At 36.6% G+C, this 144179-nt stretch overlaps 5 protein-coding genes across 18 annotated transcripts in view; 3 read left to right on the plus strand and 2 right to left on the minus strand.

Annotated features, from left to right (window-relative positions):
* Positions 1-8025: 8025 nt before the first annotated feature.
* On the plus strand, positions 8026-72241 carry gna12a (guanine nucleotide binding protein (G protein) alpha 12a). Its single transcript, XM_088936796.1, has 4 exons — positions 8026-8845; positions 35721-35936; positions 64982-65032; positions 67180-72241. The coding sequence occupies exons 1-4, from the start codon at positions 8528-8530 to the stop codon at positions 67747-67749; spliced, it is 1155 nt and encodes a 384-aa protein (XP_088792922.1). The 5' UTR covers positions 8026-8527; the 3' UTR covers positions 67750-72241.
* Positions 72242-74626: 2385 nt separating this feature from the next.
* LOC148818540 (archaemetzincin-1-like) lies at positions 74627-86335 on the minus strand. Its single transcript, XM_088936780.1, has 7 exons — positions 86032-86335; positions 84108-84209; positions 79553-79726; positions 79295-79423; positions 78686-78849; positions 76729-76905; positions 74627-75778 (listed from the first exon to the last, which is right to left on the minus strand). The coding sequence occupies exons 1-7, from the start codon at positions 86333-86335 to the stop codon at positions 75191-75193; spliced, it is 1638 nt and encodes a 545-aa protein (XP_088792906.1). The 3' UTR covers positions 74627-75190.
* Positions 86336-90010: 3675 nt separating this feature from the next.
* Positions 90011-103469, minus strand: brat1 (BRCA1 associated ATM activator 1). Of its 8 annotated transcripts, XM_088937028.1 has the most exons (14): positions 102046-103469; positions 101300-101438; positions 100632-100786; positions 99924-100071; positions 97006-97426; positions 96443-96562; positions 96194-96285; positions 95959-96077; positions 93627-93813; positions 93433-93506; positions 93255-93339; positions 91888-91986; positions 91418-91587; positions 90011-91157 (listed from the first exon to the last, which is right to left on the minus strand). In XM_088937028.1, exons 1-14 carry the CDS (start codon positions 102073-102075, stop codon positions 90441-90443), a joined length of 2556 nt encoding a protein of 851 aa, XP_088793154.1. In that variant the 5' UTR covers positions 102076-103469; the 3' UTR covers positions 90011-90440. The 8 variants fall into 8 exon arrangements, with proteins under 8 accessions (XP_088793154.1, XP_088793150.1, XP_088793151.1 ...); XM_088937024.1 differs by having other exon boundaries at positions 93255-93506; positions 102046-103457; XM_088937025.1 differs by having other exon boundaries at positions 93255-93506; positions 103036-103117.
* Positions 103470-103688: 219 nt separating this feature from the next.
* Positions 103689-115028, plus strand: eif3ba (eukaryotic translation initiation factor 3, subunit Ba). Its single transcript, XM_088936971.1, has 19 exons — positions 103689-103930; positions 105012-105204; positions 105745-105864; positions 106197-106254; positions 106729-106857; positions 107408-107565; positions 108338-108469; positions 108903-108969; positions 109175-109221; positions 109704-109914; positions 110357-110429; positions 110513-110635; positions 111860-111938; positions 112982-113120; positions 113408-113533; positions 113746-113823; positions 113943-114051; positions 114200-114314; positions 114559-115028. The coding sequence occupies exons 1-18, from the start codon at positions 103828-103830 to the stop codon at positions 114301-114303; spliced, it is 2049 nt and encodes a 682-aa protein (XP_088793097.1). The 5' UTR covers positions 103689-103827; the 3' UTR covers positions 114304-114314; positions 114559-115028.
* Positions 115029-115152: 124 nt separating this feature from the next.
* Positions 115153-144179, plus strand: part of LOC148818543 (kinesin-like protein KIF19) — a 32151-nt gene continuing 3124 nt past the window's right edge. Inside the window, exons 1-19 of one of the 7 annotated variants that reach the window (XM_088936968.1) lie at positions 115153-116472; positions 117104-117458; positions 118600-118680; positions 123657-123767; positions 124199-124286; positions 124422-124558; positions 124969-125094; positions 126961-127155; positions 127690-127842; positions 130196-130318; positions 136600-136759; positions 137107-137281; positions 138240-138435; positions 138560-138830; positions 140179-140300; positions 140797-140957; positions 141316-141379; positions 142755-143216; positions 143414-143901. In XM_088936968.1, coding sequence (XP_088793094.1) covers positions 117372-117458; positions 118600-118680; positions 123657-123767; positions 124199-124286; positions 124422-124558; positions 124969-125094; positions 126961-127155; positions 127690-127842; positions 130196-130318; positions 136600-136759; positions 137107-137281; positions 138240-138435; positions 138560-138830; positions 140179-140300; positions 140797-140957; positions 141316-141379; positions 142755-143216; positions 143414-143485 — 2784 coding nt within the window. In that variant the 5' untranslated portion in view covers positions 115153-116472; positions 117104-117371 and the 3' untranslated portion in view covers positions 143486-143901. Of the gene's footprint in view, positions 116473-117006; positions 117459-118599; positions 118681-123656; positions 123768-124198; positions 124287-124421; positions 124559-124968; positions 125095-126960; positions 127156-127689; positions 127843-130195; positions 130319-136599; positions 136760-137106; positions 137282-138239; positions 138436-138559; positions 138831-140178; positions 140301-140796; positions 140958-141315; positions 141380-142754; positions 143217-143413; positions 143902-144179 lie in introns of those variants that run through there. The other 6 variants (XM_088936964.1, XM_088936966.1, XM_088936967.1 and 3 more) reach the window with 6 other exon arrangements.

The following is a 144179-nucleotide window of genomic DNA, read 5'->3' on the forward strand; positions in this document are numbered from 1 at the left end:
ATTTTACTGTATATCTGCAAATGTCTTGCAGGTATTTTGGTATCTGCAAATTTCGACTTTCGTGCAGCGTGACAGAAAAATGAATACATTTTACAATCAAGAACATTGTACATCCTAAATTGCATTGCCAGTTGCAAGGAAGCATCTGCATAAATTCTGCTCAGGTTTTGTAAAGCGTGCTTCACTGCCACATTGATCACAAAGTGCAGAGCAAACAAGTAGCATCTGATCCCAGCTCCTCTGATGTTATTTATGTCTTTGTCTGAGGCTATAAGGTGTGCACTCTTATCTCTTCAACCCAAGCCACACATTACTGCTTTTTCCTCTTCCAACTTAAGATTCAAATTCACATGAATGAAATGTAACCAGGAAGTGCTAGGAGGACATAAAACTTTCCACCTACTGCCAACCCACTCTTTCACTTGTAAGCATCTGCCCACATACTCTCAGAGCTGTCAATACAGTGTCACTTGAGGTAGATGGATTACTGTCAATGTACAAAAAAATAGAAATAATAATAAAAATAAAAGATATGGATTGTATGCGTCATCAGCAAACACAGTGGAAAAATCAGTTAATCATAACTGTATACCACTGAATATTGTATAAGATGTGGTAGTTTGTTTCTGGTTATCCTTCCAGTGCTGCTGTCAATAACAACACTGACAGTAAATTAAATTTCCATTACAATCATTTCAAACGAGTTTGAATTCACAAAACCTAAACCGAGAGAGGTCAAAATTATAAAAGCACAGTACACAGTTGAAAGCAATCAACCACTTTTGAGCAGTATTAAACAACAAAAAACAAACAAACAAATGATTAGTGAGATTAAAATTGTTAGATAATTTTGTTTTGAGAGCTGACAATTTTCTTCAGGGAGTGTATGAGCTAAATGATGAGCTTAAACGGCTTACTACTTGCTCTGAAGTCTTCTTTTGCTGGGTTCATAAATCAAAAGAAAGCTTTTTTGTCAAAGGAAACAAGTAATTTAAACAAATAAAGAAATTATCTGGAGGAGAAACAAATCTTACATTGAAGAGGCTAAACTGCATAAAAATGCTTTTGCAAAAATTGAAAATATAATTTCAAAAAGCACATTGTTCTTAATTGTGACTTAAAAAGTAAAGTCCTTAAAAATCAGATATCCATGCTTCTAATACTTGACTACTGGTAGGAAGGTTCTGTCTGGATTCTAAATATATAGAAACTCCATTTGTCATTGCATGCTACTGTGTTAAAATATTAAACTAAATGCAAACATTTGAAAGTACCAAAATAAATTAATTTCAGACATTGCCTTGCGCATGGAATTAAGACAGATATGTGATATGGAGAGTCTGTCACGAAAGCGTTCTTTTCGGACCCTATGCGGAAGACACAATCCGGAATAGTGAGAAAACACGGGGGGAAAAGTCATGCAGGAGACGGGAATAAAGACTGGGGGGGGCGTGTCCATAGAGCACTGGTGATCCGGGGAGGTGTGGCTGAGGCAAACAATCCTAGAAGAAGTCCAAAGCGAAATCCAAAAACACGAGCATAAGTCCATGGCCAGGTGATCCATCCAAAACAAGAGATAAAAAAACAGGTACCGGGTTGGGACCAGCGGGGGGAACAGGAACAGTAGCATAAAAGTTAAAAACATAACGGAGCCAGATGAATCCAGGTCCCAGGCTCGCACCATACGGGAATCAGATGCAGAGCCTCGATTGGCAACTGCATCTGGCTTTTAAAGGGGGACAGGAAGGAGGCTGGAACAAGGGACAGGTGCGGGGAATAAGGCAAACGAGGAAGGGCTGGAGCGCCCTTAAGAGGAGGAGTAGCGATTGTGACAGTACCCCCCTCCTTTCCAGGGTGGCTCCGAAGCCCTAAACAAAAACAAGAAAAAAAAAGGATGGAATCCAGGCTGCCAAAAGTGCCGTCCGCGGGGTCCAGATATTGGCTCGGAGGTGCCCTTAAGAGCCAGACACTCAGTCAGTTCAGGGCTCTGCATCTGATTTCCATATCGTGCGAGCCCGGGTCCTGATGTCCAGAAGTCTCTGTTCCTGTTCCCCCTGCTGGTTCCAACCCGGTTCCTGGTTTTAATCTCCTGGATGGATCGCTTGGCCATGGATTTATGCTTGTGTTTTTGGATTCCCTGTCTGGATTACCTTTGGATTGTTTGCCTCGGCCACACCTCCCCCATGCACCAGCGCACTTTGGACAAGCCCCCCTGTTTTCATCCCCGTATTCCTGCATGACCTTTTTCCCCAGTGTTTCCTCACTACTTCAGATTGTGTCGTCCACATAGGGTCCGGAAAGAACTGTTCGTTACAGAGTCAAAGAATTATAGATTATAGGTACTGTATGCCACAAAATAGAAATAACCTGTGTAAATCTATTTTACATACAGTATATCCTGACTGTATAAGGACATAGCTACAAAATCAGATAAACTCCTATGAAACAGTCTTATTGCCTAAGCTTCTTTTAAGGCTTTCTTTTACTTTGTCAGTACAATTAATAAATTAAATATTGGAACTAATCTCAAATAGATTTGTTTTGGAACAGTTGGTCACATATAAAGACGACTAAGCATTAGAAAAAAAAAGTTTAGTATTATTTATGCCAAATTAACAATAACAGCTTGTACCACTTGTGTACTATAGTCTGTATCTGGAATAGTTCAGTGGGGGAAAAAAACAAACAAACTCATGGGCTTGTTTTCTCATGACTAGCTACAGTATAGTCATCCGGAGTTGCCTACATTACACCTAACAGTGACTTGACCCTCCAGGACTGGGCAGTATCCCCTAAGTAACACAGAAACTAACATCCCTTTACCCAGTGTCCTTGTATACAGTACATCATTTCAGCAGCAGCTCTTTGCGAGACATTGTGCTAGTTGAGAAATAGAATTCTCCATTAAAAGACCAGGTGGAATATGATCAATTTGAAGTGTCCCAGTTGGTTGTGGCATATGGTTTGTCAATCTGCTTCACATTATACTGTCTGTTAAAGAATAAGAGCAACAGCTGAAACAAAAATGCAAAAGGAAAAATCACTCTCAAAATGTATGTTTAACTGACATTAATTATTTTTAAATGAGAAAATGAGAAATGAGCTATAACACTGACCATTCCGACTCCATTCACAGCAACACGTGCTGTAAAGCTCTATTACAGCAATCTTATGAGTATTTCCAGAACCTATTGGGTCTCTATATTTTAATGAGTAACAACTATGAGAGGGATACTGCAAATTATATTTATACACTATCATTATTTTTCTGGCTCAAAATCAAAGACACAAAAGGAGGAAAAGATGAAGCATTAATCCAATACACTAAAGCATCCTACAACCTGTCACTATGTGCTTACATACTCAAAATTAAAGAACATTAGAATAGCAAGCTGTTGTAACAAGACTGTACATTATTTCAAGCTTGAAAATGAATGAGGACATGGATTTTTGTTGATTTGATTAAAATTTGAATTGAATTCTCACTGCCTCACTTCAAAAGATGTGGCAAAAAGAAACAGTATTATACAGTTTATAGCACTAAGTAACTTCCTAATTATTTCCCAAAGTTTAAAGCCATTAACTTAAGATCCATATTGGATATGTTTTACTTTTTGAAAAAATATGTGCACAAGAACCATTAACTTAATGTTGCACACAAAATGCACATTTTAAAATACACATTATGTTAAACTTCATGCAACACTCAACAATTTCTGCAAATACTCACTGGGTATATTTTGGGGCCTTGTATCACTTTTTATTTTGGTAGAATCACTCAAGATTGTTTGCTGTAGACATAACTGTAAAAAATGTGCTTCCTTGCAATATTTACTTGTATACATATACATGTATGCATGCATGTATTCATATATGCATACCTACACAGTTTGTATCAAACTCAAAAGCAAATCTATTAATAAGAAAATTAAAGGTCTTCAAATACACTATGAAACTTGCATTGTTTCTATTTATCTTTTGATACTTTTCATTGGTGTAAAATTCCACCAAAACATGGGTAAAAGTAAGATCTTTCTCCCATGACCATTAGGTACAAGCATATTAAATGACAATATTGCTAATAAAGACTGACAGTTAATCAATGTAAAAAAAATATGTTTGGAAAATTGATGTTTGTTTCTAGGGTTGCTTGCTGCTAAAAGGGTCCAAAAGCATGCCCAGTGAACTGCAGAATTTGGAAGTGTAAGAATCACATTTTGCTCATGTCTCTCAAGTGGTTGATCCTGACTCTTTTAAAATGGACAAATTTAAAACAGAGACCAACTGAGAAAACCTCACTGGTACAGCATGTGCATGGCTAACCACGAGTGAAAATAAAAAAAGTATGTTTATTTGCGACCAACTAGGGGATATTTTAATAATTTAATAACTCTGGGCCAAATTATTAAACCATTTTCTCTACATGTGTGTGAATGATTATTTTCTTAAAACATTAAAAATGGCTGAATCTGGCTAAATGTCTGATTTTCTCTGTTTTAACTGCTGTACATCACAGATCTACTTGTGCAGCATGAGTAGAGCAGTTTACACATTATTTTTCTCCGCCTTTGCAGAACACTGGAAATTCCTGGATCCAGATTCCACGGAAAACTGCGGCTGGAGAATTAACAGAATGTCATTTTCAATATTTTTCCAAAATAATTATGGGCCAATTTCCTTCTCCCTCAAGGATGACATTTCATAACAAGGGAGACATCTTTTAACAACCCTAATACTGTAGAAACTATTCACAGTAGGTTTCCAAACTGAAATATAATTTTATGAAAAGAACTTTGTACTGCAAGTACTTTTACAAGACTTTTACAGTAGTATAACCTACCTTTAAAAGATAATGCTCATACCAGACAGAGCAGCTCCTTGGGCCAGAGGTCATCCTGATTTCTGTTGCATTCAGTGGACTAGAGAGCACAAGACTCCTCTCCTGATGGAAAGACACATCACAGTGATTACCCCCAACAATGCTGTTCACACTTAGAAAGCTGGTTGGACTGAACCAAATTGGGTAAAGTACCTCACTCATGGTGCAACAGCATACCTAACAAATGCACTGGCCATTTCATGCAAATATCGCCCCCAAGCCAATGCACTACACCCACTTCTGTCTCCCTATGACACTAGCAGTTGTCTCAGCACCTATGCTTGGTACATAACAATTTACCACACCCTTGGAAATCAAAGAGACTTGGAAGTTCTTGCATGACAAGGCATGTTCTCTTTAATGCACAGCAACCCACTTAACAGGCTGAAAACTAGTAAAAACATTGAGTAATAAAAAGAAAGGGTCAGACTTCTTAGCTAACTCTAGAGGTTGAATAATTTAAAACAAGCCAAGAATATCACACTACATACTAACAAGGAATGAGCTCCAAGGTAAATTGCTGAGCCAAGGGCAAAGGGTCAATGCAGAAGGAAATAATAAATTATTTGCATTGTTTCGTATTCACTTATTATTTTTGCTCTATTATTTTCTTTTCAAATAACCATTTAGCGTTTCTCTTATTGAACACAGAACAATAAGAAACAAGATAGTATTTTATTATTACACAAGAAGAAATGGTGCTAATATAATATTGTTACTAACATTTCTGTGGAGGAAAGATGACAATTTTTGTATTGTATGTAGTGCATGGTTATTTAATTCACATATAGAGAACATTCACGACGACGGTTAACTCTAAAGGCTACCATGGTTGCTTCTAACTGAAATTAAAGATGAATTGTTTTTTAAAAGAAATTACAAAAAGTAAACTTCGGGTTTTTTTACTCTTTGCATCTGTTACCTATTCAAGATAATAGCCTTGCGGTGTCCATGACTTAACAGAAGTGCGTCAATTCAACGTTAAAGCGGTTAATGTTTTACCGCAGATCACTGCCACAGTAATTCTGTCGTGGGCAGAAGGAAAAGGACCGAACGATAGTCTCACAGTGCCCCCTGTCGCTGGTAACGAATAATGTACTTGTACCTGATCATTTTTGAGAGCCGTCTTCGGGTCCATTTGAACCAAAAAATTACCTTTTGATGAAGTTAAGAACAATTAAGGATACGCCTAGCCTGCAAACAATCTGAAAAAAATGAAAAATATAACTAAAATCAACCTGTTGTGGAGTTGATAAAGCGCTCTGCCATTAATAGAAAATCCTTCAGTACCTTAGAATCAACTAAAAAGGTACAGGTTTTTACATTGACATTTGCGTATCCATTTTGAATTTAATCCTCGTGATTAAATATATCAAGAAGGTAGTGCAGACAGACTGTAATTAAGGTAATAAACACAACAGGAAATTGTGTGTTATTTATAGTATTGGGGAAAAAAGACAACTGGTGATTCGACGTGACTATAATGTTGCATAGGTTTAATAATAAAAATATTAAATGAAAACAAACCGAATTTTTTTAACAACAGACAAGACGTAGGTGACAAAATAGAAGTTAGACACAGTTTCCACAGTCAGGAAACCCTGAAGAGACTTTTCAGATGAGGAATTCCGATAAATTGAAACAGTAGAGTTTGTATTAATGTGGAATTCAGTTTTGGGGATGAGTTTTGTCTTGTAGTAATTTGAAAAATGGTAGTTCTCTTTTTGAATTGCTGTCATTAACTGTATGAACGTGAATTTCTTCTCACAGTTTGAAGCCGTTATACAGATGCATAAATAAAATATTGTATAAATGTTACACTTTTTCGAAACAGCAGGGCGCGCTGTTCTATAAGAAACCATTTCGCAGAAATTACCGTGACTCGTAGTTGTCATGTTGTGTACATGTAGTCATGTTGTGTACGTGCTCACACCTGAAGAAGGCTCCACGGCCGCAACGTTGTGTTTTCTTTCTTCTCTTTTCAGCATAGAATAAACCTATTACTTGTTCCTTTGCAGCCTACGCATGCTGATGCAGCTACCCACCTGAACTATGTTATGTACATGTCGTATATGGTGCAGAAAATAAACGCTGACTAGGGAAACGTTTTAAAATTATGCGTGGGTCAAAACTGACATTAACAGGGTAATATTCACCCTCGTGACTCATTAAAAATGACTGCTTCGTGCATAAAGCAAAAATAATAAATCAGTTTTATTAATAAATCAAAATAATAAATCAGCACTATTTAACTTTTTAAAAACCATTTGCAGCGGTATATGTAAATTGTCTTCAACATTTTGACAATTAACACATATATTCCTAAATATAACATTTTAGGATTTCAAATAACATTTTCAATGTGAAAGTATACAATGAATACGGTAGATATTCAAGATCTTTCAGTGGTTTTACTCTTGTCAGCTAGTTTAGATGCATTACTGTTACCTTCTCGCTCAGAGCAGTGCTGGATATGCAGGAGATGTATTTGTCATAACGCTGACATCTATTTTTTAACGTTTTAGGCAATGATATTGTAACGCTTACGGCCACCATTGAGTGTGGAGTGTGTAAGAGCCGGCTTACCAGAGCGGTGACGTCACCGGTGGCCGTATGCGTTACAATATTTTAAAAAGCATATCACGGTAAATGTTCCTAATTATATAAATGAATCAGAAGATCGACCTCATCTCTAATGACTAGATCCATTTTATTAAAAAGTTTCAAAACTTTTAAAAATACATCTTTTGGATGGTCTCCGACTTAACCGAGAAGAGTTAAACCGAGGACTGTGCATTTTTTAGAACGATACTATTACACCCCCTTCTCCCCCTCCCCCATTTAAAAAAACGCCCTCTCCATTTGATCATCACTGCTTTTCCAGACTATGATATCCTATGGAAAAAATCGACCCCGACCCAAAGAAAATCATATCCCCAAGTTCAACACGATTTCAATCCAAAAATGTCCTGACCTCTACGCACCTCCCCCTGCAGCCCTGCAACTTCGCTCCCCCTACTGGCGTTTCCCAGATGTGCGCTTGCAAAACTAGAGTTCAGATAGGCTGGGATCTCAATGGGCCGACAGCGGAACAAAGTTATCAAACAAAGCGGCGTATTAGTTTCAGAATTCCAGAAGGGAGTGTTAGGACCAGCGTTCGAGGACTTCAGGACTGTTAGGTGGTTGACGTTTTCATTTTTGGGCCAGTGAAAGCTGTATTCTACTTAAACCACCTTTTGTGTTTTCTTTTTGATTCAGAGAGTATATGCGTTCTTCTGTAATTTGAGAATATTTTAAGGACGGATTTAACCAAGATAGTATTTTTTTCCTCCTGGATATTTCGCGATTTTGTTAAATCCTTTCCTAAAACCGAATTGGGGACAGCACTTATTCTGCAACAGATCAAACATGTGTAAGAAACCACCGGGAATACTTTAAATGTTGCAGGTATCTTCAGTGTGTTCATTTTGAGAACATTTTGGGAGTAGATTTTTTTTAAGAATAAGAGGATTGTTAGATTTTAAAGAAGTCGACACAACAAAGCTGTTTACCGTGTATCTGTGAATTAATGCTTCAAGGGCAGTTTCCTACAAACAAATGCAAAGGGTTTTGAAATTAAGAACATAAAGCTGTCTATATTTCGCAACGATGTCTGGCGTGGTGCGCACCCTAAGCCGGTGTTTGCTCCCAGCCGAAGCCAGTCGGGAGCGAAGCAATAGCAAAGAGAGGAGACGGGATCGGGACTTGAGCCAGGAGCGAGAAGATCGTCGCCGCAGTCGGGAAATTGATTCCATGTTAGCCCGAGAGAGACGCTCCATCCGCCGCTTGGTTAAGATTTTGCTACTTGGAGCTGGAGAAAGTGGCAAGTCGACTTTCTTAAAGCAAATGAGGATTATTCATGGAAAAGAATTTGACCAGAAAGCACTACTGGATTTTCGAGATACTATATTTGAGAACATTATCAAGGTAATGGCAGTCAAAACCTAGATAAATAATTGTATACGGTCATCTAAAAAAACTCAACGAAATGCGTTTTACATATAGGTTACTCTTGTTTTCAGATTTTGTAAAGAGCTATTAAACTACATTTCCTTGAGACTTTGTTGTTGGTGTTCCAAAATTCTAATGTTATTTTATTAGAAAGGATATATTCCAGCACAGTTACCATATATAGAATTTAAAGTGCATATCGTCTTTCTGAATGTACACTACACGCATCTCGAATTTGCGTTTGCGCAATGTGCACAGGTCTTGCTTGACGAGCTTACGCAAACCGCACAGCTGAACCCCCAAAAAAGGGTGACTGATGTCTTGTGACTGTCAGGAAACACTTTAATCAGTGATTTTGCAGTACACATCCAGACCTGTAATTAATGTAGCAAACGGACAGTTTCACTTTCAGGCGTTTCGCAACAAAAAGTCATTTATGGCAAGGAACAGTTTGCCGTTTGATACGTCTGGTAAAAGTAAAAAGTTGATGTTGAAGCTTTTCAAATTTACTTTAAAAAGATAAGAACTTTACAATCGTGAGTCAGGTCAGTTCATGAAGAACTTTTATACTCGGCACAGTTAAACCCTTGGGCAACTCTTCATGTGGTTTGTTTTTTTTTCGAGAGAGCAAGCGTTACATTGTATTTAGGAATAAAAACACCAGAGTAAGCGGTTTAACTTGCACTTGATTCTAGGGGTCTTGCACTGCTTCAGGCTGGCATGTGAATTTTGCATCTCTAGGTAGAGTCTTCAGTAACCGCTTGACCCTGATATATGTTGTGCTGAAGTCTTTGTGATGCTTGTTTTGTTGTATTGTTGTGCTGGTCTCTGCCACAAAACAGTTTTGCCCCAGGGGATAATAAAACTTTAATTGAATTGATTCTTAGAGGATCAAGGTGTGCCAGAGCGTAACCTAACAAGGACAGGGTGCAAAATGGGACTACCTTCTGAATGGTGGGAGAGCATCTATCCAACCATCCTTCCATTTTATATCCTCTCCTTCTAATTCAGGGTCAAAATACACCTAAGAGTATCACAGGTGTTAAGCGTGAAGATCAGTGTTCAAGGTATTCACCATCTTTTTATTGCAGATGTGTACTGTAAATTGCTGGATGCTCTAATAAAATAATGGATTAAATCAAAGCTGTTGTAAACATGAAATTCAGAAGTAAATGTAAAGTAGCATCCTATGAACACTTGAGAAAGATTCATTTCATGCATAATTAGACTAGGTCAGTGGCTCATGTGGCTAGGTGGAAACGTTGGTGGGAACTATGTCTGTTGGTTTTTGTCCCTGCTGAGTTCTTAATCACTAATGCTGACTAATTAATTGGTCTGCTTTTTTTGTTTGAACTGTTTGTAATTTTTGCACCATCTTTCGTTTATTGCAGTCTCCTAAACCTAGACTTGGGGCTTGTGCCCTCATTTCTCTCTAAGCAGCTGTTAATGGGTAATCAGTTTGCGATGAGCAGAGATGGGTGTGAATGACAGTGTATCAAGTATTCCCCACAACAAGCTTTGTTTTTAACATATGAGATGACACATCTAAATGTGAGGATTTCCATCCATTTTCAAACCTAGGTGTCTCCTAGGACCAGTGTTGGGGACCACTGGACTAGGTTATGGAGTTAAGTAAGGTGCTGTTTTGGGGGGGTGACATCTCGGTGAATACAGGTAGGTGGGGAGGTCTGTAGTTTCATAGAGCTGAAAAGTAATCAAATGTCATGTAGGTGTGATAATGAATGGTTTGCTGTAAAAGCTGTGCAACATATTGTGGCAGCTTTTTAAAACTTTTTAAAGTACAATTACAATTGTGAGAAATAACTTAAACCATCTCTTATTCAGTGATGCTTGTACTCGTTTAAAGGGAAACTTCAACGCTATTTTTATATTCCTGGGTTAGAAAGAATTGGCATTGATGAGTGCATTTCAAACCATAATGGAAGTAAAATGTACAGTGTGACATGTAGTTTCAGGTATGCGCAGCACCATATTCTACGATTTGGAACGAGGCAACAAAACTTCAGATGATGAGAAATCGCCTTATTACATTATGAACAAGCAGATCTGTTAATTAATCTCTTTTAATCCAATATAAATGTTCCTCTTGACTTTTAGATGGCTCTGCAGACATATACTACTTGTTAACTGCAGATCTCATTTAAACATTTCTGTGAAATGTCGGCCGCACAACCTGTAAGTCTATTAGACACTACAGTGATTAGTGAGCAGGAAAGGCTATTCATATTCCATTTTGCGCAAACTCTCATTCTTGTCAATGGCGAGACCAGGATTTTCAACCACATGGTGACTATTCAGTACTTTTACAAAGCTCACGATTTTGTGCTTAATTGAGAATTTGTAAAATGTTGCAATTCTGTCAATGCATTTATTCTGTGATGGAAATTTAATAACCAGTCTAGAGAAATTGGGATTGCAGGTCCCCTTTAAGGGTTTGCTAAACTCACACACCTGTCTTATGGTAGCTTTTTAAATTGTTCTTTACAAAGTTTAAACAATATTGATTTAACAAGGATGTTTACCAGGAAGCATGCATCTGTAAATATAGAATTTATGTAGTTCATGCCTGTCTCTTTTTCTGTTCAAATAAATGTGCAAGCAGTGAATTCTAAATACAGTATACGTATTTTAAAAAAAGTTCAAACATCTCAGTGAAGACTCTAATAAGAGCTAAAATTGGTTTACTTGAGGAAAAAAATGATTTAATCTAAGCCAGTACAACTGCACTGCTATATCTTTACCTTCATAATAAGCAGTTGCTCTAGCCTCAGTACATTTTGCACTTGGCTCTGGTAACCATTTTAAAATCAGTCTTATTTTTTATCGCAGAGCTATAATTTTAAACGGCAGTAAAATGCTGAAGATGAAAGTTTGAACAGCTCACTTTTAGCAGCTTGCAGCTAACCACCTTGGCTTTTTTGGAGCAATCATCAAAGGACAATTTATGGCCACCACTGTTTATAAGAGTAGAGAGAGAGATCACATGGAGTTATGTAGTGTTCACAGATCTCTATCAGCAGTTATTGCAGATTTAATTATTTTGAGCAGATAATATGTGGCCAAACAAAATGACAAATAAACATATGAAGTAATACATTTCTGACTATTGTCACTGCATTTTAGCAGCCAACAAATTCTGCAGACGTAATCATGATGAATTGTTTTTGACTGAATATTTCATCTCCCACTGAGGAATCTGCTTATGTTGCAGTATGAGAGTTATTTAAGTCAAGGAATATGGTGGAATAATGTTGTTGACCTAGCCATGTCATAATGAATATAATGTTGTCTATCAATCTTGTCCCCTTCTCTGCACATTGTTTTATTTGGGATCTGCCTTGTGCTGTAATTTTTACCTGTGCTTGCCTTAAATCACAGTGCACCAAAATCATGAAAATCTTGAAATAAATACACGTCTTGGGTTATACAGCAGATTTCTAAAAGAAGATACAAAAGTACTAAAAAGTATTCTAACCTGGTTGCTGTGGTTATGTAATGTTTATATACTTATACCATAGGATTTGTTCTTGGAGTAAATTATATAGCTTGTATATACAGTGTGCACAAATTTAACTTTTGTGCTGTTGTCTTTAATAGCTACTCATTTGTAGTAATGCACACTAATATTTAATTCCTTTCACAAATATTACAACATATTCAATCATTTTCAACATGCAACATTACTAGAAAAAGATTTACAACCATCTGAATAAAGCTCCATTGTGCAAAAGCAATTAATAATAGTTAACAGGAACTCTGAATTCAATGGCTTTTGCTTTAGGAAATAATCTCGCACAACACCCTTATGTAGTTGTCAGAAATGGAAATGATCTGTACTTTCATTATTTTAGTGGAAAGCAAGCTATTATTGAACTAATAAAATTTTTATGACAATATAAAGAATAAAAATTGTTTTGCCGGGCAATTAGGGTCTAAGTCACACAAGAATTGCGATTAATTAAAGGTATGGGAACTTAATTTCTAATCAGGCTGTTAAAACCTTATATTTTAATGTTCTTGTCAATTTTTTCCCTAAGCCAATAATCTTGCTGTTCAAACATGAATTTGTGAGGCACAAGACCGCTTTAGGCCGTGGACATGAAGTAGATCAGTAGCAGTTGGGGATCCTTTTGTTGATGCATGGTTTCTGCAAGTTGGAACAGAACAAGTGTTAACTGGCTTCAGGGTTTCATATTCTCACAATGACAGAATAACTTTCTTAAATCTGTTTGCTGGGACTATATGTGCACGTAAAATGGAAAGTTTTTTTGGATACAGTCTCAATTTTTTTTTAAAGAAGGAAAAGAAACAAGGACAAAATTATGAGCAAAAGAATAGCAGCATGTCACCTCCAGAGCTTACCTGTCATAACCATAATCAACTCGTACATCAAATGTGCAGCTCTCTATGTGAGAATGTTGCTGTCTTCTGTGCTCAGTGTTATTGTAAAAATGTAATGCCGCTTAGGATCAGGGAATGGTAGAGTTTTTAGCTGCATGTTTCTTTCCCCATCCCCTCTGCCAACTCCCAATTCCAACAGCATTTTCCAACAGAAAGATGAGTATCTAAATTAGTGGTTCTTAACCTGAGATGCATATACCCCCTGGAGGTGCGAAATACCCTTTCTGGGGGTGAGAGACATGCCAGATTTTTTTAGATTAATCATCGAAAACATAATAAACACAGGCACTTTAGTACAACTATTTTGTTTAATCAAATCTGGGTTTGAGATTTTAAGATAACACATGAAGAATTACACTTTCTTAAGTTTTTTAATTTTACTGTGAAATTAATGTTTATTATTCTCTCTCTTTCATTCCATAGTTGTGATGTAATTTAGGTTTAAAGAACTGACCTACTTCAATGATTTTTGATAAAGAGTGAAAGAACATACAGTATTTTGAGAACCACAGAGGTGGAGGCTGCAGTAAAGGTTAAGAACCACTGGTCTAAATCCTTCAGCTTTTGGATGTTATTAGAGCCCCCCCGCCCAACCCCCAGTGCCACTGTATTTATCATCTCTTTTGTTCTTTCAACAACACACTGTTGGAAGTGACAGTCCTCTTGCAGAACGTTGTGCTAGGTAGGTGGTCTTTTAATTCAGAAGATATTCAAAGTGTTTTCGGGAAAAACTGGAGGAATACAGCAGTCAGTTTTCCTTTTACTTGGCTGACCACTTTTCATGTGTATGACCTCCCCTTATCTCTTCTATATCTGCTTTTTTCTTTATATACAGAAGGGAGGAGCAAAGGCCTTTGAGTTTATGAAGAACATGAAGTACTTGATTTTACGGTTATGATTTCAGATACAGAAGGACTTTCACTACTTTAGCATAAGTAGGTCATTTTGAGGAGATAACCTAGTTAAAACTGCAAATTGAGAGGTGGGGGTGGGTGCATTGCCTAGGATTAATGACGAAAAGAGGAATCTGTAGAAACAGGATTGGTTTGAATGATAAAACTGTTTCCTTGCATTTGAAAAGGCTAATAGGAAGTTTTCTGAACAAAACAGAAACAATGCAGAAGTTTGCATTCTGGTATGACAATGAAAAAGGAAAGAGTTTTATAAAAATGTACTATATACTAGTGTACTTTTTATAATATTATAACAGTGTTAAAAAGGAAACATTGGGGTGTTTTGATGCTCTTCTGTACTGTAGATATCACCATTTACTGTTTGTACTTACAGTATAGTGCTGTGCTGATTGTAAGCTGTTAAGTCATCAGCTGCTGTCTGATACAGTATATTTCCTCTTTACTACTTTAGCAAGTATTTGAATGTTTTATATTTTTAAGGTTTGCTGCTAAGTTACATGCATAAAATAATGCATTTTTGCTTGGACATTGTTCCTTTCATATGCAGGGTGTTGTCTTTTAGTCAAAGAGTTGTGAAAAAGATTCCTGACCATGTAATTTGCACAAAGAGTGGTCTGCAGTGCAGTCTCACAAGTTAAGCATGTTAACAGATGCTTTTTGTTTATGTGAAGATGATACATGATAAGCTTTCTCCAGTAAGTGACAAGAGCTGAGTAATAAAAAGACTTGCTTGTCTGTTTTGTGAAAGAAGACCTGTTTTTTTTCACCAGGCAGGGGGAATCGAGCCTCGAGCTTGACCCCCTCCCCCCCATTTCTGGAGACTTTTGATGATAAGGGTGATGATTCTTTCTGGGTGTGTCCTTGATTGTTTTAGAAGAAATCTTATCTTGCTTGATCTCCATGTCAGTGGTTTTCTGGTAGATGCAAGCTGATGTAGACCTGTAAAATAGGTTTTGTTTTATTCTTTTTGAAAGCAGTGCAGCATGTAAGAACATATTTACTGAAAAATAGCACCTCTTCAGGCTAAAGGTTTGTTTTTTATTATTTGTCTGCAGTTTTTATATAAAACAGCAAAGATTTGTACATATTTGCACAGCTGGGATTTACGAAAGTGATTTTAATATAATATCTTGCTTAAGGCTACAACTTTTCCTACTTTGGTTTTGGTTCCACAGCCCTCCAGTGGTCCAGAGTCCTAACCACTTTGTCACAATACTGCAAAGTTGTACAAAACATTGTGCGTTAAAATGATACAGGGTTGTTGTTGGCACACCCCCAAAAATAGCACACCCCCTAAACTGGTAACATGACAATATACCAACTTATACCAATATACCAAGTTCTTATTTCATTCTTCATTCCCGGTAATACACTCATCCAACATTAGTTACGCAAGATTCCTTTCCACAGGAAGTGACCCCTGACACTACCTGGTGTTGTTTCATTCTCCCTCAATGCATGTCACCACAGATTCATGTTAATTGCTTTATGAGTCAAAACTTGAAACCAAGTTTAGCTTGACCAAAGCAGTTATTATTGTTGTTCTAATGCATCTGTTTGCCACTGTTCTGGCTTGGGTATTAAGTCTCATTATGAATCATCTTCCTGTTAGTTTGTTCTCTGTGTATTATGTGATCTACAGTATAGCTCATATCATCTCCCACATGCAGCCTGGTGTTTCCATCCTTTTGAAAATTGAATCCCTCTAATCCAAATGCATTTTTTAGCTGAATAGTTTCACAGTAGAGCTACATAGAGCATTAACAGACACAGTGGAAAGGTCACGGTAGTTTTGTGAAAATGTCAACAGAACTCATTGCAAAAAATGTTTGGTGTTTAGTTTCAAAAAACGGTAAAAAATGTAATATATATGTAATATATAGTGTTTTGTGCACCAACAAATTCCTTGTAATCTAAAGATGACTTTACTTAAGTCCATGTGCAATGAATTTTATGAATATTGAATATCTGGTATACGTTTAGATCCCTGGAAAATGGTGTTTTGGGGTTTATTTTCTTTAGCAGGCAGGAGATATGTTGGAATTCTGTCACATGAAGTGCCATTTAAAGACACCTCTGTTGATGTTTCACAATGAATGTTAGTTCTTTGCTCAGTTGTTTGAGATAGGGAGTTTGAATTTGTTTGCACGTTTCCAAAGGTCGGCAGCAGTATCAAGTAAGAGTCAACAAGAGTGCTGTGGTGAGCAGGGTGTATTTAGCCAGCAGTTGCTCTGCTATCAGTGATGATTTCAGAGTAAATATAATTTAACTGCCTGCCTGCAGCTGTGAGGCAGTTTGTTTTAGTAGCTGTAAAGAAAATTTTCAGGATGACTTTTTTGGAGGCTTTAGTTTAGTAAGTTTTGTTTTATATATGATAAAAACTGTACTGTACGAACTGTATGTTTGAGTGGGTGGTGGGCATTGGCTGCAAAGGACAAAGTAAAGATTTATTCTGCACCACAGAAGGCTCATTTTATCTCTAGAATAATTGAAACCTTATTAAAGGTAATGCATTGATTAATTAAGCCTGTTTTGATTAGTTTCAGGTCCTGTAAAGTCAATATTCAACATTTATTGCAAATCAGTGTTTTTAAAAAGGTCTAGTTTACTAGCTTAGATTTCAATTGGAATATGAACTGAGAGAGACTGTCTTATTGGGTTATTCATTTCAGTCAAACTTGATTTTTGTAAGGTAGATGCCAAGGCACTTGATCATAAGCATACAGAATGAGTTTAAGATTAAGAAATTAGGTAACACTTGTTGTTGCTCTCCCTGAGTGACACGGTTTTAAATTAAAGTGTGAAGTTTTTTTTGTTCATGTTTTTGTTTATTTAATCTTTCTGAGCCAAATTTTGGATATGAAATCATCTACAATATGTAACAGCTGCACTCAGATGATAACACAAAGCTTGTTAAATAACTGTTGTGATAGTTTTAGTATTCCAAGGTAATGCTTAAATATTATCCATTAGTGTTAGGAATCCATTAAATATTTGTTGGTTTAATAATTGCCTTGTGGGCCAGCATTTGAAATATCCATGCTACCTCACCTTTTTCTAATGTTTTGAAAGAATATTGAAACCATAAAGTATTTCAAAGAAAGGTAAGTTTGATCACAGACCTGTAAGCTTCCAAACCTGCTTTCTGTGTTATCAGTATTAGGTGTGTCGATAAATTACAAGCACAGCAGTTGATCAGTTGATCCTTTAAATAGCAACTTGTCTTTAAAGGCTTTGACTGGGCAACATTACATACAGTACATCATACTTTAAAACATTTCTCATTTGTTTGATGTTAAGCTAGTTAAAATGTAAATGTAAATTGCAAATCTGACAAAATCATTAAGTGGGATACAGGACACTTTATAAACTAAGCTATTGCCTGTGGATTTTGTTTAGGGTCATTTACAGTCTTAAAGAAAAGAAGATGACAAATTAAATGTACAACACATCTTTTCCATGTGCATGTTGGGATGGTTACCAATGTTTATTGGTTTTCAATAATTAGGGATTCTGTAATGCATCTTATGCAATGAAAACTAAATATATCTGGTAGATGGTGTCCTGAATTAACCACTGCTGAAGGATTTAAAACAATGTATAGAGAATCAACTGGTTAGCTTGTATGTCCAAAGATTTCTGGTTTTAATTGTAATATTTTTTTAATTTTATAATCAGCCAATTTGGACTCTCAAATCTCCAGCTGTTTTTTTTCTTTCAGTCCACAGCAATAACACAGATTTAGTTATTACCAAAATCTATTATTGGTCAATTAAACTGCAACCTATGCTGATGAATAAAATACTTGTTGTTTCTTAATATGAAAGAAGAATAGAAAAGTCACAACAACATAAGTATTCAAACACAAATTAACTTAGGTTGCACAAATTTACCTTAATGAGCCACACGATTACTTGAGTGACCTCTGTGCATGTGCAATAATAGTGGTTTTCATGCCTCTCTCAGAGGTTCTTTGCCTAGATAGTCAAAGATTTAACTGAGAACTAGCTTTCAAAAATGGTCAAACACAAAGAAATTAAAAGGCACAGATCAAGAGAGGGGTGAAAAAATATTGAAGTTTCTGAATATGCCTGTGAGCAGAATATAGTCATCAAGAAATGGAAGGTTTTGCTGAGCAGATATTTAAAGAATGTTAACATTAGCTGTAGATTTGTGCATTTCAAAACACTAATATTAATTCAATCATGTACATATTGTATAGAACGTTTTTATGTGTTACGTACCCCCAAACACTGCCTAAAAGCACAACAGGCCATCCCTCCAGACTGAGTAGCTGGGTAAGGAGGAAATTGCTGAGGGATGATACTGTGAGTGTAACAACAATTTTAATAGAGATACAAAGTTCAGTTGCTGAGGCAAGGAAAAATGTGTATCAGCTGTGCATATAGGACCTAGGTCCTGTAATCTGGCTTCTACAAGAACATTTGCTGGCTCCCAGCATTATGGTTTAGCCATTGGAATGATGGATGTTCTTTCACCCAGACTAACTCACCAGTCTATCTCCTTATGCTTATAATTGTAGTACTACATTTGTTGCTGCTGAGCCTATGAAAATACCCATGAAGAAACCCGTGAGTTCTGCTTAACATCGATCCTGTGTATTATGTTTATCCCTTCATAGGCTTGAAGGTATGATTCACCCATTCTGTCAGATAAGTCTGCGGGTAGAATGCTGTCGTAAACACCTTTTTTGTCTTCACCTCCCTTAAAGAAATTAATCTAACCCACAAGCTACCATAATCAACCATGACCAGGACATTTTGATACTGCTGTCTATTCTGGGAAAATGGTATCATAATATCTACCCCTAATATTTCTTCTGGCTCCTTTATAGCAGTAGATTGTAGGTAACCCAATATTGTCCTATTTGTGCTGTCATGGAAGTCATTTTAAATGTCTTTCCTGAAAGTTGCAGTTGGTGGCTTTCTTGTTTGACTGGCACCCACCAAACAGAAAACCATTTGTGATGTGTTGTAATTCATAATGCAGTTGCTGGGTAGATTCTATCTCAGCCTGGTCCACTGGTAAAGAACATCATTATCCGAGACTTGACTAATGCAAAAGCCTTCTCCTCATTGTTACAGGTTCCAGCATCTATTACTATAGCATTGGTATGCACTGGGAAAGGTTTTAAAAGGAAGTTAGTAATATGGGAAGATCAGTCAAAGCTTGCTTTAAAATTTCAAGTGCTCTTTGGTATTTGGGGTTCCGTGCTAATGGTGTAATGATGCGGCAAGATGAAAAATAAGTCAACAATGGCACCCATAATAAACCCAACACTAAGGACTGAAATTCAGTAGTGGCTAGGAACAGGGGAAGCTCTGAAACAACTAAGCAAATGTGAAAAAGAGAAAGATAACTGGTGTAAGAGCTATGGGGTAGCAAACACACAGCAGCTCAGCTAATGACAGTGCCCTGAGTGAAAGGCTAGGGAAGTATTTAAAGGAACACCCGAAGAAGGCTCCACAGCCGAAACGTTGTGTTTTCTTTTTTCTCTTTTCAGCACGGAATAAATCTATTACTTGTTCTTTAATTGGAAGACCGCTGTGAAAGCCTGTCTGAGCATGTCTTAACAGCGCAGGGAGGTGTGCTGTCCTATGTGTGCTTGCAGGACCGATCAGCGGTGTCTGCTCAGGCATGGCAAACGGAACTTTCTTCCTTCTCCAAGTATTTAATGGATCTGACTTGTCTGCCGAATCAGCTGTGAAGAAATAATACCAACCAGCCATTCGCAAAAAATGTTGCACTCCATTCACATGGAATTCTGTATGACAATGTACCAGTAAATCTAGGATCTACTTTGATTTGGGGCATTGGTTATGTAATTAGAGGTGTTTTGTTACTCAGTCATCTATAATTGTTACAGAATGTGTAACAATGACCATGGGGAACAGGAAGGTTGAATTTAGGACCTTCGTTAGTATGTTCTCAACATCCTGATCTCTAACCCTTTCCTTTGCTGGCAAAGGATGTTAAGTTTTTTCCCTCACACGAATTTCATCCACAGTGTGAATGCAATACTGTACCAGCTTATTATTTTAAGAAATGGCTGGATGGCATCCTCGGTTCAGTTAATTTCTAATACATTGAGTTTTCAACATTTTTTGTGTTATGTATCCTAGAAGGGAGAATGGGAATAGGTCAGTATGCTCTTCTGAACCATTTATCCATTAGAGCCATTTATACAGACACCCAGCTACGCAATGCCTCACAGGACAGTTGGCATAAACCAGAGGAATGGTGCATCTCTGTTTTACTGAAAACCTGTTGAAGCCTGGGGGAACATACTGTTGGAACCTCTTTTTCTGTAAGAGCCAGGAAAACACTGGCCAACTAGTCCTAGCTTTGCCCTTGGGTACTATTGCCAGTTTGATTCCGAGACTGAGAATGACCAGTCTGAAGCTGAGCATTTCTTGAGATGGGTGAGTTTGAAATCGGCCATGTTTTATATGTTTCTGTTTGTATGTAGCAGTAACACATTAGTTGTGTGAGCAACTTGGTCAAATGACCTGATGGAGAGCAGAGTAGGAGGTTGCAATGGGCAGTGTTGCAGATTCCAGGTTGATGCAGAGTTAAAAACAATACTCAGCCATTTTTAATTGGAATAATTTCGAATTTATAGTTTGTCATTTTTAGTAATTTTCATTTAAAATGAAAGTGGCAAGGTGTCTGACCCAGAAAATTCAACATCCCTTAAAGGAATGAAAGTTTATTCGCACCCAATCAGAACCTCAGGTGATAAGTGCTGTTAGATTTCCTATTGGTAACACCAGGGATTTGGTTGACTGACATGTGCATGGTTACTGTAGGGTTTATTTTTCCATTGCAGCAAATATGCTTTAAATGACAAGCACAGGGTTTCACAGCAGGAGACTTCATTTATCAGGACATGGAGGGTCTTGTCTTCATATTTCATGAAAAATATCTCAATTCAAGCAGGTGATGTGAGAGACACCATTAATGAAAATGAGTCAGAAAATGTGATACAAATAGTGTTTTTTTAGAATTTTCATTAATTGAAACAATTGAAGTAATCAAAGAGAAGAAACATTCTTGTTAAAATGTAGAGTGATATAGCTTATGCTTTTCAAGTGTATTTTGTTATGCCAAAGATCTATATTTCAGTAACATGCAATTGGGGAGTATTTTAGAAAACATTATAAAAACTGAGGAGAAATAAGATTTTAATGTGTACATTTTTGGCACTGACAAGGCATTTGGACCTATGAAATAAATATATAAAAGTATTTTATATGTTTAACATTTCTGTAGTAGAATATAGAGGTCTGCTATGGAACAAGCCTAAATATTCAATGAAGATCTGCTATGATACCCTCCCTTTTCTCCATTTTTTCTTTGAGTGGGTTTGGGGAACCAACTCATTTTGAAGTGATTTTAAATATTAAGATGTATTTGATATGTTGGAAGCCCTATAAGTGTTTCTGTGTGCATTACCAGATGTAAAATAAGTACCACTGCTTTAATATTTCAGTGTATCTGAGTGCTTTAAGATTGAAAAATTATACTGTGCAAACATACTGGGTCGAAATTGTTCAATACTGAAATTATTAGGCCTTTTTTGCTTATGTAATAGGAACCTCCTGTACTCCAGTTATGTCATAATGAACATAGTGGGCTTGTCAATTGTTTATACTACTTAGCAAACTTGTTTATATATTATTTTGTCAAATGATTATTCTATGTAATATGTATAAATATGTAGGCCATTATTCAAACTATACCTCTCATACACACACACATTGCTCTTGCATACACACAAAATGCTTTCACACTCTCCATTTTACCTCACATACACACAAAATGCTCTCACATTCACTAGTTTTACCTCTCACGTACACACATAAAGCTCTCGCATTCACTAGTTTTAATTCTCACATCAACGTGTGTAAAATTATTTTGTAAATAATTTGTAAAAATGTTTGTATTTTATAAAATGATTATTTCTATGTAATATGTACTAACAGTTATTTATTATGAGGTGCAGTTTAGGCCATTATTCAAACTACACCTCTCATACACACACATATTGCATTCACACACACACAAAATGCTCTCACACTCTTCATTTTACCTCTCACATTCATATAAAATGCTCTCACACTCCATTTTACCTCACATACACACAAAACGCACTCACATTCACTAGTTTTACCTCTCACATACACACAAAATGCACTCACATTCACTAGTTTTACCTCTCAATTACACACAAAAAGCTCTCACATTCACTAGTTTTAGTTCACACATACATATAAAACTCTCTCGCATTCACTAGTTTTACCTCTCACTTACACATAAAACACTCCTTCACACTGTAAATGTGAGAGACATTTGTGAGAGCATTTTGTGTGTGTATGCGAGAGGGAAAATGGAGAGTGCATTTCATGTGTATGTGAGAGGTGAATTATGGCCCAATATAGGCAGTCCGTCTAAATGGCACAATGTGATTGGCTGAGAAAATTTATCAACAAGCTTTCTCATTTTCTGCTGTGCTCCAAGATGTAGGAAAGAAATCAACCTCAACCACAACAAGCACTAAGCCAAGCCATAGCTTTAATTAATAACATCTTAGCCACACCAGAAGCAATAGCTTCATTGTCATCGGCTACAACACCTGTGATGAGTGTTCTTCCTTTAAAGCAGCATGCAGCTACCGAAGCTAAAATAAGTACTTTATTTCGACATAATTTCTTTGGGCTTCGCATCATACAGACTTGTCTCCGAGCTGATACTGGTGCTACTCTTCCCATCCCAGCTTTGGCAACACCACCATTACGTCGGAATTAAGTACTTATTTCACCTTCGGTAGTTGCATGTTCAAACCCAGTGCCACCGGGGGGGAAGGGAGTTTTTTCCCTCAACTGAACTGTCCCACCCCCTCAGTTTTGGACAAAAGGATTTTGGAACACTTTTGCTTACTTAACTTGTAACTAAGTTGTACTTTGTCAGAAAACTACACTAACACCGAATTCAGAGTTACTACATCAGTTTGATGTGCAGGAGGGCTATCTGTCCAGGAATGGCACATATTACATAGTGTCTACGTTATTGGGTGTAAACATTATTATGATCTTGTTTGCTCAGGTGGACTGATTCCTTGCAGTAGTTAATCCTTATTCCTACAATTGTTATATAACTAGGACTGTAGTTATAGAAGTTTGTGCTCTCTGTTGGTTTTACAACTATTCTTAACGATTCATATGCAAAAATGAATGCATATGGTATTTTGTCACTCCAGGCAATAATAATCGCGAGAGTGCTGACGAACGTGAAACTGTACTTAATCCCAAATTGCTCGTCATTATCTTCTATCATGAAGCACTCATCAGTGGTATGGTTGCGAGAATTTACTTGGGTAGTTCCAATGGCTCTGTTTCAACCGAAATATCACCGCCCCCCTCAATTTCAGACACCCCCTACAGATTTTTCCCCTGGTGCCAGCCCTGTGCATGCTGCATTGACGGAAGAACACTCATCGCAGGCGTCTGATGACAATGAAGCGATTGCTTCTGGTGTGACTAAGATGTTATTACTTAAGGATACGGCTTGGCTTAGTGCTTGTTGAGGTTGATTTCTTTCCTCAATCTTGGAGCACAGCAGAAAATGAGAAAGCTTTTTGATAAATGTTCTCAGCTAATCACATTGTGCCATTTAGATGGACCGCCTACATTGGGCCATAATTCACATCTCACATACACGTAAAATGATCTTACATTCATTGGTTTTACCTCTCACATACACATAAAATGCATTCACATTCACTAGTTTTGCCTCCCACGTTCACATTGTGAAGGAGTGTTTTATGTGTATGTGCCAGGTAAAACTAGTGAATGTAAGTGTTTCATGTGTATGTGCGAGGTAAAACTAGTGAATGTGAGTGCATTTTGTGTGTGTGCACGAGGTAAAGCTAGTGAATGTGACAGCTATTTGTTTGTGTGTTTGAGAGGTAAAGGTTGAATAATGGCCTAAATGGCACCTCATAATTTATGCTTGTATGGCATCATCTCACTTTAATTTAAGTTGCATAAGTTAACAGCTATTGCAAAAGCCTAAACCCTTTTATTTGTATCCATTTATGTTGTAGTAGTATTTTCTTATATTTTGGGCAGAAGAAAAATATTTTCAACAATTGAATTTTTCATCATATAATTGATCACAAATCACATATCAGGTTACTTTGCACTTTCTAGTACATTGCTGTTTTCTTTCAAACTTCTGTTTTCTCTTAGTGACAGTTGGATTTTTGCTGGTTAGTCTGAATCTCTTCTCAATATTATAGGGGTTGTAGTTTTGAAAGGCAAACCTTCTGTCTCTTTATGTAACGAACAGTTCTTTCCGGACCCTATGCGGACGACACAGTCCGAAATAGTAAGGAAACACTGGGGAAAAAGTCATGCAGGAATATGGGGATGAAAACAGGGGGGCGTGTCCAAAGTGCACTGGTGCATGGGGGAGGTGTGGCCGAGGCAAACAATCCAAAAATAATCCAGACAGGGAATCCAAAAACAAGCTAGAGTCCATGGCCAGGCGATCCATCCGAAACAGAAGATTAAAATCGGGAACCGGCAAGGGAAACAGGAACAAAGACTTAAAACCATGATGAAGCCAGACTCATCAGGACCCGGGCTTGCACAATACGGAAATCAGATGCAGAGCCTGGAACTGACTGAGTGTCTGGCTTTTAAGGGGAACGGGAAGGAGGCTGAACAAGGGGCAGGTGCACAGAATAAGTCCAAAGTGAAAAGAGCCGGAGCGCCCTTAAGGAGGAGGGACTACAATCGTGACACTTTATTGTGTTTGTATTATTGAAGTGTTTGTAGCCACCTCTAGAATAAGTGCGCAAAGCAAAATTTCATTTCAACATACTGTCATCTGAAGTCTATTATTTCTCTTGTAAAGTTTAAGAAAAAGATAGCAAGGGCATTAACAAACATTCTTTCTTCAGACCTATTGCAGAAGTTCCTTTAATCCTTAAAAACTGAGGTGGGGTCTATTTAACCATAGAACTCTGAGTATATATTTTTTTATTGAGCTGAACGTCTTGAATATCTCGTTATCTTGGAGCCACAGATGATGTCCACCATTCCACTTCCTTACATTTTGAAAAATATTTTTTAAGCCAAGTACAAGCACAAGCTATTCTTTTCATCAAGGAAACTTGACTTTGTCACATGGTCTCAGTCCAGACATTTTCAGAAATTTAAATGAACTGTAAATGATTTCCTGTTTCAACATTGAAGGGTGAGTTGGAGTGAATCCAGAAAACAATGCTTTAGGTAGCCTTTTTATTCTAGCTTTGATAATGACAAAGAATGAAAACATTAGAAAAATTACAAATGAGGAGGCTGTTTTGCCTATCTTGCTCATTTGGTGGGTAGTACAGTACATGATTGACCGAAGGCACTTGTTGATTATGTTCAACAATTAAGCTAGGCAGTTTGTTCAAGTCCTCCAAAGCTCACTTGGTTACCACTTTACTGGCATGACTTGTTAGTAACCTTCTCAACACTACCTTTCAGGATTTAAAGACTTTTAGCAAGTCAACTTGTAGTTTCCTCAGTTATAGAATGAAGATTCAGTTTCTTTTACCTGTCTGTGACAAAAATTCTTGTAATGTGAAGAATTAACCTTGTTTGCATTCTTTGAACTAATTAACAAGCAAACATATCTTAAGTGTGAAACTGAATTTTTTAAACAGTCAATTGAGTGCTATATGTCATGTACACATTTTAGTACTGGTTTGACGTAGCCATTATATTAAAAAGTTATTTTGCTTTAGTGGCGTCATGGGTTTAGTTTTATTGAGTGTCAGAGAGATACAGTATGTCTGAAGCATATTATAAAGCATGGAGTGGAAAAGGAGCCATATTCATCTGAAATGAAACTGAACCTGGGTGGGACAAAAACAAAGGCTTTAATTAATAGTTTAAGTTGTCAGTATTTCTTAAATGTGCTACAGCTTTACTACTCTCTACATAATAATTGTATGTGACTACTGTACTTGTTTTATTTACTCTCTGTGGTCTTATACTTTACCATTTTTTTCTAGTTGTGAGATTATCTGCTATCATGGAGGGCAAACTGTGAAGCTTTCTCAAAGAACACTTGCTGTATATAAATATAAAAAACAGTGTTAACCAAAAGGGAATTTGCACTGGCAGTTGTGTATAAGCTCTTTCTCAGGCAATTCAATGCTTTTGTGGTGTGTGAATCCTGCAGCTGACCTCCAACTATGACTGAGGGTTCAGTGATAAAGCAGCCCCCTTAGTTGGAAGTTGTCTTGTGAAGCGCTGGAGGAAGAGCCTGTCTGTTCCCAGAAAAATTACACTGAGGAAGTGGGTGAAAGGTCACTGGTGGCTTGCGTGGGCTAGAGCTCGGTGGGGGCAGCTTGCTAGAGACCAAACAAAACTCAGGAGGAAAGAGGAGGGGGACAGAGCAGCCCACAGGAAGGTCCTTTTTACAGCACTTTAGAACATTGCTCAGATTGAGACATTTAGTTTGTCAATTTGGAGAGAATTCTCCAGATGAAATGGGCTGGAGTGATCCTGAAGGCAGCGAGGTTGTGGTGTGTGTTGGGTCTTCAGCTGGCAGTGGAGAATGTGTTCTGAAGTAATGGGTGTGGAATCTACCTAAGAGTTGTAATTCTCTACATTCTTTCAGAAGACCATTGTGTACATGCTACGTGTCTTAAGGTTGCTTAATATTAATTTGTTCTTTCTCCTACTTATTTGTTGTGCTAACTGCTCCAGGAAAATGGCTGAAACACTTTTCATAGCCACTCACCAGAATGTGAGCAGAAGGAACAGATTAGCTGGCTTCTGACATATTGCTAACTAAAATTTCTATAATGTCATCTACACTACTGTGTAAAAGTCTTATAAATTTTTCCTATTGTGTTCTATTGTGTGGATGTGTAGAGAGGATAAAAATGGTGTAAGTGATGATGAGAACCTGCTAGTGACTCAAGTAGATTAGATGGATTAACTGTTGCAACACTTCATTGGCTTCTCATTCATAGTTTACCTTTTTATTGTGTTTAAGATTAAAAGGATTTTGCTAAGTGGGAAATCAAAAGAGTAGTTAATGACAAAATTGGGTTCTTTTCAACTCAGCTGAAGTGTATTAATAACAGCTGGATTTGTTACAATAGTAGAGAACATTAGTGAATGATTTGAGCAAATTGATGCTCATAACATGTTTTGCAGTGTCTAAAATGTTTGCACAGCATTGTATAAAATACTTTATAATTATCATTCTATCTATTCAGTTTTTTTATTGTTGCCAGATATGATTATCTAATATAGCAAATGGCAATCTATTTAGAGAGTGCAGCAAGGAAGCACAATAACAGGATGCGTAAAAAATAATAGGGTGAGTAACCCATAACAAAATACAAAATAATTTGTTTCTAATAAGTAGGCTGTAAATGTACACCATCTGTATTTTGGCTCTGTAGATATAATAGTTCTGTAGATGCTGTTTTTGACTTGGCTTCCAGCATTGTTGTCAGTACATTGTAGAAGGGCATATATATAGCAAATATAGCAATATAGCAGAAACCATGCACTGTAGAATATTTGTATACAGCCAAAAATATTTAGATAATGGCATTATTTCCAGTGAACTACTGGAATACGTTTACTAGTTGTGTAAACAGAAACTATATTGCAATGGGCCATTATTGCATGGGATAACTATGTTATCTGATCATTTTCTGTTATGTTAGTTTAATAAAGAACTGGGTGTCAGCAGTAGAAAACATGCTTTCTTAAGGTAATTAAGCAATTTGAAAGTCTTTTAATTGCTCAACCATAACTATTTTTTAGTCATTTCTTTAGGATGAGCCTGAGGCTTTGTAATGGGAAAACATTTTATTGTTTCATAATTAAGACAAGTATGCCCTGGCAGTCAAGCCATGCAAAATTTAAAATTGATGCTTTTTATACTGCAGTAATACTATAGTTTCAGTATAGTTTAGGAGAGTTGTTTTGAAATTAAATACACAATGCGTTTTTAAGTATGGTATTAACCAAAAAAATAATAATACTAGTCTTTGAATTCTCTGTTCACATTGTACCCAGTCCAGATTTACAGAGCCACAGCTGAATAATGAGCAGTTGGGAGTTTCAGGTGAACAGTGGGTGTACACTGTTCCAAAGACCTTGAAAGTATACGTGATCTCTTTAACTATGTAAAAATCCCACAAACAAGGTGGTAAATTCAAGTTCACTAAAATGTTGGAAGGTTGTAGCCACTTTGTGAAGCGTGACTCTTACAAGATCAGTGTGTTATATAGTGATCATCAAAAGGTGATTTAAACTGTTGATGAATGTCAAGATTTGCAAAAATCAACCAGCTTGGCCCCCCTACGGACAGCACAAATGATGAAACCCACCTCATTCTTTAGTGCTACGTTTGTGCCGTTGAAAGTAACTTCCCAGCTTCTTTCTTTCCCGAGGTATAGCGCCTTCCTTTTTGGGGGTGTGACGTCACTCAGCCCTGCTACAATGTTGTAGTGGAACCGGACCAGTCTCATTCGTTAGTGCTGCCTTTGTGCCATTGAAAGTAGTGTTTGTGCTGCTTTTGTTCCTGAGAACAAGTTCAAGCTGAGTTCAAGTGCTCTGTTACTGGTGCAAGAGTAACAGTTCTGCAATTTTGTTTCTCTGTTTACCTGGGTGGGGGCGGCGGTTAATTTTGCTTTTAATAGCAGTAAGTTCTGTGCGTTTGTGTGAACAGGAAGATTAAAATTGTCACCAAGATCATACCCTCATCAGAAGAGTTGCGGATGTAGCCTTAAAAGGCGATCATTAGCAAGCAACTGCATGTTCTTATGAAGAGGCTTTAAATAGCAAGTCTCAGTATTTTGTAGCTGTGTCCTTTTTAAAAATTTGAAGAAGTAATCTGGCCATCAGCAATATCACTCTGCAACTCACAACTAGCAACCCACTGAAGCTAAGTAGGTGTGAGCCTGGTCAGTACCTGGATGAGAGAGTGCCTGGGAAAAACTAAGGTTGCTGCTGGAAGAGGTGTTAGCAGGGGGCGCTCACCCTGTGGTCTATGTGAGTCCTAATGCCCCAGTATAGTGATAGGGACACTATACTGTAAAAAGGTGCTGTCCTTCGGATAAGATGTAAAACTGAGGTCCTGACTCTCTGTGGTCATTAAAAATCCCAAGGCATTCTCAAAAAGAGTAGGGGTGTAACCCCGGCGTCCTGGCCAAATTTCCCATTGGCCCTTACCAATCATGGCCTCCTAATAATCCCCATCTATGAATTGGCTTCATTATTCTGCTCTCCTCCCCACTGATAGCTGATGTGTGGTGAACGTTCTGGCGCACTGTGGCTGCCGTCGCATCATCCAGGTGGATGCTGCACATTGGTGGTGGTGGAGGGGAGTCCCCATTACCTGTAAAGCACTTTGAGTGGAGTGTCCAGAAAAGCGCTATGTAAGTATGGCAATTATTATTATTATTAATAATAATAATAATAATAATTTATTATTATTATTATTATTATTATTATTATTATAATCTTCGAAAAGTAATCTTCTGAAGACGTTATCGGTTGACCAGGTAGTTCATAACTTTACAGTGCTCTTATGTGCAAACATAGCACAATTAGGTCATAGTCCTTTTACTTGTGTATTCCTGGTCAATCTTTGGTGTAGAATATAGTGTGGGGCACACCTTGACCTCTGAAGACACAGATATGAGTGCCTTGTCATAAATTGTCATACTTCTCCCAGCTTAAATCGTGTCTTTTGCAGTATGCAATGTAATGATCCAGGACATGTTTGCTTGTCCAGCTCCCGGATGTCACCCCTCCAGCAAACAGCACAATTAGTGAAACCCACTGCATTTCTTAGTGCTGCGTTTGTGCCAGTTTGTGCTGTTGAAAGTATCGTTTTTGCTGCTTTCATTACCGAGATATAGTGCCTTGGTTTTTTTGGGGTTAATCACGTGACTGTCTATAAGAAACTTTAAAGGTACCAACAAACTCGTTACTTTTAATTATTTGATGTGATGAAAACAACAGGTGCAATTTGTTTCGGTACAGTCTACTCACAATCTGCAGTTGTAATCTATATTCACAACTGTAACAATATTGTTCAAATTTCACTAGCATGTGTAACGATCATTATAACGTTCTCAACAAATGAAGCTTTCAAAGAGATCTTCGCTGAAGATGCAGAAAATACTGTATATCAGAAATCAGTTCAACTCTCTGACGCTGGGGGCAACTTATCAAAGATCACAATTAAAAGATCTGGTAGTCGTGATCTTTCTGTATTTGCGTCATACTCCGAAAAGGGAGGCGCTATATTGACATGCAAAACATCCACCCCACTGGACTCAATCAATCAAAGTTTATTCATCAAATGCACAAATGCATGCAGCAGTAGTTGCTGGCAATGAAATGTCTTTTCTACGAGCTCACCGGGGGGGAGTAAAAATCACAAAATTAAAGTTACAAAATAAGGTTCCATAATAATACATAATAGTTCAATAGAAATTGAATAAAATAATCTCAGACGGAGCTCAATATAAAAAGAGCTGCGATGTGTCCAGGGTGTATGCAATACATTATGTCTAGTTAAAGCCTCTTTATAAGAACATGCAGTTGCTTGCTAATGTTCGCCTTTTAAGTCTACATCCGCACCTCTTCTGATTAGGGTATGATATTGGTGACAATTTTAATTTTCCTGTTCACACAAACACACAGAAGATAATACTATTAAAAGCAAAATAAACCGCCGCCCCCCAACCGGGCACACAGAGAAACAAAATTGCAGAATTGTTACTCTCGCACCAGTAACAGAGCACTTGAACTCGGCAGACGGGATCACTGGAGGTCAAAGTCACCGTGCATGGTCACGTGATCACCGGAAAAACAAGGCGCTATATCTCGGGAACTAAAACAGCACAAAAACTACTTTCAATGGCACAAACCGGCACAAAGGCTGCACTAATGAATGAGACTGGTCCGGTTCCCCTGCAACGTTGTATGGGGGCTGAGTGATGTCACTCCCCCAAAAAAGAAGGTGCTATATCTTGGGAAAGAAAGAAGCTGGGAAGTTACTTTCAACGGCACAAATGTAGCACTAACAAATGAGACCGGTTTGGTTTCCCTACGACATTGTAGGGGAGCTGAGTGATGTCATGACCCTGAAAAAAACAATGCAAAGTTTTGTCATTGGAGCACAGGTGAGTGTGGAATGGACATGCAGAATCATATGCTAATGGTGAGGTCCATTATGGTCTGGGCATAAGTTTCTAGTTACTACAGAACTTCACTCGTAGTGTTTATTGGCAACCTGATTGCAGAGCATAATGTTGGGTTTTTTTATATCCTTTCTGGGAGTTCATCTTGACATCCAATGTCTGGTTGTGTAACAGGACTTTCTGGCAAGATGAGAGTTTGACCAAATGAAAATGTTTGTCCAAGTTTTATGAGAGAAATTTGACAGAATTTCACAAGACTGCATCTGTAACCTGATGCAAAGCATACATAACAGATGAGCAATATGTGTTTCTTCTTATGCTGGCCTATCCTGTTAACAGCTGTAAATGAGGCTATGAATCGAATTTGCTTATGCTCTGTGTATTTCGTAAAGTTGTCTTTTCCCTCAATAATAACTTTGTGAATTTTTGGCAGTTGTAAGTGATAAGATGTTCAATTTATGATATTTTGTGCTATAATTTCACCAAGGTGCTGATCACAAGGGCTCCTGAAGGTCAAGGTGAGATCAATTCTAATCAACTGGCATAAATCTTGGAAATGTGATTTCATCAAGGAAAAATGATCTCATTTGTTTTACAGATTTACAGGAAGCTGTTGAATCATGTTTTAAATATGCTCCACCACTAGACTTCTGGGTTTCAAAATCTTTTTCTCATTAAACCAAAGATAAGATAACACATCCCCTAGTCTGTTGGTAAAATTATGATGACAAGTGGTCAAATGCTACATTCTTCTTTTCAAAAATATCACCATTAGTACATAAGTAGATAGTGTCACATGTCATAAACTTGTAGATAAGCATTTTCCTGTACTTCATTTTTTGTCGATACTTTTTTGTCAGTGAAAAAAACTAATGCTTTTACCACTTTGGCGATTTACCAATGCTACCAAGTGTTCTTCATTCAAAAAAGATTTATTAGTTCTTAATAATCAGTAGATTCAGTATAATTGTAAACTGTTATCAAAGCATTTTAAAAGCAAAGTTTTTTTACACTGAATACTGGTTGCATGTGATAAAAATCGGAGTCAGGGGTCTTTTCAATTAGATAACCTTACATTATTGCATTAATGATGGACACTACCTCAAAATTACTGAAACGCAAATCACTAATGTAAGGCAAGAGTTGCACTAGATACAGAATTATTTTGTTTTGATTGGAATTTTCTTGTTTTTTATTAACAGGATACTGTTCAGGTTTACATATGCAGCCATTCAAAATGCACGGTACAGCCCCCTACTCTGGGAAATTACCCGCAGTTCACTGCGTTGTACTGTGGGACGTGATTTGGCTGGCCAAAATGACCGACAGGGGCACTCGTGGTGCATTGGTTGTTAGTGAGGTTGTTAGTGAAACGATTTAATCATTTAATCTCTTTACTGTGCATGTTTCAATCTGCTTAGTATTGAATATTTATATGGAATGTTACAACTAAAGGGAAATTTTAGTAGCTGAGCATAAAAAGAAGAGGAGCATAATGGGTCTGAAGGGCATAAACGATATTAATTTAGGAACCTAAACATATTATGTAAACTGTATATGGCTGGTATTGGTAGTTTAAATAAAAAAATAGAATTTGATTAATAGGGAATACAATATGGAATCACGTATCTAAAGAAATTAATAACGATATAATTATATTCATATACTGTAGCTCAAATTATCACAGTAGTACACTTTCTTTGGAAATGTCTGCATCAGTTTCACTCCTTCTGACGTGATTACATCTGTTGTGTAATGGGTTAGGCGTGTGCTTTCTGTGCTGGAAGTCGGGGGTTTGAACCCAGCTGTCGTCATGAGTTTTCTTTTAACTTAACAAAAATTTCTCGCGTTATGAAGTCACTTGCACCTGGGATCCCCTTTAATTTTTCCGAAGATTGCTCATAAACTATATTAATTTAGGAACATAAACATATTATGTAAACTGTATATGGCTGGTATTGGTAGTTAAAATAAAAAATACACACCAGTATTCCACTTTCTTCCTAAACATTTTAAGCATCAAAGTCTTGCATTCGGTTACATACCGTGGTTATTTTGGAAACGTTTTTACGTGCTCCTTCTGACTATATTAATTTTATATACTTTGTAAAAAGTTATAATGTTTTAACATTTTCTGCGAATACTTACGCTTGTTATCACAGTAAAAGAACACATACTTTTTAGAATTTGATTAATAGGGAATAGAATATGGAATCGCGTATCTAAAGAAATTAATAACGATATAATTATATCCATATACTGTAGCTCAAATCCTGCTAAACTAAAAATTAGACGCAAGAAGAGTATTATTGGACAATGTTGTGAGGCCCTGGCAGAATTTCTCTGTAAACTTAAGAGTTATAGAGGAGACACATTGAGTATCGCCTCTTTTTACACTCCAATGTTACAATGAACATTCCAATGTTAATGAGACACGGAATATATTATTAATAATGTAGCGTTTTCATGCTCACGTGGGTATGTGCCCTACACTGCTGGGGGATCGAACCTCCGGTGTCACTCAACAGGGAACCAGCCAGTTGAGCTATAGGGGGATCTCCTTTCACCCTGGCGTCAATAAATATAGAAATAAAGACATAAATATAGAAATCCCTACATTACAAACTCCAAGCGTTTCATTTTGTCTATTGCTACAATATCGACAGCAGTGAAGTTACAAGGAACATGTCAAAATGTTTCCAAAAGAACCACAATTGAATGAGTTCTGGGAGGAAGAAATGACAGAACAAAGTTGCAACAATATTATTATTATTATTATTATTATTATTATTATTATTATTAAGTTGTTTCGTGTTCTTCCTAAGATTGTTGAGTGCAGTGGGGGACATTCAGGAATGTGATTTTTACAGATCCTTTTGTTCTGTCTTGCATTGTCAGATTGTGAATCAATAAAAGCATTTAATTAAACATGCGTTTGTGATTTTAATCAAAATGGGGGTAATGGGGTCTCTATATTATAAACATAAATGTAAAGCTCAAAAATAAATACACAGTAATGAATAACGTGTTCTACATTGACCTTTTTATTGAGTGATAGACAAAAAGCAGGGCAGTGACTTTCTCTGCAAGCTAGTCCAAGAAGTAAGTAGGTGACTCAAAGCTCGAAGCCCAGCAGCAACAATAATTTTAAACAGTCTGTATTCTCCTGTCAAGGTTAAAACATAACTTTTTACTAAAGTATATGAACTAAATATAGTCAGAAGGAGCACGTAAAAACGTTTCCAAAATAACCACAGTATGTAACCAAATGCAAGACTTTGATGCTTAAAATATTTAGGAAGAAAGTGGAATACTGGTGTGTATTTTTTCTTTAAACTACCAATACCAGCCATATACAGTTTACATAATATGTTTATGTTCCTAAATTAATATAATTTATGAGCTATCTCCGGGAAACCATTATAGGCATGGTGAATCGGAGATTCTCAAAGCTTACTTTGTATGATTGGAAACTAATACGTGATTGGGTCAACGAAATGCAGTGGTGTTACTTTTTGTCAATGAAAAACTAAACTATTTTCATGTCGCAACTGTTGAACTGATGCAGACGGTTACAAAGAAAGTGGACCATGGTAAAACTTTGAGCTTACAGCCTGTCCAAGGTCATTCATTATTAATACTGTTAGCAATATTTTGATGCATAAAATATTTCTGCATAATTAAAATATTTATGATGAAGGTGGAAGGTTGTGTACTTTTGTCCAACTAGCAATCTTACTTTTATAAAATATACCGACTTTTTAATGTTTAATGATTAACATGCTGTAATACACAGTTTAGAATTATTAAAAGTCTAAAGAGTATACAACTTAAATTCTTAATTGGAAAAAGATTGTCCCTCAGCAGTGACCGGGATTCGAAACCAGGCATTTACTGGTGACAGCTCAAATGCTGTACATGAGAGGTTAAGCTTTATTAGCTCCACCTGGCGGTTTTACAAGGTGATTCCAGATACTATTATCATAACTGAGCTATGACGCGTTATGACGCGCCATGCCTACCGCGTTTTACTGCAGCGTACTCGGTGCATTTTGAATGGCTACATCTCTTTATTTCAGACTGTTTTCATGCAGAGACAAAAATTGTATAAAACTGTATTTATATATAAATTATTTTTTTAAAAGCAAGGTTGTAGTATGATTAATGATGTGTGTTTGCTGATGCTCTAGATGCTCTTGATGTCCAAGAAGCAGCAAGAGATATGTTGCAAATGTCTTTTATTTTATTGCAGGGTATGAGAGTTCTGGTTGATGCCCGTGACAAGCTGGGTATTGCCTGGCAGAACACAGAAAATGAGAAGCATGGCATGTTTGTCATGTCCTTCGAGAACAAAGCAGGAGTACCTGTGGAGCCCTCAACCTTCCAGCTATACGTCTTGGCCCTGCGGGCGCTGTGGCAGGATGCTGGCATCCAGGAGGCTTACGGGCGTCGAAGTGAATTCCAGCTGGTGAGTGTACTGCACAGTTAAGACCGTGGATACAAAATAGAGTGAATCCTAGCGTTTAAAAAGGTTTTAAGTTTCCTTATGTCTTAGATCAGTCTCATTCATGTTCTTTTCTGAGTATCCTTATTGTTCTCTAACGTGTGAAAGTACTAGGACAGACTAGTCCAAAAGGGCAAATCTGTGTGTGATGTCCTGTTCTCTATCCATTATGTGTCCTTCATTTTCCAGCTCGGGCTTTTTGTTGATATTTTTTTAACCAAGATATACCAGTCATTAAATAGAAAAAGAAGCTATAGATTGATAAAAGGTTAAAAATGTGAACTTTGTTGGGAAAGAAAAAAAACTTCAGCTGATAAATACATGTATTGTTTTTAAAAACGTATAATTCTCAGATTTGAATGAACTGATCATTCATGTCTGAGCTTTATGTGCTCTAAATACTTTGTTGCAAATTCTTCTCATTAGAGAAAAATTTGATTGAACACAGGTGATGACGTTTTTTGACCTGTTAAATGTCAAGCCTTGTGAAAACTGAGACAAACAGAAATAATTCAGTATTTCCTGCTGATCAAAAACGGTGCCTTTGTGCAATCTTACTGTTGAAGTGTACTCACCAAGAGTTAATGATGAATCAAGGTAGATCACTCTGATGTACATCAGTGATTGTGGGGAAAATCAAAAGCTTGTACTGTTTCCAGTGTTAGGCATATGCTACTAGCATGTGCTTTACACAGCAAAACCCCTGTTGATTAACCCTCTTGATAACAAATATGAGCCAACATGATGAATTTATCCAGAGCAGCAGTTCTCAACCTCCGTGTTGTGATACATTGTGTGCCTTCAGACATTAACAGGTGTGCCAGAGTTTTCAGTGTTGCATATGAAGAAATTTTAAAAAATAATTAAATTTACAGTATATATTTGTTTTGTGGTGTGAACAGTGTTGTGTTGTATATGTGATGTATACAGATAAGACAGAGGCCAAGTTCTAAGACTTCATATGTGACTGACTAACACCACAAGCAAAGCTTTTCAAGTTTGATGTATATAAAAAATACAGTATATCTGAGAGAAGTTGAGCAAGAGCTCCACGTTTCAGTTCCTGCCGGGATAAAACGACTATGCATTTTTCCACAGAGTCAGATTAAACTTTGAAATAAGTTTTGTTTATAATATTAATAATGTACTTGGACCTGTGATGTGTGTTTGTTTGGGGAGGGAGCAGTGTGCCGAAAAATGTTTATATTTACGTCAGTGTACTGTGGGATGGAAAAGGTTGAGTAACACTGACCTTAAGTGCCTTGTAAAATGATTGAATTTGAACGGGCATTTTTTTAAAGTGCATATTTTTAATCAAAACATGATTTCTCTGATGACTTTAAGATTTAAATGTCAGAAAAAAATGCAAAGAAAAATCTAAAATGCATAAGTATTCTAAATGTTTAAAAAAACTAAAATGCATGAGTATTCAGCCCTTTTGCTATGGCAAGCCTAAATGAGCTCAGATGTAAAAAAAAACTGCTGATAAATCAGAATGAGATGAATGGCTTCTATCTGTGTACAATAATAATGGGTCACATGATTTTAGAATAAATACTCCTGTCTCTGTAATGTCCGTCTCAGAAGTAGTGAATTTCAAGCAAACATTCATCCATGAAGACTAGGGATTAATATATCCTTTTACTGCACCTACTACAAAAATTGTCATTTTCCTGTTAACTTCATTAATTTGTTGCATTTATATTTGGTTTATTTTGATGCTGTATATTTTAAAAACATGGGAAACGACACTGAGATTAAAACCATGGAGTCATATGACTCTGTTATCCATGGAAGTGTTCATATCTATGTAAGGGGTGTCTGGGGTGAATACCAGATCAGATTTGATCAGATCAGAGTTTAGATCAGATATGAAGCATAGTACAGCCCAGCCTTGCTTTAATGTTTAATTTGCCAGTCTGGTGTGTGGGGAGTAAGTTAACATGCATATCTCTATGGTTTAGCATCAAGATAGTTCTGATTAAATATTAATGAGTGTCACTTCTAAATTCTTGGTCAGTGGCACAGACATTTAATAATTTAAAACAAGATCTGAACTACTTTCATATTTTATGCATTCATATCAGTACAGATATAGTCTTTGTTCCCATATTTGTTCATGTTCACTATATTTCTTATGTTTAGATGAACAAAACAAGCCAAAAATCCTGTTTATCAAATTCAGTGCTGACAGGCAAAATGTTTGCTTTTCATTTTCGACTGACCTGAAATCAATGCAATGGAGTCCTTGTTACAGTATAAAAGATTTTGAACGGTTCTTTAGGCCCTAAATAATTTCTATAAACTGCTTAATAAGGCATTTAGAATAGGAACATTATGATTTCTTACAGGACAAAGGTGTTGAATCTACAATTTGTTCACTTTTTATCCATGTATTAGAATGTAGATTGTTGTTCTATCAGTTTTAGCTGAATCAGCAGATATTTTAACAGAATAACAGATAGAGATGCAGGTACCTTAAAATCAGTGTTTCACTTCAGGATAAAAACATTGCTTGCTACTGACTGTAGTTGCCAGTTATTCTAAAGTTTATATTCCATAAAGTATAAACAGTGTTGAATAACAATACCTAATGCATAAGAATTTCTGATTTCTCTCTAGGCTTTTAAAATTGTTTTAAATAAGTATCTACAATACTTGGATTCTTTCTTTATGATTAGTCATGTTTTGGTAACTTAATATTGATATATCACAAGGATATTTTTGAGATATCACATACATAAGTCAACCTATTAATGTTTACTAAGCAGATATCCCCCCTTGCTGTATTGGCCAGACCATTTGAATGTTTTTTGGGATTTCTGTTTGGTATTTTCTGGGAGAATAGTTTGTTTAGGCCTCTCAGTTCAGCATCTGTCATTAGAACATAAATACTGGAGAAAGCCACAGACACTGAACAATTTGTACAGTTTAGTCTCTTAAAAAATTAAGATAAAGTAGTGTAGGTGTAGTCCTAGCGTTGCATTTACTATACTTCAGTGCTGTTATGATCAGTACAAAGAATCAGACATGAATCAAATCAGTACAGAGTTAAGGTCTAATGTGGGGTCTTTTTTTCCTTTTTATGTTTCTAAATGTGTTGTATATGTAGGCAATTGTTCGCCCTAGTTTTACTCAAAACTGTTATTGTTAATCAAAATGGGAGTTATCACTTATAGTGTGAGTGGGATGGTGGACAATTGCAGATTTTTCTCAGAAAAAGAAAAGTACTCAAGTTAATGTTATTAAGAGCCTTCTCTAACATTATTTTGTGTTTGCTTTTGAAGTTTAAATTAGAAAATGTAGACTGGGATGTAAAAATCTGCCATTACATAAAATATTTCCTCTGTTTTACAGATTTTTTTTGGTGTTTGACAACCATTATATTTCACAGTGTCTGGTTAGGGCTTCCCACATTAGTTAAGTACACAGTGTAAGCAGAGGCATGTAAATTAAACTTCTTACATTGTGATTAGGCAAAACGAAAAATGTTCTTGGCATTACTTATTATTCTTTGCGAGCTAATGTATGAATTGTAGTTTAGGTTGATGTGTCTCTTTGGGTCAGTGCGATCGCTCCACCAAGGTTGATCTTTCTTCTGCAAGGACATGATTACTTGGTCTTATCTGGCATGTTGTTATGCCTTATTTTAAGCCCAAATTTGCCCAAAACACCCTTCCCATCATCCTGTTTGGATGAAGCTCTTCGTGTAGCTTTACTTTCTGAGGTAAAATTATCAGTAACTGAATGTTAAATCTTCAGATTGAAACAATTTATCTCTTTCTGTTTATGTTGAAAGGTTCTTTGAATTTTGCAGGAAAGCTAATGTGTATCCTGTTTTAACAAGAAGTGTACAAGACTGGCAGAAGCTAGTCGTGGGATGTTGTCCTTGTAATTCAGGTGAAATGGGACATTAGGAAAAGAAACTACCACACATAAAACAGCATAAATTTCAGTGAGTTATAGTTCAGTTTCTCCCTCTCATTTGACCTTAAATTAAATTAAATACATTTATTAATTTTTAAAATTAAATACATTTATTGACTTAGACTTATTCATTTTAAGAAGTATTATATTATATTATATTTGGTTAATTTATAAGTATTCTCAAAGGTATAAAGTTCATAGACTATTTCATAGTGCTAGACTCTTACTGCCTTAGTGAAAGGCATTTTCAAAACAGTACAGATACACTGACAAAATAAAACTTGTATCAGTACCCTGGGCCGAGAGCACTGACTGACTAATTTTGCCCCCTCACCCACCACACACAGTGTGCACTGCTGACTTGGGGAGTCATGAGCACAGTTGGTCATAGGCATGACCCAGACTGTAATCTTGTAATTGTAGAGTTCAATCTGCAGTCAGGCAAGCACATTTACCTGTTGGGAAGTTGGGAAGCCCCAGGAGTACCTTTGATATACAAAAAAGCAATATCTTTGTACTACAGTTTATTACTGTTCCAGTGTTTACCCAGGAAACAGAAACTCCTGATTTGTGTTCTGATTTCAATAAGAACTTTTTTCCTTCAACACAGGCAAGTATTGTAGTTTTTGTTTCTTTGCCTGAAATGCACTTTTCCTTTTTAAAAAAACTGTTATGTAATGAAAAACACACTGTGGGTATCATTCTCTGCATTTCTTACAAGTGGGTAATATCGCCTAAATGAGAGAAATACGATAAGAGTGGTGTTCAATGAAAGAATGTATTTGGAAATAAATTAAGATAGCTGTCCTAACAAAACACAATCTGTAATTATTTGTTCAACATTATTTATATACATGTTTTCCCTCAATAAAGCCTTTGTCATATCGAGTGAGCTTTTCACAAGTGAGCTTCTGTCTCTTCTCCAGATGTTCAGTTTCTTTGGCTGGCACCAGTACTTCCTGTTGTTCACTTAGGTACTCAGTCTGGTGACACAGATCACAGATGCATCGAAAGTCAAATGACCTTAATACAATACTTCTGTTTGTAAATCTTATGAAAGTTATTTTTCTTTTTTAGTCAAAATCTAAAATTATATTGTGTAAATGTTTTGTGTGATCTGCTCAAGGAATCCAGTTCATACAGTTTGTACATTGCCTTGCAGAAGTAGTGAGATTCTTACACAGTTTTCACGTGTTCTTGCTTTAATGCTGGTAGGTTACATATTACCAAATCAACACATTGAAAGCAAAAAATAAAGAGGTAAAAACAGTAGATCATTAGCATGAAAGAAAAAAATAAAATTAATACTTGTTGCATACTATATTGAAACTATTCAAACTCTTTGATGCGTCAAACCTGAAAATTATTTAGGTATGCAAACTAACAAGCCACTCAATTTGTTGAGTGGTCTCTGTGTTATAATAATGGTTCGCCTGATTTCACAATTAATACACATCTCTGTAAGATGGTGATAGTCAGATAGTGAATTTCAAACAAAGATTTAGTTTTGAAGACCAAGGAGTCTTCTCAGGGATAAAGTTGTATAAAGACATAGATCAGAAGAAGCATATGAAAAAATTTGAAAGGCCCTTAAAATGTATTTGACTCAGTCGATAACTGAGAAAAAACTTAGCAGCTGAACAAGGAGGAAATGCCAATAGAAAGGGATGCCAGTAGTCAAAGAACTCTTAAATGAGTTCAATGGCTGAAATGATAGAAAATATCCATGAGTCAACTATTTCAAATGCACTCCACAAAGATGGCTTGTATAACAGAGTGGCAAAAACATCTCAAATCCTGCCTGCAACAAACCGTTTAAGAGATAATGCGAATGAGTGGCAAAAGTTTTGTGATCAGACAGGACAACACTGAATAAGTTATTTAAAAAATTTAAATGAAAACTCGTGAGTGCAGTGCATCACCCAGTCAACATCATCCCTACATCCAAGCATGGTGGTAGCAGCATCATGCTATGAGGATTCTTATCTACTGCTTGTCAAGATGGAGGGGAAATAGAGAAAAATCCAGACAAATCTTAGAAGAAATATAAGACATAAAATTGGGACAAAAATTCAGCTTTCATTAGGATTGTGACACAAGGTACAATGCTACACAGTAGAGGCTGGACAAAATGGGAAAAATTGCACCACACAAATGTGAAAAGCTGGCAGAGACTTGTGCTTTCACCAAATATTGAGCTCATGGATGAGAATACTTATGCAGGATTTTCACATTGTTTCCTCTTCAGTTTTTGCTGACATTTATGATCGTGTACATTAGAAGTCGAGATTTTGAATGTTCAGGTTTTGCATATGAAATTAAATAAAAAAAAACATTTGTAATTTCACAAATGGGACACCATGGAAAGGGTCTGAATACTTGTGCAAGGCACTACATGTAAGCCATGCTGCTTGAAAGCACTGTTTCCAGAAAATATTTTTTGTGTCAGATCGCTTACACTGGCTTTCGCCTAGGCTGGCATTTTGCAAAAATATGTGATTTTTCACATTAAAAATGGGTCGCCTGGTTATGTCGTGATGAATGGTGCAGCTGTGGTTGTCTTACAGATTTATGTTAAAATATCCAGTCAAAGCCAAGTTGTGATGAGGACTTTCTTTTTAAGGTTTGTCACGACTGGTATACTTTTGATATTGTAACATTTACTACTCTTAAATGATTAATATTTCCTGTTCAAATCTTATTATTAGCACCCTGCTGATCATTCAGTTATCTTTTTTATGTACCTGTAAATTAAATGGCAGCGGAAAACAGATTTTTGCATAAATTGTGTTCATAGGAGAGCAGTGTCCACCTGCCATTATATCTGTGCAAATAAATATATACCCTTGTTTTCATGCCAAGAATGGTAACTTAAATAGTATTTGGTGTACTGTGACATAAAGAGAATATGACAGAGGTTTGTAGTATCTGTTATGCTCTTTTCATTGGAATTACGGTCTGCCACTGTCCAAGTTCATTCAGTGCCTTTTAGTGGGAGGAATCCACAACAGCTACATTATCTGTCTCGTTCTGTCTGTATCCACAGTACAAATCACTTTAACTGCAGAAAACAGAGTGCCAAGGCTGAGTGCCTGTCAGATGCCCCTCAGAGACAGTCCTGTCTGAACAAGGACTCCATTGTGTGGGTGTTTTCCATTGTTGGGTCATTGGCCTTGATGAAGTCATTGTTATTATTAAAATGTTATCAGCAATTATTGAGAGCGCAAGGAGTGCTACCAGTGTAGAGTCATTTTGTAAAGAAAAAAACATGAAAATGCTTTATGGCTCATAATTTATTACAATATCATCTTTGTCTAAGCCCGTATTATGTCGACCACACCTGACTCACTCTTTGCACATTTAAGCATAAATACATTGATCTCTTTATCACATGCCTATCATTGGTTAACTGATTTTTTAAGTGGCATTGCACTTTCAGAAATTGGGCTGTGCAGTGTCACTGAATTAGTTTGAAAAATCCACGTCAAAAGTCTTGTGTTCTAGATGAGCATTTTCCTGTCTCTCTCCCTTGATGTTGAAGAGTGAGAAATGCTTGACTTGCCTGCTGAACTCTGTTTGATATATAGTACCACACATCGATTGCATCAGGACCTTTACAGGGATATTTCAAAAAGAAACTTATTCTTTCTACAGCTCACAATGTCATGGTGTGAGATGCTTACAGGTGAAGCTCTCATCAATTTGTTTGCACTTTTAAGTAATGTTGCAATTAAAAGGGAACTGCAACGCTATTTTTTATACTTCAGGGTTAGAAAGAATTGGCATTGATGAGTGCCTTTCAAACCAATTTGAAAGTAATATGTACACAGTAACATGTAAAACATCCAATTTACATCAAAATATACTGTAGATGAAATTTCTGGTAACACCTGTTACAGTTGAATGTAAAAGGTTGTAGAAAAGCATTTATTTGAGATGAAAATGACGTTTTGTAGCATTCTGAACATTGTTGCTAATATCTGACTCAGTATGCAGTTCTGGCCACAGTAGTTACAGGTGGATGGAAAAGGTTGCACAAACGCATTTATTTGAGCTGAAAATGACATTTTGTCACCTTTTGAACATTGTTACTAATATCTGACTCAGTATGCAGTTCTGGCCACAGTAGTTACAGTTGGATGGTAAAGGTTGCACAAATGGGTTTATTTGAGCTGAAAATGACGTTTTGTCACCTTCTGAACATTGTTGATAATAGCTGAGTACAGTGCAATGTTCTGTAATTCAGAACAAGATAACAAAACTGCCGGTGACATGAACCGGCCCTGTGACTTTGTAAACAAGCAGGCTTGTGAAGACATCTCTTTTAAAACAATAGAAATATAGCTCTTGATTTTAAGACGGTTTTGCTGACAAATACAACTTACTTGTGAACTTGGCATGCAGATCACATTGGAACATTTCTGCAGTGAAATGTCTGCTTCACAACCTGTACATATTCGGTCATATGTTGCATTACATTAGTCATTACAGTGACTAGTGAGCAGGAAGTGCCGCTTCACGTCGCAATTTTCTGGTGGTGAGACCAGGGGTTTTTGACAACATGGCGACTATCCGATACTTTCACAAAGTTTACGATTTTGTGCTTAATTAGGAATTAGTCCAATTTTGTGAGACCATCAATTAATTTATTTTGTTACCAAGACTTAACAACCAGTCTGAGAAACTGGGTCTGTAGTTCCCCTTTAAAGTGAGGTCCTGACAATGTTGTAATGCATCTTGGGTGAAGTTTTATTGTGGTTATACAAGGCTTACATGGTGATTTTTAACCTGGATTACTCAGAATTGATTTCTGTTATAGTTTTGCCTGAAGTACTATAATACGTATTCTGTTAGTCTAATATGGAGACCATTGTTACCTTATTGGAGTGCTTTTCTTTTTGGTTTTATTAAATATACATAACTTCCCATAATACTGGGTTTGCATTATGAAAGTGGTGACCCTGCTGCTTTCCTGTCGAATTTTTCCCATGAATCTCAGATCAAGCTCTCCAGAGAAGCCCTGTCTGAAACCACTGTTTAATTATGTACTATGATGCAAAGATCAGGTTCTGTAGAGAAAAAATAGTGAATTTATTTACTGGTCGTATCTAAATGAATATTTTAAATAAGCTATCTGTGTCTTATCTGGTTGAAGGAAAGTCATAATTTAAATGATTTGTAGAAGATTTTTTATGAGACATTAGGGTGCCATTGATACTTTTATTGTGTTGAATCTTAAATAAAGTTATCAGTTCTTTTAATAACAGTTAAGTGTATGAGCTTTTTTAATATCTAATTTTTAATATCTCAGTTAAATCAATTTGGAAATTATTAAAAATGCAAAACTGTTCTTTACTGGTCCATCACTGAAAGATAGGAGAGGGTCATTTGTGCTCTGCTAAGATCTAGGATGTGCTTCAGTAGAAACTTTGCAGAAATCCGGAGTTTGCATTCTCCGGCATCACGCGTCAAGGAACTTGCCGGCTGAGCAGGAGAACTACCACGGCCCGGGCAGCCAAGCTCCCTGTTATGCGCAGGGGCGTGTTCGTTACAATATTAATACTGTAAATTGCATTGTACTATATATGCAATAATATTGTCCCATGCAAAGTAGCATTGACTTTTACAACAGCAGAATATCATGACACTCCTCTTTTGTGGGGAAAAAAAATCTAATCTAAAGGGGCACATGTTCTGCATTTTGTAAACATGAAGTACAACACCGTGTCAGTAAGCATTCCCAGGTTAAACGCATATTGTTTTCGCCGTTTCTCTAACAAGTAAAAATGACATTGCTTTCCAAACGTATGCTATTGTTGTGAAACTGCAGAAATATCTACTGTACATGGGTTTTTGCCATCTCTTTAAACATTGAATGGAATACATTTACGATGACTTGACACTCAGACATAATACCTACTGTTGGCTTAATTTTACTGCTATTGTTGGTCAGTCTTTAAATCCTCAAAAACTTTTAGACTACAGTATGCTGACATCAAATGATTTTGAATTTGGAATTACACTGCAAAAAGCAGGAAAAGTGTATTTCAAAGGGAGAAGAAACAGTATTTGTGTGTCCAGTTGTATAGACGTGAATGGAAAGAGGGTAATTCCAAACAAAAAATGAATTACAGGACGACACACAACCCGTTATACAGTTTGTATGTTGTATGCTTGCCATTTACTGTTACAAACAATAAAAATTGGTATTAGTCTTGCAATCAAGTCATCGAGAATACTTTCCGTTCAATTTTTCAAAGAGTTTCAAAGAGTAGACAAAAACCTATGTACATGTTTCTGCAGCTTTACATCAAGAAGAACATACATTTGGAAAGCTGTCATTTCTACTTGTCATAGGAACGGCGAAAACAATGGGAACCTGGGAATGCTTACTTACACGGTGTTGTACTTAATGCATACAAAAGACAGATTTTCTTTTTCCAAAAAAGAGGAGTGTGATGTTATTCTGCTGTTGTTTAAGTCAATACTACTCTGCAAGGAACAATATTTTTGCATATACAGTTCAATGCAATTTACAGTATTAATATAGTAGGAACATGTGTTTAATAATTTTCTTGTATAAACGAGATACTATCTGTAGATTTGCCCAAATTGGTCACATAGATTTATTTCATTTGCACTTGCCTTAGAATTACATTAAACTACTCTATCTTGATGACAGTGTTATAAATATTGTGATTGTATCAGGTGTAGGAGGTGTGTGAAATTCATCTTCATTTCCTCTGGATCTTTTCTGATTAATAACCAGGATAAGGATTCATATATTTCAGTGATGAATTATTCACATCTTTAGAACAGGAGTCCTGGGTAAGCGAAACCCCATTAACATTGTGCATATAAGGGTAACAGCTTTTTGATGCTCATAAAATTGAGTGTTTTTGTTTTTTTACTGTATGTTTTTCTTTTGCTTAGACCATAAAAATTCACAGTGTTGTGTGATGGGCACAGTTGTGAAAATCCTTTATGAGAAAAAAACAGCCTTGGGCTTGAAACAAAACAAAAAACATCCAATAGCTGTTCTCCTACTACTGTAACCCTCAGAGGATTCACTTGAATGTACAAGTTCTTTGGCGGAGGCTGAGCACAGCTGTAATTAATCTGTATATTCCCATCAGGAAACACTGGCACAGACCATGAGAAAGAGAGGAAAACACTCGACCGGAGACAGCCATCTTCTGCTCATTTTTATATAGTCACAACCAAGCCTTTACAAAGAGAAAATAAGGCAATTTCTGATCTTATGACCTTTTCTTGTAAGGGGTATACAACGCTTTTCTTAGACCATCATGTGCTGCATCTTGGCCAACAGAAAAGTTCATATGGAAAAAAAACCCTCTCTGATTTTCTCAGGGCAAGTTATGGGATCCAGATTTGTTTGCAAGGAACAAATATCTGATTAATCAGTAAAAGTAAAAATTATAAATAAACTTATCAAAAGGATACATTTAAAGAGTATTTTAAAAGATGAGGACATATACAGTATTTTGGATCATTTATAGTATTTCTAATTTTTCAGGCTCCAAATACTTGATTAATAATCCTTACATTTATTTTACTTTTCTGGACACTGCACTCAAAGCACTTTACAGGTAATGGGTACTCCCCTCCACCACCACCAATGTGTAGCCCCCACCTGGGTGATGTGATGGCAGCCAAAGTGCGCCAGTACGCTTAGCACACATCAGCTATCAGTGGGGAGGAGTGATGAAGCCAGGGGGATTTTTCGGAGGCCATGATTGGCCAGGGTGAAATTAGGCCAGGACACTTGGGTAACATCCCTACTTTTTGAGAAATGCTTTTTTTACAGTAGTGTCCACATCACTATACTGGTGTATTATGATCCACACAAACCACAGGGGGACTGCTCCCTGCTGGCCCCCCTAAACCTCTTCCAAAAGCAGCCTTAGTTTTCCCAGGAGGTCTCCTATCCAGGTAAAGGCAGGCTCACACCTTCTTAGCTTCAGTGGGTTGCTAGTTGTGAGCTGCAAGGTGATGTACAGTAGCTTCTGGCTGATTATATTCTCAAATAACTCCTATCAGAAAGAAGGTCTAATTTAATTGTCTCCTGAATCGACATTTTTCAGGAATTTAAGGGTTTTTTGTGATATTAGGAAAAATTTGCTTTTAATTATGTTGAAACTTATGCAAGGCAAAGGTACAGATACTGATTATCACCTTTCTTGCTGTTAAGGAACTTACTATTAAAGGGAGACAAATTTGACTGACATGGAAGTACATGGAAGTCTGTCTGCATCCGTTTACTGTGGCTTTTGATTTTCAAAGGCCATAAAGTGTCATGCAGCAGTACAATATGACTGATATTTATTTATTTGTTGCTATGATGCTTTTATCTTAAGTAATGTAGATTGTTAACCATTTATATAAATATGCATTTTAATGGATCAATGTGAGTTATGTTTCTTGTTCAGGGGTACGACAGCTATGAGTTGAACCCAGAACCTTCCAGTTATGTTGAATATATAGGGTGTTAAAACGACAAGTGGCATTTCCTTCTTGTAATCAATATCCGTCCAGTATTCCTGAAAAGTTATTTTGTATGCCACAAATTTAGCAGGTTTAGTAGTACAACAGTTATATTCAGCTAGGTAAGCAATTATTACTTTTTCCAAACCTTTTGCATGCTTCTTGATAACAGTTGACTTTAGTTTTTTATCAGTTTTGGTATATTGTCTCCTGTCTGAACTTGCTCTTTTGAAACCATACACATGGTTTTAACAGTTTGTTTAATGATAGTCACAGTTTTAACCCATAGATGACAACTACTGCCTACCATGTAGAATCATAAGAAAATTTTAACTCTTCTAATTCATTATTTATTTTAAATGTAATTTTACCAAGTAAACACTGATCAACAGATTTAACAGCATTTGGTTTTTATTAACCAGCTTTGATCACATTATTGACAGAAACAAATTTAAAAAGGTTTAAGTAGTGTGAGCCATATTAAATGTCAAAAGTAAGACTTAAAGGTTTGTATTAAACTTACCCACACTAGTTTAATTAAGTTTCCTAGTTAAACTCAAAGCAGCTGTGACAAATTCACCACAAAATGTAAGGCTAAAACAAATTGCAGGCATAAACTCTTTATGTTCTGAAAGAGCACTTAACTTACATGAGCTTCCTTCTTATTATAAACTTATTTTGCCATAAAGACTGCAGAGTAATTGAGTGTGACATTATTGTACTCCTTTTCTGGTTTTCTTTAAATAACATTTTTAAGCTTTGCCAAGTTCCTGAATAATATTGCAATTAATTAAGATGCAGAGCTGCAAGCATGTGAAATTAAGAAATTCAGATCTGCTTCATTTAGTTTTAGAGGGGAAGTACTGTTTCAGAAATCTTATAGTTGTGTGTCTTTGACCAGTTACCACCACACAAGGCAACCGTAAGTGCTGGTTGTTGTTTGTGCTCAGACTCATAAATTGCAATGAGAAATGTACTGGTGTGTCAATCACACAATCACATCCAGACCCCCTAGATTTAGGATTGGACAGGACTGTGCTTCTTTTACATGTCTTGACCCATTTGAACTTTCACCTTGGGATGAATCTGGTGCAAAAACCCACATTAAAAAATGCCATTAGTCTTTTTAAAGTAATTCTGCTTTAGGAATTATGTAATGTAATTGTTATAAAAAGATATTAGAAAGCATAACCTTAAGATGTCCTGCTGTTTATAACTTTCCATTCAGACGTTTACAAAATGTTACCATGGGGTTTGGTCTTGAAGTAAAAAAATTAATTCAGATTTAAAAGAATGTCAAATCCTGTGTATTTTTGTCCATTACTGTGTTTTGTTTGACTAGGCTGCAGTTTGTGACTATGTATAGTATAAAAATGTTCTATATGTACAGTAAATATGTTTATATTTGCCAGACAAAAATATTGGATAGAAAGTAGTTGTTTTGTTTTTAGCTCTTATATCTGTTATATAAGAGTTTCTGGCACAGTATTGATCTGTGTACCACTGAGCTGCTCTCAAAATGGGTACTGCATGAAAAAAACAATGCATAACTGTAGTTTGCTTGTATATTCCACTGGCTTTCTTCCTGCTAAAACAGAATCCAGACCTCCCTAACAAACACCCCTGAAGGCTTCTTTTCATATAGCAGGTAAATTTCATGGTGACTTGGCTGCATAGTTAGGTTTCCAGCTGTGTCACTGTATTCAAAGCGGGTGAAAGACTTTTCAGTGACGTTTGAAGAGTTTGAAGTTTGAAGAGAGGCTGCAGTAGAAAAAAGCTTGCAGTAATAGACTTGTCATAATTTGTGCTGAAACAAAAAAGTTGAAAAGGTGAGTGTTGGTCCCCCCCCCCCATATCTTACAGTCCTCCTTAGATGGGAGGCATTCATAGAATGAGTCAGAAAACAGAAACTCACCAAACCGAAGTCCTTTTAAAATGAGTTTGTCCATAAAAGTACTTAAGACTGTCTTCCATATAATGTTTTATTTCTGTAGCCCACTTGCCCATAAAGTTTAACTACAAGAACACAAATATTTTAAGTATTTACTATTGATATTGTAAAAAGGTAATTTAGCTATTTTAGTTTAGTTATTTTAACCTCCTGTTTACTGTATCCTTTACTGCAAATTGTCTAGTTCAGAAGCACTGGTCTAGTTTTGAAGACTTTTCCTTAGTTTTCAGTAATTTCATTATTCAATTCAATTTATTTTAATATACTGCCTTTCACAACAATGTTGCCCCAAGGAGCTTAACAATTCAATTGACGATACATTTTGTCAATACACAACAGAAGACCAAAAGACAATGGAGGAGAGGAACCAAAAACTCCTTAGTAAGGAGAGAAAAAACCTCTAGGGGTCCAAGGTCAACTTGTTGCCCAACCCCTTTGGGCATGCTAACATTATATAATTTAAAAAAGGAAACGATGAGGGTATTAATCCATCCATCCATCATGTCTTCTGTGTGTTGTACTCCATCCAGATCTCTGTAGACCAGAAAATTCCTCCTAAACGATAGCTGTATCCACGAAGTCCCTCTTTAATCCATGGCAGTGATGCAGCATCCAACTCAGATGGTACCCAACCCGGGCACCATCCGGACATGTGGGGAGGAGAATAGGATAGTTTGGTCAGAAAAGATGTATCTACCTGGTGGGCCAACATAGAGGCACACAATGGCATGTACAGCAGCACCAGCAGCAGGCTATAATGTAAGGTGTGAGTAGGCTAGGCTGAAGTAATAGGTCTTCAGTCTGGATTTGAATACTGAGATTGACTCGGCATCCCGAATATGGGGTGGGAGACTGTTCCATAAGCTAGGGGCCCTGTAACTAAAGGCTTTACCACCAACTGTTATTTTATTAATTTGTGGAATATGAAGAAGACCTGCATTCCGTGATCTAAGCAGGTGACTTGGATGGTAAACATTAATAAGTTCCATTAGATAGACAGGTGCCTGACCTCTGAGAGCCTTGTAAGTAAGTAGAAGGATTTTGAAGTCCACCCTGTACCTGACAGGAAGCCAATGAAGAGAGCTAAGTATGGGGGTTATATGGTCGTACTTTCTGCTCCTAGTAACAATTCTAGCTGCTGTATTCTAAATTCACTGTAAGGTGTTGAAAGAGTGGTTGGTGCTCCCTGATAATAGGGCATTGCAGTAGTCTAACCTGCTGTATACAAGAGCATGTATTAATTTCTCTGTGCTTTGAGTGGAGAGAAACTACCGTAGTTTTGCAATATTTCTTAGCTGTAGGAAGCATGTTTTAGATACTGTTTTAACATGAGAGTTAAATGAGAGCCTTGTGACTAATATGACGCCTAGGTTACGTGCTAAGTCTTTGAGGCAAATTTTTAAATCTTCTGAGTTAAGTGCTGAAGTTATAGTAGTCCTATCAGTATTGTTTCCTCCAAACAACAGAACCTTAGTTTTATCATAGTTAAGTAACAAAACATTTTCACACATCCAAGTCTTTACTTCATTAATGCAATTAACTAAAGTGATAATAGAAGAGTTGTCATTTGGTGTAAATGAAATGTATATTTGCGTGTCATCAGCATATGAATGAAAGTTAACATTATGTTTTTGTATTATCCTACCTAGCGGCAGCATGTAGAGAGAGAACAATATTGGTCCCAGCTTTGACCCCTGTGGTACCCCAAACTGAACTGGTGAAAATGATGAAGCAGTACAAATATTAGATATTTGAACATAATGAGAATATGAAGTAAACCACTTAAGGATGGTTCCGGATAAGCCGACCTCACACTCAAGCCTGTGTAACAAAACAGAGTGGTCATCCGTGTCAAAGGCAGCACTAAGACCTAGAAGCACAAGCACTGTTGCATTATTCCTTTCCTATGAATAAAGAAGTTTGAGGTAGATTATTTTTGTATCTGTGTGAGATACAGACTGCAATGCCAGTTAGGAGGTGGACATGCATAGGTGCCTTAGATTTGCTGTGTGGTGAAATGCATGTAATCTTAATTTTCCCATTGTGTTATTGTTATTATTTCTGTTACTAAAGTTGATTATTTTTTTCATGGCTTGTTATCTTGAAAATGAAAGATACTGAAATTTCATCTTGCTTTTTAGATTTGTCCACAAGACTCAATTTTTTTGGCTTCAGGAGACAAAGTTTTTTCATAGATGTAAATGACACAGTCCTTGTTGACTGTCCCTTCTTTATTCTGTGGAAACCTGTTAGTTGAGCACTGGCCAAGCAGGGAGCAGTCTTTCTGTCTGGCTTATGCTCCACAAGTGCACCTCAGTCCAAACCGTATTATTTCCTGCCGTTAAACCTTGGGCTTCTGCCAAGAAAACATCCGAACAGGGCTGTGCTGAATTGTGTGGGTGGTTAGGGTTGCAGCCTGATGGTCTACAGATCCAGAGTTGAGAATGGTAAACATGTTTGAGATTAAGTTTCAGGAGCGATGGAGCAGGAGAGGTGGATTTCTTGGTGTTGTTAACTCCTCCCCATTCCATGCCCCCCTCCCTCCAACATGCCTATTCATGCATTCTGGCCACTTGTTTAACCTTTTCAAACATTCCTTTTCTACAGCCTGTTAATCTGGGTACAGAGACTGTGAATTAGTGCCAAACTGGAGACATTGTTTCATCCTTATTCATCAGCCCCATACAAATGCAGTAAAAAGCATGATGGCTCTCTCTCGTTTTAGTCAGTTCAGGCTGCTTAACATTTTTCACCTCTGACCTTACGTGACATGTGCCATTCCCCATTGTGACATCATAACCACTATGGAAACAGCTCTCACAGGTGCCATTTTCCAAAAAGGATGGAATAAACTTGTCACTCTTTGCAAGAAAAAAACAGGAGCTGAAAAGAATAATAATAATATTTTTTTTGTTGTCAGGATTTTATTCCTGGAAGAATTTTATTTTTCAAGCCAGGTGTTTGAGGCCCAAATTATGTGTTTCTTTAAGAAATGATAGGACAAATTTTAGATTTACTTAGTGACTAAACTATAAAAATTAGTAAGATGGGCCAAATGCAGGCCTTTTGTTTTTATTTAATTAAATAATTCTTATTTAATTACCTTGAATTAAGATTGTTTTTCTTTTCCAATGTGACAAGTCCACTAATTTGAAATGAATTTAAATTAAATTCGATCTGTGTTTGATCATTGTCTTGTCAACCAAATATCCCTTGGTAATTAAATAATATGATGCCTCTGAATGTCTCATTCCACCTATGTCCTCTTTCAATATTAAATATATTATTTAGGATATTTTCATTAAGTATATTTTTAGTGCAATAGTCATCTGGAAGTGCATTGTTAGGGCAGATGTGTTCCAGTGCCAGAAATTTGACATGAGATCACCGAAGCTAACAATCCATAGTGAAGTTAGGAATATACTTTGCATATGATATGTTTTTTTTCTGGAATCTATCATATCTATTAGACCTCTGTGAGCTGAATTTGTTTGAAAGGGTACACTTTTTACACAAAAAAATTAATTCTATAGGTGTAAGGTTTTTGAAATCATATAAGAATAAACACCAGCCTGCTGTGGCCACTTCTTGCGTGTTGTGATGCACTTGTGAGATTAAGGTTAAAGTGCCTAAATGGATGTGAAGCTCATGTGTAAAAATGGAAGAGGAATAAAGTTCAAGACATTGGGAACTTTAAAATCCCCATAAAAAATGCCTTGTTGTATTTCTCTGAGGTAAAATAAATGTTCTTTTTGGATTGTTTTAACTTCCAGATGGTCCAAGAGTAAATACATTTCCAAAAGTATGTAAAGTAAAGAGGTTTACAGACTTGATTTGGATTCATTGGAATTTAGATTCATTAACAGGAGTTTTTCTTGCATAAATCTGACATTTGATAAAGATGTCTTCAGATAAGCTATCCAATGGAGGAATCTTTATAGAGGAAGGCATTATTTCTGTAGTTAGCTGGCTTAGTCCAGAGCAATGATTTGTCTTTGATTTCCAGTAGTTCATGAGCCAGTGCCTGAAGATCGATGGGCACATGTCCCAAAGAAAGTGAAGCACATTTCTCAAGGCTAAATTTTTCTTTAATGTATTAGTTTATAATAACCCTATAAATTTCAACCCTATAAGGTATTGAAAAAATTAAAGGATATATTCCCATGGATTTTCCCTCTCTGATAAGTTTTCTGTCTCCTGCAGAGGTCCTTTAATATTTTAGCTGCTTGGGCAGGCAAGATGTAAAATTAGAATGGTTGAATTGATGTTTCTGTTTTATCTGAGCAAAGTGGCAAAAGAATTCCATTGTTCAGCTTTTAGCGTCTAAACTTTTGACCAGAGGCCCATTGACCTCTTGAAGAAATTGAACAGCCTTATCTTTTCAACTAAAGTGCCATAGCTCAGTTTAAAATGTTTCAGTATTGTGTTGAAATGCAGTTTATTCTTTAAGAGAGGAATCAGAGCACTGTACTCGAAGCCTTATCTAAATTACTGCTCAGTTTGTAACTGAAAACAAAGACATGCTAGATATGCTGAGAGATCACAGTTTCTAATAATTTAATTTGGTGTAAGACATGGAGTCATTCTTCTGTCAGGTTCATTCCTCTGATATTAACTTCACCTCCTATATTGTGTCCTGATGTTCACCAGTATGAGTGTTCATAGGTCAGTATCACAACTGCATGTAAAGTGTACAATTGCCCCTTAAGTAATGGAAGGTTACGCTTTAATACAGAGCAGTCATTCTGTCATTATAATTATGACTGCAATTGTATTTTGGTCCAAAACATGGCCAGATGCATGGAGTGAACGGTGCTTACAAAGCATATTTGAATGGAAGCCAAAGTCCTTGTATAGACCTACAAGGAGCTTACATTGATGAATATGCAAATTGTTGCTAATAGAAGTGCATCCATGTGTTAGGTAGTTAAATTTGAAGTTAGAAGTTTTTTTTACCATGTTTTAACATCCATGTATTTTTAAGATGCTAGTGTGAATGAGTGTTCAAAATTTTTAACTGCCATAGACTCAGCAGTACAATATTTTACCATCTGGTGAAAAGTCAACCAGAATGGATAGGTCAGGTCAGAGATTACTATGCCTCTATGCAGTAAATGAAAGCTCTTGAAAGTCGATACCACTGCCACTGAGAATACTCTGCTGCTGTAGGGGGACCCTGGAGAATTTGACCAATTTTGAGGTTGCAGGGCTGGCTGGTCAGATTCATTTATGTTTCTCTGCGGGTGTGGTTATTCCATTTGCTGCATAGTCTGGTGCTGATGCCATGAACTTTGGGAATTCAATTTTGTAAATCTTTTGTTGGTATTTTCTAACTGAAAATTGGATTTTATAATTTATACATAATGCTTATTCCTCATTTTCCATAGAGCGATGAAATATTATATATTTTAAAGACTGTTGCCACCTAAATGGTTTTTTTCTGGTAGCTGAGGGACATTGACCTAATTTGAATTAGATACAATGATTCAAAGTACCTGGTTGTGAATTTAATTGATAGTGTATTAGCAGTTATTTAGTTAAATAATAATTATTGATTTAATATGATAATATCATTATCAAAGCTACTCTGCACACAACACTCCTAATCACTTTTATAACACTCAGAAAAAAAGTCCTTCAAACTAAAACCTTTAAACATTTTTATGTCTGTTTTGAAGAAGTTAGACTTTTTTATGATTTAATTCCATCTTGCAAGGAGTTTTTAAATTGGTCTGTGCAATTAAAATGTATTTTATATAATTATGATAATGTAAAAATATCAATTTAATTTTGTGCAGAATTGTGTGTAATGTAACCTATACAGGGGGTCACGAGAAATGACAGATGTTGGTATTATGCTTTGGATGACTGTATCGGAATTTGTGATTATTTTTTTACCAAATACAATACAACTCTAAATAATGGATGAGAGCTTGATTGTAATCTGTCTGTAGTGCATAACAACATAACAGCTGCAGTAGAGTTGAAGAAAGTTGATTCCCTGTGGAACATTTCCAGAAAAGTTTTCCCAGTTTCTTCTAGCTTTTTTTCTGACTCACCATTTGTCAACCCAGCTGTGGTAAAGCTTAGCAGAGCTCATTATTTCCACTTGCAGTACTCTGTGATTAGTCCAGAATCAAACTGTACTTCCCTTTAACACCTCCCAACCTACTTATTGCCAAATGTTTGGAAAGTTTGTTCAACTTAACTCCCCCAGTTCAACAAAAACTCCCAAGTCCTTTCAGTCCCATTGGACACGAGAACATTGCTATGAATGTTTGCCTTATCCATCTGAGTAATGCAGCATGCATTATCATTTCATTTCATTAAATGGTTGTCCACGCAGGCATACCTTATTGTTACGGGAGGCTAAGAATCAGAAGAGCAGCCATCACACAGCAGCAGGTTCATTGTGTCAGTGAAGGGCATTACTGAGGGAGTTTTAACTTTCTTTTCTCCTATCATTGTTTTATACCAACTAGTATAAAGCTGTTGCATTGTTTATTTAAGATTAAATCAAATGTCACCAACAGTGCAGGTTCAGTGAATAATTCAAAACCACATCACATCAACATTTTCATTCAGTTTGACCTATCACTGCTTAGAGCATCCTAGAGGTAATGCACAACCTATATGTCTGTGCCTCTTCATAAGAACTTTTATTTACTATATTTTCTTTAGTGGTGATTACTTTGATATTCAGTGTAATTACTTTTTTAATAATTAATGTGTTCATCACTTTAAACGAATTATTTGGGGATGTTTCACTTTTTTATCCAATGTCCACTTGTATCCTGGCAGTAATTAAAAAGAATAGTGTTTCTTTTCTTCTGCAAGGTTTATTTTTGTATAACGCACTATTGAAATGTAGACCATTTTTTTGCTAGACCATAATTTGGAATGCATACTATATCCTTTAGCTCTTTTAAGTAGTTAACATACAAACTATAAACTAATTTGATGCTTTTCACAAAGAGCAGTTATAATCCATAGGCTTTGGGACCCATGCACAGTTGTATATACCAGGAATTCAACAACTGTGAGAAAAAGATTTGATTAACAAACTGTGCAGAAGGCGTTTTAACATTGTCATAGGTTCTTTCTTTATAGATGCAATTTTTTATTCATTGTTGAAGCAGTGTACCGTGACTAGTTCTATATATAAGTTCACCAATTGAGATTACAGTAGAGTGAAAACATGGTTTCTTTAATATGATGCATGTGTTTTCTGTAATTAATTGAAATGATGTTCCATATTAACAAAGAGGTTTACCTGCATTGCTGTTGTTTTTATTAAGATAGTAGATATTATCTGCAGTCCATCCTAAGAGTGTTTCTCATTACACTGTTATCATGCATCACAAAAGAAATTCATCTTTAGTTATGAGATCTTTAGAAAAAAACCATCTGCTGTATAACTTATCTGATTGCAAATTTTCAAATGATGAAGCAACCCAGCGTGGTTATTAATTTGACTTTCTCAGTGTTCTTTACATTATTCACAACTAATGTTTAGTGACTTTAAAAGCTTTTGTTTAACAGATAGGAAATATGTTGTTTTTTCTGCTAAATTCCAAACCCAAGGGAGAAAGCTAGAAAAAACAATTCATGATCAGCCAAGTCTTTAAAGAGGTGCTACAGGAATAGAATATTACAAACATTTTTTTCCCCACTGTTCCTCAATTAATTTGTTTACAGACCTACCCATCTTACAATTCTTCCTCTGGTGCTTCCATTACTTTTGGGAGGTGATAAGATAAAAGGAACATAGAAATGGCAGCTTTAATCACAACTTGTTGAAAGTGGAAGGACTTGGCCGGGTTTGATTCTAAACCAGCACAGTGAGAGGAATGAGTAAGGAAGTTCAGAGATTTGCTCGGTGTTCTTTGCTAACATCTGTGATCTAAACAGATGTGTCAGTTTTTTTTTTCTTTGGAGCCGGTTCTAGTGAGAGGCCATGGACCAGAGGGGAGGAACATCCTTGAGGTTTGTATGGAAAAATGCCAAAGAACAGATCTGTCTTTAACTGGAGCTGCAGTTCTCCCCCTCAGCAACATGTAGATCCTTTGCTGCATCACTGTGGAATGTCAGCATATCATAATACCTGAGGGGAAGCGAAATATTGTCTTGTTGGGCTAGCACATAAAGTATGTGTGAAAGTCCAAGAGAAGAATATGTAAGACATGGCTCTGTAACTGATAACCGGAATGGATTCTAGTCTGAAGCAGTGTCTGGAGCAAACATTTGCAGTCTTCAGTCAGACAATAGCCTCAAACAAAAGTGAAACCCTTTCTGTGAGTGTGCTTTTAAAGAACATTTAAGAACTTTAACACTTAAGAGAAGCATTTTTCTGTCAATACAAAAATTGCTTGCTGTATGGTGCAATGACAGTTTTTTTAATTAGCTTGCACACATACTGTATTTGGCTACTCCCAAAACTGATAAATTTAAGAAACAAATTTAAAAATAAGTTCATGTATGTATACCAGTTTACTGTGTTGAATGCAAAACCCTGTTGGTGATTCATTCAGTGTTTAATCACCAGTAGGGTTCTGCATTCAACACAGTAAACCAGAGGTGTCAGACCTCCACATATCTTAAGGGCTGTAGGCTCTACTCTTTTTTTGGAGAGGAACTGGGACTGGAGAGGAAAATGTGTGTACTGTATGTATAGTATCTAGTAAACTTAATGGAATTAGACCATTCTTTTCTCTGGCTAGGTTGTAAAGGTTTGTTCAATGTTCATGCTTATCAGAACATTTTAACACAGTAACCAGATTTAGATTCCTCTGTGCTTGCCTAAGATATCTTAACTCTATGTTAGGCAGACTAAATTATGTGTTTAGGGACTGCTGGTTTGCATCCCAGTTGCTTGTGATTTTGATTTGGCAGGTACTCATGGGAAGTGGTGCACAGTAGTCAAATGGGCAGATCACCCTACAGTGTCAGGAGATAACCACTATTAAACTTCGCCTGCACTGTCCTTAGATAGGAGGAGAGCAGTGAAAGCGATAGCTGTACAGACCAGCACAGACTCAATTAATGTGTTCAGATGAGATCTCTATTGTTCCTTTGCTTTTTACATTCATATAAGTCCTTCAGAAAATTAAACATACCACTGTAGTTAAGAAAGCTGAGAAATCAGAGAGTGCTCAGAGATATCCACAAAGAAGCCAACAATTCTTGTCTTGTTTTCTGGCATAAATCACATATTCTGTTATTATATTTCTAGATTTTTCTAAATCTAGAAAACATTGTTTTGTTTGTGGCTAACCCTGGCAGGAACAGTTATGTTCACAATGGAAATTATTTCCGATGTTCATTTTAACTACATTTAACAGATTGTTCAAAACTAGATTAGCTGAGATTTCCTGAGATTAGAATTTGGTTTTTAAATCAGTATTTATAAGGGTTGATCTCACTCATTCATATGATCATATGAACCTGCTTAGCTTCAGTGGGTTGCCAGTTGTGAGTTGCAGGGTGATATGGCTGCTGGCTAATAATTGATAACCAAGAAAAATTGAACCAGAGTTAGAATGGCAAAACTAAAATTTTGTTCAAACTAAAATGTCTTCAAGTATTACCATTTCATATCTCATGTGTGATCTTCATCAAGGAGTCTATTTGAATTATCTTAAAAAATATAACTGTGTATGGCATTTTTCTTTCTAGACTTTTCTTTTTGGAGTCATTTTATCAGTCTAATACCATGAAAACAAATTAAAAGCCATACTTAATATACTATTTAAAGGTTTCCTTTCCATTTCTTAAATGTTAAAAGATCAAATCAAAATGTTAAACAATATAAAACTTTTTCATATCATGGATATGAAGTTAGATTTAAATAATATTTTACTGGGTGTGTTAGATCTCATTGTAGGGGATAACGTTTGGATCTTTGCCTTTATCCAACTCAAACATTTAAGTCACCACAGGGGCCTTTTTATAAATGAAGCTTTTTGGTCTGAAGCCAAGGATATTAAGTATGTCAATGGAAAAAAAAATCTTAGGTTAAAGAAGAAAAAATATCCCTCCCCCCAGATATTTCATGGATATGCAGCCATGTTTCTAGATTTTGTTGGTCTTTTGTGGATTTTCTTTTGTAGAAACAAATATAAAGATATAAATGTCTTAAGCCATCAGTTCACACTTCATTCAAGTGTGCAGTTACCCAGCAGCACAGTGAGCACAGGAGGTGCTCAGGAGTATGGACCAGAGCCAGCAGGAGATGCAGTTCTAAAAGGCATTTAAGTTTCTTTATAGTGTGAATGCCTCAATATATACAGCAATTTAGCAAGGGTAAACCCTGCCAATAAACTGAATGTAAGTAAAACCAGATCGTATCTTTTCTGACAAAAAAAGTTAGGTGTCTACTTTTTTTGCATTAGGATACACAGTCACATATGTTTATGGGACTCCTGCTGATAAACACCTTATTTACATATAAAAGGTAAAAATAATGAGTCATTGAAATTGTTGCTGGGTAAAAGCATCCACTAATGAGGGAAATGATCTTGTCTCATTTTGTAGTTTTTGGCATCAGTACAGCCATTTCTTGGAATGCAAGCTTGTGATTCTCACATGCAGTAGGATAACGTGCAAGTGTTCCCATAGGCTCCTCTCATTTATTGGGCATTGTAACAAAATCACATTTATCCATTGCAAAATGGCAAAGTTTAGCATTCTAAAATTGTTTTATGTGTATTTTATATTACCAGCAATAAACAACATAGTTGTTGGAAAAAACAGTATGTTTTTGATGTTGCCAGACATAAACATAATATTTTTTCTTTTTCTTTTCCTTATAGCATTTAAAGGGTGTTTTCCTAAAAGCTGATACGACCAGATTACACATTGAGTTAAAGGGGGAGTTTAGGGATCTCTTGAATTATTTAAAAATATTTTGCATACATAAAACATCATATACAGAAACTATAATAAAATATTCTACTTACATGTATCAAGTCTTTCTGATGTAGAAAGCATAGAAGGTACTACATTAGCAATGTGAAACTACTGATTTTTTTTATTTTTGTCCTGTTTTAAATATGCTTATTTTATGAGCCTTATTTTGTGGTTGTGGGCACAAGTTTAACAAACAATCATGAGCTGGAAACTTCACACAGCACAGTATATGCATTTCCTATATAAATAGGAAATACAATAAAAAGCAGAATTTTGTCTTTCGTGCTCCTAGTTGCTTTTTGATTGTGTTTTTCTCAGCTCCATCGCCGGAAAACACAATGTGCGGAAAGCTTAGGGAGGTGCATTACAGCACCAGGAAACCTTCTGGTCTCTTTTATGGATTTAGAAAATAGGCTCTTCCAGGAAGGAACTGCTGACCCTGCACTAAAATAGAATAATCTGAAATATCTCTAATACAACCCAAAGCAACAATGTTTCCAAACAAAACATTTGCTGGAAGCTGGAAGGTCCAGAGGTACCAGATGAACAAAATAAGATGATACTTATTTTTAAGTTGTAATGTCTCTTCTTCATAGAAATACCTCCAGATAACAAATGCTAAGGTGTTGACTTTGTTTTGTTTCAGAGATCCTGGAACGAATCTGCAATGTTTAGGCCATGTATACCCATGGGTATCTGTGAACTACAGATTTTATTTTTTTAATACATTTCGAATGTTTGGTTTGGTAAGAAACAACCCTGAGTGAAACTGATCATGATGGAGAATTCTCCCTTAAAACTTGCCTTGTTACTTTCAAGATAGTTGAAAGAGAAGGATTGACTGTATTGTTATCTTTAGTTGCAGAATTTAAACATGTATATGTTATCTCTCTGAGTAAAATTCAGCAACTACATACTTTGGTAGTTGTGAGACTTTAAACAAACCCTTGTGCAGTAAAGATTTTTTTTACCCTTCTTTCCCACACTGTCAGATCACAGCTTAAATGACATACAGGAGAGAGGGGTCAAATGTTTCGGAGTCATTGAACTGCATAAAATCTTCATAAAAAGAAAATGAGATTTAAAAGCATTTACATCCGAAGAAAATGATTTTGTTTTTGCACAGTTTGACCTTTATTTGAAATGCAAAAATTTAAGCCTGGGAACAGTTATTTCAAAATGTCATTATCAGGGTTAAGCATTGTATTATTTTGCTGTGACACTGTATACTAAATTCAACTAAAAGGACATCTGTCCAAGAAGGTTGGGCATCTTAGTAATAGCTTTTAATAACAGTCCCTTTCTTTTTATGCTGAGTTTCTCAGTTAATGGCTTAGTTGAACCTTCTCCCTTGGGCTTATGTACCTTGGCAACAGCTCCTGTTTGGGTTTCCTTGGTGACTATGTGTTTAATCTGGAGGTTAGAGGGCACCGATTCTCATTTTTCTGGGTTTGATTGTTTCCTTGCTATGAGATGGTGGTAAAATCAAGAGCTCTTACTTCAGAAAGAGATTAGAAATAAAAAAAACATTTAAACATTTTAAAACATGAGTTTTATGACTAATTTTATTTGGGCACTGTAGCATTTATCCATATATTGCTATCTCATGTTTTTTACAACTACTAATGCAAAACCCCACTATATAAACATTGTAAATACAGAATAAAATCATATTGTTCATATCTCCTTTTCAAGATTCTCTTAGTTGGCTTCAATCTTTTAAGCTTTATTTCCCTTCATTCACCAGGATGGGGCTTGTAAATAAGCAGGGGCCAGGGTTAAAGCCCCGGGTGGCACTGTCTTGTAAATCCTCCTGTATCCACACACAGCTGTTTCCTGTTGGAAGCGTGGGCAGACTTGGGATGTGTAGACACCTCACTGCAGACAGGAACTTGAGCAGAGAGCCATGGTCAAATAGGTTTTCAGAGACAAAGCTTCAAAGCAATTCAGCTGTTCACAGACACTTTTTAGTGGCACACTATTGAAAAACAAGGCTTGAATTAAGGGGGGTCTCAGGGTTAGAAAGTGACAAAGAATAGAAAAAAATGTGAAAAACATCCATTTCAGGAAGAAGGCATTTTTATGTAGTTCTTCACAATTTGTTTGATGTTGGCTTAGTGATGCTGAATGAATACCAGTGTTACAGCTCTGTATGTGATTAAAGATAACCAATAATCTGTATTTTTCCACAAGCAGCAACAGCAAGCTTCTATTACTAACACTTAAGTACATTTTACTTATGTAAATAAGACTCAAATGTATCACAGTCTGACAAATAATTGAAGTGTTTGTCTATGTTTCATGGGAAAGGTGTAGTACTTTATACAGAATATTAAACAGCATACAGTATGGAAGCTCAGCAGTTTTGTATTTCTTGGAATACAGAGATTTATTAACTAAAAATATTCAGTATCCAGACATGACAATTGCATCCACAAAAGACAGTTTTTAGTGCTTCATTACACTTTTTTAAAATATAATTTCTTGGATAGATTCTTTCTAATTTTGTGCCTACTCTGCTACCGTGGGTTTGCCAAGATGTCTCAAATAAGTGGATAGCTTTTAAGTTTTTGTGCCATTTTACAAATGTTCCACATTTAACCTAAATATATTCAATATATAGTCAGGAAAATATAAAATATGGCAGCATAACTGACTCTAAAAATATGTTCAGGAATAAAGCAGTGCATCTTGAAAAGTAATCTGGAACATTTTGCTCCTACATATGAATAGATCTGCTGTTTTATACATTCTTAAATTGGAGGTTGTAAAAACAGTAACCTTAGCCTTTAAAACTTTCATTTTTGTTATGCTAAAGCTATTCCTTTAATCTTTTCTACAGTTTACAATTGCATGTACAGAATGTGTGAGGTTGAGAACCATGCTACCTGTAGCAGGTATTCTGTCTGTAACGCACTCATATAAGTTTGTCACAATACATTTTCCCATCTTTTTACACCTTTTATTTTTACTTTAGTGCACTTAAGCATTTAATACTTCTTAGTGTTTTTTAATATTAAAGAAGTCAATCCAGTGGGCTTCAATGAGTAATAACCCTTAAAAAAGTTTAAAGGAAAAAGCAGTGTTTACAAAAATATCTTCTCCTTTATGACTAGTAGGTTTGGGTAAGTTACAATGCAATTAGGAACCTAGAGTTAGGAAGTTCATGAAAGGATGTTAGAACAAAGTCTCCTCTAGAATCAAAACATATTCACTGCAACAATATGAGAGACTTATTATTTTCTTAATCTTGTGGATAAAATTCAACAGTATTTTGTGCTGCAGTTATTTTCTACTTTGATTTATTATTATTACAACATTAATAGCTCATTTTGCTCTGTGTTTTTGTCTGTCTTCTTGCTTATGAGCAAATCCAGAACAGAAGGCCAGCAGGCTAGAACAGGCCGACTTAACTATGGTTCTTAATTCTGCTATATTTTGCTTGTAATTTGCTTTACACTGCTGATAGCTGTTCTTTTTCAGATCCTGTTTTGCATATCCCTCTTGGATAGAGTGTGGTTTTGAGCTTGGAGTCATTGGAAAAAGTAATCAGAATAGATTACACTAAAAGTATATACATTGCAAATGTGCAGTAATCTGCACTAAGAACAGTATTTATAACAGAACTACACCAATCAAGGAATTCCCCCACCCCACAAACAATATAAATCATTCTAATTGGTATTACCAAAAGTAAAATGTTTTTTTTTTTGTTCAGGGTGAATCAGTGAAATATTTCTTGGACAACCTGGACCGAATTGGGCAACTGGTGAGTATGTATATTAGCTTAATAATGAGTTTCACAAGCCTATGTCTGAATAATACTGTTTCATATCTCAAAAATGTATTCTCATTGAGAATTAACCCTCAGTTGCACTGACTGTGTGAACTATACTATTCCATTAGTCACATCCTACATGGTTTTCCAGTTTATATCAATGCAAAACTTTGAAAAAATGAAAACAAATGTTCTAATTTGTTCTTTTTGTGACTAAATACACTGAAGAGCAAATTAAAAAACATAATACAAGACAGCCTACTCTGTTTTTGTTTCAGTTATGTACTTAGGATCGGGACAAATGCCAGCCTTCTTCAAGTTCCATTTATGGTCAGATTTTGTGTTGGTAAAAAAAAAGTAGCTTGAGCAAGAACCCATAATCCCAATCCAATGAGAAACAGGGATCTACTTCACTGTATCTTGAATTTGGGCTTGATTCCAAGGCCTTCAGGAACTGCAGTGTGATAATTTCCTGAACATCAAAGGCTTGAGTCAGAATACCATTAACTGCCAAATTCAAAAGGTCTTGCAGTGCTTTGTATAATGTGAGAATTTCTATGGAGGTTTTTGAGGTTCCCTGAGCCTCCCTTCATTCATTCAGTTCATTCAGATATTGAATTGCTTAAACAACTGCCAGCTATTTAGCTGTTAGTTTAAATGTACAACCACTGGGAGCCTTTACAACAATATTTTAAAATGTGTCCTGTCACTTCAGCAGTATTTTCTGTTGTTTTCACTATATTTAATTGGTATGAAATTCCATATTCAATTTTTCAGTTGTATTTTAAAAAATACACATTTGTTAAATATTATTTTTAAAATAAAGATTCACTCTCCATGTTCTGTCACTTGAAGCAGATAATATTAGTATCACAGTAGTCAATCAGTGAACCTTTTATACATTTATATCTAATTTTAACCTTATATCTACATCTTTAATTAAAGTAAATTTAATTTCTTAGCATCTCTCTCTCTGCCGTTTAAAAAATGAATATATAATTTTTAATAGGTTTAGATTGCTGTCTTATATATTGCAAAATTTGTGTACTGGTGATCTGTATGAATACAAATCACTGGCATTATACTCTTTATTTTCATTGGAGAAAGTTTTGAATAGTATTTTTATAACCTTTCAAGATACAGCTGCATATTCTTGTTAATTCTCTTTATTTTTCTAACCACAGTAGTAGGTGTTGCAGAATGAGGCTTCCTCTATTGCTTAATGATAGTAACATTTTACATTAAATATATTTAACTCTTTAAGTGCTTCAGAAATGTTTTTTAGTACTTCAGAAAGGTTTCTTCAAACTGTGTAATTAATGTAGAGTAGCGTTTATATAAATATGACATCTGCTTTGAAAATGGTCTTGGATTTTAAAAGACTTAACAACTGCTCTAAAACATAAGTTTTGGTAAAATCAGATATGTAAAAATCAGATCAGAAGCTTTTCTGTATACATTTCATGACAGCAAATCAGTAAGTTCCTGTTCACTTAGTCTGCTTAGCAGAGTCATCAAGTCCATTTACACATTTACACAGGAGTGATAATCCTGTGAAAATGTGTTAAAAACTGGGTTTTGATTAGCCAGTCATGGAGTAAGATGCAAATCAGAGTAACAACATCAAACAACATTAAGGTTAAGACATATAGGTTATGTGAAATGATTTCCATTTTTTTTCTACGTTTACAACCTGACCACCTAGTGCAGGGATCTCCAACTCTGCTCCTGGAGACCCTCAGTTCATCACATTTCAGAGGTCACTTTTCAATCACCAATTTCTAGACTTGGAACAATTACCCTGTGCTCGTAATGCAGATAATTTGTTAAATTTAATAATTTACAGACAAGACTGTCAAGGAAGAGGCTTTCCTTTCTTAATTGAACAAATTACTTGGATTATTAAAAAGCTTGGAGATGTTCTTAATCTTTACAAATATGTGACCTGTATAACTAAATGGTTTGGGTCTCTCTAGGACAAGAGTTGGAGACCACTGCTTTAGCATTTATCTTGTTGATGTGATGCACAATGTGACAAGTCAAAATATTCTTCATCCAGGGTTATTTTTTACTAGCCACTTAGTGTGGTTAATAAGGTAGGATACTGATTTTTTTTTATTTTTCATAATCAATTTCAGAGTTATATCCCAAGCAGGCAGGATATCCTGCTGGCAAGAAAGGCCACCAAAGGTATTGTGGAGCATGACTTTGTCATCAAGAAGATCCCATTCAAGATGGTGGATGTGGGAGGTCAGCGCTCACAGCGACAGAAGTGGTTTCAGTGCTTTGATGGCATCACCTCCATTCTCTTCATGGTGTCCTCCAGCGAGTATGATCAGGTGCTGATGGAAGACCGCCGCACCAATCGTCTGGTGGAGTCCATGAACATCTTTGAGACTATTGTCAACAACAAGCTCTTCTCCAACGTGTCCATCATTCTCTTCCTTAACAAGATGGACTTGCTGGTGGAAAAGGTGAAGAAGGTCAGCATCAAGAAGCACTTCTCTGACTTCCAGGGAGACCCTCACCGCCTGGAGGATGTGCAGGCCTACCTGGTCCAGTGCTTTAATCGCAAGAGGCGGAACCGAAGTAGACCCCTCTTCCACCATTTCACCACTGCCATCGACACAGAGAACATCCGCTTCGTCTTCCATGCAGTCAAGGATACCATCCTGCAAGAGAACCTCAAGGACATCATGCTGCAGTGATCGCACCTCTCTTGAGTGCCTTGCATCCATTCCTGCGATTGAACACATTCAAAGTGCAAAGTCGCTCTCCTCCCCATCTAATGACAGTAGTATAACTCCTAGGTTTTATAGGTGTAAAAAAAAATCCAGGTCTTCTAAATTTTTAACCAATATACCAAATTTTCATCTATAGTGGTAAGAGCTATATCTGATGAAAGCATTTGCCCTGCAGGGTATATATAATATTCCATCCACAGGAGCAAACATTTTTTTTTCACAAGTATCAATTATTTTTCCCATTGGTTGTAAACCCTTTAATTGTATTTAGATAGTGTTAATATACAGAATGCAAATTAACATTGTCATGGCTATATAATAGTATTGCACTAAAGACTATTGCATATACTGCAGTTATATCAAACTGAGATCTAAGTGCCTGTGTGACAGATTAGTTTCTTCATTGTTTGAATTTACAGCAGTGATTCTGACAGCTTGTTAACAGCCATTTTCCCCCTAAGGTGTCAGAATAATGAATTCTATAGACACCGATGGTTAAGGGGAATATAAAAACATGTATATGTGTTTTTTTAGTCTGCACCGCCTTTGTCAAGAATGCTTGTAATAGGAAGGGACAGGTGCCCACTAAAATCAAATCAGATAGACTTCTTAATTTGTATAGCATTTTTAAAGATATGAGAGCAAAAAGTATTTTGGGGGGAGGAGGTTGAAGGAGAGAAAAACCTATTTTGCATTATCTAGTGCTACGGGGTAAAAGGCAATATAGGTTATTCTGTCTAACAAGTAATTCAGACTACTGTAGTGGAACTGCTTTAACATAAGATCCTTCCTTTTAGGACTGAAGTGTTATTAACTGTTAACTGTTGTGTCTTCTTTCAGTGTGCCTCCAGATCCAGTCTGAAAAGCCTAGCTATAAGCACTGGAAGCCAAAACCAAAAACTGAAAGAATTGAATTTATAGCATACGTATAATTAAGAACTGTAAAGAACATTAACTGAACAATTACATTTAAAGCTTTACACTGCCGTCTGTTAATTTTATTTAAAGCCAATAGCCTTAAAATTAACAACAAAGCTAAATTTTTAAGCTTCTACAGCACTGATTTAACCAGTAACCTGACAGCACGCTCACTGTGCTGAAGGTATTTGTAATGGGATTCATATTTTTACAGCTGTTTAGTTAAAGCAATGATTAAATGACTTTCCACATTATCACCATATCACCTCCTTAGTTAAAATATCTACTGGTGAACACTAATATTATTTAATTCATGTTGTTTTTGTGTAGCCTTTATTTAGGCAGAATAAAACCTTGGGACACATTTTTGTATGACAGTAGATAGCAGTATGATGAGAAGCAGAAGTTAGAAGATTGCTTTTTGTCCAAGTGTAGGCTATAGTGCCTATGACACATCCCAGTGTGATAGAGTTCCAAGTCAATGCCTTCTTGATATTTGATATAATGTCTTTCCGTCTTCACTTCCTGTCATAAAGCAGAGACCCTTATTGTGTAACTGCCACAGATGTGCACTTTGCTTAATCAGCAATTCTGCATTTAACCCTTGATGGTCATTACAACTCTATTCTTGAATATGACCATTAAGTGCATACAGCAGTGTGTCAAACCTCTTTCCTGCCTAGTCTTGTTCTTAGTGTTCCCTGTAGCTGTATAATTGTCGCTTTCTTTTTGAAAATGAATAATAATCTGATAATTTGACAAAATCCAACATTTTCTTGTATCTCCATATTGATTTTTTAGTAAAGCCAAAATACTTAACTGATTTATGGCTCAAATAGCCCAATTCTTTTTCTTAAATCCTTCAAAATGTAATTTGGAGCGAAGGGAGGCTTTACTCAGTTTTTAAAGAATGTGAATACCACTGTACATTGTAGATTTAGGAGATTGTTAGTGTTCATTCCAAAGGTGTAATTTACTTTCCATTGTAACACACAGCTCTAATATATTGAATCCTCGGGTCTATATTGGTTTTGTCAGTAGTAAAAAATGTATGAGCTTAAAGAAAAATGCCATTACGATGTACACACTTTTATAGGACAGTCTTCTGTAAACATTATTTACATCATGGTTTCTAAATTCTGAAAAGAGCAAAATGTGTATATTGTAAATATAATGTATAAAGTTTGTCTTCCATTGGTTGTAACCCCTTAGTGTATTTTAACCTTTATTTTAGTATTATTGCTTCTGATATCAGATTTCAAAGTCACACTTTGTCAAGAGAGCTCTGATTGATTCAAAACTAACAGATGTTTCATTGTTTCTTTATTTTGCAGGCACTTGGTTCTTAAAATTGAATTCTTGACTAAGGCTATTAAATTAGTCACTAAGAGTCCTTAAATTCACAAAATTGCATGTAACTGCAGTGGAAGAGTGTTATTTTTAGTAACAAATATTTTTTGTTGTGGAGGAAAAGGTTTGGAAAACCTGGCATTTAACAACATATATCAGAACCTAGTGATTCCAGAATAGCATTCCTACTAAAGTTGTCCTGAAGATGTCCTATATTTTTTACTGATAAATGATGGTATTTGTAATTTACATTTTTTGCACTAGAAATCTAATTTGTGTTTAAAGCATGTTTTGCAAGGTTTTTGAAAGATACTGGGTTCCATAGTAGTGTCCAGTAGGATCCCCTGGGGATAATGCCTTTGTTCTGCAGATGTGTGATTGACCATGTAGCTAACCTATTATGTTGCATTTGTAGGGCTTAAATGCTAAGAGATAATTCTGTTCTTTTTCCAAATAACTTTTAGTTATTTGTCATGGGCACAAAAAAATTAAGTCCTGTATTTAAAAAGAAAAGACTGCAAATAGAAATAATATATCAAGTTAAGGGACATGGGTCAGTATTCTGGAGCTCGCAACTAATGAAATAAGTTAACTTCGCACATTTAAATTAGGCTGATTTGTCTAAAAACTGGCAAATACAGAATGGCTAAACAGTGAATGTTTTATGTGTATCTGAATTATGATCATTGTTTAGTAATCTATTCCTGTAATCTGGTTTTGTCATCAGTATTTGCTTAAATAGATTCTGCAAACTTAATAAATTTCCTCAAATTGATTCCACCTGGTATAATATATAGGCCTCACATAACACTGTAGTGTATTCAAATTGTTCTTCTTATTAATTTTATTTCCTTTACATCCTCTCCATATCAGGAACATGCAGTAGGCCCCTCTGATTTTCCAGTCCTAATGATATATTTGTTGCTTGTCACATCTCATAAGTTTTTTGACTGATAAAAACAGTGCTTTTGTATGTGGGGAGTGGGTTTTGTGCTGTGGTACTTCAGAGGAATGAGAACTTGCGTGATGTTATTTTGGAATTACAACAGTTTATGTTGAATGAAGTGCTGTAGTTCTTTATGATTAGTAAAGGTGAAAAGTTGTACAAGGTGTCAAAGGAAAATCTAAGGTTTTGTTTCTGGAACAAAGGAACTTGAACTGATTAACATCTGTCCCTCAGACTAGTAAAAATTAACCAACATTTTAACCTTGCCAGCTTGTAATAAATTCTGGTCTCCTGGCTTGCCCTGTAATCAGAAGACTAAATTTGCTTTTGCTGAAAAAACTCCTATAGCCAGGAGTAATTTGGAACTGACTTGTATTTGAAAGCTTGTAAATTTCATTTATATTCCCCCAGCTTCCCACACACCCATATCATCCCCTAACAGGCCTCTTTATTTAAAATGGCAAACATCTAGCACAGCTAAATGCCAGTTAAGAAAGACTGTTGTTTAGTCTGTCTGAGTAGCAAAAGTCCCACAAAACAATTTCTGATTTTATGAAAGCCTTAATAATAAAAAAGACAGATATTGACCTTGTTCCCTTACTGATTAGAGACATGAACATGAAAATTAGCCTAGCTATTAAATATAAGACTTTCATTCTTATGATGACCATTTAAAATTATCATGTGTTTATTTTAAGAACATAATATAATGGATTGTGGTTTGTTTTCCGGATATGATATAACGTCCAAAGGAATTATCAAGACTTTATCTGATTTTAGAATTTGAGATACAAAAATTTCAAAAATAATAGAGCTGGGCACAATATAAATGCATTGGTTTATGTAAATATTAAAAAATATTATGTTTACAGTGAATGTAATATTTAAATTTCTTGATCGGAGTGCCCTGAAACTTCACCTTTGTGAGTGTTACACATCATGTTTGATGCTTTGTTGTGAAAAAGTACTTTGAAAACAAAATTAGATCTGATTTGCTATAACCAGAAAACCGGGAGTAATAAAATTATGTATTTCAGCTTTCAGGCCTCTTTCATTCCTCTTCTATAGTGTTACATTGAGAGTGTCAAACCACATGGTTGTTCTCTGTTCACTTTATTTAGCACAGTGATTGTAATGAAAATGTCCCTTGATTGTAAAAAGTTTTAAATTCTGAATTGATTAACTGTATTGCAGTTGTTCTGTATATATGAATTGTATAAATACATTAAATATACTATATGTTGATTGAAGGTATTTTTTTAGATTTTATTTGGCAGCAAGCCATGTCCTGCATTCTCCTTAAAAATGTTATAGGCCAGGCTTAGATGTCTGGTAATCACCATGTCTAATGCACAAAGATGCCACTGCAGAGAATATGCTCCTGTTAATAAGAGAGCAAGTTTATGGCCTTGGTAAACGTTGAGCAGTAGCTAAAATAAATTCAGAGCATCAAGATATTATAAAGAAAATATGCTGTTACTGACAACCTAATTTTTTAACAATTGGCATTCCTTTCCAGATCATTAACCTGTATTAGAGGTTAAGAAGAATAAATATTTTGTTAAAAAGGGTTTTTCTACCTCCTCAAAATTACTGTTAAAAACAGTTCTTTCAAAACATTGAAATATTCATCTTGTCCCCACAAAGGGAGAATAAGATAGAGGGAGACCCATAGTGGACATTCAGCTGACTAGGTCAGTGTTGAGGATCACTGAGCTTGGATGATATAGCAACTAAAACAGTAAAAAAAAATGGAGTGAAAAGGAGTACTGCAGAGTATTTTTTTAACTGCTTCTGAATACACAAAGTCTAATAACTTGTATATTATTATGTAGAAACCTAATATTACAAACCAAGGAAAAATAAATTAAGCACTATACAGTGTACATCTCTTTTGTGCTATGAAGGTGACTGTGTTGGAATGCATGGACTTTACTTTCAAGGTCAAAAATATGGTTTACTGAGTTGTGCAAGAGTTAATAAGCACAGGAAGTTTTATCTCCAGGAGTCTGTGGTTACTTATTTAATTTCTGTCTGAAGCTTCATTAGTTCAGCAGAATTTAATACTCTGACCTTTTTACCAGTTGTGATTACCTGCTTTAAATAACAAAATCAGATGGAAATAAGGCTACAGGACCTAGAAAATGGTGGATTTTGAATCATACTACATCCACAGAGTTTCTGGATGATTAATGATGTCTCTGAAACAGTAACATCTTAGATGTGAGACAAAGACAAAACAGGAAAAGATACAGCCAGATTTTTGCCTGTTTTTATTACTGTGAAATTAAACTTCATAATTTTCAAGAATCATGTCTGAGTTTATTATAAGGTTTTCAGGTCGATCAACTTGTTGTACTGTTGTGCTAGTGAGTGCTACTACCGTGAAAATGGGGCTAGTTCATTTTTAACCTTGTTAAAACCTTTTTACTGCCATTGTATCAAATGAACCCGATACATTAGGACACAAAAAAAAATACTCTTCAGATAACCCTTTAGTAAATGGGCACATTTCACAGTGGAACCAAGATGCAATCAGGAAACTTACAAGGACTCTTTTTCAAGCAGGCCATGGATTGAGTAAAATCTCATGACTCTTGTTATCTAAACATTTCCTTGAGGCTCAATTTAATTGAACCAAAAGCTGAACTCTGATATTTAATAATCTGCTATCATCACAGAGCAAATGGGCAGACAGCAGCTGAGGCCCACTGGGAAGGAAATCCAGTTTAATATTTCTTAGCATTTTTTTAACTAGGTTAAATGTCTGATTGTTGACGGAGAACACTGAATATGAAGGAAAGTGCCAAGTGACAAAAGACTGAAGGACAGCACTTTGAACTGGAACATCACTAAAAAGTAATTTTCTCTTTTTTTCAAATATGTGATAAAATGTTAGAAAGGAAAACTAAAAAACAAAAATCCTGTGCAGTACCTAGGTACTACTTGCTTTTTCATACATGTCAAAATGATGCTTGATAATGAAAACATGAAGAAACACGACCAATCCTGTTATGAAGAATGCAGTGTTCTTAGCATTTTATAAATTTTCTGGGTAGCGTCCCTAACCACCCGTCTGCAGTTGGGAGGTTTAAGACATGATGACAATCCCAGTGTTTTTCTTTTGCCATCTACAGCGAGCCCACTCCTGAATTCTGAACAAGTCTCTGAACAATGATGAACAGGACATGTTTCTGTGTGATGCTTGTCTGAATTTGTTTTTAAAACCCTGGACCAGTAAGAAGTGCTCTGATTTGTTTCAGTTCTATGATATGCTACTTAAGGTAAGAAGGCTTGACTACAGAAAAGATTTAATTATTTCCCTAACACGTTTTCTTTCTTGGATCTTCTTATACTGTCAATCAAACGCACATTGGGACTATAATCCTTTTTTACACTACTTAGAGACATTAGCAGACTGATGTAGTAGGACTAGATGCATTTTCAGAGGTCACAATGAATTTAAGGATTTGAACTCAAGAAATACAGCAAAACAGGAGTGATGCCAATAGAATCTACGGCTAGCTCTCAGTAGTTATTTTTATGTTGTAGGCCAAAATTGCAAACTGGATCTTTATAGTACATACATGCACAGAATATAAAAATCACATGTGGAAGATTATGTAATTTATTTTTCCATAGCATAGTATTTGACATTTAATTATATTTTTGTATTAATTGACTGTTAATTTTTAGAAAGTAAACCAGCCAAAAATAAGCAGATTAAAAAAAAATTCCATTAATGCTGTAAGGTGAAAACAGTCTTTTAAAATTAAACTCCCATACTCATATAATGCTTGTCTAATTATATTAATGCTGTACAAATATATTAATGTCTTTCTTATTTACACTGCATCACAGTCTTGCGCTTTTTAACAATTTTATTTTATTTTAACACATGCCACAGCTACAGTAAAGCATGTGAAATATTCACAGTATGAAACTATTGTCAAAGAAAGCTAATGTTTGTGCCCTTTGTACAGCAGGGGACGAATACTCTGTATGTGATAATACATACAAGCTCTTGGCAGATAAAGGAAAACCAAGGTGAGGTGGGATTAAACGTCAGGAGTTAACACTGATATCCATGGGTTATCAGATGTGGTTATTGTTTTAATCTCTTCTGAAACTGATTTTTCTTATAGTGAGACAGGTTACATGGATAGCACCCTCATTCAATCTATAATACATTCAGTCTTCCCCACTGTCATCAAACGAATGAGAAATTTTCAGCTTCCTTGAGCTCAGCTTCCTACATAGAAGGGAAAACTTCTGCCCAATAATTGTTTTCAAACGTCTGTCCTCTTTAGGAGCCTCAAGAGATACCCTTACAATAGGCACTCGGTCTAGGATGGTACTGTGAGGGGGCAAAGCATCCACAAGATTGTCCAACTGAGAGAGCTTGTCTTCTGGAACTTCAGTCTCAAGGTTTGTGATACACAAATCCAGCCAAGCTTCATAGTCCTGAAGTGGGTCTGCAAAAAGTTCAACACACACCACCGTTTCCTCGCGTCTCTGAGTCTTGCATGTGCCAGAAAAGGAAAACAAAGCCGCAGCAGTAGGATGTCCATCATGCTCCAGTGCACGAGCAACAGAGACTTCCTGGTTTTCTGCATTTGGGCTGACGGTCTCCAAGGTTGCAGACAGAGGCTCTGACACATTCTCACAAGAAACGCCAGAGTCGGAGCTGAACAAGAAAGGATCCTTTAAGGTAATTCTGTCCACATTGTCCTTGGGGATCCAGGTGAAAGAAGCTTGTTGGCACCAGGCCTGAAGCTTCTGTTGAAAAGGATAAAAATTGGAGGGATATCTGATTAAGTCTCTCAGAGTTAAAAACTTTCGCTGGTCATGTAACCTATTCGGTCATGCAACGTTTTCCAGTTTACATCAAGCTGTATTTTTTAGATATTAACAAACATGATCAGATTAAATCCAAATGTTTAAGAAGCAACCAAAAAGAACAAAAAATGTCATATATTGTAATGTTCATGAAGTGTTTATAGTGAAAGTACAAAAAACAGCTGGTAACCCTGAATAATTAGCTGAATAACAGTTAAGGGTGACTGTCTCTATCTCCAATATAAATAATAAGATTCCTGTTTAAAAAAGAACAGATGATGCCAATTAGTAGCAAAAGTTGTACGACTTTAATGGAGATCACTTCATAGGGTCATCATCACTCACCTGAGAAGTGTGGGGCTTCTGCTTGTTTGGCACTTAATCTGTTAATTTAGAGCTCCCCCTAATGTTGAAATCCCAAACCAGAATTAAAAAGCACTGTGTTCATTCATTAGTTTCTCTTCAAAGCTCCAGAAGCTAGATTTGAGGCTGCAGAGGTGAATCTGTTTCAAGACAGATTTGCTTTGGCAGACAACGCAGTTTTCTTTAAATATAGATACATCTATGTTATCGAACTGTATTGCATATAGCTTTCTATTAAATGCACAGCACTTGACAAGTAAATTTCTTTCAGGAGACTACAGTACCCTCCCACATATTTGTGCATTTAATTAAAATGTAGCTTTCTGTACTTCACAGAACATAAGTTGTGCAAGATACAAAATTACATTTTCACAGTGTCATCCAGTCAGATTCAACAGAGGTTCTAAAGTGGAATTCCAAAAAAAACATTCAAAATTTATCACAAGTCTGTAGAGTTTAATTTGGGAATCTGGAAAGCTGCCTTACAATATGTGACAATACAGTACAGTATGCATCATGGTCTTTACCTTGTAGCGTTCTATCAGAGTGAAGCCCAGGGCAAACTGTAGCTTCCTGAGGCAGATGGGACAGAGGTCTGTGGGCCTGAGGAACACTTCATCCTGGCTTGTCACTCCTTGCATTGCACACCGCAGCCATCGGCAGTGTTCCAGGCCTACCAGGTGACACACTTCATGACTGACCACCTTGAAATCAAATATTGCCAAGTGAGACATGCTATTGTAGGCTTCCTGAGCCATGACTGTGCTCACTGCTGACAACATATCACCTGTGTCTAATGAACTAATCAAATAATCAGATGTGCTTCTACCACACTCTCTCTAGTGTATCATGGTCACTCACAAATCATCAATTACTCAAAATTAAGCAAAAAACTTTTAATCTATATCTGAAAATGGAATCCTTTTAAATGTATGAAAACATACAAACACAATAGAGTGATAAGTTTAATTTGCTGCACAGTATGTAATGTTTAAATCCATATAGCTCTGGTATTTGTAATATGGCAAAATGATACCCTATATCATCAAAATTAAAAATACCAGCTAATCACCAGTAAATAACCAATAAATGTATCTGGTCACACCAATCATTTGTGACACCCAAAGAAGGCTCCACAGCCGAAACGTTGTGATTCCTTTCTTCTCTTTTCAGCATGGAATAAACCTTTACGTGTTCCTGTAGTAAGATAAAGTCCAGTGTGATCTTCCTAATGCTTTTCCTGCTTCTGGAAAAAAATGAAATTTAAAAAACCTTCCATTCTATTTGAGAGTTACCTGATATGTCTGTTTCATTATAGGTAGTATTGATAGGAATATACAATGAGCCTATTAAATGAAAATACATTATGTGACCATAAAAATGAAAATGTATCACTTGTGGAGATTAATAATTGTAACAAAGTCCTGGGATGAAAGGAAAGCATGTACACAAATACACATATAGTGACAAGCTTGTTGAAATACGTACCTCATTACATTTCTCAAATTTATTTTTTTACCATGTATATAGTAATTTCATAAATTCAAAATTATCATGTACTTATCTGATTTTCTAACATTTTTACTGAAATTTGTAAAAATGAAATTAGTGTTAATTGTTAAAATAATTGATTTTACTTAAAATCAAGTATTAGGCTTACAAATGATTACCTCAGTTGTATTTAATGTTTATAATTTATCATTTTTATAATTTACTTAGTTGTATTTCGTTTATAACATTAGCTAGAATCATGCTACCTGCACATTTATCTTATGTTCTAATTAATCCCATAAACTTGTCTAATCAATGTTGAAAATAAATCTGGTGGTAACATCTATAGCAATCTATAAAACAGTTCCATCAAGTTAACAGTGATGTACAATTCCAAACCACTCACAACTAATCTCTCACTGTGAGATTGCTATGTCAAAGGCCAAACTTCAAACATCAGTGTGGGAGTGAGAAGCAGGGTTGTAACAAAAACAATTAACAGCAGTTATGATAGAGACAAACTCTATTTGCAGGTATTTTATTATAGAAAAATCTCACTTCTTTCAAAAGTCTCATGTCAAAATTCTAGAAGTTGGATTCTGTGCTCTCAAAACTAGACACTATATTAAAGGAATGCTCAGTGTAACCAAGATGTTTGATTTTCTATGTAACAGTTTACTATGCTCCAGTCCTAAGAAGTTTATTTTATCCTTGTTAAAACATCAGTTATTTATATGCACTTAATTACATATATTATAGTTGATGTCTTGGAAATATTTTTGACTGACCTTTAACTACTTTAGTCAAAAAAAAGATTCAAGCTTTTTATATATTATACATTAGGCACTGTTAAACAGAAGGCTTCATTCAGGGTTTTTTAGGCATTTAAGTTTTTATGTAATTTTTCCTTTTGACTGAGTCCTTAACATGAAAAAACTGAGCCACGTGGGCATAATCTTTTCATCCCTTCCTGCTGTCTGTCTCCCTCCTCACCTTGCAACACTGCAACAATTCAATCAGAGTTAAGGTTTCTGGCTGCTCTTTCGCATGCTGACTTTCCTTTCTGAGATGGTGAGTTTCAGCTTTCCATTCACCTGCCTCAGGCACTTTCTCTGAAGTTCTCCCAGATAATCGGGAAAAGCTGCAGACTCCTACTGCTACACAAAAGGTAAAGAGAATATATTAAAATCTAGTATAGTCTGTAAAAATACAATGTTACATACTGCTGTATATTGCCACAACATTTTTGATGATGTAATGTTCTGTGTAAAGTAGTGAATGTTAATGTTCTTCATGTTTACTACATTATATGATTTTTGAAATATGGCATGTTTTTACTATTCATTCTCTTTGCTCTGCCATTAATTTCCACAGTTTCCGTCATGATCTATCTACTGTTCTGCATTTTAACAGACTCTTATATCATTATCATGTGCTTACGGCACTTCATTCTTCATTCTTCTTTTATCATGGTTTACTATGGTAAACTTTTATTAGCTTTGAGATATTTTTTCTACTGCAATGATAGCAAGTACTACTGATTAATGTATGATATCATCATGCAGTTGAGAACCTAGAAATGTAGTTTAACACATAACTTACCTTGCTCATTTGAAGATTTTCCATATGTATAGTTCCATGTCTCACAGGAGTAAAGGTCGCAAAAAGTCACACCAAGGACGCAGAATGCATCCATAGGTTTTAACGCCTTTAAGTGTTTCAGAATTCCATCTAGCAAAAGTCCAAGAAAGATGGGTTTTAGCATTATAAGAAAAACAACACCCTCACTACTTAACTACACAAAAAGGAGTTAAACCTTTGAGTGGCAAATGCTATCTTGTGACTTGTATTTGTTCTCACCAACATGGAGCTGGATTTTACTGGAGTCTGGAATCCGACGGATATCGCACTTTATAGACAGTGAAGATATTGATGGGAGAAACTTCACATTGAAACCCAGGAAGAATGCCCCCAAATAAGATTTGAGGTTGTCAAGGAATATAACCATCCATTCTCCTTCTTTTTCATACATATCTGAAAAGAAAAAGTGCTACTTAATGTAATGGTGGTATGGTCAGTCCATAAATGAATATAGACAGCAAGAGACAAGAAACTGTAGATAAGCTTAGGACAAACTGATAACTCAAAATGATGTTGAGTAACAGTGTACTTGTATGAAATTTGGATAGGCAAAAGAAACAAATACTATGACTTACACTTTTCTTTTACAAAAATATACATAAGTAATACACAAAAAATGTATTACAATTCAAAGAAGCACAATAAATCTGTTTACCTAGGTATTCATTGCAAATTAAAATTATCTTATAGTACTTTTATTTATTTAATTCTGCAGTTTTCAAATAACAGTAATTTCTACACATAGATACATAAGAAAGGATACAAATGAGAGGAGACCTTTTGGCTCATTAATAACTTTTTAATTCAAGAATCTCATACATTTTTCTATTTTAAATGAACTTTCCCTTAGTTTCCATTTGTGTTTCACTGTTGATTCTGAAGGGGTCCAGGGAGTTGACTCTGTCAGTGCCTTTGAGGATTTTGAACATTTGCATAAGGTCTCCTGATAGTCTCTGTTAAACATTAAAAAAGACTCAGTTCTTTTGCTAGTCAGAGTTGGGCATTCCTTTGAGCCCAGTAATGTATCTGGCTGTTCTTCTCTGGATCAGTTCCAGAGCAGCAGTCTCTGCAGTATTTTTGTCTTTGCAGAACCTCTATCCTACCCATTTCCCAATTGCACAAATTACTGTGCCTGGCTAAGGCGATTTTTTTTTCACGGAGCTGCGGGTATTGCCGCTTCAAATCAATATGTCTCTAGAGGGAGACAAGACCAGCGTAGAGAAAGAAAAAGAACTTTCCTTCTTCAGGCGAGCTTGTAAGGCTCGAGAGACAGATATAATCCAATTAGATCTAGAGAATACGATTGCCTTCTAGCTCAAGAACTACAGATGGAGTTCTGAAAATCAACAACCATGCGGCTGTCAAGGAGGTGAGAAACGAGCTGAATTCCTGGTCTTTGAGGTCCTCTAGCAGAAACTAGTGGGACTTTGGCTAACTGTGTCACATATCCTTCCCCCCAGCTCAAACATGTAATCTCAGAGCGCTCAGTATTGTGAGACACTGGATTCTGGAGAAGGCATTGGAATTCCCTTGCAATGATCCAGCTCGGTGTTTGACCATGAACCTGCAAAGTTGAAGGTCAAGGAACCAGAAGGTGATACAATCGTTTTTGTCCTTACTGGCCTTCATCCAGGTTAACAGGGTATGGTGTGTAACAAGAGTAAATGCCCTGCCGAGGTAATAACACAGGGTTTCGGTAGCCCATTTGATGGTGAGACATTCCTTTTTGACCACTGTATAATTTCTTTCTCCAGGGAGAAGTTTGTGTCTATGGTAAAGGATAGGATGCTCCACACTATCAGTTACATGAGAGAAAATTGCATTGAGCCCTTTCTCAGAAGCATCAGTCTTCAGGATGAACCTCTGATTGAAGTCGGGAACTTTCAGGACTGGGTCCATACAAAGGGTCTGCTTCAGGTCTGCGAGAGCATCTGCAGATTCCGGAGCCCAGCACACCAGTTTCGGGGCAGAATGGTGAGTCAGGTCAGTCAAAGGGGTTGCCCGTTCTGCAAATTATGAGACGAATCTCATGTAATACCCAACCAGACCCCAGAAGGCTCTCATCTGAGTTTTGGTCTTGGAAACTGGCTAGTGTCAGATTTCCTTGACTTTGTTGACCTGGGGTCTCACCTGTCCACCTCTCACAATATAGTCAAGTAATTTTGCTTTCCTCAGCCTCTCCAGAAGCTGATTGACACCAGACATCAGATATACTGCACATGGAAACAAGAGACTTCATCATTCAGTTTCCTGAAGTCGTTGCAGAAACGCCAGGAGCCATCAGCTTTTGGTACCAGGACACTAGGACTGGACTAACGGCTATTACTTTCCTCGATGATATCAAGATCCAGTATTTTCTGGACCTTCCAACAGACTTCATTTAATTTGCCTTCAGGGATACAATAAGGGGAGAGGCTTGCAAATACTCCAGGGACGTTACAATGTAGTGTTGAATGAGGTGCATGCACCAGGGAAGGAGAGAGAAAACAGTGGTGTTACGGTGCAGTAATGCGGTAGCTTCCTTGCTAGAGTGAGATTGGGAGAAAGCACTATAGAAGCATCTGTTGAGCAAGTGAAAATGCAGAAGCAGTGGGCGGTGGTCCCCTCCTCTAAAGAATAGTCTTGCCAAGGTTTTAATAGGTTGATGTGATAAATGTTTTCTTTTTGTCTATGGTGATATATTTTATTGTACATCAGCCCAGTCCTTTTGACGCCCTTACAGGGACCTTGCCAGCAGGCTTATAATTTACACTCTGTGTAAATTAGGTAGGTAGTGTGGTGTCACCGGGGGAAATGTTAGTGTAAACAAGATGTTACTCACACCACATGGTTCTTCTCCGTTACTTTTGTCCGATTATTTGCTGATCCCAATCCATAATCCGTTCTCTCTGTCCTTAAGCAATCCAAATTCCAAAGACCATATATCCACACAAATCCACTCCGTATCCAAGCCGCTAACTGTAAATCGTAATCCGTAGTCCTTTCGTTAGTCCGTTATACCTTAATTCCTTTAAACACAATCTTACTCCTGCTCTTCCACCAAAACGCATTCACCTCATCGGCTTCCGCGCTGGCTCACCGCTTCCGGGGCATTTATATTTTGTTTCCTGATGTAGCTCACCTGTGTCTCATTGTTTCGCTGCATAGGCCTTTTCCAAAAGCGGGTCAGCTGGTTCTCCTTGGCGGCCATCTTGCTCAGGTCTATATCAAGTATATTAAGTGTTTCGTTGTTTCGTTCTGGAAATCTCTCTCTTTCTCATCCTAGTGTTAATGCTGCATCAGTAGGGTCCGCTTGTCGGCACGCCCATCTTAATTTGGTGGTTTGAACCAAATCTTTGAGCTGACGTTGCCATTAAATGCGACCGAGAATACTCCAACCGGCGCATCGTTCCGCCTGCCGTCGGAGTCAGGGCAGGGGGGAGGAGAACAAAGTAATGTAGCCAATTCAGAGGGGGATTATTAGGAGGCATGGGAAATCTGGCCAGGACACCGGGGCTACACCCCTACTCTTTTCGAGAAACACCCTGGGATTTTTAATGACCACAGAGAGTCAGGACCTCAGTTTTACGTCTCATCCGAAAGACATCGCTTGTTTACAGTATAGTGTCCCCGTCACTAAACTGGGGCATTAGGACCCACTAACTCTTCTAGCAGCAACCTTAGTTTTTCCCAGGAGGTCTCCCATCCAGGTACTGACCAGGCTCACACCTGCTTAGCTTCAGTGGGCTGCCAGGTGTGAGCTGCAGAGTGATATGGCTGATGGCAATCTTGGAACAACAACTGCCTTAACAGTGAAGTCCTGCTGCAGAACCATAAATTCAGGTGAGTGCTGGGATGACATTTCTGATCCCCATGTAGGAAACAGAAATTTCCTGATTCAGAAGTATTTGGGCAGGCTTTACTACAGTATGTTGGAGGCAATGATCAACATCAAGCTCCCAGAATCCACTAAGGCTCATAAAGATTGCCCATAAAGGGACCTACTTTAACTAGGGGGTCCTCAGTGTGGTTATCTGGCTGGTGCACAACATTGCATTCCATTTTCTTGCCCCTTTGTCAGAGCGGGGTTTAGCATCCTGATTCTCCCTCCTAAACTGTCAAGTTGGGAAAAACATCACTGCCCCGAACCATTCAGGGGATAAGATGGCAATCCTAGGGCTTCATCTCAAGTGAATATCCCTGGCCCCTTTTATCTCTGCTACGCTCTTCTTTATGTGTAGTCCCTATGCTGTAGTTACAACTCTTTTAGTTGATTTTGATGGCCAAGTGGTGACGCTCCAAGGTTGCCATAAAACTGCCAACAGTTTTATGGAGGTATGTGTCGAGAACTACACACTCTACTAAGTGAGGGTTTCTGGTTCCAGCCACATTCTTGCCAAACAGATAAGGTCATATTTGAGAGCGAGCACTGACCTTTGGGCTGTAACACCAGTCGTGGTATGTCTGGGCTTGGACCTGAGTTATAATTCCCTCCCATGCTAGAATTTTGGCCTTTAATGAATCATAACTAGAGGCAATAGCACTATTGACATCATATAAGACCTTATGGCCGTGCCGCACAAGAAAGGGGCTACAAGCCCAGAGATCCAGATCCCAGTTAATGTGTTCAGCGATCCTCTCGAAGACTCTGAAGTATGTCTCTACATCATCCTGCGCAGTCATTTTCTGGAGGACATGAGCGCTTTGTACCTACAGATGGGTTGAAGGGGTTGAGTCCAGGGGTGTTAAAGTCATTTGGTCAACCATCTCACAACAGGTTTTGATTTGCTTCTACCTGTTCCTGAAGGTAACAAGTCTGAGCTGCTGGTATCTCCTGGACAATGGACAACTGTGTTTGGAAAACTTCCTGAGCCCTCTGTTGTAGCATATTGGCCTCCTGTTGTGTGACAACAAATTTTTATGACAGTCTGAATGGCTTCCTTGAGGACGGAAACATGGTCATGTTGACCTCGTGGACAATGCAACCCCACGTTGGGCATCAAAAATGTCACCGTGTAAGGATTTGAATGGAACTGTGGGTATCGCTGGTTCAAATCAATATCTCTTTCTCTCGAGGGAGACAGAAGACCAGCATGAGGTCACTGTGAGAAAGAAAAAAAGTTTCCTTCTTCGGGCGAGCTTGTAAGGCTCGAGAGATGGATATAATCTCATTTGATATACAGAGAACGACTATGTCCAAGCTTGAGAGTGACAGAGTTCTTAAAATGAATGAACGAACGTCCGTGTGGGCATCTTATATCGCTGCTCCTCTGAGTGGGAGCAGCTGCTGGCTATAAACTGTCAATAATTGCATTCTCATGCAGCTGTCAAAGAGGTGAGAAGTTTACAGAATTCCTGGTTATTTCAGGATCTCTAGTGGTTATTATCGGGACTTCGGCTCACTGTGTTACACTACATTAAATGCCATCTGCCAAAAGTTTAACGTGGACCCTTCTAATTTTTTTAAAATTTCCTTTGTAGCTACTACAGTGCTAATCTTCCTACAGTATTTTGGTATGATCTGTTAACTTGATTTGTTTGCCAACTGTCCCAGGTCTGGATCATTGATACAAAATAGGAAGTGCAGTGGTCTTAATATATTAGCTGTATTTTTCCCCTGATAACATCAATCCTATTGATGTAATGAGAAGCACTTACTTCTTAATTGTTTTCTGTTTTCTATCCATGAACCATTTCTTAATCCAAATACACGTATTTTCACAGGATGCTTACTGTCTGCAATTTGAGTTATTTAGAGCTTCCATGACCTTACACATAATAGAAGCAAGTCTATAATTACGTGGTTCACTTTTGCAACCTATTTAATGGATGGAACGGGGTGCGAGACACCCTTTTCTAAGGATGCGAGACATTCCTAGACATTCCTAGACATGCGAGACAAGTAAATAATCAAAAAACAAATTACGTAAATGATTTTTGATCAGCGGTGCACAGAACAGATTTTGAGAACCAAGGCAGTGCAGATTGCAGTAAAGGTTATGAACCACTGATCTAAAGGCTTCCTATTTTTATCTCTGTCATTATACAGAATTAGGTTCATTTAAATGCCAGTGACTAATATAATGACCAGTGTCCAATTGTTAAAGATTCGGCCAATGAAACCGAAACCAAGTAATGAACCCACTTGCGGGAGCTGAAAAAATTACCCTGAAGGAGATCTATACTGCGAAACAAAACCAAGTCCAAAGGGAAAGCCAGTAATCCAAAACCAGGGAGAGAGTTACCGAAGCCAAGTTGTAATCCAAAAGCCGTAGTCGAAGGATTGAACCAAGAGTCCAGGGGAAGCCAGTAATACTAAACCAGGAAGAAAGTTACCGAAGCCAAGCCGTAATCCAAAAGCCGTAGTCAAAGGACAAAACCAAGAGTCCGTAACCAAAAAGTAGCAACGAGGAATAAGATGTAGCGCAACAAAGTAGCTCAAACTGAAAACCAATACTGAGCGAGGAGGTAGGGAAAAACTGTGCTTAAGTACAAGATGAGACGGATGTGTGGTGGTGAATACATGCTCTTATAGGTTGTCTAATTGAACTTGGGCTACACCTTCTTCTGCCTCTTCCGTTGCCGGGAAGCAGGGATCATAACACCAATTTATTAAACCAAACGTGTGGGAAAAGCCAAGCAATTGTGTACAAAGAATATTCAGCACTTTCAATTTACATCAACCTGAACGCAAAAAAATAACACTGAATTTGTCTTACCTATTGGCTGTATGTAGATGATTCTTTTGTAAGAGGTGCATTGGCGCCAGCGAGCAGAGTTATAGAAGCTCTCAAAGTCTTCTGGGGCTTCAGGACGACTTATAAGCCAATCAAAAGCAGTCCTTATAAGTAGTGTCTGGAAGAGGATTCTATTTGGATTGTAAGCCTCAGATAAGAAGCATCTCTCTGCAGTGGAGAATGTGCTGGCATAGAGATCCTTCAGGTAAGCATTGGTAGAGATAAGAGCTTCTTTCAAAGCTTGAGGTCCGAAACAAAACTCTTGGCCCTGTCTGTGCTGAAGCATTCTGTATTACATGGATTTTACGAGGTCAGCTGAAAGAAGATGCATTTAGTTTGGTTGCACACTGCGAGGGACTGAATAACTTCACATTTCAAGAGACATTTCCAGACCCTGTTTAACCGAGGATCACATGAAAATGGCTTGCAGAAAAAAAGTATTTTCCTGGTCTGTCATCCTAGATAACCATATATTTCCTAAACATCATATCAGATTAAAATGTACCCACAGACTGTCAAATTCTTTTAATCAGCAATTTACCGATACAGTCCTATCAATTATGATATGAGTAGTGTATAGTACATGCTTTTCGACAAAGCAAATCTTTTCACTTCTCAAAACCATACTTAATTCTTTTTATATTTAGTTGGAATTGTTGCTGTTTAGCAAAAGAGAAATGATGGCACCACAAGCAAAACTATTCAGTATGAATGTTTATATGAGCTTGTGATGACAAATGTCAATTACTCAAACACTTGGCAAGAACTTCCAGAATCTGACTCGCATTGAAATTTCCTGTGCAACTTCCCTGGACTCCAGCAAAGTCCCAATACTGTTAGATGAAAACAATAAGAACCTTCCACAGAAAGAGAGAAGAATGGATCAAAAAGACTCCATCTTACTACATCTGGAGTGAAAGTGGCCATGTACTGGCTTTTATTCATCCATCAGGGTGTAGTTTAGCAAAATATTAAAAATGGGAAATTTATTTCACAGAAGTAACAGAAATATCCCGTTAATAATATAATCATATTTTAATATAATATTTCAGTAAGCCTCTGTGCAGTTAAAAACTAACCATCAGTATGTGCTAGGATCCGGTCAAACTCGTGAAGTGCAAGACATAAAGCTAACATCACGCCTTACTGTATGTCTCTGTTAGGAGAAATAAGGTGTTTCAGTAACATGCAAATAAAATATCTTACTTTTAAATTAACAACCGCCATTGTCTAACGCAACACCTCTGTAGTAAACGTCTTTGTTTTCACATAATATATTTTCACTTTGCACCAAAGGCAAATTATTTTCTTTATGCACCTTAATTTCTCTGATACCCAATTATTGAATTTTTGCAAAGAGCAGTACTAAATTCAGCTGGCGATGTAATAAAGTCATAATCAGATCCTATCGTCCATCGACAAAATCCTTGTCAGTTAAGTTCCCAAGCTTGGTGTTTTTGTGGCGAACAAAATGCACTCAAGGTACCTAAAGACCAGCTTGTATGAACACATACTGTACCACACAAACGTTGTAACGCGAAAAGCTTGCAGTATGATTGCTATAGTAACAGAAACAGTAGTAACGAGTTTCTAAGATTTAGTCATTTTTAACTTTCCCGTCGTCATTTATATGTATACTGTATATTATATACAGACATGCAGTACCTCACATCTGCACCGCCAATCGTGAACGAGTATGAGCTGTCCTCTCTGGTTTACGGATGCCTTACCTGTATCATAATAATCATAGACCATTTCTTGGAAACGAATAAAACGTCTAACATTTAAAGTCGCACTAAAAAAATCGGGAGGTTTCAGTCGGACGTCACGAGAACATTCAGAATACTAAAAGAGCTCTGGTGATATTGTTGATGAAAACGCAGACCAGGCGCTTTTATTAGTAAATACTGTACGTACTGTAGGTTGTTTACAGCGATCTCCGATATTCTTAAATGTTTTATACAGCCTCTGCACCAGAACCAGAATTTCACATATCCTCGAAATATGAAGTAGCCATGTTTATTCAGCTAACCCAATCTCGGTGTTTCTGAAGTGGAGTGTTTATTAAGATTCCAATATATGATGTATGCCGTTTTAGTAAATGGACGATACCAAATCACTTTTAATAGTTTCGTTTTTTTACTAAAAGCATCATTCAAAAACGCCAATCTCAAATCCAAGATAGAACTCCTCAAATGTAGAAATTCCCTTAAATTTAAGTTTTACAGATCAGAATCAAAAACCGCAATCCGTTTTTCCGCATAAACCACACTTTGAGCAGGCAGCGTTTTAACCGGATGTATTTATTAATCTTATGGTATACATTACACTAAATCTCGGTGTTCAGTAAATCACTCATGTCAAGATGGGTAACTTGAAACGAAATTACTGTACAACACATTTTTTAACGTGTTGTCATCTGTTAGGACAAGAACTACTGTATGTCAAAAATTAATGTCTTTAATTTTATGACCTACCCTGGAACCAAGTTTTACGTCTCTTGGGTCCTGGGATCCAATCCAGACTTTTCTATGGGTTTCTGCCAGATTCTCCGGTTACCTTTTACCTTCCAAAGACATACTGTAGGCTAGATAAACTGTTGTCTTTAAATTGTATATGGCAACAACCCAGGATTTAATCCCACTTTAAAATTAATAAACATAATTTTGATAATGGATGGGTATGTACTTTCAACAAACTGCACAGTTGGGTTTTTGTCAATTGATATCTGGTCACCAGGTGAAGCTGTTGAACTACATTCCAGTCACTTCAGCTACAATTTGGCATTTCATATCAAACTGGCAAGTGTCAATGCATAATCTAAGAACGCTCTACAATATTAGGACATCCATACATCTAATGTGTTGTAATATAAATGCAGAAATTCTCCTGTATAGAAATGTAATGGAAAATAACTTTGCACTTTGGGCTCATCTCTGACAAAAATCTTTGTTTATAGTCCAGTTCAAATATAATGAGAAACAATAGTTACAGGTTGGACTATGGTGAATCAAATTCATTGGTAAAAGTAAAGTTCATATTCAAGTATGGATTTTATCCAGTGCTTGGATAATGGACAGAGGTTACATGAATATCTTTAATCGGATGAGATTCTGATTAATCATAGGGTATTTACAGCATAAGTCTACAGTTAGAAGAGCATGGTATGTACAATAAACTGTCCTACTTGAAAAAGCTCTGGGAAATGTAATTCAATGGTAAGTTTTTTATTACTGTATTTATTGTCTATTTATGACAGTTGATATGATTAATTTAATCTAGTTAATGCTATCCACCCCCTTTATATATAATAATTATAATAATAATTGCTTACTCTTATATAGCGCTTTTCTGGACACTCCACTTAAAGCGTTTTACAGGTAATGGGGACTCCCCTCCACCACCACCAATGTGCAGCATCCACCTGGATGATGCGACGGCAGCTATAGTGCGCCAGAACACTCACCACACATCAGCTATCAGTGGGGAGGAGAGCAGAGTAATGAAGCCAATTCATAGATGGCGATTATTAGGAGGCCATGATTGGTAAGGTCCAATGGGAAATTTGGCCAGGATGCCGGGGTTACAATCCTACTCTTTTCGAGAAACGCCCTGGGATTTTTAATGACCAGAGTCAGGACCTTGGTTTTATGTCTCATCCGAAGGACAGTGCCTGTTTACAGTATAGTGTCCCCGTCACTATACTGGGGCATTAGGACCCACGTGGACCGCAGGATGAGTGCCCCCTGCTGGCCCAACTAACACCTCTTCCAGCAGCAACCTTTTCCCAGGAGGTCTCCCATCCAGGTACTGACCAGGCTCACACCTGCTTAGCTTCAGTGGGTTGCCAGGTGTGAGCTGAGGGGTGATATGGCCATATAACAAACATGATGGGCAATGAAATAGCTAATCGATGTGTGTTATAGTCTGTCGTGCTAAATATAAGTCCAACACAACCAAGTTGTTGAAAACTTACTTCCTTTATTGTGTGCTCCATCAGACATACATAACTGTCTCCTACCAGTTTTTTTCCCCACATTTTCTCTTACAGGTCACGTGATACAATACAAGCAATGCACTTTTACAATATATCTCACGATGAACTTGGACTGTGGCTTACGCAGAGAATAGACAGCTTATGAACACTGCCTAACTACATATTTACTGTTACTTTAAAAATATACAAATCCATGCATTTATAAGCAACCAGATTTATGTTCTAAAATGATCTGCAACTTGTATACAGATAAAAAATCTAACTTCCTGAGAAGACATATACTTTGTGAAGGGAACAGAACACGAGGCATATCATGATCAAATGCATTATAGAAACAGTTATATAAAAATATAAGTTATTTGACATTACAGAAAAAATATGCAAACTGATTGAATTAGTAACAGTCCACAGCATTGTCTGCTGTAGTGTGAGTAGCTGCTAGAATGTCTTTCAGGAGGGAACGAGGGCTATTTTCTATGTGGTCACTACTCCGTGCCAAGGTTTGTTGCATTGCCTCCAAATCCAGCGAAGAAAGAACTTCCACAATGCCAAGCTGTCTTTGTTGATCTGTACTGACATGGATAGACTCACTGCTTTTGGAGAAGTATTTTGTTAGTGTATCTGCTGCCAACTGTTGTCCTTTTAGGTCATAGGTCAAAGTGCAATGTGTTACACTGTTATCCTCAATGATAACACGTTTCAGTGACAAGAGAATTGAGCACGCCTTCTGTGCCACTGGCCTATCACAGTCAAACAATCCATTAAAGAGAACATCAAAGATTTTTAAATCAAGAAGCTTCTGTACGGACTCGGTAAGGCTCAAGATAGAGTGTGCGGGCAAAGCCACAGTGTAAGGACAACAGGACAAAACAGGTTTTGCCAGAGTCTGACTGATCCAAATTTCTGCAAGCTCTAGTGTGTGAATTTTGACTTCCCAGTCTAAGTCGTTGCTGCCCAGATCTAGCACAGTAATGGCATTTTTTTCCAAATGCTGAATTGGCTGTTGGGATGGGTGCTTTAGCCACTTAGAGAAGACTCTGACCACAGCCCTTCTGGGAAAGCACTCCGTGTCATTGGCCAATATGTCCACTAAATGCGATGCAAGCTCCTTCTAGGAAAGAACAAATGTAATGTTGAAAATAAACCTAAACCTCAGCATCATGAAACAGACAATAACAAGCACACAATTTTGTTCACTTAAAGTATTTGTAAAGATACCAGTGTGCTTCATTTAATATCACAGCTTATCAGTGTATTATTAAGTTTGAACCAAACTATTTAAAAACCTTAACACCTGCTATACTGTATGAAATTGGCAAATACTAATAATTAACAATAGATATGGAACTGGCTGCTGAAATTATGGTTCACCTGCACTCCAGGGACAGATTTCAGGTCCTCTTCTTTGCCCATGACAAAGGAAGTTTGTCCCAGGGCACAGATCGCACTCGCTCGCACATAACTTTCAGGGTCAGACAGCAAAGAATGCAGGAGGCTAGGAACCCCAGTACTCATCAGGATTGCAGGAAATCCCCCTTTGTCTCAATTAAAAAAAAGAGTTCATATTCAAGATTATTCAGGACTTTTTAATTTCAACTGTTTAGCTGAAATTAATCTATAAAGAACATGAAGATTCTTAATAGCCCCTCTGTTGAGTGCATTAAGTTAGTTATACACAACAGTATTTTGATAGACCGCTTTAATGCTAACTTGAACAGAAGGCACACTCTTGAACCGACTGGAAATTATAATAATGGAATCTGTATAAGATTAACTTAAAGTATGATCTCATTAAGTCAATAAAGATGCAGATGAATCCCGATGAAGTGTACTAAGCTCACCTTGAAACCGTATGGTAAGCCGAGTTAAAAACTCCAGGGTTGAATCTCTAACCTCCCATCGAACATCACAGAGACGCTTCTCCAACACAGAAAACAGATCTGGGTAAATGAAATCACTGTCAGCGCAAACAAAGGTTAGCCAGTGCAGGTGTTACAGTAGGTGTAAAAGCTATGTACAACTAGAAATAACTAAATGGTTAACCTCTAATTCAATTTAATTTAATAATAATTTAGCAGATATTCTTTGTTTCATCCGTTACAAAATTATTTTAATTCATGTAATCCATTTCAAGTATTAAAGTGTAAGGCTGTAATTTTCAAATTTCCAATTCTCCTTAATTATATTAACTTGTATTTTCTTAATAATATTGTTACAGTTTTAGGTGACTTAGAAGTGTCTCTTAGATCTTAGATCAAGTCCATGACACTGGGAAGAGTAAACACCTCAAACTTCAAAGGAGAGAGGATGTTTGCCGGATTAATGATTGGCTAGGAGCAGTCCAGACACACACAATATAAGATCACATAAAGAGCAGGAGAGAGAAAAGAGGACAGGAAGAAATGAGGAGAAGCAGGGAGAAGAGAGGAGTCCAGAAGAGTTGGGACTTGAAGCTTGCCCCCAGGCGAGAGCCCCTACTTCTTGATCATCCAAATCAAACCTGACTGGAGCTAAGTATTTGAACCTTGTAAGAGTGTGCTTTTCTGTGCTTTCAAGGAACTTGAGTTTCCCGAGTAAAAGATACCTCAGTTAGAAACATCTTTCCTGCTTAGGGTACATTTTTATGGATAGGGATACAGGCTCCCATTTATTTTGTGGCATCTGGGGTGCAGAGAGAGATTTAACTGCAGGTTACATTGTATTTAGTCAGAAGGCAGCTCATCTCTTGTGTGGCCTCTGTAAGCATATTAAAGTTTAATGCTTAGTAGCAGTCTGGGGTTTTCTGGGTGACCAGAATGATAGGTGTTTGCCTTTTTTCTAAATACTGTACATAAAGTAACTTGTGTGTTTTATGTTGCGTGTAGTGTAGTTTGTGTGTAATGTCATTGTAATAAATACTTGTTAACCAAGCGTGTCTGGATTGTTAGTCCTCTCAACAAAGTTGTGCCAGAGAACAAAGAATTCACGTGCCTCCAATTATACCAACCTCTCAGGTATATTTCTAGAAATTACTTACAAGTTGGGGGTTATGAATAATTATTTCACTGATTGACTAAACCACTCGGTCTATTCCAGATTTTCACTAGTTTTGTAACCCCCCAGTTGTAACACTATTCATTAACATACTTTAAGGATTAAAGTGTCTCTGCACACCATATAAAGCTAGCATTATGAAATCATCATCCTCTGTATAGCCTATATATTTTACCTTGTTTAAGAAACAACCAAGTTAATGGTATTTCAGAACAGCAAAACAACCAGTTTAAGACAGCTTGCATAGCTTTCGTGAGAACCTGAAATGGGAAGAATAGGCTCATTATTTCAAACAGACACAAACACAGTGTGATATATACAGTATACAAATAAAACAAGAAATTGACTCCTACTGAGGAATCCGTGTCAGAATTTTGGAGATACTCATGAAGAACCAAGAAAGCCTCACTCAAAAACTCACTGCTTCCTAAAAAAGAAGAAAAAACAGGCTAACTGTAAAACCAGTAAAACTGGGAAATCTTAACCTTGACAAGGTTAAGATCAACATTTCTTAAACTGGTTACTGATCATGTTCGTACTGCATTACCTGAACACTGTGCAAGCCTGCTCAGTGTATCCATTGCAGACTTCTGGACCTTGGTACAGCCAATCAAATTTTTGAAGATGTTGCTGTTTTTTGAGCTGCAGGGGAGTGCCATTCCAATGCAAGCCCTTAGCACTGTGAGAACAGAGCAGAACAGGGACTTGCCTGGAACCTCCTGGTGCAGTGTGTCCTGTACACACAGAACTAAAGATAATTTTCCAGAAAAGTCATCTTTTCAAGTGGCTGGACATACATAATGTTCTCCAAATCTCAAAGTTTTAAGAGATTTGATGTAATTGATATAAGATCATTATTAAAATTGTATCACCCCTCTGCCATCAAGATGGAACAATCCTTAATAAATTCATCTCTCTGCAACAACCATTGCCCTTACACAAGAAAGAAAGACATTTTTGTTGGAGAGAGGACAGATGCATCTCTCTGTGATAACACTGGAAGCTCACAGTTGAATCAAGGATGCCTAAGTTGCATATAATACCATCTATCCCAAGTAACACACAGCCAGATGTGTATTGTTACGTGAGGAATCCCTGTTATAACTAGCTAATAGGCCTTAGGGCAGTGGCTCTCAAACTGTGGTATGCCAGATGACCCTGGAAATTTGCTGTGTGCACTGAAAAATTGGTAATTAAAAATTATGTACATTTTTAATCTGTGATTTACTTAATCGGTTTCAGAAAGTTTGAGATGGGTTTTTATATTTTCTATTTTAATAAAATTAGTTTGTGTCAAATACGCAGTCTACGTACTTGGCTACGTCGATACAGCGCGCGCTAATACTTGAGTGTTCATACTCCTCTCAATCTTTCAGAGACACAGCTTAGTGCCACATTCACCAACAGAACAAGTGATCAAAAATGAATAACTAGCAAAAATCAAGTATTATGTCATGGCTGAAAGGAACAGACGCCAAGAGTACTGACTCCAGCTCGGATAGATCATGCACTCCCATTGAGAATGAGGAGGATTATACATCGGCAACTAGAGTTACCATATTTGAACATAAAAAAAGAGGACACCCTGAGGAACTTTCCTATTGCCTTGTCTGGGAAAGGGATTGGGATGGAGAGGGTTTTCAAAATATCCCATGTTTTATGTTCATTGGTAAAGTAACTGTGATGATGTTTAACTGTGTGAAATGCACAAATCTCTTCTGCCGCAATAACAGTATCCTGTTTTGCTGCCATATTTTACAAAATAATCTGTTAATTTGGTTGAAGAACTCTCTCCTCAAATTGCCTTATTGTGTTTGTCTGAGTCAACATGAGCTTGCAAGTCAAGTACACCTTTATTTGCCACGGAGACAAAAGCACCAGGCTTACACACCAAACATTGAGCTTCTCAAGACGTATACTTGGTATACGGAAAAATACATTTCTGTGTTTTCAAAGTGGCATTTTCTGCCATTTCGGAAACACTTAAATTTACACTTTCACTTTGGCATTGTGTTTGAGGGTAGGAAAACAAGAAACAAAATACTGTAGGTAGCCTTTCGAGGGAATGCTTCTGCACTGCACAGACTGGGTAAAGACACTAATATTGGCACCCATTTTCGCTCTTTCATTACATAATCATACATGTACAGGACGAAAACTAAACTATAACATAGGTCGCGAAGCAAACTAGAGAAGTTAATAAATTGTCTCGCTCTCTTTCTAACCTCCTCACCTACTATCTGTAAAACTTTTGTTAATTATTTTTCATGGTGAAAATAAAGCGGTCGAAATCCTAGACATTTTTGGATATTTGAAAATTCCCACCAGACAGAAATATAAGGATCAAAATGGAGGACGTCCGGAAAAATCCAGATGTATGGTAACCCCATTGGCCACCGAAACTAGCTCTGCTGCTGAACCTGACACAGACAGCACTGCTAATGTTAGCAAGTGTCAGAAAACAGCTATAAGGCAGTACAATCCAAATTATCTAAGTGCTCAGTGCTATTTTTATTATATATGCGTGTGTGTGCACGCGCTCATGTTGGTCATTGAGATTTCTGTGGTTCCTATGAGAAGATGACTTGTAGGTGGTACCTGAATGCTTTGGTTTGATCAGGGGTGGTCCAAAAAGTTCGAGAACCACTGCCTTAGGGTATAGGCAGAGCTAGCTAATGGGGCTCAATACCTCTATACTGGTATTTTTACCAGCTGAGCTATTCGGAAGCACCCACAAAAAAAAGTTTCTGTTCATATTTTACAAGATTTCAAACAGGTAGGATGGAAACACCACAGTAACACACCACTAATTTCTTTATTCCAAGAAAACATATGTCACAAGTAAAAATAACTGCTTTAAAGCAGTAGAAGTAACTTACCATGCATAACAGCTCTTCCGTGTGGTACAATGAAAGGCAAAGTAAAGAAGAACAGGATCTTTTCTGGGACAGCTGCTTCTTTGTAGCCAATTTTTCAAGAACAAATCCACCCTCCAAAACTTTTAAGAGAAAAAAAAGTGACAATGATTGTTAAATTCCTAATATGCTGGTACTGAAGTAAAATGAAATTATGATTAGGCAACAAAGTGCAGCTTTTTTACTGTGTTGAAAATACCTGAAGACTGTTGTTGTTCATCTATTGCAGCCATAATACAGTCCAGTGGCTGGAGGATTACTTGAATGGCCTTGCTCCTCAAAATATGTGGGCTGCAATACAATTGTCTGAATAACATATTTGTTTGCAGAAAGCAAAACAACTGTTACTTTGATCAGATACTTTTCAAAACAAAAAACAAACAAGCAAAAAAAAAGTCTCCAAAGCTTTAAGCACTAATTCTGCTTAAGTCCTGGAGTACATGCTTACCAGTTTTCTAATTTGAATATTCCTAAAGCAAAGGGAATAGCTTGTGTGGGGTTCAGAGTACACAGCATCAGATCCATCAGATTTACCAAGTTGGAGTCCTCTTTGTTCAAGAGAGCAGTCCTGAAAACCAGTTTAAAAACTTCAAATTACACTCATAAAGAAACAACTGAAAAAATAACCTTCTCCAGTGCTCATTATAAGACTAGAATGTAGTGCAGAAAATTAACCCTTTACACAAGGAAACAAAAGCAAAAGAGAGAAACCAACAGTAAAATAACTGAAAATACAAATATCATGTTTTATTACCATAATGAGGCCAAGACATAACACTATAAATAAAAATAAGGTAATTTTTTCTTTACTGAAAGAAATGAAAAACTAGCCCTGTTTTAAACAATGCAATGTACCCTCTCACAGTGCATTCAACCCACTGTGGGGAAATCAAGAATCTAGAGGCCTTCAAGGATATTGGCACACTTCCTCCCCCCTTTTTTATTTTGATATAACCAGTTTAAAAATAATATTTTTTAAAAATGAACTGAAGACAAAGAATGTTAAATAACCTTGATGCAGTTAGAAGGACTTCCAAGAATGGCTGTTCCATCACAATCTGGCCATTTCCCATCCGTGTCTTAATAGCAGCCTCCGTCTTCTGCCAGAGTACTTCCATGACCTGCGGCTGGCAGTGTACCAGAGCCAAAGTCAAGAGCTTTAAGGACTGATGGGTGTGGAAGGAGATGTCAGAATGCAGTGCATCTCCCACATGTTGTGCAATTTTAATGGTGCAGTTAGCCCATTCAGTTTGTTCAGCATAGGTGTTACATTCACAGGCCACAGAATTCTGCCAAATATCACTGTTGTCTGAAGATGAATGTGCAGGTACTTTCTTTGGGAAGTTTAAAATGTGAGCCACAAGCTGATTAGCTGCTGAAGCAACAAAGAGGCTTCTGTCTATTTGTAAATTCAGGATCATTTTAGTAAAATCTGTGAAAAAAAAACAATCCAAAGTTCAAAATAAGTACTGAATTAGGTTTGTGAGGCAGACACTCAACATTTGACATTTAAGGCATTTGCCATTGTAACTGAATTTGTTTTACAAAGCTAGCTTATTTCTTTGTTTAATTATACAATTTGTAATATAAAATCAGTGTTTTTCTCCAAAAAGTAATCAAGAATTAAACACAAAGATTTGTGGCAATTCAACCTTAAAAGAAAAGCGAAGTACCAATTAGTGACACAAGAGGGCCTTATATCATGTGAAAACTTCACAAACCAAACAACTTAATGAAACAAGTGGAGTGATCTTCCGAAGCCGAAACGTTGTTTCATTTCTTCTCTTTTCAGCATGAAATAAACTTTTACTTGTTTCATTGCAGCCCATAAATGCTGATGCAGCTACCTACTTGAACAAACCCCTTAGTTAATAAGTCTCAAGGGGATCCCCACAAGAAAATGAACCAAAAGAAGGCTCACATTTAATTAAACACACAATCCTAGATATTGTTAGTAACCAGAGTTCAGGGGAGATCTACAGTGTATACTTAGAGAGGATTAGAGAAGGATCTCAGAGAGTAACTGGCTCTGTCGTAAGTTTGGACAGAGGATAGAGAAGTGGTTCTAAGTCTTTCTCGTGAGGGATCCACCTTCTGGCTTTCGTTCCAGCAAGCTCTTAATCACTGGCTAACTTGATTTAAATTTTCTTTTTGATGCATTCAGTTCTATCAAACCCGAGCATCTGAGTTTTGGAACACCTCCAATTTAGGTGTGTTAGATGAAATGTAAGCAACTGGACTTTTGACAGAAAACAAATCCCTAACTGAGGGACTTGTGTGATAAACGGTCAGTCCCACCTGTCTCTTCATCATCAATAGATCACCTGCTTAAAGCTGTTAGGAAAACGTGTCTGCAGGGTATTTTTGAAACCAAGGACTGGGTGCAGAAACAGGTAAACAAAATGTCTTAACAAGGAAGCAGATAAATTAAAGGCATCACTTAGCACCACTGATTGTGAGGTCAGCTGGAACAAAAACCAGCAGTCCCATGGATCCCTCAGGATGAGGAATCCCTAGAATAGAGGAGGGAGTGTGTGAAAAAAATACAAATAATATAGAGATGGAAATAAAATACCACAGATCAATCTGGAGTAACCTGAGACTATGCCAGTGAAGAGTAGTCCCTTTAAAAATCTGGGATTGAACCTAACTGAAGAGGTTTTTAGGCATATCTTTAAGATACAGCACACTGTAGAGCATGAAACACTAATATTCCCAACATTAGAGAGAGAGCCTCTATGAGCTTTATATGAACTGATGTTAGAAAGCTGCAACCCCTTTCATATACAGTAGACATGAAGCCAAGAATGGGGGTGGAAAAGATACAGAATTCTCTGGCGAGTCATGGTAGGTTCCAGCTGTAATCAAATAGCTCCCATCAAATAAGACAAGCCACAAAATCATCACTGAAGACCCCTTACTGATTGTGGGTGGACTTGCTACACATTTAAATCTAAGAAGAAGCTATGGAGGAATAATTAGAATTTTAGAATTAAAGCAAATATTTCATGTTAGGAAAACTGTGAAAATAAAACTAGCATAGTTCATATAGATATTGACATAATTTAACAACAAATGTTGCTGAACTGCTGATCAGTTGAGAACTTTATCTCTCCCTCACAAATTTTATTTTGTGGTCAACAACCAGTGAATCAATAATTAAATTCATGTCTTTTATAAGCAAGGCCTAAATATCTGGATAAAATGCCCCAAAACATCATAACATCATAACAACAATTCTGGGCAAGTATAATTTTGCTGAGATTTCATAATTATGTCATTTTCATGTTCTAAATTAATTTTCAGCTTTGAAAGGATTAAGGTCTCCATTTATAGAAATTCTTCAAGATCTCTGACTGAACTAACAGACCTTTTTTAGAGTCTTGTCTATGTAAAAATGCTGAAATACATAACAATGTTAGAAAAATATCACATCAGAAAAACACACACCCTCCCTAAAAATTTTCATTTGCAGAAAATTCTCAATTCTGCATTTTATCATCTTAAAAATCTGCATATATGAATTAAAATTATTTTTTAAAAAGGTGTCTTATGATTAAATTAGAAAGACACTGCTATGCAATCATATTTAATTATGTCATTTCATAGCTTTCCCAATATTTAGTTTGGAGACAAATGGCCATTGGATGGCAGAATTCATCATTTGGACAGAGTACAATGTCATCATTATTCAGATGTTTCAAGTTCATAGGAAAGGAGTTGTAAAATGACATACTGGGGAAAGAGTAAAATGGTTACATTTAAAGTTAAATAAAATTCTAAAATTAAACATTAGTACAACAATATTTAAAATACATAACTGAATAAACCACTACAACAAAAACACAGTAAAAACAGTTCTGTTAGTCAAACCACAAAAGCATTACCAATTGTCAGCCAGAATGGAAATTACTATGTGCAATTCCCACCGTTCATTATGATGAAATGCATAACCCTCCAGTGCTGGAGCATGCTCCATAATCCATTGATCCACCCACTGCGCACTATTGCCTCATCCCACAGCTGTGTGTGGGTCAGGCCTGGGTTTCCAAAGAGACTGTGCAAAATGTCCTGTTCCTGAAGATGACAAAAGTTTTCACAATTCAGGCTATTAAATTTCTACATTTCAAGCATCACATTTATATACTTATATATTATATACAAAGTTATACTTTGAAAACTATCTCCAATGAAGACTGCCAACACTAACTCCTGAGCACTGAGATTCAGCCTACTTATTTCAGTCATTGTTTCTTCTTCATGTGGCAATCAAGCAACAAGAAAAACAGGAGAGACTGAAAAGCCAGTATCTGAAAAGTTTATAATTTAAAAGTTATATCATATTCTGTTTAAATATTCCTGCTAAAGCTGCTCCAATCTGAAAAAACACAGCTGTATGCAAAGTTAGCAAAACACAGCCAGTTCATCTTCCAAATTGATGATCATGTCCTACATTTTATCTACAATACTTTGTAAGAGCTATATTGCCAGCAAAAAGGTTTTTATAGGCTAAACTTTTAGAGCACAAAGTTAAAAGCTACCAAATGAAATATAGAAGGTATGACATAATTTTGCAGTAGCACACTTCCAGAAAATGTATGTAAAGAAAACGTCAAGAGTGGCTTTGATCAATTTACCTCTAAAAAGCAAAATCCCTCTTCAGTAGCAGCTAAGATCCCAACCAGTCTCAGTACAAAGGAGAGAACAGTGGGTTCATTTATCTTCAATTTACACACACTGGATATCAATTCAGTTAAACATGGATTGTGCTGCAGCAAAGATGCCCCAGATACTAAAAAAGAAGAAATAAAGCATAATATTATATATTCAACTTGTAAAAATGAAGTATAATTGAAAATGAATTCACTGCCTATGCTTAAAAAAATACCTCCATCTTAGTGTGCTTAAAACTAGACTTTATTTACAATATTGCAGCAGAATTCTCCTGTTACACTCAATGTGTTACTGAATAGCCAATACCAGCAGCTTCAAAGCCAGTAAGTGCACCGTACCTAACTTGGCAAATTAAATAGCCATCAATATTCCCTTTCCATGCCAGCTGTACTTTGCAAACATGACCAATATGTCACAATCTAGTTTAGTATTAGGCTGACTAAACCTAATTAACACATTAAAGTGTTCAACACCTGAAAGGTTCCACTGAGAATTTTCTGAGAATCTTCTCTAGTGGTGCACATTTATTGATCTCTCAGTTTCCTTTAAAAAAACCCTTAACTGTATAATTGAGTGTGAATATTATAGTCCCTTTGAAAATTACAGCTTTCAGTCTGTTTCCATAGCTCACCCTTTTTTGTTAGGTCTTTAAACCAGTCCAGCAGTTTCTCAAAGCAGGTATCATCAGGGAGTGACTGCTTTGGATTAACAAGAACTGTACAGACAAGAGGTAGCAGCTCTGCACATTCACTATCCATTGTTTTGGTTATCTGGAATCCAAAAACAAGTTTTAATATTCTCATTAACAACATACAAGTTAATTAGTAAGTTTTCAATTAAATAATGTGCACTTCCCCAAAAATAACAGATATAAATCATCTCTACTTCTATTACAAACTCATACAGCTACCTTCTGTACAGCTCATTTCACCCCACACATACTAAAAATTCTGTCCCTTTTTCACAGCTTCTCAGTTTCTGACGACTTTGCAGTGACATTGACTTCCAAAACCAAGCCCTTAAAATGCACTATTTTTTCATTAACAGAGGATACCCCACCCATATTATTGACAGGGCCCTTCGCCGAGCCAAAAATAGCCCTCAGACCAACAACTCAATTAGGAATTCCCGGCCTCACAACCACATTCCCTTGGTGCTTCCCAACCACCCTAACACCCTTTCTATCCCCAGGACCATTAATGACAACTTCCCCATCTTAAAGGAAGATCCCTCCACTGGCACTCTTTTTTTCTGAAAGCCCCATCATCTCATATTGCCAACTACCTAATCTAACCTTATAGTATACTGCTCTCTTGACCGCGGTCAGCAATCATCCACACCAAGCACCTTCCCCTGCAACAGAACTTGCTGCATCACCTGAAAATATATATCCAATACCATGCACATTCAAGGCCCATCTGGACAATTCTGGATCACTCAGATGACATCTTGTATCTCCAGTAACCTTATTTACTGCATCTCTTAAGGAAAATGCCCAGCTATTTACATTGGTGAAACAGGAAGGAGACTGAGAGACCATTTCAGGGAACATGTCAGGGCTGTGAGGATAAAAGTTCTCTCCAAGCAAATAGTTTCCCATTTCATCGCTAGCAGCCATGATCATACTGATCTTTCCATCTGTGTTCTCAAAGAAGGGGTTCGGATCTCCTATTGCATCCAAAACCAAAATTATTCTAAAACTAGGATTACGCCTTCCCCCTTTTCTCAGTGACAGACTTGTTTCCTTCTAATCCTCTGTATTCATCTGCAGGTTTTGACTTCACACCTCTGTTCACCTCTCTTAACTTCAAACCACCTGAGTGTCCACTCTGCTTCTCTCCTGCTCCCACCACCTCCTCTGCGGCTTTTGTTCTCCTGTGCTTTATCAACTGCCGATTTTCCTCTCTCTTACACCTGAAGAAGGCGCCACAGCCAAAACGTTGTTTCTTTTCTTCTCTTTTCAGCATGGAATAAACCTTTACTTGTTCCTATAAATCATCTATTTTCAGAACACATAAGCGCCTAAATCTTAATTGAGTCTTATAAGAATTTAAGCACCTTCAGGTTTTGAATTGAGGGCTCTAAATGATAATTTGCTATAATATTAGTTTTAACCTAATTTCTTGAATTATTAGTAATCATAATTATTCATTTCGTAAATAGTAGTAATTAATAAGATGATGCCTGTGCCATAAGAATCATTTTCCCATTTAGTTAGAAGTAAACGCATCGAAAAGTAATACAAATTCCAAACATAACAGGGACCTAATAAAATGTCATTTGCTATTTTCCTCTGTACAGTAACTTGCGATTATTTGGGTCTGTAAAGTAATTATACGCATTAAAACACAACAGGTTTAACAATACCGGAGTTTGCAGCTTCCTTAACTTATTGTGGCAAACAAAGATGAACGCCGAGGCTTAGATATACGGTCAAGGAAAAATTGTCGTTAACGTCTGAAAAGTGAAGGATGGGATCCCAATCTGGTGTTTAAGTCACGTGTAGCTACAACTTTACTTTGGTTAAGAATAAGAATTCACAAAAATTAAAGAGAAAACTATAGTACACAACACAAGCACATTCATTTTACCACGTACTCTTCTGTCCTTACTAATCATAAACAATCAAAGATAGTTACAGACTTCTACAATAAAACAAATACAGAGATTCTACGTTTAAACGTTTCTCAATTTAACATAATTTACACTGACTAACACATCACAATCAATAAAATCTCATTTGGAATTTGTGAAAAGCCCAACCCTTCTTCTTACATTTCTCAAGCACTTCCTCCTGTAACAGGAAATAAACTGGAGGCATCCATTTTTAGAACGAACCAAATTGTGTGAGGGGAAATATTTAATAGAGTATTCAATTTTTTCCCTTCAGTATATGCTAGAAATATTATAATAAAATTGTAATTTCTATTATATTATAAAATTGAGGTTTTGATAGGTGTTTTTTGTTTTACGTGTATAGAAAACACTACATGTTAATCCTTACCCCCATCCCACCGAAAAGGTTGAGTCCTTTTTCACTGCAAGTTGGCTCGCGCCGGTTGTCGCGCACATGGCCTGCTGAGCAAATTTCTAGATTATTTGATAGAAAAACTGGTCATATTAATTTTCCATAAATCTATTGAAAGGGTAAAGCTTTAAATGCGGGATACGGAGAACATGGCGGCCGAAGCCGAGTTTGAAGAGGGTGAAGAGCCATCCTTCAGTGACCCAGAGGATTTTGTGGATGACATCAGTGAACAGGGTAAGCGAGCGGAGGAAAGCACCCGGCTTTGCGGCCTGGTTGGAATAACTCAAATAAAAATAAACGCTGTTTAATAAGCTTTCTTACTGTTAAATGTAACGATGGTACAACTCGCGGCCTAAAAATAAAGGCACTAAATCGTGCATTTCCGTTCATGGCACGCATTTTATAACAGTTTCTGCCCGGTTGCGGAGTCATTGATGAAGCGAGTATGTCGCAGCTGGATGAATAAGTTAAAATGATAAGAAAGCAACCAGTTTAAGGACACGAGTAACACATTCTTAAGTAACACTAACGTTATAGATCGAATGTTCGGTCGTATCGTAACAAAGACCTCAGCAATTCAGTGTTGAGTATGCAGCAAGGCAGAGTAAATTAAAGTTACCACGATTTTTTTAATTTTCAAATTAAATGTATTATTCTTATATTTAAAAGATGCAGAAATGTCTTTTCAGGTGGCTGTCTATTGTACATTATATTTTGTTGCAAGTTTCTGTAACAGTATACTAATATGTTCGTTATAGGCAAATTAGTCGCTTTTCGTCCTGTAGTTGATGTTTACCGGACAGATAATGTAGATTTATTTAACGCAATCCTGACTATTTTATAATGTTCTGGTATGTCGGTTCTGAAATGTTACCAATATTTTGGAGTTTTTTACTCCAACATGTTATTAAGGAACTTTTTAAACTGAAATGTATAATTAAAATTAAATTGAGTAAAATGACCAATCTGGTGTAAAAGTGGACGTTAGTTACATATTTATAATGAAAGATAAGCAGCGCTCAATCTATCGTTACTGAAATTGCAGTGGTAAAAGCACGGTATGCTCCTTGAACTGTGAACGGAAGTAATGCCACTGTGTTTTTATAAACCACCGAACTATATTAAGTTTATGGTTAAACTTAATTACTGAAATAAAATATTAAGCCTGCTGCTGTGTTAAAGTACAGATGATGCTGTCTCCAATAAAACATGGATCTCGCATTTTGTGGGTGTGTACTCAAAAATAACTATAGTTGGGCTTTACTGATAACATACATGCACTGCTCTTGGAACTGTATTTCTGCCTGTTTTTCAGAACTGTTGGCTGATATTCTGAGGGAGAGGCCCCAAGAGGCGGACGGTATTGACTCGGTTATTGTGGTTGACAACGTTCCTCAAGTTGGACCAGAGCGATTAGAGAAATTGAAAAATGTCATACATAAAATTTTCTCAAGATTTGGCAAGATTACAAATGAGTTTTATCCAGAAGCTGAAGGAAAGACAAAAGGGTTTGTATTGTATATTTATCATTTTGCTCTTTAAAAAATTGCATTCAACATTTACTACATGAATATGTATGTACACTCATTGATTTATTCTCATTAATGCATTTATAACTTTATTTTCATTGTATTTAGTCTGGTTCTACTGAACATGTGTACAACTGCTGTGCAATTATTTATCTATACAAAATAAGTTATTTTAATATAATGGTATAGTTATTAATTATATATAGATGAATTCTTCTACGTATAGATTGTTTTTTGTTATTCATGCTATTAAAAGTGATTTGGACTTTTAAGTTAAACTCAGGTATATTCTAGATTATATCCAGGTTATTAGCCATTAAAAACTTGCTTTGAATAATGATACAGCTCTAACAAATTATTTTGAAGACAAACATTTGTTATTATTGAACATTGAAACTATTCCTTGTTACCCTTTTGATTTGTTGTGTAAGGCTATATTAAAAATAAATCATGTCTTCTGGGGAAGTTTGTAGGTAGTTGTGCTTCATTGTATTTCTCTTGTGTAACACTTGTGTTTAGGTACATTTTTCTGGAGTATGCATCGCCAGCTCATGCTCTGGAAGCAGTGAAAAATGCAGATGGTTACAAGCTGGACAAACAGCACACCTTCCGAGTCAATATCTTCACAGACTTCGACAAGTGAGCAATTTATTTTCATTTATACACTGTGTACTGTATTGCTCAGCTTTTTTTGCCTCTAAGTGATACACTTTATCCAAGGGAGTTTGTTCAGATGGGTACCTGCTGGAGATGTGATTGAAAAACACTAAGGGTATCATGGATTGGATAGTATTTCTGAACAGTCATCTCACTTGAGTTTAAAACCCATTTCTGTAAATGCTCTTTTGAGATGTATTTATAGGAAACCTGATTAGAGGTAGTATGTGAACTTACAAACTCTTTTAAAATTTTAAAAAGCTTGTTGATATTGTTAGTGTTGCTATTTTTTAATAAGCATTATTTTTGTATAGGTACATGAATATCAGCGATGAATGGGAAACCCCTGAAAAACAGCCATTCAAAGACTTTGTAAGTATCATTACTAATTTGTGTATATCATTCAGGATTGCCTATACAGTTATCACTGCAAATGTTATATATAAGTGATGCTGCACTTTTGAGACTACCATCCTCTTTAACACATTTTAACACATTAAGGCCAGTAAATTATTGTACAAACATTAACATTATACTGTGAAGTATTTTATTTTTATTTCTCTTTTAGCATTTAAGAATGTTGTTACATTTGGTGGCTGACCTTATAACCACAAAGTAAAAAAGAAGTTATAAAAGCAGTGAAGTTTGTTGCAAACTCTGTTTGCTTATTTAATGTTCAGTTTAAAGATAATAAATTTAACATCTTCAAACACTTTGACTTGGGAAAACAAAGTCAGTCAAATTTCATCTTTTAAATTTATTTAAAAAGATTTGACAATTTAAGTATGAGTTCTGATGACTAATAACAATTTTGTGATCGTCCAATCTGGATTTTTCTAATTTAAGGGGAATCTACGGTACTGGCTTGAAGATTCTGACTGCCGTGATCAGTATAGTGTGATTTTTGAAGCTGGTGAAAGGACAGGCATTTTCTCCAATGATGTCAAGGAACCAATTACGATCGAGGAGAGAGCTGTAAGTAGTTTACAAAGGCAAGACTACTCTCTGTATTGTGCCCATGTGGCCATCATAAAGTAAGAGTCACATAAAAGGAGACCTTCCAAGACATGTCCACTTGAACTGAACTTTTAATGTGTATGTACTTATGTTTTTAACACGGCCATTTTAATTAACATAATGCTCACATTGGCACCTTTTGGAGGCAATATAGTTTGGAATATTGAATGTGATAAGCAACATAGTCTACCCACAGAGGCAGTCTTGGTTTTTGTGCCAAGACGAAATGAACTGTTTTTTAAAAAAAATACTCAGAAGTAGTGGAGAAGGATCAGAATTCCATCTGCAAAAATAGGTCAATTCGGATGCATTTTAATAAAGATAGCATTTACACTAACGTGGTGCACAGCATTAATGAACATTTGATGTAAAAAAGCCTTCTACAATCTTCTAATGTTGCACTTTCACATCCCTAAGAGAAATGTATGTTCATCGGTTTCATTTTAATGTAATAAAATGTCTTTAATTCTTCTAATTGAATATTATTCTTTTTTGTTGTTGTCTGCAGCGCTGGACAGAGACCTATGTTCGTTGGTCTCCAAAAGGCACTTATCTGGCTACATTCCATCAGAGGGGTATTGCCTTATGGGGAGGAGAGAAGTTCAAACAGATTCAGAGGTTTAGCCATCAGGGTGTTCAACTCATTGACTTCTCACCATGTGAAAGGTGAAAGAATTGCCATTATCATTATCACAGTGATCAAGATTTTTTTCTTAAAGTAACTTTTATTTCTGGGTTTTTAAAAGGTTTATCCAACAAGTAACAGCTGGACATGAGGCATTTTTAAATCCCAAATATGTCAGTTTAATGCTATGCTTTAGGAGCACAAAGAAGCTTATATCCGAAAAGAGGCTGTTCTACACATCTGGGTGGACTGTAAAAATGAAAATGTTTTTATTGTGAGCTTTGGGAAGAATCTTGGTGGTGCATGTTTGCTGTGTAAAGAAACTACAGTTTTTACTCTTATCTGCAAGGATCGTATAAAAACTTGTTCAGCCTGTACATATCTTTTGGATAAAGGAGTAGAAAGAAAACTGTATACGTGACAATAAAGATCTTCATTTGTGTAGAGTAATATATCACAGTTGAATCAAAACGCACTTTGGAGACTAACCACAACATGCCAAAAAAGTAACATCTTGTTTCCTGCTTCACCTTAAAATATAATAATAATTGCTTACACTTATATAGCGCTTTTCTGGACACTCCAATCAATGCGCTTTACAAGTAATGGGGACTCCCCTCCACCACCACCAATGTGCAGCATCCACCTCAACATTAGGTGAAACTGCATTAAATTGAAATTGTGTTGCTTGGTTATTACATGATTGTTTCCACGTTTTTGGTTCTGTGATTTTAAAATGTTTTTGTATGTGAATTTATGTAACTATTTTCTGCAGATATGCATAAAAGATTTTAATTGTGTTTTCAATTACAGGTACATGGTTACATTCAGTCCTCTAATGGACACAAAAGATGACCCCCAAGCTATTATCATCTGGGATATTCTGACTGGGCAGAAGAAGAGGGGTTTCCATTGTGAGAGCTCAGCCCACTGGCCAATTTTCAAGTGAGTTGTGTTTGTTGTTTGTGCTGCAGTGCATTTTAGTTTTTTGCCCTTTTTATTTATCTTCCCTTATTTTCCTTATTTGAAATGATATTTGTCATTTCATTTTAAAGATGACAAATAAATAATAGTTAACATTTGTACCTACTTTTAGTAACAGTGTAACTGATAGAGCCTTCATACTTGTTTTTTAAAATAAAGCCTTTATATATAAGAAGAAATATATTTCATTGCTGTTAGTCAACAGGATTGTAGTCTTTGCATTCAGAGAGTAGTGTTATAATCTACATGTCTAAGATTTATCAGTACTACTAGGGAGCTTATGCAAATTAAGACTTCTTGCCTGATATTCAGTTTGGCATTTGACCTAAAGTATTTTGGTAGTTTCCAATCGAAATTTTTTTAATCTTTATTTTTTGCATGAAATTCTTTTCAGGTGGAGCCATGATGGAAAGTTCTTTGCCAGAATGACACAAGACACACTCAGTATCTATGAAACACCTGTAAGTCCCTTTTTTTAGGTTTCATCATTGAATGAACAAAAAGACCTTCAGTACCTTTTGAACTAAGATTATCAAAGAACAAATAATACTATATAATTCATTTTTGTTGTTTTTAAGGCTTCACTTTGCCTAATGCTAGATTGTTCCACTTTAAGCTTAACAGTAATAACCATTTGAATCATGGAATTTTTTTTCTCCTCTTTAGTCCATGGGGTTGTTGGACAAGAAGAGCTTGAAAATTGGTGGGATAAAGTAAGTGCAAGAAAAAATCGAAGCCTTTTTGTAATAAGTTAAATACTACAGGTAGTGTGTAAAAATGGAATGAATTAGGGACAATAATAATATTAAAAATAAGGGCTTACTCACCTTTGTGGTTAATGGATTAGTTAAGCCAATAATATCACAGCATGCTTAGGATCATATGTAATATTGCTCGTCTGTAACTTTGAAAGAATCGTGATTGTTGGGGCACATTTGTCAGGAACTTTAGTACCGAAAATGGCTCATTTTTCTGATGGCGGCAAAGTAAAAAATTGTCGGCATGGAGCTTGGAGGAAGACCTCAGATCAATTGACTGCATATTATAAAGTCATACAGCTTGAAGTGGTGTTTCCATTATCTTGTCCACCATTTGTATGTTGTAATTGTGAAAACATCGTTTTTTGGTTGTAATTATTTTTAAGTGAAATAATGTCAGTGATGTTGTGTGTTAAGTTATTTGCATATCTTTCCAGGGATTTCTCATGGTCTCCTGGTGACAATATTATTGCATTCTGGGTACCAGAAGACAAAGATATTCCTGCAAGAGTAACACTTATGCAGCTGCCATCCAGGCAGGAGATCAGAGTTCGAAATCTGTTCAATGTAGTTGATTGTAAACTGCACTGGCAGAAGAATGGAGATTACCTTTGTGTGAAGGTAGACAGAACTCCTAAGGGAACCCAGGTATAGTCAATGGAGTTTATCCACTGGAGCTTTTAATTGTTTTTGCAGCTCATTGTAAAACAAGTTTAATACACTTGACTAGGAGGATAAGAAGACAACTGAGGAGGTTTTAAATGTTCAAACTATATTAGGTTTATTGCTCTCTATGTTCTTTGTTAAACCTTCAAATATAATGTAGTAATTTTACTTATCTTTTTTGGATAAGAAAATGGGTATTTAGTAATTAATATCCTTAATTTGTACAATGCTTTAAAGCATGTGGGAAGTATATTTCAGGATTTTTTCAGAATTAAGACAGATTTCTGTTGGTGTTAAAGGATCTATTTACTGTTAAATTATAAAATCGATAGTTGTATTTAATACACAAGAGTACTAAAAACTAATTTAAGCTGTTTCTTTTGTAGCCAAATAGTCTTGCATATGTTTTCTTTTTTATTTGTAGGGTGTAGTGACCAACTTTGAAATTTTCAGAATGAGAGAAAAGCAAGTCCCTGTTGATGTTGTTGAAATGAAGGGTGAGTATTTGTCCTTCTTTATCATATTATCTATTTATAGAAGTCAAAGTAGAGACATGGTTGAATGTGTTTTGCTTTTGCAGAGAGCATCATTGCTTTTGCCTGGGAGCCCAATGGCAGTAAATTTGCTGTGCTGCATGGAGAATCTCCAAGGATAAACGTATCATTTTACCATGTTAAAAACAATGGCAAGATTGAACTTATCAGTAAGTGACTTTTCTTTTAATCGTATTTGATTAAAAGTGTTTCAATTCGTTTCTGTTCAAAGCATTTTGTTGCAGTAGGAAGTTCTTAAGTTGTACTATAGTACTGTATTTGCATCTAATGGCAATAAATCATAAGTGGAAAGAGTAGGATGCACACACTTGAACAAAATACGTGCAGAAAAATTCTAATGGATTATTCCCAATTAATGAACTGGTGAGAACATGCACCGGGAACATTAGTTTAAAAATCTGTAAAAAAAAGTTTTCAGTGCTTCAAGAACACGGTTCTAAAAATTAAGTTATTTTTGTGGTGGATACAGAATTTTGTTATTGTGTGATATTAAGTTATCAACAGTCATCAAGTAGAAAAATTTATAAAAATATAGAAGCATTAGAATGGAAAATCCAAACTGCTTCCCTTTTGAAAGAACAATATCACTGTATTAGCATGTCCAACTCTCCTACAAAAGGAGTTTCCCAATACGTACATATCTATGAGGGGAACTTGAATTCAACATAATTGTTGAATTAGCAGACCCAACATGCATTGTTATGGCACCGGAGCAGTGGCACTGTGGCTAAGGATCTGTGCCTGTGGCTGGAAGGTTGCCAGTTCAATTCATGTGGCTGGCAGAGGAATCCTACACCGTTGGGTCCCTGAGCAAGGCCCTTAATCTGAACTGCTCCAGGGGTGCTGTATAAATGGGTGACCCTGCGCTCTGACCCCAAGTTTCTCTCCCTGTGGCGCCGTATAAATGGCTATCCCTGCCCTCTGACCCCAAGCTTCTCTCCCTGTCTGTGTGTCTCGTGGAGATATGCGAAAAGACAAATTCCTAATGCAAGAAATTGTATAGGATGAATAAAGTGATCTTATCTTATGGAGCTGCAGTGTTGTGCTATGCTTTATTTGAATTGCCTTTTATTTTTTACCAACATACACTTTTCCACATGGACAAAAGATCATAAAAATGACGCCCAGTGTACATGAAATCCTTATATATGTATTTTTATTTATATTCCTAGCTTACATATATTTTAAGTTTATGGTACGAATTTTCTGTAAATGTTTTTTTTTCCATTTTTAGGATGTTAAGTATGTTTTAGCACACTGTGATAGTCTTTGATGTTTGATATTTTATTATAGGTTGTAATTTGTTGTAAAATAACTGCATTAATGTGAATCCAATATATGCCATTATTAATGTAGGCTTTTATTTTTTAAAGAAATGTTTGACAAGCAGCAGGCAAACAGCATTTTCTGGAGTCCACAGGGACAGTTCCTTGTCTTGGCTGGACTTAGGAGGTTTGTATCTCTGTTCTTTGTGGCATTTTTTGTTAAACTTAGTAACAGTAGTACGAAGTATGTTCCAGTGACATTGAGTTCGTTTATCACAGGAAAAGTCTGGGACACCTGAAGTCTAGATTGTGCGTTTGTCAAGTAACAAAAGCTAAGAAACTAATAAGAAAATAAGTAATTCTTTAAAATGCAAAATAATTAGTGTTTTGTAAGATCTGAAGTTAAAATTAGATCTTTAATCTCTGTAAAAATATTTTTTTTGTCATTCTTATACTGTATTACATAGCAATATCTCTTGTCACAGTTATTACTTTTGGCCACATAGACTTATGTTTTCTTTGTTCATCAATATAATTGTTACATTAATAGCTCACTATGTAGATAGTTGTATACATTTTAAATAATGTAGTTGATGATTGAGTTGTATTGTTCTTTGGTTTAGTATGTTTAGTGATTGGTCTTAAAGGTGAATGAAAATTACCATTATGGAATGATTAAGAATCAAAACTGTATAATCGTTAAATGTTTTTACTTTAATGCTAGAACAGCTTATCAGTGAGATGTTATGTGGAGAACATGGTGTTCTTTTTCAACCTTCTAAGCCTTTGCACTTGTCGTGAGAAACCAGGGTATATCGTAGAGTCACTATACTGGCCCAGGACCTCCACATTTGTCAAATTCACAAGATCTGCAGGTCTTGCTCTGGCCAACCTTTTCTGCTGACCCAAGACCAATGGGACTTAATTGTGTTAGTGTTTGGAGAAACCATCCACTAACCAACTTATTAACTTTGTAATATTTTTGTATTGATATTGTTGTATTTCTTACAACATTAACTAAAGTTTCTTCATTAACTTAAGGGTGTTGCTTTTCTTCGGTTCATCAGGATATTTTGGATAAATTGGAAGCGTCAAATGCCTTACATTAGGCAAATACCTTTAACTGTTCTTAGAATTATTTCTTAAGCCACAATTAAGTAATGGGGATAAGTAAGGGGTTTTGAAATAATGTCTAATTGTAGCCCTGTTTTGGTCTTTTGTTCTTTGCAGCATGAATGGTGCTCTGGCATTTGTTGACACATCAGACTGCACCATGATGAACATTGCAGAGCATTACATGGCTTCTGATGTGGAGTGGGACCCAACAGGGAGATACGTTGTGACTTCAGTTTCATGGTGGAGTCATAAGGCATGAAACTTTTTTTTTGTCACAGCTGTGTTGTACAAGACATAGTTAGGAGATCTGGAGAACTTGGGACTTCATCATCATGTTTGAGTGGTAGATCTTGATTCTGATAAATTTTAAAAACCTCACGAGCTATTCTGTTTTTTCTAGGCACGTTTAAACAAGTCTTTCTTAAAAACTTTTCTATCTTGGTCACTCGGATCGATCGATCTCCATTCTTATAGGCAGGCTGTTATAGCTAATGCAGAAAACGCGTTACTATGTAATTTTAAACTCCCGGCTTTTTTCAGGTCGACAATGCGTTCTGGCTATGGACTTTCCAGGGGCGTCTTCTCCAGAAAAACAATAAAGATCGCTTTTGTCAGCTGCTGTGGAGGCCACGTCCACCCACACTGCTCAGTCAGGAACAGATTAAAGTAAGATATATTGGTGAAATTTAAGGATATACTTAATGGTATTGCAAACCTAAACCTTGCTTGTTCCTCTTCAGAATAAAATACTAGCCTTTTTTAGCAGTAATTATATGAAAGTAAACCAAAATTTACCCACAGTTTGGTGTTCTGTGGATTTAATTAACATTATCCATGTAGATAGTTAGCTATTACTTTAAAGTATTTTAACTTTGCAGCTAATCAAGAAGGATCTGAAGAAGTACTCCAAGATCTTTGAGCAGAAGGACCGTCTGAGTCAATCCAAGGCTTCCAAGGTAAGGGCCATTATGGATTTATGAAATAAACTTAGTTTCTTCTCCATCAGTGTAGTATCTTGTCCTGTGGGCTTTAAAGTTTACCTGTGCTGATAATGTTCTGGTCTTCTCCTGAACAGGAATTGGTTGACAAAAGACGCACAATGATGGAAGACTATCGTAAATACCGTGAGAGGGCTATGCAGATGTACCAAGAGCAGAGACCTCTTCGCCTGGAGCTCCGAGGAGGTAATGATGTCTTTACTTGTTAGATTAGGGAGAAAGTGTGACAGCAGAAAATGTGAATTTGAATGTTGGACAATAATGAAATGGTTTGTAACTGATACTTGTACATCTAAAAAAGCGTCTTGTGACTTGACCATTTTTTTCCAATTAGGTGTGGACACAGATGAACTAGACAGCAATGTTGATGATTGGGAGGAGGAAACAATTGAATTTTTTGTCACTGAAGAAGTTATTCCTGTCGGAGATCTGGCGTAATCTTGTAGCAGGTGAATGCTGTATAATGTTTTCAATTTTTATACTTTTTAATATTCATAATTTTCAAGTATGAAACCTTGCATTAATGCTGTAAATTTACTGTATGATTATTTTGGAGAAACAGTAAAATGTGGTATTTCATACATAGGAATCCATTATTATAAATTTGGTGGACTGATAATGAATTATTTTGTAGTTTATGGGGGGAAAAAGCTTTGGTAAATTTTGCTATCATTGTTTTTTTTATTTTAACAGAACTTTGCTCTTTGAAGAAAGGAGTTCAGTTGCATAAGGAGACATCATCGGGAATTTTATTACTTTTTTGTGGGAATTCAATGTTCCAACTTCCTCTGACATTTTAGTGCCTTTTAATATTGGTTACTGCAGTGGGAGAATTTTGAGCTCCTGTACATTGCTTTTGGCACCTGTTTCAGCTTTAGTGACCCTGCTGTAATTACAACTTACTGTCAGTCCTGCAGGTGATATTTATTGTTCCTTTGACAGGTGACTGCAGAGATTTAAGATGTCATCATTTATCAATAACGCTTTTTACATCTGTAAATGGAATAAAGGGTGTTTTGTACAGAAGACTATCAAAAAACAGAAAAGGGTTGAACTGTATTTTAGTGTGCTGAAACAGCACTACAGTGGGCTGTATCCTCCTCCATTCAGATTACCTGATATTAAATGTGCTACAGGGGAATAAATAAAGTATACTTCCAAAATCTGTTGTGATTTTCCTGTTGTCTAATTTAACAAATTAGTGGTTTGTTAAACAGGCAAAATATTATGGTTCATAATAAGAGATATTACAAAATGTATACAAGTTATATATTCATTAAATTAAACTTATAAAATGTTTTATATGAAGTAGGTTTATTACAGGGTTTGGAAACTTGTTCCTCCAGAAGCATACAGTGGAGGCTAATCACCATTACAGCAATTTAAAAAGCTGAAGAAAGTGAAAACTTGATTTTTGTTACTAACTTCTCCAGGTTCTAAAATTTCTCCTTTGTTTTTGTGTTCTTGTAATATTAGGTTTAGATGTATTTTTAAATGCTCTCTTTCATAATTGCTTATCTGAAAAAGGATATACTGTATTAGCATTGCAGAAGACGTACAGAATGTGCGATAAGGAAATGAGAAAATGTCTTTTTGTTGACATATAAGGAATTATTTTAAAATTTCATACTTGGATCTTAAGTAAAAGACATAGTGTTTCAAACATTTTACAGGAGAGATTTTAATGAAATTACATATCTACCACTAAGACCTTATAACAATTGGAAGTTTGAGTACAACCTAGTTTGGTGCTTCTCATTCATAGTTTAGACAGGCTGCACTTACACCTTATGGGTACCATTACGGGCCCCAAACCTTATAGGTAACCAGATATGGGTTTTATGGGTACCTTTTCATTCTCAGTCTGTTAGGACCTGGTAATTTTGCTTATAAAGCCCAGTCAAGTCTATGTAATTAAAATGATGTAAAAGAATCCAAGGTATAGTGAAAACCAAAAGACATAGCAGATCTCCAGCACCAAGAGAAAATATTGGTGATCTAGATGCTGGCTTTAAGCCTATACACCCCATCAGTTCCTGTGGGTACAATGTAAGGGTTCTTTCGGCTGTTCATCTGTTCAATCTGACCATGCTCTGGTCATTCCAACTGGCCTCTCAATTACTTAACTGAACCTTAATTAACATTAATGGACCATTTTTATTTTGTGAACCAAAACAACGGATTTCCAGATGCTTTAGACATACTCCTGGGGCTGGGCTGATAAATGCATTAAGAGTGAGAGTTTCCCAGTAGTCAATTTTTTTGCTAATGTTTGTTGTCCTAATTGTTCAGGCATGTTAGTGGACGTTGTAGTATTTCTATAAGAAATAGTGCTTAGAATGTGATGTAACAGTTATGTGGGCAATATACAAAAGACTGTCATGCTAACGTTCAAGTGCAACAAAGGTAAAAGACCACAATATCTCACAAGTTGAAAATCATGGTTAATTTTTAAACGCTGCTACAGCTCAATAGATGGACATAAAGCGCCACCGTAGACAATCGAAAAACGTCAATTCCCATAATCCCAATAACTATCTGCTAGAGTTACTTCCTCGTTCGCGAGTGGTGTGATTGTTTCCATGGGGAAAAAAGTGCTGATTTAAGGTAATTCGAATTCAACATTTTCATGCAAATATTACGTTTAAACAAAGGCTTCATTAATAAAAATCCAAGATATTTTAGAAAGTATTGCTTTGAACGTTATTTGTGAGAAATTATGATCGCATGGAACGTGGTTATTGATACAGATTGTTTGCAAACTGCTCAGTTTAATTCTGGTGTTGTATCTTTAAAATTCATTTCACCTTCGTTTATGAATTGCGAAAATAAACCAGATTAATTTATCAACCGAATAATGCGTAATTTAATCTCTTGTATTTTAAAATTTAGACCGTTTAAGTTTTTGACATTGTGATCTTTATCTCGACACAGCAAATGAACTTTTGTTTGTTGAGAATTTATGTACAGTAGGTAATAAACACAGATCCCAAGATAACAGGCAGAACGCTGAACCTAAAATTAGGCAACGCCATCATTTTTTCTAGGTAACTATAGGATGGCAACCATTTTTAATCGTGCAGATATTGTTTGTATAGTATACACGATTTACGTAGTGGAAAACGACTTGTGTTTTAAGAATTTTTAAAATGGGTGAACAGATAACTTTGCAGTGTGAATCTGAGTGGCTGAACAGAACAGCTGGGTCGAAGTTGTGTATTCTATTTTCAAATTACAGGATTTACTTTTGAAACTAACAGCAGCTAATGAATGCATGCTTGATTAGCGGGCACCGAGAGATCGGTGTATGTGGCGCTGCTGCTGGCATGCTGAAGCCCTTGATGAAAGCGTGTTGTTGAAGAAGCTTGCAAACAGCAACGACAGCTCTGCAGAGGTTTATTGAATGCACGGCAGGTCAAGCGCCTGAATGGAGCTGACTAGAGGCTTATTAAGCCAGCAGTAAAATGACGCACTGCCGACAAAAAATAATGGGTTGAAAAGGTCCTATGACAAAAGTGATAAAGACAAAAGTGACACGTCTTGAAGAAAACATGAAAGACCTTGCAGGAGAGAGGAAGGATCACCAGCTTACGGTAAGACATTTGCTTACAAACCACCGTCTTTGGATGTTATTTACAGTTCAACAGGGAAAAGTATGGTTTCAGAAATCATAATGGATGTGCAGCAGCTGCATTATGATCAAAATCTCAAGGTGTTACGTCATCAGTGATGTAAAGAAGTACGATGCTAGTAAACACGGCGTGTGTAGTTTAAATGTTACATAGGTTTCTATAATGTACATTATTTGATACTGCTGAATTATTACATCCATAATAAGTCATTTTAGGATTTTGGTTACAATAACAGGTACATTAACATTTAAAGAAGTATTTGTATACTTTTCCAAACTACAGTTGCAGATAAAATTAAAATATTTACTTCAGTGTTGTTGCCTGCAAGGTATAAGGTAATATATATATGATGGCTTAAACAGCTCTTGGACTATACAGAATATGCTAGAAAACTGGAAGGTACAGTATATCTGAAAAATGTTTGCAATAATCTACAATATTCTACGATAATGCAAAATTCTGTCAACATTTTATTGGATTTTGACACCTTCGGGTCTTTCGTTTTATGTATATTAAGGTATGTTAAGATAAAGGAACTGCTTGGTTGGGGCCCATGTTCATTAATTTGATTGATTAATTTGCATTAGTTTTTTTTTCATGAACAAAATTCCAGTAAAACTGAAGGTTGTACGATTATATTGTTATGGTGTGGATCTTAAGTGAATTGCTCTCATCTTCAGGTAACAGATTTTCTTTACTCTAAGTAAACATTTTGAACATATGAGTGTATATTATTAAGGTACTAATTTGTGATGTTTTAAATATGGTTTTGAAATGTAAAAGAAAAATAATAATATACAGTATATTTCCATTTCTTAGAAGGTTTGTCATATCATTTGTTACTGGCTTTGTAAGCAAGTCAGGCTATCCCAAGGAAATACTCATGAAAACACAAATTATATGAAAATTATTAGTACTTTTCAGCGATTCCTTCAAATTGTTATTGCAAAGTTTGTCAGCAGAAAACCTCAAAAACTGAAAGACACATTTTGGCAGACTTGTCTGTTTTATTTCAGTTAGTCTTTTATTTCGTACATTTTATTATGTGTTTAGATATGTGGTAGAATGATAAGTATCTGGGTGCATTTATTTTTTTGAAAAGGTGGCTCTCCGTATTCGTCCAATCAGTGATGCCGAGATAGAAGAGGGGGCTACAGTGGTAGCTCAGAAGTTGAATGATCAGGTAGGTCAATTCATAGAACGTGGAACAGACAAGCAAATAGATTTGTGGCTCATACATGAGGTTGCAACATTATTCATTCTTTAGAACATATTCTTTATACTGCATCTTACTCTACACAACCCCATGCCTTTGCAGTTAAAGAAAAGTTTATTGGACAAAAACATTAGTGTCATGAACCTCCACAAGTGCTTTGAATTATATGCTGTCTGGTCTCTTTGAAGATTCTGTTTGATCAAAGCATTTCCTTAAATGTTATTCAGATTTGTATCTTGTGTTATGCTGTTTTTCTTCTAATGCAAAAGAGATAAGATAAGATCACTTTATTGGCCATATACAATTTCTTGTATTAGGAATTTGTCTTTTCGCATACCCCAACTTGCTTTCCATGAGAGACACAGACAGGGAGAGAAGCCTGGGGTCAGAGTGTAGGTCAGCCATTTATACAGCACCCCTTGAGCGGTTGGGGTTAAAGGGCCTTGCTCAGGGGCCCAACAGAGTAGGATTCCTCTGCTGGCCGCGGGATACGAACCAGTAACCTTTCAGCCACAGGTGCAGATCCTTACCCACAGAGCCACCTCACTGCTCCACAGCTCATCCTGATGGGAGATAATATTGATGTATTTTATACTGCCCTTTCTGCTGTTTTAAGTAATCAAAAATACATTTTTACTGTACTTATTGAATAAAAAACATCAGAAAATATTGGCTTATAATATAGTGGAAATAATTGATGCACTTTAAATTATTACATATTAATGTAAGTGCTCTGCTTTCTCCTAAAATATTGTGTTTAGGGTTTTGTATTTTTTATTGCCATTTTTCTTTATGTGGAAATCTACAGTATAAAATGCAAATGTCCGAACAAACTAATGATAATTGCTATTCAAAAGAAGATAACTAGAAATTGTTAATTTGTAACATGTTTTAGAAGAGACTGGAACTTATCATGGCTCTTACGTGTAAGAGCTGTTACTGGGAGGTTTCTTTGAGTTTATGTGGCTTAGCTTGAGCTTTGTTTCAATCTGACACAAATCCTGATTAATGAAAGGAGGCTTTATAGCAGCCTGTCTGTGCCATGTACTGCAACAGCTTTGGCAAACACGTTTAGATAATCTGTTTTTCTTTAGAAACAATCCAAACGTTATGACCGAAGGACCCATTAGTTTGTAAATGAACGTAAAGGTTAAATATTGAACTACAAATGTTTATGTTTAAGTTATATTGTCATATTTAATGTTGGTAGCATGGGTCTAATAAGCAATTTAGTCTCTGTGGAAATGCCCAAGTCACATTCTCTGATTTTTGTCTCATAGGTGTAGAAAGTCTTTGGTTTATTTTGAAAAATACATTGATGTCAGATTTCCATGTGTAATAAAATAAACTAAAGAAGACTTAAAGCTGTAAAAAAATCTGTACTGAAAAAGGATAAACTAATTTCAAAGGTCAGAGTTCTTGTACTTCTTGTCTCTTTAGAGGTATGGTGGTCTTTTCAACAGCTCTGGTCCTTACCCGACTCATTTGGACTGTTGGGTTTAACGAATAACCACATATTAGGGCTTATTGATGCTGGAGCTTTTTTCATATGTTTCATACATATATAACCATATATATCTGGTTCTTTGGAGAACAGTGTGAAAATCAAATTCAAGTGCCAAATGAATTAAACTGAACTGAGAGCACTGGGAGAGGTCATGTGAGTCCATGTAGCAAAAAGAGAGATTTGCCATTTCAGCATATACAGTGCCTTGCAAAAGAATCCAGACCCTGGATTACAATGATACTGTGTAATAGCAATTAATATTTTTATATAAACAATCAACTCCACACACTCAAAGCAAAAGACAACATTTTGAAAACTGATCATTAACTTTAAAAAAAGGGAAATCCACGTACAATTGCATATTGCATAAGTACCTTTTTCTGAGGCAAATTTAAATTAATTTTGGTGCACAAAATTCATGAATAAGGCATACAATGAGCTGAGTGGCCTGTATCTGTTAAGTAAAAGTGGTTTGCATTATTTAACAATAAACATACCTGTCTCTGTAAGGTTCCTCAGTCATAGTCATTCCCTGAATTTCAAACAAGGATTCAACCATGAAGACCAAGAAGCTTTCAAAATAAATAAGACATTAAATAATGTTCTGATTACCTAGCTAGAATCTAGTCTGCAAGACTGAACAGCACATGGTCCTCTCGCATAGCACAAGCTTTGAGGAATGATAATGGTCATGCTCCTTTTTCTGTGTCTTCCCATTTCCTTTTCCTTCCCTGTCTTCCTCTCCTGTCCATCTTGTCTTTTTTCTCCCCGATTCCTTTATTTAATTAGAATAAATAATAGAAGACCTTTTGATTATCTGCCTCTTAGCCCACCTATGGCTAGGCAAAAATATCAAAACCATGCTCATTGGTTTAAGTTTTCTGAGTAAGGCTTTGATTAAGTTAAGATTTTATTGTCCTCTGAGGGAAATGTTTTATGGACACCCAGCACTCCTGTACATTTAAATAGAATAGGAGAGAAGAAAAACATTGCACATTTTACGATTACAAAAAATAAGAAAAACATTGCACATCATTCTATTGCACATGTACAGTATAACATAACAACATGTAACATTTATAACACATCACAAAAACATATTGCACTCAAGCGGGTTGTAAGAGTCAAAATTGTGTTTATCCTTGACATGTGCATTGATAGCTTTAATGGATAGTGGAACAGAGGAATGTTTGTTTCTGTTTGACTTACATTTGGGGACCCTAAAACGTTTGCCAGAAGGAAGAAGTTGATATTCAGAGTTGAGGATGTGGGAAGGATCTGATATAATTTTTCCTGACTGTTTGATTAGGGATTTTTCAAAGATTGTCTGCAGGGAGGGGTGCTGTTTCACTCCCATGACTTTCAAAGCTGTCTGGATGTGGCGGGTAATTTGCAATTTAAATGAACTGATAGATTAGCAAACCACACTGAAATACCATACCTGATAATGCTCTTGAATACAGCATAGTAAAAGAGTAGCATTACTTCCTGTCGAACCCCAAACACTCTTAGTCTTCGCAGGAAATATAAGCGCTGCTGAACTTTGGAGCAAACACTCTCAACATAAGTAGACCAGCACAGGTTACGGTCTATGTGTACACCTAAGTATTTATATGAGTCAACCTGAGTGATAAATTTGTTGGTGATCAAGAGGGGCAGTGATGCCATCGGAGCCTGTTGCCTTTTTTGCAGATATGTGCCTGAAAGATTGTGTGGTCATCTGCGGACTTATTACAAGCCTACCAGCAGTACTTTCAGCTGTAATAGTATCTAATATATTGTCACATGCACCAGAGAAGTCCAGTGTCTCAAACCTCAGATAGAAGTCGTTCAGCTTGTTTGCTTTAGCCAGCTCATCCATTGTATGGAAGCTCTTCTTTGAAGAATTCATGTTTGTGACTGTTTTCATTGTTTGCCACAACCTCCTGGAGTTCATTGTTTCAAAGTCACTCTCCATTGTCTCCTTGTGTTAATTCCTTGCTTTCCTGAGTTTTAGTTTAAGCTCTTTTTGCAGTAATTTCAGTTGCACTTGATCCTGGTTTTTAAAAGCGAGACTTTTGCAGTTGATGCAGTCTATCACATCCTTAGTTATATATGGTTTATTATTTGGGTACACTATAATGTTTTTCTCGGGTATGACACTGTCCACACAGAAATTAATGTAGTCTGTAACAGTCTCTGTTGCCTCATTAACCTCCAGGCTATGAAATATCTCCCAGTCTGTGCAAAGGAAACACCCTTTCAGCATCTCAATACTATCATCAGTCCATACATTTACAGTCTTAATAACAGGTTTGCTGCTCTTCAGAGCTGTCCGGTAAGTGGGGATGAGTTGAACAGTATTGTGATCAGAGTTAGACAGAGGTGGTTTGGCTTTGGCGGAATAGGCTTGTTTTATATTACCGTAGCATTTGTCTAGAAATCTGTTCCCTCTCGTCCCACATTTAATATACTGTTCAAATCCAGGCAATGCCATCTCCAGTTTACAGTGGTTAAAGTCACCCAAATTAAACACGGGAGCTTCCGAAGTCTGCTGGAGTTGCTCATGTACACAATCGGCTACCTGAGAAGCAGCAGCCGCTGCATTTCCACTGGGAGGACTGTAAACAGTGCATATAATAATGTTACCGAATTCTCTCGGAAGGTAGAAAGGCCTGAAACTCAGGCACACCTGAAGAAGGCTCCACGGCCGAAACGTTGTGTTTTCTTCTTTTTTTCAGCATGGAATAAACCTATTACTTGTTCCTTTGCAGCCTACGCATACTGACGCAGCTACCCACCTGAACTACTTAAGAATAAGAAACTGAACGTCCTTGAGTGGCCCAGTTAAAGTCATACCTTGACTTATAACTTCCCTTTTGAGAATTTGTGGAGACATGGGAAACCTGCTATGTATAAACGATCCCCAAGTAACTAGAGAGATCTTGAGTCAATATGACAAGAAAACATAGGCAAAACATAACACCAAGCAAAGTTGGTAGAGACTTATGTAAAAAACCTGCAGCTATAATTACCAGAAGTTACTTTCACCAAATATTGAGTTGAGGGATCAGAATTTTGCTAATATTTAGTGCAATTTATCATATTCTTAGAAGTCTTCCATTTAATCCTTCAGGATTAGAAAATCTTAAAAAATCTGTATGAATCCTTTTGTGATTTCAAAATGAAAAATGGGCCTCCATAAAAAAGGTCTGAATAGTTTTGAAAGGTACCGAATATGATACAATATCCAGTGGAATAAATTGGAGAGGAAACAGAAACACTTATAGAAATAAATGAAAATTGAGTCAAAATGTTTCCTATTTTGTTTCTCAAAGATAGACAGAAATGGTTAACAATCATATATGCACCAAATACATTGCAAAACAAAAGACTATTTAAGAAAAATGTAACATTATTTTAATAAACCTCTTCCATAAATTTCTTTTTGTTTAAGATGCTGATTCTTTTGGATCCTTGTGAGGATCCTGATAACATTCTGCGGGCCAACCGATCGAGAGAAAAAACCTTTGTATTTGATTTTGCATTTGATCACACAGCATCTCAGGTAAAAATTAAAATAAACATTTTTGTGCATTTTTAAATTTAAAGTTTTGTCAATTATTGTGTTACAATTTACAAATTTTGGATGTAGAAAATCATTAATTATTTTTTTAGTATTCTAACACATATTGATTTCCTCCATTTATTAAGTTATTATTCTTTACACATTGCTGCCTGTACAATATGCTTAACAGAAAGAAGAGAAACCTGAAAGACAAATTTCAAAGTGACATAAACTTCAGCAACTTTTGTTTCTGGAATTCTAAACATTTCCTGCTCGTACCTCTGATTTAAATTTATTTTCATTTTAACAGTACCTATTAATACAGTGCATTTAATATATTATTTTAAATGACAAAATATTTTGCTGAAAGTACTGTTTCATTACTGTACAGTGGTAAGAAAAGAAAATCTTCTGCAATTTTCTTCTTCCAGGAGGATGTTTATATTGCTACCACAAAGAATCTGATTGAAGGGGTTGTTTCAGGTTACAACGCCACGGTGTTTGCGTATGGACCTACAGGTATGAGGTTACATAGACAAATAAATTTTTTGTTGGAATCTGTGGAGTTCTAATCACAAAATGAAAGATGGTCTAATTTCTGCATTTGCACAGTTGATTATGGCACTGATTTAATGTGCTGATTTTATTTGACAGGAGCAGGGAAGACGTTCACAATGTTGGGACTTGACTCTGACCCAGGCATCTATATCCGAACCTTGAATGACCTTTTCAAAGCTATTGAAGCGGGCAGTGATGATATGGATTACAGTGTATATATGTCATATCTAGAGGTGGATATGAAAGGTTTTCTCATTTGTTTTTACATAAAGGGTACATCTATGTTATTGTTGTGCTTTGTATAAATATTTTCAATATTTAATATGAAGGAGCTTTCTACCACACGGATCCATGATGCCAGGAGGAGACAGTGAAGGCTTAGAGTGCTGCAGCTGATGTGGTCAGGTCCTCACAGTGCCTCTGTCATAGCTGCCTCTGGCCTACTGATCTTTCAGATGGAAACTTAGAGGGGCTTCCACCAATCTCATGTCAACGTGTTTGTTATTCATTCTTATCTCATTTTATTAAAAGTGGTTTGCAAAATATTTGACATGCAACACAACATAGAAAGTTAATGGTTAAAGACTTTTAAGAAAACAGCTGGATGTACTTCAATACAATATATTTTTATTGTTCTTTCCAGATATACAATGAAATGATACGTGACCTCTTGAACCCTGCAACTGGGTATTTGGATCTGCGAGAAGATGCTAAAGGTGAAATTCAGATTACAGGCATCACCGAGTTCTCCACTAGCAATGCTAAAGAGGTAAAGGTTAAACAGATCACACTCCATTCTGAGCTGAGTGAAAATTTTGTTCTTAACAACATTAGAACTTTATTTTTTGTCTTACAGCTATTATTATATTTTTTTATTACTGACCTTGTAATTAAATACAATATTCCTCTCCCTAGGGTTAACTAAAACACAGTTTACACAAATTCAACTTAGTGTGAATATCTTTCAAGGGTCCCCTAATAAGATTTTGTAGTTATGGAAAGTTTACATACATTACATTCCTGAAGAAGAAGTAATGCGGTAAGTTCCTTCCACGGGTGAATAAATGCAGATTATGCTAATGCTACAAGGGTTAAAGTGAAGTGTAAAACACAGCCCTGGAAGTTACCTGTGCCTGATGTGTTGTGTGGTAACCTCTGCTTTTTCTTAGAAAACTGTAAGTATCTCTTATTACAATCATGTAAGAGAAGCCCCCAAGTGATTTTATTATTAATAGTAAAATTTAGGTTATGAGGAGTGGGAGTACATCATCGTACTCCTCTCTACACTTGTCAAAAACAAACCTTGCCTATGCTAAATCTCAGGCATTACAAACAGAATGACACTTTTGAATCAAAGCTTCATGTACATCAGATACATAGGTTTTTCAGCTGTACATTTAATCTAAAACAGTGTTCTCAGTCCTGGTCCTGGAGGACCAGTGCTATCCAGTGCATGTACAGTAAGGATCTACTTGCTGGTTTCGACTTTTCTTTGCACTTAGTCCTATGTTTTAAAAATACCATTGTTAAAGTGCATAATTTCCAACAACTTTAGCAAACAAAGCTTTATGCACTCTATCCTTTACTTGCTGATTACAAATTTGCTTGTTTATATCTGAGTAAACAGCTCTTTGGGGTGATCAGTGGATGATCAGCAGATACAGCTGTGAATGACACTGCATCAGACAACTTCACAGTGCTTCTGTGTTTTCCTTCTGCATAGGTCCAGTTGGTTAGATTTCATCTAACACACATGAATGAGAGCAGTCCTGTAATGGTTCATACCAATTACAAATATTCTTTAAAATCCCTCAATGCAGACATAAAATGAGAAAGTCCTTTATCCCACATTCAATAAAACTACTCAAATGAGTTCTCAATAAATAATAATAATAATTGCTTACACTTATATAGTGCTTTTCTGGATACTCCACTCAAAGCACTTTACAGGTAATGGGGACTCCCCTCCACCACCACCAATGTGCAGCATCCACCTGGATGATGCAACGGCAGCCATAGTGCAACAGAACACTCACCACACATCAGCTATCAGTGGGGAGGAGAGCAGAGTAATTAAGCCAATTCATAGATGGGGTTTATTAGGAGGCCGTGATTGGTAAGGGCCAAGGGGAAAGTGGGCCAGGAGGCCCTACTCTTTTTGAGAAAGATCTTGGTTTTACATCTCATCCGAAGGACGGCACCTGTTTACAGTATAGTGTCTCCATCACTATACTGGGGCATTAGGACCCACACAGACCACAGGGTGAGCACCCCCTGCTGGCCCCACTAGCACCTCTTCCAGCAAGGACCTTAGTTTTTCCCAGGAGGTCTCCCATCCAGGTACTGACCAGGCTCACACCTGCTTAGCTTCAGTGGGTTGCCAGTGGTGAGTTGCAGGGTGATATGGCTGCTGGCAATAAAGGAGTATTGGTTTAAGGGGTATGTGCAATTATAGGGGTTTAGGAACTGTGTTGACTCCTGTATGAGTGATGCGTAATAACTTCTTATGGGTTGATGTCTTTTATGTAATGTTATATTCATTTGGTACATTTTTTCTTTTCCCATTTCTGTTAATGGTAAACTTCAGTTTAATGATTGAATGCTATTATAAATGTCATCTAATGTTGTATCTTAGATTATGCAGCTGCTAACTAAAGGAAATAAACAGCGGACTCAGGAGCCGACCGCTGCCAACAAGACATCGTCTCGCTCTCACGCCATACTGCAGGTCAGAGTGAAACAGAGGAACCGGGTAAGGGACATCAATGAAGAGGTTCGGGTGGGGAAGCTTTTCATGATTGACCTGGCAGGGACTGAAAGAGCATCGCAGGTGAGAACCTCCAGTAGAACAAAAAGAAGAACAAAATCCATTGTAGTTACCCTACCTGAGCTCACATTTTGCTGTTTTTATTGCTTAAAGAAGAGTTTAATTATTCATCTGATTCATAAGGAAAGCTGTATACCAGACAGCACATTGGTTTTGTAATATAGTTCAGTGAAAAGAATAATCAAAAGACTTTTTGAGTGATAGATAAGATAAGCTCACTTTATTGGCCATATACAATTTCTCATATTAGGAAGTTGTCTTTTTTCACATACCCCAACTTAATCTCCATGAGACACACAGACAGGGAGAGAAGCTTGGGGTCAGAGCACAAGGTCAGCCATTTATATGGCACCCCCGCAGCAGTTGGGGTTAAGGGGTTCAGGGGATCAACGGAGTAGGATTCCTTTGCTGGCTGCAGGATTCAAACCAGCAATCTTCCAGCCACTGGTGCGGATCCTTGGCCACAGAGCCACCGCACCACCCTATCTTAAAAAACGTTTTGAGTGATACAGGTCTACTTCTGTTATTCCAATTCAGACTCAGAATCGAGGGAAAAGAATGAAGGAAGGAGCACACATTAATCGCTCTTTGCTTGCCTTGGGCAATTGTATTAATGCCCTGAGTGAGAGAGGAGGAAGCAGAGCCCAGTTTATCAATTACCGTGACAGCAAACTCACACGTCTGCTGAAGGTAAGGATTACCTAAAGGCATTGTGGTATATGCTGACTTTCCTGCCACCTAATCAAATCTTATGTGCTTATCACCACTTCTTAAATTAATGGATTTGATTGCTAATTAGCAATCTCAGCATTTCTTGGCCAACCATCCCTAAACTGCTAAAGACTGGTTCTTTATATTACTAGATAATGGTCTCAAAACTGGTATTTAAATTGTTATTATATCAAATACAGTCATGTGAAAAAGAAAGTACACCCTCTTTCAATTCAATGATTTTACATATCAGGGCATAAATAACAATCGTCTGGTCCTCACCAACTTCTATAATTAGACAAATCTAGCCTCAGATAACAGACAACACATAACAGATTTCACTATGCCATTATTTTTATATTTTTATATTTATATTTATTCAACAAAAAGTAAGACAAAATGCAGTACACCCTTACTGCTTCCAGGGGAATTAAGAAGGTAATTAGCAGCCAGGTGCTGCTAATCAAATGCACGTGATTAGTTGATCATCAGGAAGTGTGACTACCTGTATAAAATTTGAACTTTTGGCAGTTTGGTGGTCTGGAGCATTCAGGTGTGTGTTAACACCATGCCAAGGAGAAAAGACATCAGTAATTGTTGCTGCTCATCAATCTGGGAAGGGTTATAAGGCCATTTCCAAACAGTTTGAAATCCATCGTTCTACAGTGAGAAGGATTATTTACAAATGGAGAACATTCAAGACAGTTGACAGTTGTGGGCATCCCAGCAAATTCACCCCAAGGTCAGACCGTATAATGTTCAGAGAAATCGCACAGAACCCAAGAGCTACATCTAGGGATCTACAGGCCTTGGTTAACATGTTAAATGTTAAAGTTCATGATGGTACGATCAGAAAAAGACTGAACAAGTATGGCTTTCATGGAAGGCTAGCCAGGAGTAAGCCCCTTCTCTCCAAAAAGAACATGGCAGCATGGCTTAGATTTGCAAAGTTGCATCTGAACAAACCACATGTTTTCTGGAACAATGTCCTTTGGACAGACAAGACCAAAGTGGAGATGTTTGGGCATTATGCACAACGCCATGTTTGGGGGAGAAAAAAAAATGCAGTGTATCACCACAAACACCTCAAACCAGCCGTCAAGCACAGTGGTGGAGGGGTGATGATTTGGGCTTGTTTTGCAGCCACAGGACCTGGGCATCTTGCAGTCATCGAGTCGACCATTAACTCTTCTTTATACCAAAGTATTCCTGAGACAAATGTGAGGCCATCTGACTGACAGCTAAAGCTTGGCAGAAACTGGGTCATGCAACAGGACAATGATCCCAAACACACCAGCAAATCTACAACCGAATGGCTGAAATAGAAAAGAATCAAGGTATTGCAATGGCCAAGTTAAAGTCCAGACCTCAACCCCATTGATATGCCATGGCAGGATCTTAAGAGAGCTGTGCATAAACGAATGTCCTCAAACATCAGTGAACTGAAGCAATGTTGTAAAGAAGAGTGGACCAGAATTCCTCCAAAACAATGTGAGAGACTGATAAACTTGTACAGAAAATGATTACTTCACGTTATTGCTGCTAAAGATGGTTCTACAAGCTACTGAATCATGGGGTGTACTTAGTTTTTCACACATGGCTTTGGCATGTTCGCTTATTTTTTGTTAAATAAATAATGACATAGTGGAATTAGTTATGTGTTGTTTGTCACCTGAGGTTAGATTTACCTAATTTTAGGACCTTTTTGTTATGTCCTGATATATAAAACCATAGAATTGAAAGAGGGTGTACTTTCTTTTTCACATGAGTGTATACTATCTGTTAAATACAACATTTGCTAACATTTTCACACGCAGAGTGCAATGGCTTGTTTGTAGTCTGTGTGATAGAGTCGGATTCAATAGTGTGCTGCCTGAGTACCGGCAGAGCGCTTCTTATTCCTATGCGGTGTGCCGGTGTGTAGTCTTCGGAGAAGGTGACTGTTCTCCAGTTGATGAGAGAATCGTTTCTTAATGAGAAGAGTAAATCCTCTCGTAGCTGAGAGCAATCGGTTGTGTAGCCGGCTTGGGAACACATTCGGTGCTAGACTTGAACGCTGTCTGCGGGCACGTGGGGATCTTAAAGCACAGCCCTGATTAGCCTCAGGTGTGGTAGCTGTGCATTCCCACACGTCACAGAGTGGGGAGTGCAGTGGGAGGTCTGTTCCACTGTCATATCTGAGATTTCATCTCTTTCAAAAAGAAAAAGGAAATTAATATGAACATATACTGCATATACAGTATATAATGAAAACATAGTATAATTTCAGATTATAATGTAATCAAAGGCCTGTTTCTCACTTTTATGTACATAATGCTTTTTTTCTGTCTAGGATTCACTTGGTGGGAACAGCCGGACAGTCATGATCGCTCATATAAGCCCTGCCAGCACTAACTTTGAAGAGTCTAGAACAACACTGATCTATGCAGACCGGGCCAAAAACATCAAAACTAGGGTAAATATAAGGCAGTGGAGTATAAGGATTTTAATATAACTTAAGACTTCTTTTTCTTTCTTTCCAGCCATTAGGTGGTCTTTATGGTTCAAGAGTAATCAAACGAGAAAACGAGTGTACTTTGTTTTCACTTTATGACTGTATTGAGCACAACTAATCTTCATTGCTAGTTAGCAAATGGCCTGATAGGAATGTGCTCATTACTGTTTGGTTTTTAAGCGCAGTCCTTTATGGTGGATGAATATACAGAAGATGATTATGCAATAACAAACGTATTATAAGAATATCTGATGCAAGTGTTTATGAGGAAAATCAGTGCTAACCTGCCATATGTAGACCTATTCCTTGCAAGTAATCTAAACATTTGAGTCAATTTAAACACAAACAAAAAGACACTGAGATAATGGAATAAGATTAAAGTTATTTTAAGGACAGTGAAAATAAATTACAGATACATGAGGGGAAAGATTAAAATGATCTAGGGATTTGTAGACTTCACAGCATGGTACAGTAGTTAGCACTATTGCCTTTCAGTACCATAGTCCTGGGTTTGATTCTGGTTGGGGGTCTGTCTGATTGGTGTTTGAATATTCTCCCTGTGTCCAGGTTTTCCCCAGGTGCTTGATTTTTTATTATTAGTGTAGTACCCTTCACAACTAATTACCACAGACCTTTCATAAACTGTTAATCATTATAAGAATATTCCCTGTTCTGATCAAATTCGTGTATTTATAAAAAAATGATTGTGAATATGTGTTTGGTTTAATCTTGACACTCATATCTTGCCATTCACAGGAAAAAATATCTGGTCTCTCCATATAGATTTCAAGATTTAATTTCTAGTTAGACATTGTAGACTGCGTTTTGGCCTGATCATTATGCACTAAATTAGATTTGGTTCTCTTCAGGAATACAAGAAGACATGGCAAGCACATTCTCCTATTTTCCATAATCATAAACTTATTATAGGTAATTCTCCCTTTTCTTTTTTCATTGGCGTAACAAAGGGATTTTCATACATATTTTTTAATGAGGATGGTCTTCATTCTTTCCAGAATTGTCAGTTGCAGTGCAAGCTTTAGCTTCTAGCTTCCCTTTCTGTATTTACCTCTCTGCTCCACAGTGACTGTATATGTCATGCCCTGAAGGACTAAGTTTGTCTTTGCACCAAATGCATAATCCTCACAGCAGTAGAAATGGATCATGATGATTGGCCTGACAGCAAATAAAAAAGATAATTAGTGCACTATTCTCAGCCTCTGAATTTAATGATCATTCAATCGCTGGCATCGATGGATCCTCTTGTTCTGTGTTTAAGAGGTTAGAATGAATAAAAATGGGTCCATAAGAAATATAATTGTATGTTCATCAGGGTGCCAACAGGCACAGAGGTGAGAGAGAAATAAATCATTCTGTGGGGGTCAAAGGCCTATCAGAGTCAATAGAGGCTGGCTAGGAGTGAGTTCATTTAGTATAAGAGTGGACTTCTATAGACTGTTCGAAAGTACTTGAGTTGCAGGGTAGTCAACTAGCAGGGAGCTAGAGTCTCAGCTCTGAAATCCAATGTCCATTTTTCCGTGCCAAATGGTGCCATGGGTCCATCGCCTTGGATCCATCTTATTGCGTCAGTTGGAAGACTTGTACAGCACCAACCAGAAGTGCCAAGGTAGGGATTAAGGTGCAAGACAAAAAGTGTGTTCCTGTTCATAAGTGAGAATATATTTTGAAAATTAAGCAAAAGAACAAAATTTAGGACAACAAATAACTTATGTTGTTTGAACACAGTAGTCATTGCTGCTAATCAATGAAGGGATATTCATAGAGGGCTCTGCTTGCTGGTTTGTCATCCTAGCTATTGTGTTAAAAAGGAAGTGGCAGTCATTCATGTGTGAGTCTATTTAAAGTCTAGTAGTCAGCTGTCCAATTGATGGATAAAGCATACTTATACTTTATTAAACTGTCCCTCTATCTAATACAGAACACTGTGTTGTAGGTCTCTACTTGCCATTTTAGTATACAACATTGTAATTTGAATGAATGGGTAGATTCATTGAAGCAGGGAGAGAAATTTTTTTTAATTTACATTTTTTTGGGAAATTGACAAACAAAAAAGCCAACCATTTTGTTTAGTGGTCCTTCCTCTTTTTTTGATTACAGAGGGTCTCAAGAATACCCATCAGATAGCAGTTTTTAGGTGCAGGGTAAATAAGACTTTTTTTACTGTTGTTTTTGAGGAATTACAGTTAACTTCGTCAGTGTCTTTGAGGAATCTCAATTCTTGAATCAGGTCCCTGGATAGTATTCTTTTTCAAAAATACTGTAGTTCTAAGACTATATACATTCTGGCACGTTTTTTGCTTTTTTACACAATAACACTAATGCTTCTCTTGTTGCCTCAATCATTTTGGGATGAATTATCAGAGTACAGACTATATGACGAGCCAGTACATTTATGTTTCAAGGAGGAAATTCATTGATACTACAGGAGGCTTGATCATATAACATTCCTAACTAGAGAATAGCAAATAACAACCTTCTGATTGTGATGTTCTTCTATCTCTTCTTATGATGCAGTGATGTGCATACTATTAACATAAGGGGGAGCATGCTTTAAAAAAATAACCAGGTATTTTATGTAATACTCATCAAAATACTGTCATGCCCAGGCCGGGTCTGACACATGTCCTGCCCTGCGACAGCAATAGGAAGGAACTTCTGAAATGAGCAGTGTGCTATATGAACTGAGACTACGAATGGGAGAAATAATGCAGGCAATCTTTGCACTGTCTCGACCTTCCACTCTTCGACCCCTCTTCTCCAGCAAGAGGACTCTAAACTGATGCCAAAACCCCCAGAGAGTGACCCTCCCCGGCCTGAACCTCAGGTCCGACCCCCGCTTCCTTATTGAGGAAACCCAGATGCTTGCAATGGTCTTCGCCATGCAACATTCCTCCTTCCCAACTGAAGAATCCAAAATAGCCTACATGATCTCACTGCTGTTGGGAGAAGCCCTGGCCTGAATGTTGGCTCTCTGGAGACAGAATGATCCTCTCTGTAACAATTGTTCTTGCTTTATGGAGGCAATGTGACAGACTTTTTGATACACCAGGAGGGGAGACTGAGTCTACCCATCAGCTACTACAGGTTGAAAATCCTTTATCCGAAATTCCAAAATCCAAAAACCTCCAAAATCCAAAAGTTTTTTGAATGCTGACATGACATGCCACAAATGGAAAATTCCACAAAGTGCGGGATGGTTCCACCACGTACAGCTGTTGTGTGCCGCTTTCACCTCCACGTAAAACGCCATGTATAAATATAACATGACTAGCGTAATTGTTGCGTTACAAATATAATGCTGACGTTTTCAGTTTTCATTAAATTTACCTGTAATCAAATTTAATGTTTTGTTTTTATAAAAAAATCTTTATGTACTGTAACCTTTTAATCAAAACATGACTTCATAGGTGGATACTGATAACTTACCGAACTTTCCAGCTCACAGTGATGTCATAGATGACATACCTTCTCCCTCAAGTTTCTCGGACCTGAAGTAGATGTAATGTCTGGGGCTGCATTTATCTTCAAGTTTATAAGCAGTGATCATCATGTTTTGTTTTGTTTTGTTTTTTTGTACAGTAAGTACAAAACGTTATTTTTACGTGAGATCTGAATTTAATCTCCATGTATGAGTGTAACTTGACTCGCGTCATTAGTTGTACATTACTTTAAAAATAAAATGCTGACTTTTTTCAGTTTTCATTTTATTTGCCTGTAATCATATTCAATGCTTTGTTTTTATACCTTACATAAAACCTAATACCTGTATAGTAAAAAATAAAATACAAATGGTGTACGTGTACTGTAACCTTTTAATCAAAACATGACATCGTAGGTGGAGACTGATGGTATTATGTTTAAAAAATTATTTAAAATTTATATAAAACTACATTCAGGGTATATGTATAAGCTATATTATGAAATGTAAATGGATATCATGTTTAGACTTGGGTCCCATCCCCAAGCTGTCCCATTTTATAGATGCAAATATAAAAACTTTCCGAAATCCGAAAAAATCTGAAAATCCGCAACACTTTCGGTCCCAGGAATTTTGGATAAGGGATTCTCAACCTGTATTGCTAAAACAAAGACTCTGGACCGGCTCATTGATACGGCATTCATTCTAAAATCCTTGCTTTCCAGAGTGGGTGGGGAGCGAAGTCCCTGTGTGCTGTTTTGTGCCAAAAAAACTCCTCGCCCCTTGGATATAACGTGGGGGCTCACGAACCAGGTCTCTCTAGCCTCCCTAAACCCTATCAAGACTTTGCCAATGTGTGTGAAAAAAAAAGTTCAAAGCCTTCACCACATTGTGAATATTAATGCCCCATCGATGCGATGCCCCGTAGAGGCAAGTTGAACAAAGGTCACCACAGCTCAGTCCTCCGAACTGGCCCCCTCAAGTGCTCTGCCTGACAAACTATGTTTCAACACAAGCCCGACAGCATGTCCTTCAATGCGGTTATTCATCTACATTAGCAGGACATCCTGGATGTACCCGCACACTAGAGCTCCTATTTCTGTTGCCTGTCTGTGAGGACTGATGTAACAACCTATGTAAATGTCTGCACATCAGGCAAAGGACTCCAGATGGACTTCTGCTATCATTCGGCTATCATTGCCCAATCCATACCGCTCATCTCCACAGATTTCATCACGGGTCTGCCCTGATCCCAGGGGTATTCTATATTTCTTACAGTGGTTGAGAATTTTTCCAAAGCCTCCACTTCGTACCTCTGCCCAGACTAACATCTGCAGCCCAAATAGCCAAAATATTCATAAAAGAGTTGTTCCATCTCCATGGATTTCCATTCATAATCCTGTCTGACAGAGGGTCCCAATTCGTTTCTATTTTCTGTGCTACCATCCAGAGACCCGAGACTTGGTTTGAACGAGTAAATCGTGACCTTGAAATCTATCTAAGCTGCCATGTGTCCACATTTCAGGATGATTGGGCATCCCTTCTTCCTTGGGCTGAGTTCTCCCTGAATATTTTAATAGTGGAACTGAATACTTACACTTGACTATCTACATCTGAATGTCAGTATAGGTTCCAACCTCCTCTTCTCGGATTATCCTAGAACGTCTAGGGCAATGAATGTGGCTTGCGACCTGTCACCTGAAACTCAAGCTGCCCTCTCATAAACTGGCTCCCTGATACATTGGCCCATATAAAATCCTGGAACCAGTAAACACCGACAGGCTGACCCTTTTGCCCTCCCTTGGGCGAAAATTATCCTATTGTCTTATTAAAACCCTCTCTGACTACCACAGACATACCTACCATTACTGCACTGGTGGAAAATTCTGGGTTCATGAAGGGTCCGATCCAGTCTGCAATATTTGGTTCAGTGGCAGGGAAGAGGACCTGAAGAAAGAACATGGGTCCTTGCCCAACATCTGAATTGCCCTCAATTAATCCACTCTTGATTTCCCTCTCAAACTCGAGATCCGGCCAGAGACAATCCGTTAAGGTGGGGACCCTGTCATGCCTGGGTTGTGTCCGTCTCATGTCCTTTTTCAATTAGGCTCCTGATCTAGTTTTAAATCTCACTAATTAGAAGCCCTATTTAGTTTCTTCGAACCACTGTATTGTTACTTTGTCATTAGAGCCTTAATCTCTGTGTGAACAGTCGCATCTCGCTAAACAAACGTTTTTCTTTTGCTTCCTTGCTTGCTTGATTCCCTGTGCTGCAATAAAGCAGTTTCCTGTTTATTTTTCCCTATTAGTCTTGATCATTTTTCTTTGCTCCCTTTTTTCTTTTCAGTTCGTTCTCCTATATCTTTGTACTTTATTTTTTTCCTTTTTTGTGAACTTTTCTTTCTGATTTCTTCTTCCATTTATTTTTTGGTTGGGAGCCTCGCTTTTTTTAGACAGTACTTAATTAACTGACCAGTTTCCAACCTGCATCATTTCTTATTGAATCTCCTGATCCCGATTCTGTTGTTTCCTTATCATGTTTAACAGTGCACTGAAAAGTACCCTTGGGCTTCGACCAACCATAACATTGCTGCGCAGTTTACCAGAAACTGCAGCATAACAAACATAACATGAAGCCTTATTCAATGACAGAACACATCGTAGTTTAATGTTGTAAAACAAGCCCTCTGTTTAATCTGAGTTCCTACTACATTTAAACGTTGCCTCCAAATAAGCTATGTGCAGTGGCTTTATTCAAAGATAGGTGCCAAACATTTATCACTGTTTCCTGTTTCTTCTTAAGGTTAAACGCAATCTGCTGAATGTGTCTTACCACATTGCACAGTACACCAACATCATTGCAGACCTTCGGAAAGAGATTGAGAGGTTGAAAGGCAAAGTAGTTGAGCAGGGGGCAGAACAGCAGAAGAAAGGAGAGAAGGCCAACATCCGTGATGTACAAGGTCAGTTAAGATACAAAACTTTTAATAATGATAAAATAAGAAAAAGAATGAAACCAGAAAACATTTTATTTGATAATCCTCGTATTACCACTTGCTGATTGGTTGTTCATGTGAAAGTATGGTTTGCTTCCTGTACCAGGCAAGAGAGGACACTTCTAAGGCACCTCTATCACACACATTTTGAAATGACTCCATTTCATATAAATTCCAGATATTATCAAATATTTTTAAAGAAATACAAGAAAGAACAATTTTATGAGTGGAGTTTACTTGAAAGAATTGTATTGTAAGTGTTATTAGATCTAATTTGTTTTTTTTGTAACCACTTTTAATTGTTGCTTATCTAGCAGAGGTACAGCAGCACTCATCTCAGTACAGCCGCAGGGAGATGGGTCGACTGCAGGAACAACTAATGAGTGCGTTCAGAGAACAGATGGAGATCCGTCGCAGCCTCATGGAGCTTGAGAATTCAAACATGGAACTGCACATAGACACCTCAAGGAATCTACTAACCATTGCAGAGTGAGTGGTATTTCCTTAAAACCAAATATTGTTATGTATTTAATTGGAATGTTGTGTTTTTTACACACAAGTTTGTCAGTTCAGCCCTGCTATACATCTCTGAAACCCAGCATGGAAGAGATGGTGACTACAGTACATGCACATTTGCTAAAATATACTGCAAGACCGAAGTGCACCATTTGATTGTCAGTGATCTCCCCAACCGCTCGATCAGTCTGACAATTCCAAACACAGTTGGCTAATAACAGTCTGAATCTGAACTGGTAGACTAAATTATAGGGCTTTTGTGTCACTCTAAGCAAAGTGTGCTATGGGGTCAGCCAAACTGGAGCGTTTACCATGAAATACCACAAATGGGAAAGGAACCTGTTCCAAGAACGATTTCCTAGAAATTCATACTTCTGACTTTCATGTTTATTAAAATCAATTTCTTTAGTTAAACCCAAGTCAAAGTTATTTTTACCAATGTTTGTATTAATTGTTATGACATGGCTGTGATCATGTAATTATTATTGCTTTTCCAGTATGGTATTTCCTATTCTGTCAGATTTGTAAAAAAGACCAATTCCTGTGAGTCAGGAATTATACAGAATTTAATAATATGTGGTTATAATAGTCAGTTGGAAAGGACTGTATTATTGCAGAGAAAGATGCCAGACTAGTTATATAGTCAAAGTTGCTTTTAAGTTTGTACTTGGAAATGATATTCACTCATCTATACTCACTGGAGTCAAAAGCTATTGCTCGGATGCAAACTAATTAGGATTCAATTAAAAAGAGTGTTGACACCTACCTAAACAAGCTACCAAAGATCAAGATGGACAGCATTTTGTCTACTATGATAAATGTTTTGGTAATAAGGATAATAAAATTATGCTTCCCATACTTTTTAGTGGATATTGTATTTTTAAAGATTAAAAGTAACACATATACACGCATATGTATATATCTTTTTCAGCTGGGAAAGGGAGAAAGCTAGGCATGCCAGAAAATGGAGAGAGGATAGGTGCAATGAGAAGGTGCACAAAGGAGAGGAGAGAGAGGGAGAGAGTAGGAATGAGGAGATGGACACATTGGAGCCTCAGGAGGTAACAGCTGCAAGAGAGGAGATTGGGATGCTGCTGGAGGAGCAAAGAAAAACTATGGCTCTAAAGGTAACGCATCCAATATTAATTATCAAATCCATATAAAGTACAACTTTCATAACATTACTATTATGAATGGTTTCTATGAGGAGCTAAAACTAAATTTAAAATATTTTTTCTTGCCCTATGTCAGTCAGATTTGGAAGAGAAGTTGGCAACTGTGAAGATTAAATCTTCCAAAATGGAGGAGCTACTTCCAAAGCAGATTAACAACGAAGATCAATGCGAAATTCTCACCCTGCTTTGTAAAGTTCATGAGCTAGAGGTGGAGAATACAGAGATACAATCCACAGTATTGTGCAAAGAGAACCTCCTGCGGCAAAAAGATTTAGTCATCCAACACTATGACCAGCACAGGACACTATGCGATGAGATTATACAGCAACAAAAGGCCCTCATCGAAGGTATGTTACCTTTTTAAAAGAGCTTTTCTTTTTTCCTTCGGCACATCCTAATTTTGATAAGTTTATTAAGTATTTACAGAAGAAAAAAACACAAATTTTCAGTTTTTTTTCTTATAACTGTAACAAGGTTTTCAGGTATATTAGCTTCTTTGCGGCATGTGCACTGACAAGTTGGTGGACTGACATGTTGGCTGTGGATGCATTTGCTAAGATTAATGAGGTTAATCAACAGTGTGTCTGCTGTGCAAGTCATAGTATAGTAGAAAACGTCACTGTTGGAAGCAGTATAAGCTGTACATCTATAGTGTGACTTGTGTTTTGCTGTCTTGTGGGATTCTGTACTATTCCTTTTGCAGAGCCTTAACAAGCATCTGCCTATTCACTGATCTCTGAAATCTTGTCCCAGCTCATCCTTGTTCAATAGGGCTCATGCATGTGACAATATGAAAGTATGAAATTTCATTGCATGTTCCTGCTGGAATAAGGATGAGCTACACTGAACACTGAAGTAACTAGACACTCCTGCCCAGACCATAAGATTTGTACTTTGGTATCGTTATTGATGAGGTCACATATCTTGATTTATCATTGATGGACTGTTTGGTTGTAACATCTTGCCAGGTTAGAAATTGATGGCTGTGAACACCCTTATTTGTTTTTCTTTCTTGATTATCACCAGGTGTAACATTCAAATCACTGATATCCAAAATCAGTTTTCTGAGTGGTTGGAATTTAATCTAAAAACATACATACATTTATACTGGTTTTTGATGTTACATATATTTAAACACGTCATATTTTGCTGCCAATATAAAACCTTTGTACTTTAAAAAGTGTTCAATTTAACATGCATCCATAATCATCCACATCCAAGATTCACATCCAAGATAAGAAAAATAGCTACAAACTTGGTTGTTTCAATGGATTTTTAATTAAAATCCATGTAACATTCTGTAAATTTGCATGCAGCAAGGTATTGCAGTAACATTAGTGGTTTTATACAGAATTTGCTTTGGTTATGCTTCCAATAGTTGCATCTACAGTTACAAGGAGGCTATATTGTTCACGGGTTGTTCATTGAAGCTTGAGCGTGCAAAAATGTTGCACGACCTTTGTTCCATTTGTCAAAAAGCTATTTCCTTTTGGTCTAATCTATGGTGTGTTGCCTTCCACATATTCTGAACATCTGGTGTGGCTTGGATGTATTTTTCAAATTGAATTCTACTTCCTATTCTTTAATTAAGTGAACCTGTCTTTAAAATCCTTCTCATTTGTGGCACCTGACTTTAACATTAAAGTAAAGTAAAAAAGTCTTGTAAAGATGGCTTATCTTTTTATATATTTCTAGACCATCAGCTATCTACACCTCAACAACTTGAAGATCTCTACGCACTGTATTTCAGTGAGCTGGAGGAGCGGAGTATTGATCAATTTTTGATGCTCTATAATATCACCTCTAGTGCACTACAGGTGATGTATTTGCTTTTTATTTTTTATTTTTGCTTTCTTCTTAGTAATCTCACTATATAACAAATACATTTGTATTAATAATTGCTCTACACACAAGATTATCAGCTTTGATTATTATACTGTGAATCTTTTTTAAAGCTTTTATATGTGAAAGTACACATTTATATGTTGAATTTCTTCATCCATCCATGTAAAAACTAGCATTAAAGCAACTAATGAACAATTTATTTTGCATACGTGGCTAACTAGAGCAAGATCATAAAAGAAAAATTATATGCAAACACATTGGACTTAATGTAGTTTTTGCTTCTATGTGTTGTTTTTTTTATGCAGCCCAATGAAATGAAGTGCAAAAGAACCATACAGTATATTTTTTGCAGGACAGTATCTGATCATTTTATACTTAAGAAAATATACATAAAAGTATTTTAGATTAAACATATTAGAATTGTTTATGGATAACTGCTTATGATTTTTTTCAATATATGTTTTCTAGGATGGATCCATATTAAATGTAGCAAAACAGTTAAAGCTGGAGGATTTGATTCCTGAATTAGATAAAGATGACCTCAGCCCAAGACCAGATGTGCAAGAGGACAGGAAGTATCATTCACGTAATAAGTACATCCTTCCTTCAATAGTCTCAGAACATGAGAGGTAATTATTTAAGTGTGATGTTCCATTTAACAGGTCTTCTTTACTCATAAGAAAGACTTTCCCTGCAGGAAAGCAGAAGGCAAACAGTCTATTTGATTAATGCACTGTTGACTGGTCAGTTTTCCCTACAGGGAAAATAAATGCATCCCATATAACTTAAAATATTTTCTGTCCAATTTTAAATTTGGATTTCTTTTATCCAAGCATGATTGTTCTATGGTTATCATTCATGTGATATGCTCTAAGTTAATTAATGAAATATTTATCTTAATATTAATATACCCTCTAAACTGTTGTATAGAGCACCACCAATTTATCTGTTACAGGAATTAATAATTTGGTTTTGTTTTACCGACAGCAATAAGGTGTTAAAATCCACTATAAAATCACACCAGATCAAAGGACAACCTTCATCAAATCAGGTATACAATATGTCTTTTTATATCTGGCTTTTGTTTACTTAAATACATGTTTTAGCCAGTTTGGAAATTTTTCAACATTGAAATAACCCTCAGTGTCTTATCTTTAATTGCATTGGAACTACCAAAGATTTTAGTAAAATTGAAATAAGGTATATATAACAGTATAGTTTCACCTGTCAACAGTACACAAAGTGATCAGAAACTTGGTCTCCTGAAAAGGAATTTACTCATCACAGTTGGACAAAATGCATTGTCACTGACTTCATACTTAGAAGTCCAAAATACCAAATTAGTCTAATGGGAAACTGGGAAACCCAGCCACATCATTCAAGGGCATATAACAAATACAAATTTCCTAGTCAGCTAGCACAAGCTCTTGAGTCAGAGTCAGCAACGTTATTAAAATCACTACTGAGGTCCCTGATATCAAAGAGATTTGAGAAATCTCCCCCTTACTTGAGGTTGAGGTTGTTAATATCATGTGCAGGGGTCTCTTACAGTTGAGGTAGAGCCCATGTTGCACAGATATAATAGATAGAACGATGCACAGATAACATTAATTGACCACGTGATTGTGGGGGTCAGTGCCATACAGTTTAGAGTTGGAGAGCATATTGGGGTTTATCGGTCTATAAGACCTGTATAGATGTCCTTGAAGTACTCATTGATTGTTGTTTAGGTGAATGTTATAGTTCTTAACACTGAGGGTAAAATGCACAAGCTTTGGTCTCAATTCTAAAAGTTAATGCTCAGTCTTGGACTGTGATCCTCAAGGGTGGGTTTCCTGGTCTTTGCAGGTGAGGCAAAAGCCATCAAGAACTTAGTATGCTTTTGGAGGAAGTCCAAATGGTGGTCCAGATCTATAAGGTTCTCTAGGAATATAAAATAGTTCCAGTTTTAAGTTGTGAAATTATATAAAAATAGTATGGCAATCAGACCTAAGGGCCTAGGGTAAGACTAGCATGGCACTGTGTTAATACTCTTCAGGAGGGGCAATAAGAAAACAATGAAGCTGTCTCGCAATGAGGCAAAAATTAGCAGAATCTGTAATCCCCATTTCAAGAGTAGGGGCAGATCCCTTGGGATGACATGGCTGGGTGCCCACTGGACCAACTTGGTACAAGATCTCAGGATGATGCCAAGGCAATTCCACATTGTTAATGACTGCAGAGTTGTACTACAGTAGCTTAATGGACAAAAAATATATGGTATGTAGAAATACATATGCATTTGGTTATACACTTAGAAAATAAGAATTGAGAGGCTAGTTGAAGCAACTTCATGAAATTTGAAATTCTGAAAAAGTTTTAATTTTGTATTGTAAACATAAATGTTCTATTGTAAATTGTTTGTTATCACCACCCAATAAAAACAGAGGCTTACCAAAGGTAAGGACAACGATCAGTCAGCATTTGAAGAGATCAACCCTGAAACCATGACAGAGATTGTTTCAGGCACGAAGAGCATTTCTGTCATTGCAGCCAAGCGCCGATCACGAATCCATGCTACTGACTCAGCAAATGGATTGTCTCATGCAAAAGAGAAAAGCCTCATATCAGTGTATTCTTTAGAGGAACTGGATAAAGATATATCGGAAAGATCATTGTCAGAGCCTCATGAGACTCTAGCCCCTGCCATAAAGCCAGCTGTCAGTATTGAGAATCTAACAATGAGCAAGACAGAAGGTCTTGATGGCAGAAAGAGTTTTCCAGGGTCCCAGGGCAGCTCACACCCGAAGTCCAAAAAAGAATCAGGGAAGACTGAAAAAAGGGATGATTCCATTGAAAGACGAGCACTGAAGAAACGTTCCATGTCATTTGAAGTCAACACAAAACGGGTATGCTATATGGAAATGAAACTTAATATAAAACATGTAAAGTTTTAGTTCCATGCTTGAAATAAAAAAGCAGAAAAAGTAAAAAAGCTGAAAAAGCTCAAAGTTTCACCATCTTCAGCTGTGTGCAGGAAAAGGAAATGCTGTTTTCCTTTTACTTTTTCGTATGGAATTCAACTGTGCTTCTCTGACCTCTTTAGACATTGGCACCACATTGGTGGTATAATGGTGAGCATTTGGGCGTTTGGGCAGTGCAGTGGCTCTGTGGCTAAGGATCTGCGCCTGTGGCTAGAAGGTTGCTGGTTCGTATCCTGCGGCCGGCAGAGGAATCCTGCTCTGTTGGGCCCCTGAGCAAGGCCCTTAACCCCAACTCCTCCAGGAGTGCCCTATCAATGGCTGACCCTGTGCTCTGACTCCAACCTTCTCTCCCTGTCTGTGTGTGTCATGGAGAGCAGGTTGGGGTATGTGAAAAGACAAATTCCTAATACAAGAAATTATATATGGCCAATAAAGTGATCTTACCTTATTGTGTTCAGTGAGCAACCGGGGGTTTGTTAAAATTGCCTGCAGGAACCGTATTTTAGAGCACTGCAGCAAGATTGGAGTCACACAGAACCCGAACTAATTGTTGTTCAAACAAATTTGTTGTTCTCTGTGCAGGAGCGAGTAGTTAGATATTAAGGAGTGGACAGTAATACACACACAGTAATAAGTTTGAAAGCTAACTTATTATTGTGTGTGTATTATTGTCCACTCCTTAATCAATAAATGTAGATTAAATATAGAGAACATGCTTTTAATTTGGAAAGGAACTTCCTCATTATACCTCACATACTGTACTCCATTTCAGTGTAATGTGTGAGACAGCAGTGATGGTAGAATGCCAGTTTTCAATGCAGAAGGCACAGTCAGTCAGCAACATTCTTTTAATCATTTAACTTGGAAGTAAGCTAATTGAATGGTTTA

The sequence above is a fragment of the Atractosteus spatula genome, chromosome 18, assembly GCF_055471065.1.
Source record: "Atractosteus spatula isolate fAtrSpa1 chromosome 18, fAtrSpa1.hap1, whole genome shotgun sequence".
Taxonomy (NCBI): Eukaryota; Metazoa; Chordata; class Actinopteri; order Semionotiformes; family Lepisosteidae; genus Atractosteus; species Atractosteus spatula.

What these genes read in the sequence shown, in the direction of transcription:
- brat1 (XM_088937021.1), bottom strand. Translation starts at nt 101,480, where the DNA reads ATGTTGTTAATGAGAATATTAAAACTTGTTTTTGGATTCCAGATAACC. An exon ending in ATATTCAAATTAGAAAACTG is followed by an intron (nt 96,286 to 96,442) that starts GTAAGCATGTAC and finishes ATTGTATTGCAG; the next exon opens with CCCACATATTTTGAGGAGCA. An exon ending in AATCTGTCCCTGGAGTGCAG is followed by an intron (nt 91,158 to 91,417) that starts GTGAACCATAAT and finishes GTTCTTTCCTAG; the next exon opens with AAGGAGCTTGCATCGCATTT.
- gna12a (XM_088936796.1), top strand. Translation starts at nt 8,528, where the DNA reads ATGTCTGGCGTGGTGCGCACCCTAAGCCGGTGTTTGCTCCCAGCCGAA. An exon ending in TATTTGAGAACATTATCAAG is followed by an intron (nt 8,846 to 35,720) that starts GTAATGGCAGTC and finishes ATTTTATTGCAG; the next exon opens with GGTATGAGAGTTCTGGTTGA. An exon ending in TGGACCGAATTGGGCAACTG is followed by an intron (nt 65,033 to 67,179) that starts GTGAGTATGTAT and finishes AATCAATTTCAG; the next exon opens with AGTTATATCCCAAGCAGGCA.
- LOC148818540 (XM_088936780.1), bottom strand. Translation starts at nt 86,335, where the DNA reads ATGCTTCAGCACAGACAGGGCCAAGAGTTTTGTTTCGGACCTCAAGCT. An exon ending in TAAAATCCAGCTCCATGTTG is followed by an intron (nt 79,424 to 79,552) that starts GTGAGAACAAAT and finishes GACTTTTGCTAG; the next exon opens with ATGGAATTCTGAAACACTTA. An exon ending in AATTGTTGCAGTGTTGCAAG is followed by an intron (nt 76,906 to 78,685) that starts GTGAGGAGGGAG and finishes TTTGATTTCAAG; the next exon opens with GTGGTCAGTCATGAAGTGTG.
- eif3ba (XM_088936971.1), top strand. Translation starts at nt 103,828, where the DNA reads ATGCGGGATACGGAGAACATGGCGGCCGAAGCCGAGTTTGAAGAGGGT. An exon ending in GGATGACATCAGTGAACAGG is followed by an intron (nt 103,931 to 105,011) that starts GTAAGCGAGCGG and finishes CCTGTTTTTCAG; the next exon opens with AACTGTTGGCTGATATTCTG. An exon ending in ATCTTCACAGACTTCGACAA is followed by an intron (nt 105,865 to 106,196) that starts GTGAGCAATTTA and finishes ATTTTTGTATAG; the next exon opens with GTACATGAATATCAGCGATG.